The sequence below is a fragment of the Hyperolius riggenbachi genome, chromosome 12 (assembly GCF_040937935.1).
Source record: "Hyperolius riggenbachi isolate aHypRig1 chromosome 12, aHypRig1.pri, whole genome shotgun sequence".
Taxonomy (NCBI): Eukaryota; Metazoa; Chordata; class Amphibia; order Anura; family Hyperoliidae; genus Hyperolius; species Hyperolius riggenbachi.
This window is the reverse complement of record NC_090657.1, coordinates 203029666-203167012: the sequence shown is the minus strand read 5'-3', so window position 1 is coordinate 203167012 and position 137347 is coordinate 203029666. Positions and strand designations below refer to the sequence as shown.

Genomic DNA, 137347 nt, shown 5'->3' with positions numbered 1-137347 from the left:
ATGCAAGCTTTTCTCAAAAGGTCACTGAGAAGCTATAATGCTTTAACCTCCTTGCCAGTTATCCCGAGCTCAGCTCGGGGTAACCTGCACAGGAGGATTTCTCCGGCCCCGCTGGGCCGATTTTCACAAATTTTTTTTATTGCACGCAGCTAGCATTTTGCTAGCTGCGTGCATATCCCGCTCGCCGCCGATTCGCCGCTACCCGCAGCGCCGCCCCCTCCCCTCCAGGCCCCTTGAGCAGCCGGGCCAATCAGTGCCAGGCAGCGCTGAGGGGTGGATCGGGATTCCCTCTGACGACATCCCGCCCTGTCGCCATGGCGACGGGGGAAGCCGAGCAGGAAATCCCGTTCTGAACAGGATTTCCTGCTTGAAAAGATCACCGCCGGTGATCGAAGTATATAGGAGGATGCCGCTTGTCAGCGGCTATCATGTAGCTAGCGCTAGGCTAGCTACATGAATTAAAAAAATAAATAAAAGTGCTGCGCCGCCCCCTTGCCGACAGAATTGGAACGGCAAGGGGGTTAAAGGAGGTATGAGCTCAAGCATATCAGCAAACCACATTGTAATACTAGCTTCTCTCAAGAGATCTCATAGCCGTCATACATCACAAAAAGAGGAAGAGTTGAGTTTAAGCAAACCGGCAGCCCACAATCAGATGCAGGCTGCTCTCAACAGGCTGCTGAGAAACCATGTTGCACTAAAAGTTGAGAAAGGCGTGCCTAAACCATGCGTCACGCCAAATCCAGAAAGTGATCATTATCTCCCTGGGGAGTACTGTATTTTTTGGAATACAAGACTCATCTTTTCTCCCCCAAAAGTGGGGGGAACAAAGACACTGCGTCTTATAGTCCAAATGCAGGGAGTTCCTGACTTGTGAACGCCTGCCAACCCACCGCAATGTCGGGGACTCCCTGTACTGTGCCCATGCAGGAGGACACAGGGGGGCACAAAGGGGCATAGAGGAGGACACAAAGGGGCATAGAGGAGGACACAACGGGGCATAGAGGAGGACACAAAGGGGCATAGAGGAGGACACAAAGGGGCATGGAGGAGGACACAACGGGGCATAGAGGAGGACACAAAGGGGCATAGAGGAGGACACAACGGGGCATAGAGGAGGACACAACGGGGCATAGAGGAGGACACAACGGGGCATAGAGGAGGACACAAAGGAGCATAGAGGAGGACTCAAGGAAGACAGAGGCGGGCACATGGAGGACACAATGGAGACAAAGGAGGACACAGGGAGACACAAGTGGGCATGAGGTACAAAGGAAGCATAATCCACAAGATGCCCCTTCACCATGGATGCACCAGGTTTAGTACAGTATATATTTTCTTCCCCTGGTTTTTGTCCTCTAAACCTAGGTGCATCTTATGGTCAGGCGCGTCTTATAGTCCGAAAAATACGGGTAATTGTTTTACCGCCATGCAACACTTAATTTAACCAGCTTTCAGTTGAACTCTCTTTGAAAGTCAATAGCCATGGTCGCTAGCTTTGTACTGATACAGCACAAAGCTATGTGGCCATTAATCCCTCACTGTAACCTCACTTCCCCCCCCCCCCCCCCCCCCCCATGCTCAGTGTATGAAAATGACCACCTTTCTCTGCTGAGTTCATATTGGTGCTTCAACTTCATTCAAATGACTGAGGCCCTATCTTAATTTCTGTTTGTTTTGTGAGGTTATTCAAACTGAGGCTCATATGCAATTCACTTTTTCACCTAAGTTTTCTCCTAGGTGATATTTTCACAGTTTGTAAATAAAATGCCCTTTGAACTGCCAGCTAGCAAACAAATACTCAAAATAATTATTTCAGTATTGTTTCACCAACTTTTTGGTACTTTTTCAATTGCAACGTGATAAAAAGATATTTTAAATCAAAGATGAAAAATGATCTCCTAAGAGAAAACTCAGGAGAAAAAGGGAATTGCATATGGCCCTGAATGTCTTGTGTACGGGATGTTACAGAAGAAAGTGAAGATTAGTATATCTGGGCCTACAAGTAAGAACTTCTGGGTCATCCTGCAGAGTACCCATAAGAGCCCCAGGTGTGTATGGAAACATGTTTCAACAACAATGTTTTACCTGAATCCGGAGAAGTCGTTTCAGAAGCTGCAAGAGGTTTGTCCAGATGGCCATCTCCTCTGTCACCTGGAGACTCCATAGTGTCTGATGAAGGAACGCTTGATGACTCCATCCTGAAAGCATCAGGTAGGAAGATGGTCACATGGGAAATAAAGAAACACTCTGCTGACCTCTCCTGGCGAGATTAATGCTAAATAGCATATGAGAAACTTTTTACAGACATAAGTAAAATATGAAAACCTCTGAAGGCTCCTCCCACATTTCTAGGAGCATATAAGGTTGCAAAAAGCTCAGCATGCGATCATATCAGCAACTGTAATAGAACCTGCCTTGCTTTGGAGGATCCAGGGGCTTCTCCGATACTCGGCAACTCCTCTGCCGCTGGCCGGGACCCCCCTTATCTCTGCGGCTGCGCTCCCCTGTACACGCCTGTCGTAAGAGAAGTGCGCCCTCTACGTATCTCTCCAGCAGCTGCTGGAGAGATACGCAAAGAGAGTACTTCTCCTGCGTAGACTGGCTCCGATAGATGGAAGTGTGGACCTGGTACTGGAGCTGCAGGCAGCAGAGAGCGGTGGCGTGTGAGTGATCCAAGCGGATTGAGCTGGAGGAAGCCCCAGGTATGTATAAATCTTTTTGTTTTTGTGGGCTCTGGTTTCCTTTAAGTCTGAAAGCTGACCAGACATAAATCTGAGGGAATAATAAAAACCTTTACAGGTGAAAATGTTTGATGGACATAAATAGTTATAAAACAAACAAATACAATGTTCACTAAAACCCTGCATGCATAGTCTTAGGCAACTTTCTTTGCCTACTTTTCATTGGTTAATCACCAATAAAATGTTGTCATGATTATTACGGTATATATTTTTATAGCACTGACGTCTTCCACAATGCTTCACAGAGCACATAGAACAGTTCATATCACTATTTGCCCCTCAGAGAAGCTCACAATCTAATCCCTATCATAGTTACAGTCTAATGCTGGGCATACACGGGTTGATCCAGCGGCCGATTAGCCGCCGGATCGACCCCCGCTGCGTCCCCGTGGATTGATTACCGCTCGCCACCGGCGCTCCTTATCAGCCGCTCGATTCCCCGCTATTGTCCGCCAGCGGGGATCGAGCGGGGAATCTATCCGGCAGGTCATCGGACCCGTCAGATATTATCAATCGAGCCATCAGTGGCTCGATTCATAAGGAGAGTTTCTTCCGTGTATGCCCAGCATAATGTCCTTGCCATAGTCTAAAGTCAATCTGGGGATGGGGTTGGGAGGGGGTGGGGGGCTTAGGGGGGGTCAATTAACCTTCCAGTAGGTTTTTAGGATATGTAAATAAACAGAATCCTTGAAGGAGACACATGCAAGAATGTGGGAAACACATCCATGTAGGCAGTGTCCTGGTCGTGATTCAAGACGTGCCCCTTTAAACCTAAATTATATGTGTAAGGATCCCTCCTGTTGGTTGCAGCGGAGGTGCAACCAAGCAGCTTTGATTTCTCTGCATTTGGTTGCTTGGTCTTGTTTGCATTTGCAATGAGAGTCATTGCTATTTGCAATCACTCTGCAGTTCAGAGTAGCCCAGGATGTTGTCATGAATCTGCCTATGGCTTGCTATAGTTGAACTGCAGCCAGACAGTTGTGGATTTCTTACATGCATGTGGTTGCATAATCTGGCATGCATTTGTAATGAGAATCCTTTCCATTCACAGGCAGCATGCAGCTTTCAATCAGTGTAGCACAGGATTGCATGATTACCATTCATCTGTGTGGGAATTTGCATGTCTGTTCCCATTGGCTGATGTCCATAGAAAAGCCTGCCTCTGATACCAGACCTTGCCCAACATAGCGTTCAGCTTGCCTGAGTTGTTGCTGGGTCCATGCTGTGAAAATGGTATTATTGTATTGCATTATCTAACCTTGCCTGCCTGGACGTTCACTGCACCTGCGGTGGTACAGTGAGGTCTTATCTTCCCGTTAGTGGGGAACTGCCTTCACCACGTTGGTCACTGGTAGTATTCCTGCTTGCTCTGTTCCTGTGGACATGACTGTAGCAGTGGTTGCTATTAGTTACGCTCCTACCTGTTTGTCTTGTCCGAGTCAGTGTGGATGCTTGCTATCGCTGGGGCAGCGATTAGATTAGCAAGCATTCAGTCTGTCTGTCTATTGTCCGTCTTGTAAGTCAGAGGCACAGGGTTGCGGTCGCCTTGAGCAACCATTGTGTCTTGTTTATTTGTGGCGGTTATCGGAAGCTCAGAGCTGCGGTTGCTCTGAGCAATCTTACTCCCTTGTCCATAACTCCTGGGGTGATCCGTGTAACTTCTTCCACTATCTAATATCACCCAGCTGCATAGTCTTGTTTGTTCTGGTGGTATTCTGGCTTTCTAGGCCTCAGCTGCTATACCTTGCACCTCCAAGGCCTGGGTGTAACCGAAGTCAGGCAGGTGTTGTTTCCTCACCTCCTGTTCAAGTGGGGACGCACCACATAGGGTGAAGAAGGTGGTGAAAAATTGAGGCATAGCAGCTGAAAGAAAGCAGGAGATCTGCCAGGCATTACAATATGTTTGGGGATACTTGCTGAAAATGATATATAAATGCTACTCATTTCTCTTAAAATATTAATCACATGAAATATATGCTTCCATTTCATTATAGCCACATGTGAAATTCCAAAATGAACTATAAACTCAAAATACAATTCTTTGCAAGCATGAGATCTGCACTCGATGTATGGTCAGGTGACCATTAAATAGATGGAATCTGATCAGAGTGGGATCTTGCACAGCAATTTTCAATAAGTTTCAGCATGAAATCTATTGGAAATTGTCCTAGCACAGACGCCTACTAGGGATGATCAATAAGATGCAAATACTTCCGAAATGATGCACATTTTTATGCAAATATATGCAACATGAAAAAGGCCCAATAAATTTAAACCTGGCTTTAAACTGATTGGTCCATTTTCAAACTGCATAAATTTGCATTAATTGGGAAGAGTTTGCATCTCTTTGATCATCTTGAACGCCTACCAGGCTGCACCCCCACGTGTCTGGTGGGACTCCTCGTCTCCTCCGGTGTTCAACGTCACCGCGAGCACCTGTACCCCATGACGTCACAATACGTGCCTGTGTTACGTGGAACAGGCAATCACGGTGACTACAGGAGGCCAGGAGTCGCTGAGGAGGAGAGGTGACTCTTCACCGAGCACGTGCATGGAGAGGGGGAGGAACAATTATTCACTTGGGGGACCAGTCGGATGCTGCCAGCCATCGCAATTTCATACATAGATACTTCTGGGCACCCAATTGAGCCCCTGTGACTGACATTTTGCTAACATTTCCAGTTGATCCTTTATTGAAAGATTGATTGAGCGGCCGTGTTGCGGCATTGATTCTCCTCCATTTCAATTAAAGGGAATCGGAAGGTCGATCGCCCTGGAAAACCGAGTAATGTATGGGCACCTTTAAGGCCCGTTCCCACTAGCCACTGCATGCAGCTGAGACGCGTGGCGGCACTTCCGGGTCTGACGGTACGCAGGCGAATGCCAGAACCTGTTCCATGCATGCCATTATTTCCTGTGGCAGAGTTTCCCCGTGCCTGCGGGGAAACTCTGCGTATTCGGCCCGGTTTCCGCGCTAGTGGGAACGGGCCCTCAGCCATGAAGATCAAAAGAACACTATTTGTGAAGACAACAAATGTCGATTTCAGTAATACCTTTATAGACTAATGCCTGGTACACACCATGCAATTTCCTGTCAGATAGATGGGTCAAATAGATAGTTTCTGACAGGTTTGATCTGATTTCCGAATATTTTTCCGATCAACTTTGTATAGAAGTGATCTGAAAATAGATCAGAAAAATGATGGGGAATCAGATCGGACCTGCCAGAAATTGTCTATTCGACCCATTTATCTGACAAGAATTTGCATGGTGTGTACCAGGCATTAGGGCTCTTTCACACTGTATGCTGAAAGCGGAAGCATTTTAAGTGATCAGTTGTTCCTGAGCAGTGCCTTGTTAAAAAGCTTTCAGTAAAACCGCTTATAACAACTGACCCATAGGAAACATGGACAATACCTTTACCTGTGCTGCACATCAGTTGTATATTCAGTTATAACTGACAGCAACTGATTCAGTGTGAAAGGACCCTAATTAACTATAAGTCTTTTTCTTGCAAACTTTCAAAACTTTGTTTCTTCTTCAAACAGAGTGCAGAACAGAATGAGAACTATACCGACGCTTCCAGGAAAACTACCGGTGTATGCTCATTAATGACATTACCTAAGGTCTTGTTCACATCATAAATCGCTGACAACAGCGTTTTGCGAGCGGTTTTTTTTTTTTTTTTTTTTTTTTTTTTAGTGCCTCCCACCGCTTACCTGCACGTTAGGGTTTTTGGTAAAGCGCTTTTCTAAAGCGCTCTTCCTTCCTTTTCACCCAGAAATGAATAAATACAATGTATTTATTCATGAAAGCGCTGGGGAAATCGCTATACAAAGCGCTCAAGCACTTTGCGATTCCCCTATATCTTCCATTGAGGCAAATCGCCCCAAAAATGGGACAGGCATTGCTTTAGTGAGCGGATCGGAATCAAAACGCTCATATGTGAACACTCTCATAGGGAATCATTGCACAAGCGCTTTTAGGGCGATTTAAACAATTGACGGCGCTTAAAAAAAAAAAAAAAAACGCTCTAGGTGTGAACAAGCCCTTCATCAACTTTAAGGCTTCTTACACACTAAGACGTTGCGTTAGGTGCTACGTTAAGGTCACATAACGTGCACCTAACACAACGCATGGTGGTGGTGGCAGAGGACGTTAGCAAAGAGCCGTGTTAAGCGGCTATTTGATGTGTCCGTGATGCGTACGTGATCGGAACACTCCGCATCACGTGGTCCCGCCAGTGACGTCAGCACAGTGCAGTGAATATTAATTAGCCATGTGGCTAATCACTGCGCCTGTGCAAGCAGGCTAACTCGGCAAAGCCGCTCTAACGCTACAGCATGCTGCACTTTAGATTGACGTGCAGCGTTACAATGTAACGCAACGTGGGCACTGTGAACAGCCCATTGCAGTTACATTGCTGTGCGTTGGGGAGCGTTACAGGCTGCACTAACGTGCGCCTGTAACGTCTCACTGTGAAAGCAGCCTTATTGTTTTAAAAAATAGGATGCATTTTGATCTGCAATGATGGGAACACTGAGGAACGGCATAACCCAGGGAAAGCAGGGATGTTTCTGACCATTTTGGTGCCCTTGGTGAGACATGAATTCTCCTCACCCCCTCTGCATGGCTACAGCTAGGTAATAATTCACGGCATCCACTGAAACAAAACAAAAACAAAACCCTTGAACCAACGTCAATACCTGATGTATGCATTGTGTATGTCTGCAGTCATCAAGGCTAGTATGATTTTACCACATTAATACTATCATGGTAACTAAGATGTTTACAAAATACTGGCTGGAGGTTGTGATACCATCAGACATTTTATCCCTTATAAATACATTCATGTGCTCTGCCATCTCTCCGTACAACCAGAATAGATCTTTGGCACCCTCTAGGCCTCTTTCACAGTGGGACGTTGAGTTTGATGCGGCGATGAAGTCGCACAACGTGCCCCTAACGCAGCGCATGTCGGTTATGAAATTGGACGTTATTTTGCACTGTTATGTGTCTCTTGGTGCGCCGTTTTCGTTGCATACTGATGGAACAAAAACGGCACATGCGTTACATTTAAAAAACAAAAACAATACTGAGTATGTGCAACACACATAACGCAGCAAATGTATTGCTAAACGCACAGCATGCAGCACTTTCTAAATATTGCTACACGTTACACACAACGCAACGTGTGCACTGTGAATGTCGCACAGACTTTGTATTGCTGTGCGTTAGTCTGCGTTATACATTTTTATAACATGCGACTTTAACATCCCACTGTGAAAGAGGCCTTAAAGAGAACCAGAGACAACGAACATTACAGATTTATACATACCTGGGGCTTCCTCCAGCTCCATAAGCCTGGATCGCTCCCACGCCGCCGTCCTCCGCTGCCTCTGTCCGCCGGTACCGGGTCCCGTCATTTCGGCAAGTCAACGCAAGTGCAGTGCGCTTCCTCCGTACTGCGCAGGCGCATGCGTACAGAGCCGGAGGGAGCCCCTGTGCATGCGGAAGACTGGTTGCATCCGGCGTAAGTGACGGGACCCGGTACTGGCGATAGAGGCAGCGGAGGACGGCGGCGTGGGAGAGATCCAGGCTTATGGGCCTGGAGGAAGTCCCAGGTATGTAAAAAATCTTTTTTTTCATTTTTAAGGTTCTCTGGTTCCCTTTAATAATAGCAGGTGCACTGTTAGTTCTAGCCATGCCAATGTGTAAAGTTGAACAAAAGGGTCTGCTTATTTCTCAACAAAAAAAAGTAATTTCTCTTTAATAATTACCGGTATGCAAGATCGTTATATAACATGTGTATAACAAATCTTCACTAAAATATAAACATATAAAGAATAAGTCAAGTGTAGTATATTATATAATAATGGCATCAAGTATATACAACATAGTGTATAAGTCATATAAAGTAGTGTATGTGGGCCTGTTTTCACTAGGTGCGAATTAGTGCGTTTTGTCAGCACACAAATTCTCACAGCAATGAATTGCTATGGGCCTGTTTCCATTAGATGCAAAAATCGCCTTAAAAAAAAATAACAATCATGTTGCTATTGTGCGCTAAATTTTTTTTAGGTTTTCCATATGCGATCTATAATAACAGTAGGACTTCCCTTTTTGTAAAAGATCGCACCCACAAGAAAAATTTAAAATGCGCATGCAAGTTCACATTTAAAATGTGCATATATTTGTATGCAATTTTGCATCTGCATGCAAATTTCACATCCAAAAATTCAAATTGAGGCTACATTCACAGTGGGACGTTGTGTTGTAATGCGACGTTAAAGTCACAACGCAGCATTACAACAAAAAAGTGGTAACACACATTAACGCTGCGTTACCATCGCAGACAGTAGGTACAGTAAAGCATACAGGCAATGAAAAGAATGCTTTCCTGTACCCGATAACGTGTGCATTTAGAGGTAACGCACTGAAGCAGTGTGCTACCATAACGCTACACGTAACAATGCGACGCTAACGTTGGCTTATCATTGCAGTGTGGTAAGCTGCGTTATAAGAGTTTATAACACAGCTCCGCAACATCCCTTAATAACCCCTCAACCAGTGAACATTCACTGATCTGTCAGGTAAACTTCAAATCATTGTAGCTAGCAAACATACTAATGATAAATAATAAAGGCATTTTAATAATATTTGTTTAATGTCACTGCTCTGTACACAACTCATGAAGTCAGTGTAATAATAATGTCACTAATCCATATCAGTGTATTATTATTATTATTAATAATGTCTCACCCATTATCTGTATAACAAAAACAATGTCTAATATTCATATCCCTTATAATAATAATTCATATGCCTGTATGATAGACATTTCAATAACAGAAAACAATAATAAAATAATATAATAGTAATAATAGTGAGCAGTCAGTGATGTTTATGAGTCACATGGATGAAAACTGAGTGTAATTAAAAAATATGGTGGGTCAGCCACAGAGCAAAATAACAGGCAACATTGTTATGTTGTGCTATAACCGACAGGTGTATTATTAGCAGTAATGAGGACAAAGTTTCAGGCACACACCTGGCTGCAGCACTCAGGACAGGAAGCAGCAATATGTCTGCAGTAAGCCAGCCTGTGATTGGCAGCGCCGTGGCCCCGAGTCATTCTGGATAACGTAGTCCTTACCCCGCGGACTCTTCTCTTCACTGCACAGCCCCAAAACTACAGCGTGAGTGAAGTCACGTGGTGTCGTAACACTATAAGGATTGGTCAGTGTTGCGCTCCGCTCTCTGGCTATTACAGGAGAGAGGTGTGCGTCAGAGAAGAGGCTTCGAGATGCCGCCATTTTATTGTAGTCCATCTGCCTTTACTAGATAAAATAACGAAGAAACGAATTACTATTATAATGATTTGTGATAATTTTTACCACTAACAAAAATAATTTATATTGTGCTACATTTTGTGTTCAGTCTCCGAATTATTGCTCATTTCCAAATGCATTTTGATAGCAGAGATGACTAGCAGGAAGTGGGGAAAATACATTTTTCTTTAGGGGGGGGGGGGGCTTGGATGGGGTTGTCAAGGCAATGTGGCTGGAGGTATAGATTTGTCCCCCGCTCCTCCAGGACTCTACACATTCTTACCAGCGAATCAAGAAAAAAGGACGCAGGAGGCAGCCCTTATGTTAAAAAAAAAAAAACCAGTGCCACCATAGGCACCTAATATAAAAGCCACGATTAGTGGCAAAGAATGGTAATTTGGGCACACAACAGCAGCCACTATTGGGCACCGAAATTTACCTTTTATAATGTCCGCAATATGTGGCAAACAAGGTAAATTTCAGAGCCTGATTAGCTCTAAGAAAGGTAAGAGGTATCGTGGGAGCCAGGGACTTTCAGAAATGCATATTGCAGCATTGCATAGTGGGCGCTCTGCAATTCAACTTTTCGAAAGCCCACCCATGGCATATTCTACCGGACACCAAAACTGCTGCTTGCTGCTTATCGGGTGCCAAAATGCAACTTCTTTGCCGCATTTTTGCGGCAGAGGTGGGTAGGGTTAGACGCCACCAGTGGGGTTACGGAGGGTTCTGTGTGAGAGTAGGTTTGGCCATAGTAATTACCAAAACTTTACTATCAGAATCTAGCAGTAGAATATTGCTAATTATTTTTTTCTCTTTATACTCATCCCCCAGTTCTTTATTCATGGTACAGTTACAGATCCAGGGTCGGATTTAGGACACGGCCTAGGGCGCCACAGGAGCAAGGGCACCTAAGCAGCAGGCTGAACTTATGCAGCATTTGCAAACGTGCACATGCTGCAATGCAGAGAGATCAGGCGAGCACCTGACCATGTTATTCTGCTGCTAGCCACCTATGCAGCAGCCACCTTGCTCTCTGTACACGCTTGCATTGTGGCCAGCAGCTATGGACTTGGGCAGCATTGGAGACAGAGGGGAAAAGGAAGCTTCTGCACTGGAGAAGAGCAGAGAAATAAGTGAAACGGATGGCTGCTGCGGTGTGAAGGCAAGCTAGCTACCTATACTGAAAGACGGGGAAAGTGGGAAAAGGAGTGATTAAGGGATACTATACTAGAGGGAAGGGGGGGGGGGAGGCATCTAGGTACCTATACTAGAGGGAAGGGGTCATCTTGCTACTTATACTGAAGGGGGGCGTCTGGCGACAGCAGCCTTGGGCGGTAAAGAGTACAAATCCATCCCTTTACAGATCCACATTCATGTCTTAAACAGGTAGAAGGGGGGGGGGAGGGGTATATATGCATACTTACAAGACCATTCCAAGCATCTATTTAATGCAGCCAATGAAGTGGCAGTACATCCAGAAAGCTTTTCCCCTGGCGCTCTTCTCTCCAAATGCTGTGTCTTGAACACATTTGGCTGATCGATATCCTCCTCCACCTCCTCAGTAGTGCAGAGTGCAGGGTAGAAGTGCTGGTATGCCAGGTTATTTCCTTTGCACACCAAGGGAATGATAAAACTGTATACAAACTGTTGGGGACGAGCAGAGATCAGAGGGGGTACTGAATAATCAGCTAATTTCGGCCCATCGCTTTGTGCACCACCGTAGGCCGTAATGAGGATTACAGATGTCGCAAACATCTGTTCTTGGGTTCACAAATTTTGAACGAGAATGTCCTCAAAAGTTCATGAACCAGCTGTTTTCAGCGAGCTCCATGGGCTTATATGGCAGTCGAATGGCCGCCAAATTTAACGGTTAATAGCAAAACCCTCCTATATGCTAGAAACACCAAGTTTGCAGGGTTTATGGAGGGGGATAGTGGGTACAAGAGGAAAGAAAAGTTCAAAAAGACTTAAAGTTTTTGAGAACATCAATTTTAAAGTTTCATAGGAAAAAAAAGTATACATTTCTATGCGGTAAATGACAGATAATGAAGCAAACCTAACCATACTGTAAATTTAAATATATATAACAAGAAAGCGCAATGAATTTCATGACGGGGTTTCCAGGGGATCTGTACACAGTGCATACGGAACCCCTAGAAATCTCCCCGGAGCTGCAACGCTTTGGCCAGGGATCGCTATACAGACGCAATATGGCTATTTTGGGACTTTTCCTATTTTGGGAAACTTAAAAAAAAATAAAAAATTAAAAGACGCACAGTCCCCCCCCCCCCCCTCTAGAGCTTTTTTAACCCCTTGTCCGCCATGCAGGCTGGGATAACAAGAATGCGGAGCCCCAGCCGAATGGGGCTTTGCACCCTGAGCTATACCAGCCCGCATGGTCCATGGTATGGGGGAGTTCCGGGGGGGGAGGGGCTGGGACAGCCAAGCCTCTCCCTCCCCCAGGAGCCCTTGCCCAATCCATGGCTCTTCCCCACTACCGGTGCACCAGGAGGAGGTGGGGGGAGATGACTCCCTGGGGGGACCCCCAGATGCCTGCCCTCCTCCTAGGAGAAATAAGTATAGGAGTACCAAGTACCACTTACCCATTTCCACAAAGGGTTAAATGAAATAAAAACCACAAATTACATCTTGATTTAAGATCTCCACGCACTGCCGCCACACACACCTCTCCCCCTCGCACTGCTTTCAGCTATACTATAGCTGAAAGCAAAAGCATCTTTATATTTCCTTCCAAGGCTCTCCATTGGTTCCTTAACAGACCAATGGGGATCAGGAAGATGCTTTTGCTCTCAGCTATACTAAGTATAACTGAAAGCGCATCTTATGCGGAACCAGTCATGAAATTCATTGCTTTTTCTTTTGCTATATGTAAATTTACACTACTGTTAGGTTTGCTACATTATCTGTCATTTACCGCAGTTAAATGTATACTTTTTTCCCTATGAAACTTTAACATTTTCTCAAAAACTATAAGGTCTTGTACCCACTGTCGCCCTCCACATACCCTGCTAATTTGGCGTTTCTTGCATGTAAGGGGGCTTTGCTATTAACCGCTAAAGTCAGCGGCCACTCGCAAATGCGATCGCCATTCGCGCTGAACACAATTTTTTTTTCAATTTGCGAACTGCGCAATATTTGCCGAATACTGCCCACCGTTGAACTGGTCGGGCCATCTCTAATGAGAGTTATGGTTTAAGCGGCGCTCAGAGACTAATTTGGGAGCTCAAATTAGAAATAAAACAAAAGAGGGAATTCAGCCACCAGCAAAATGCGTGAATTACGTCAACTGGGAGAGGGAATAGCATCAACACCACCAGGAATGTGAATGCAGCAGGCTGAGCTGTCTTTCGGCTTCACTATAAGCCGGAATCGAGCTGCGACCATTTCAAATGTACGCGGGAAAGGAGCAGCCCCCACACAATTAAGAGCTCCCTACAATCCCTCCTTGGGAACCAAATCCCTCTGTCTTCCTCATTTGTCCCTCTTTCAGGATTGATGTACAGATCTATGTAACTATTTGTATTTTTCTTCTGAAAAATGTCTTTAATTTACTCTAAACTTATCCCCATACTTTAAATTGATAGATTTCTTATTTTTAAATGTTATTATGGAGGAAAATGAACCAGAATAGAAAGGACCAGTTTGGTTTGAATGACAAAACATGGTATGCGTGACTACGGATTTGCCGGGTGCATGATTAGGGGCGTGGCTTAAGTGTCCCTCTTTCTTGTCTCAAAAAGTTGGGAGGTATGAGTGAGAAAGCATGATTTGGAGACAGTGATGCTGACCAGATACAGTCTGAGGGCCCTTTCACACCACGGCGGTGCAATATTTTTACCGCACCCCACCACCAGGCAATTAAAGTCTATGGAGACTTTCACACTTCCACGTTACGACGAAAGTGACATTTTAGCCGCATCCCTGACGAAGGTCCAGAACTACATTACCACGCATCTTCTGCGGGGAGCTGCAGCGGCCCGGAAGTCATGTTAGTCTACGGCGACGCAGGGATTTTTAAATAATTACAGATGCGACGTTGCAGCGTGCATGCGCTGAAGCGTATTTTTACAATATGCTTCAGTGTACTTCCACATACCCCGAAGCAGGAAGTGACCACAAGTGCGTATTACTTCCTGCTTGGCCCAATACCAGATTGGTATTCCCCGAAGACCTGTTTCTGGTGGTGGAATGCGGCGTAAGCAATGCACTGGATTGCTGCCCCCAGTTTACAACGTGAAACCGGCCTTGAGGGAGCCATACACTGGTCGATCTGCCATTAGATCGACCAGCTGACAGATCCCTATCTGATCGAATCTGATCAGAGAGGGATCGTATGGCTGCCTTTACTGCAAACAGATTGTGAATCGTTTTCAGCCTGAAACCGATCACAATCTGTGGAGCCGCCGCTGCCGCCTGCCCCCTGCATACATTACCTGAAGCTGGCTCCGGGTCCTCTTCTCCGCGCTGCACCCCGCACCGCATCCCAGCGTACGCTGTGTCACTCCGTGACCAGGAAGTTCAAATAGAGCGCCCTCTATTTGAACTTCCTGGTCACTGGAGTGACACAGGAAGTTAATGTACGCTGGGATGGAAGCAAGAGAGAAGCGCGGAGAAGATGCGGAGAAGACGCAGAGAAGATGCCCGGGAGCCAGCGTCAGGTAATGTAACTTACAGTTGAAATAATAAAAGTCAGATAACAGCCCTCTCCATGACTAGACATAGTCGGAGAGCTTAATGGCTTGTTTGCATAGAGCTAACAACTGGAGTTTCTCAACTCTTCCTGTACTGGAAACAATTAGACTGATGTATCTGATCTTAATGTTTTATTTCTTAGCTGTTCTACACATACAAATCATAATATAATTTTTTTTCGCTTCAGTGTCTCTTTAATGGCTCCAGGTCGTTTTTATAAGTCAGACAGTGCTGCTGCCACTGTGCGCGTGCACGCTCCCGCGCGTGCACGTGAAAAAAAACACCCCAAAAAAAAAAATATTACACCTTTATTTCCAAACGATATATTGTCACCATACTTTGTACTAGGGACAGAATAAAAATTTTGTGATAACCAGGACAAATGGGCAGATAAAATGTGTGGGTTTTATGCACAGTAGCAGTGTTTATATTAAAACCATAGGGTATGAAATTGGAGAAAGTGTATTTTTTTCTTGCATTTCCCTTTAAAATGCATAGAAAAAGTAATTAGTGAAAACAAATATCAACCCCAAAAAGCCCAATTTGTGGTGAAAAAAACAAGATATAGATCATTTCATTGTGATTAGTAGTGATTAAGCTATTGGCAAATGAAAGGGATGAGCACTGAAAGGTGAAAATCGCTCGTCTGTTAAGGCTCGTACACACACTGGATTATTAGGAACGACGGGTCCGTCAGACTCTACCGCTGGGTGGGCGTTCCAGCGACAGTCCAGCGTGTGTACAGTCAGTCTGCAGACTGATAAGGCTGTTTCTGAACGATCTGCTCAGAAACAGCCTTATCAGTCTGCAGACTGACTGTACACACGCTGGACTGTCGCTGGAACGCCCGCACAGCGGGAGGTGCCGACGGACCCGTCGTTGCCTGCAATCAGGCGTGTGTACGAGGCTTTAGGGTAAAAACCGCCTTGAGGCGAAGTGGTTAAGGTCCGTACTTAACGCAGTTTTTGTGCAATTTTTTCCCATGATTTTTTTCACAATGAACAATTGTTTTTGCAATATCATGTAACGTGTGGAGATCACGACCGTCATGTCAGATCATTGAACAATGATCGTTCAGATCCCCATTAACAAACATTGGTCGCTACTGATCCCCAATCCATCTTCACGTGGGTACTTAATTAAGACCTAATGTATGAGGAAGTCAACTGATTAATGTTATATAATGTACAGATCTGCAGGTAAGGCTCGGTTCCCACTTGTGTAGAAAACGTACCCGTTCGGTACGTTTGCTACACCTCCAATAAACACAGGAAGTGGATCCTATGGTTAAAAATGAGGTCTGCTTTAGGGCCTATTCACACTAGAGCGTTTTGCCGGCGATTTCGCTCAATCGCTTTTTAAAGCGCTAGTGCTATAAAACCCTATGGGCCCGTTCTTACTTTGGCGATTTGCGTTAATCGCCGGCAACTAACGCAAACCGCCAAAAGCAAACACGTAGCCTGCACCATTTTCAGGTGATTTCTCGGCAATCAGGTTTCAGTGCTATAGAAGCGCTAAACGCAATCGCGGAAAAATCGCAGCAGTGTCCAGTGATTTTTCCGAGTATAATCGCGGGGAAATCACTCCCGCAAAAATCGCCGACGTTTTGCGCTTTTAAGTGTGAATGGGGCCTCAACTTGTGCAAAAAAATAAATGAATAGCTGCAAGTGAAAGCTAGCGTCCCAACCTGCTCCTTTTTTTCCAGACAAGAGGATGTATTGCCCATAGCCACCTATGCACCCCCTGCAAACGTGAAGAGAAATCTGCGCAGAGATTGAATAGGTCAGCTCTCATTAAAACTGCCAGAAATGCTTTATGCTAATGGAACTAAGTCTTATACAATTTTTTTTAATTAATATTAATTATAGCAGCAGTAGCAGTACAAAACTAGTAGTGATGATGATGATAATAATAATAATCAGAAGTACCTATTTTATAAACTATTAATAGGTAGCACATTTTAGTGAGTGTGTGTTTTCATGTACAATAATGCATCCTAACTTATGATAGATAAAAACACTTCACACCACAAAGCTCTTTCCGTAAATGTGATTTTAATATAAAACACGTTTATAACATCACTGCCCATTCAGTATCATGTAACATTCAGAACTGACTTGGTAACATTGGTATAATCCATGTAGTTGTTCATGTCCAACACTAATATAATCCATTTATAACAATATGTACATAGGCCTTTATGTAACAGTGCGCAGTGGGGCGGGCAGTCACCCAGGTAACCGGATATCGTCAGGTTACTGCACAGCCACAAACGCTGCCCTCTCATTGGCTGGGTTATTGCGGACCATTCCTTTTGTAAATTACATAAAGCTGAAGGTATATAACAACCATAGTGATATCTGTACAATAAAGGGGTTACAGTTGGTATATATGGACAAGTCATTTAAACTATCACGTTATATGTTTGCACTCAGCCTCCAATAAAAAATGTTTATTCTAACTATATACAACCATTGGTTTGAAGGCATGAGCAAGTCCTGAACAAAAAAGTTCAAAGGTGGGGCTGAGGTTTTGATTTAACTCAAAAGTAAATGTAAAGCAAATTACAGTAAGTCAAACAATTAATCCTTCTTACTGAAAGTATGACTATCGTATACCCTAGCTCAGCGATGGCTAACCTTGGCATTCCAGCTGTGACAAAACTACAAATCCCATCATGCCTCTGCAGGGCCGGTTTAAGCAACAATGGGGCCCCAGGGCAAAATAAACCTGGGGGCCCCCCCAACAGATACCCCGGAGCAAAAATTGGTATTAAGGGACCTTTTTTGCAGCTGGTATAGTCAGGGTTTGAAGCCCCAATTGGTCGGAGCTCCACATTCTGGCTACCCCAGCCTGCATGGGGGACAAGGGGTTAAAACGTTTCAGGAGGGGGGACCCCACATAATTTAAAAAAAACAAATTCCCACACTCTAAACATAAAAAAAAAAATGGGAGAATAGGAAAAAAATGCCAGGGATCTTCATACAGCCATATTGCGGCTGTATAGCGATCCCTGGCCAAACCGCTGTGGCTGCGTATGGACCCCACTGGAAACGCTGTCAGGAAATTTATTGCTCTTTCTTTTGATGCATGTAAAATTACACTACCGTTAGGTACTAAAAGTGACATTTACCTCATTTAAAAGTATACTTTTTTCCTTCGAAACTTTAAAATCGATTTTCTCAAAAACTATAAGGTCTTTTTGAAAAATAGTTTTTTCCTCTTATTCCCAATGATCTCCTTAACATATCCTGCAAATTTAGGGTTTCTAGAATTTAAGGTGGATTTGCTATTAACCATTAAAGTCGGCTGGTTTTTAAATGTGTATTTTTTTTCCTTTGAAACTTTAAAATCGATTTTCTCAGGAACTATAAGGTCGATTTGAAAAAAAAATGTTTTCCCCTTGTAGCCACTGGGGGCCCCTACAAGCTCTGGGGCCCTAGGGAAGCTGCCTCCTTTGCCTTAATGGTAGCGCCGGCCCTGTGCCTCTGACAGCTGTAAGCATACATCGGGGAGTCAGTGTATTGCAATGCCTCATGGGACTTGAAGTTCCACCACAGCTGGAGTGCCAAGGTTAGCCATCACTGGCCGAGCTAGATTAATGGCAGTATTGCACAGCTGCCATCTAGTGGCAAAATATGTGAGCTACATAAATGATGGCTGAGAAAGTAATACAGTATAGGCTTTGGGAGAGATCACTGTATAAAGCTTTCATTACATTTGGAGTACATTTCAACAGAAATAATATCTTGTGATTGCTTTAGATGACAGTTTACTCCCAAACCATGTACAGATGTCCTGCTGGACATTTCAAGCAGCCCATTCTGTCCTATGGAAAGGGTAGAAATAACAGTCAACAAAGGATTTTGTAACTCAGCAACTCACTGCAGGAGAGGATGTTGGGGGACTCTTGTAGATGCAAAATTGTCTCCAGAAATGACCAAAAGATCATTACAGGCAATAAAAATCTAGTGTTAACTTAACGTACGTCTGAACCAAGGAAGAAAACTGAATGAGGCTCATAGTGATCTAGATTACCTCCTCCTGAGTGTATCATCTGGAGACTCAGGGGGAGGTCATTTAGGCCATTCAGTGATTATTTCCCTGATTCAGGGGTACTTTAAAACCACTTGAGGACCACATGTTTACTCCCCCTAGTGACCAGGGATTTTTTTTTTTACAATTCAGGCAGCTGCAGCTTTAGCAGCTCGCTACACGGCCATACAACTTAGCACACAAATTAATCTTACCTCCTTTTCTTGCCACAAATAGGCCTTTTGGTGGTTTCTGATCTGTGCTATGATCGTTAGTTTTTTTTTTTTAATATAAAAAAAACAGAGCTTTTTTTTTTTTTTTTAATTGGCCATAGTTAACCCTTCCCCCCCCACCTCCCTAAATTGGCCCTAGGCTGCAATAAAGACTTGTAACCTCCTCTCATAGGCCTATGAGAAGGATTTGAATGTGAGCAGCTTGGAGGGACAGCTTAGTGTCCCCTGTACAGCTCTGCGCTAGATCGCAGCGATGTACAAATGTAAACATAGGGTTTTTTTTTTCCTCTTTCTCTTCCTAACAGCCAATCAACCACTGGCAGACTAATCATGGAGCTCCACTCCCTGTCTCTGCAGGGAACAATCGTGCATGTGCGCATTCCCTGCTAATCCCCGCCCACCGCTCTTGTTGCCAATTGGCGATAGGCGGTCCTGGGGATGCCACCCTCCCTCCGCCGATCGGCATTAGGTGTTCGGGGGGTGGGTTAAGAGGTGGACCTCAGTGGAAGCTTAGTTGGTGTAACGTGGCTTGCAGTTTGCCAAGACTCGTAACCGCTCATAAGCAGAATGGGAATGCGATCAACATGCACAGTAGTTTTGAGAACCTAGGCTTTTTATGACTAAAATAACAGGAAGACCCCTGGGGTACCAGTAACCTGTCCCAAGATCCTAGGACATATAGTGAACTGTAACAGCTGATTGGGAATGGCACATACAGTTCTGTAATTGTAGTTAACAAAATAAATGCAGAACAAGCTCTGCAGTGAGATGTGTGTGGTCGTAGGACTCTAATTTCTCTTTATAGCAATCCCCACTGCATATGTTTGGAAACACTTTGGTGGTTTGGGCATGCGCACTGGCATTAAAATAGTCACGTGCCTGTAGCACCTACTTTGACACTCTCTATGGTCTGATATGACACTGGTAGGAGCTTGCAAACCTTTGCCACCTAACAGCCAACTAAGCGTAATAAATCCAGGGCAGGTCTGTTGGCTCACATATTATTCTCTGATCTCCAGTGCTAGGGAACCTTAGCACATTGGCCTGTGGAGCCTGCCACTTCTGACCTCCTTCTGGCAGTACTAGTTGCCTGGTTGTAATCAGCTCCTCTATCTAGAATGCTTTTTGTCAACACCCTGAAAGAAGAACGCAAAGGACAACAGTCAGAACAGGCAACTGGCATACAAGTTCCTGGCTAGTCTCTTAGCAGCCTCTTGAAGGTTGAAAGTCCATCCCTGGCACAAACTTAGTTTTTTGGTTTTGGACAAAGTTGGGGAGGGTTAAAACCCATCAGGCTTTCACTGCTGTCATCTGGGAATCTACTCCTTGCTTTCTGTCCTAATGACTGCCCAAGGCTTTGCTGTGTGCCCATGACTGTGCTGTCTAATATCTAAATGGTGAATTCTGTAACAGTATGTGTAGAGGCACAGTAATGCAAGAAGTGGTGGACGGAAAATACAACTCATATGGGTTATCCACCTACTGCCCCTGAAAATAAGACCTACCCTGAAAATAAGTCCTAGCAGAAGTTAAAGAGGAGGAAGAGGCGGCCAGCAAGCGGAGACACATCGGTGCAGTGCAGCTCGGGCACAAGTCCTGTCATGCCAGCACACAGCAAGGTTATCTGCTCTCTGCAGGGATGACAGAGCAGGTGTCTGATCAGCACAGTAGCATAACTTCAAAATCCAGGAACAGCACTGTACAAAGGAGCAGGAAATGTTCTGCTGAGAGGCACTTCCTGCTAGAAATAGAGGACATCCCCTGATAATAAGCCCTAGCACATCTTTTGGAGCAAAAACTAATAGAAGTTTTATTTTCAGGGAAATAGGGTAGATACATTTCAGCTACAAGGGAGACTGGTGGGCTAAACCCCCCACTTCATTCTTGCTTTCTTTGAACCCCTTGGCAATGAGAGCTCCCCGATTTCCTGTCTCTATTCTCACCCACCTTGGAGTGTTCAGCTTTAATATTCATTTATTTTATATCACTGATAATGGATAAAATAAGCTCCTTTTCAGTGCAGCTCCTGCTCTGGGCTTGGACTAGAGAGAAACAGAACAATCTCCAGAAAACCCCACTGACCCTGAGGTGGACATCATACTAGCAAATAAAAATCATTATCTGTTAATGGTCAGCAGCTAATGGCTTTATTTTGCTAACATTCACATCCTGGCCAAGCAGATTAGCATGTTAAGAGGATTTTCTGCTCATCCATATTTGGTTCCCATCTTCTCAAGGTCATTCCACTAATATCACTTAACAAGATGGCTGATGCGCTCCACCACCCTATGGTCAGAGCAGAGTTCCAGTGGCCAGAAAGGGAGGGATGCAGTACTGTATTGAAGAGGCATTGGTCACTGAGTTACTGAGCAGTGCTGTCCATGAGGAGTGTAGAGGGCGTGATCAGAAGACATTAGACAAGCATAACCTCTTCTACCTGCATTAATGTATGTTTAGCCAGGATTCCACTTTAATGCAAAACTTTAGGGTCTAATCTCACGAGTGAAGAACCTAGGAAACATTTCCTTGCTGTGAGCATTCAGGAATTGGAGACAATTAAAGTCCTTACAATGCAAACACAAAAATACAACAAAACACTGTTGTAAAGGGGCATTCTTCAGAGATGCAGCTAAGTGATGAATTGCGCTTAACAAGGAAAGTGCCCCCAGTCACCCCCAGAGACATTCCAACATGCTAGAAAACCTCTGCACATAACTCACAAACATCATACAAGCTGCATAGAACAGTTTCAGCTTGGTCCAGTGCTGCTATGCAGCAGGATGATTCACAGAGGAGGACAGAGCAACAAGCAAGGCTCGTTTACAAAGACGACTCCTGCGGTCTCTCAGGATCTTCACTAAGGACACATTATGTGATCCAACAAATCTGGACTGGATTGATTAGAACCGGTCTGTTAAGTGCTTAGGATTTTTAATCCGATTGGTACTGAGTGGAGTTCGCATTCCAATCACAAAGTCTAGTCAGTCAGTTGTAACCTGATCAAGACTATTTTGACTGCATCACTTCTGATATTGGTAAACACAATATTTCTAAAACATGACTTTTAATAGGCATGATTAAAACTGCTCATGGTACAGCACATACCGTAAATACAACCTGACTACAGGCAGTCCCCGGTTAACAAGATAGGGACTGTAGGTTTTTTCTTAACCTGAATCTGTGCACAAGTCAACACACTGTGCCATTTCTGTTCTCTTTACCTCCTCTATGCCTTCAGTGTCCCCCTCTGTGTCACCTTTGTCCCCTCACCTGTGTCACATCTGTCCCCTGTGCCCTCAGTGTACTGCAGCAAAATGTCATTTTACCAATTTGAAAACCATTTTTCTTCTATTATTTTTCAATTTATTTTCTCACAAACTACAAGTTCTTTTTGAAAAGTTTTTTTTTTTTCCACTTGTTCCCACAGAATCAAATTTCACATTTTGGGCCGTTTGCATTGGCGGGTTGTTTGTAAGTCGGGTGTCTGTAAATCCGGGACTACATGTCTCGGTCGTAATGCTTAGAATGGAAAGCAGATTGGCTGCTCCACCTAACTGCATTAGAAGACACAGACTGCCTATAAACTGAATGTAGAGTGCAAAAACCACAAATCTTTCCTATGTGTTTCACCCCAACGTGGGGCTTCGTCAAGAGATTCCCAAATCTAAACAGCCAATGTGCTAAAGTGCCATTTACAATATACAGTGCAGGTAAACATTCAAAATAACCGCATCGCAACGTCTAGTTAGTAGAAACCTATGACAGAGCTTACCAGCCATCCCTCCTGCTCCAGCATGTTTGCATGCATTGTAAATTGTAGATAGCACTACTGTATTATAATTAGTATTCATATAGCACCGACACTATGGCACGTTATAGGTTATATACTGTAGTCAGGTTGTATTTACAATATATGCTCTCCCATGAACAGTTTTAATCATCAAAAGACCTGATTCAATTTACTTTCTCTGCTAAGTTGTCTGTTAGGCAATATTTTTACTTTAAATAACTTTTCAGCACTCTGCAACTAAAAAAAAAGTACCAAAAAGTACCATAGGTGAAAACATAATGTCAAAATAATTCTGAGCAGTGTCTTGCTTGCTGGTGGCTTATAAGGTATTTTATTTATAAGATGTGAAAATATCACCTAACAGAAAACTTAGGAGAAAAAGTGAATTGGATCAGCCATTGTGTTTACCCATTTAGTCCCTGCTCTAGCTTTGTTCTGACGATATCCCCACAGGAGATGCTTGGAGATCTCTGGAGATGCCTACAGCTAGCCACTAATGAGGATATCCCCACGGGAGCTGATTGGAGATCTCTGGAGATGCCTACAGCTAGCCACTAATGATGATATCACCACGGGAGATGTTTGGAGATCTCTGGAGATGCCTACAGCTAGCCACTAATGAGGATATCCCCACAGGAGATGCTTGGAGATCTCTGGAGATGCCTACAGCTAGCCACTAATGATGATATCACCACAGGAGATGCTTGGAGATCTCTGGAGATGCCTACAGCTAGCCACTAATGATGATATTCCCACAGGAGATGCTTGGAGATCCCAGGAGATGCCTACAGCTTGCCACTAATGATGATATCCCCCCAGGAGATGATTGGAGATCTCTGGAGATGCCTACAGCTTGCCACTAATGGAGATATCCCCACGGGAGATGCTTGGAGATCCCTGGAGATGCCTACATCTAGCCACTAATGATGATATCCCCACGGGAGATGCTTGGAGATCTCTGGAGATGCCTACAGCTAGCCACTAATGATGATATCCCCACAGAAGATGCTTGGAGATCCCTGGAGATGCCTACAGCTAGCCACTAATTGATGATATCCCCCCAGGAGATGCTTGGAGATCTCTGGAGATGCCTACAGCTAGCCACTAACCATACAATCTTGACTGTACCTCAAATTCAGCAAATCAGCATTATTAAGAATGCAATACTTTCTCCTAGCTTCACCTACCCTGCACCTTTGTATCTTTGCTGTGATTCACAGACTGAGAAAATTCAACAAAAAACATTTGTGACGTGGAGAAGAATGCCACTCATGCGTTTTGAAGACGTGGGCAGAAGTGAGTGCACGTACGAGTCTCAGACACACCTGTCTAGTGGTCACCACTGGTGTAACAATAGGGGATGCGACCTCTGCCGTCGCGGGGGGGGGGGCCCGCTAGGGACTTTTGGGGGGCAGGAGGGGTCGCAGCATAAGAGGAGAGTGTGGCAGATCGGTGGGGAGGAGGGACATTTCCCCCCCCCCCTCACCTCGGGCTCTCCTCTCAGCACTCCCCTCCTGCAATCATTGGTGGCAGCGGGCAGCAGCAGCGGCAGGCTGATCACATTACCTCCTTCTCGCTGGAGGTCTTCCGATCTCTAAAAGCTTCATGCAACTTCCTGTGTAAACAGGAAGTTGCTCTTAGAGATCGGAAGATCTCCAGCGAGAAGGAGGTAATGTGTTCAGCCTGCCGCTGCTGCTGCCACCAATGATTGCAGGAGGCTCCCCATTAGTGAGAGGAGAGCCCGAGGTGAGGGAGGGGAGGGAATGTCCCCCCTCCCCACCGATCTGCCACACTCTCCTCTTATGCTGCGACCCCTCCTGCCCCCTCAAAAGTCCCTGAGTGGGCCCTGGGAGGGCAGATTTTTTTTTTTTTTTGCAGGGGGGCCCAGGGATTTCTAGGTACGCCCCTGGTGGTCACTGTTCTCACTATTTGAATGAAGAGACCACATACCAGTACATGCACGTTCCAACACTGCTCCTTCTGCTTGTGGTGTATAAGAATCATCTCTGCAACCCTTTTCTCCCACGCTGCCTGTTCTGCCCCACATCAGGGGTTCAAGAATCATTCTTATTCAACATGCTATTTTCCTGGTAGTAGAAACTTATGTCTCTTACTTTTGTAGCAATAAAGTTGTTCTTAATTATTCAGACTGCCATGCATTGTGGGTAGCTGATGCATTCTGGGAAGGAGAAGGGAGCCACCATACTGTCTACAGCACATTTGCATAGCTCTCCTTGCATTCCTGATTCTTAAACCTACACTACCCCACAGCCAGCATATCTCGTAAGAGTTATACAAGTTTTAGGATATTCTGTTATGTAGTGATGTTTAAGTTAGTTCTAAATCTGCACTTAGGAGCTGTTATGTTGGTAGATAGGTCAGAAGCCATCTTTAACATGTGCTTAGAGCTAATGTAATATGTTCAGACATGCTGATTTATACTTAATGCTGCTGTATATGTTATTCATATGTTCTTTGCTGTATACTTATACAAACCATTTGTATCTTTGTAGTTACCGTACACAAAATCGCATTGGTTGATCACCGATTGTAGTTCAATGCTCCTGTTTACCAATTCCAACTGACCACTTACAATCAAACAGCCTGTTATCAATAAACAAGTTAGATTACAAGACGGTCTGCTTATTTGGAAGACAGGGATGGTTAAGATGAATGTCGGATTGCACACTGTGAGAACATGTATGACGACAGAACAGTAAAACAGATGCCGATCAGCAACGATCGTGGATGTGACTAAACGGAGCAGCCATTACACACGCGATCCTGCGTACACGATTGCAGCGCCTGCCACACGTTCAGTCACAAGAAGTGAGAGTGCAGCCCAGCACGATCCAGATCACACTGAAACTATGTCCTTTATAGACTGAGTCCATGGAGAGACATTAAGCAGCCAGCAGAAGAAGCACAATGTCTGTTAGCTGTGCATCATTATACAGAACCAAATCACGTGTAAGCTGCTCTAGCAAGTCCTCAAAAGAAATTGCTGCTCTCGCACGTGTAGAAGCGGAGGCTGCGAAAGTAAAGCCTTTCTTTGCTGCACAAGAGATGAAACTAAAGAAACAACAAGTACACCTGCAAGCATCACTAGAAAGACTTGCCGCAGAAAAAGAATCCGCAGTAGCCATAGCAGAATACCTGGAAGCCTTGGAATTTTCCAGATTTGAGAAATACAGCCAAGTACTCGACCTAGATTAACAAGATCCAGCACAGGGTGTCTCTGAATACGTCCACCAACATCCCAAGAGAGAGGACAACTATGAGCCAGCACATCAGCCAGATTACACAGAGTGCCAAAGATCCTACCTTGAAGCACAGTACCTCAGGCAGGACAATATGTGACCAAACGATGCTGACAACTACCGCTCTACAGAGCAGAGGCTACAAACTTTGTCTCGAATTAAAGGGACACCCTTCGCATCAGAACGGTATTATACTGACTGCCCTAAGCCAGAAACTCCTAAAAGGTATGGTGATACACCACACATGCAGCATAATAACAGCACACCGGGTAGTACTGAGACCCTCATGGAGGCCAATAAACTGTTTGCAAGAGTTACCAATCTTAGAGAAGCTGTCCTAGATTCAAAGTTTCTAGTTCTGGCATCAAAGCTCGGGCTGGAGAAAGCCAACCAGCTGCAGGCACAAGAAACTGAGTTTGACACAGCATCATTTGCTAAGGACTTGATCACCACACCACCACCATGGAGGCAATCTTGCACATTAATTTTGATCACACCACCACCACCACGGAGGCAATCTTGCACATTCATTTTGATCACACCACCACGGAGGCAATCTTGCACATTAATTTTGTTACGGCAATAATGCCAAGTTGCATAATTGAAGGATGTCTTCATGGCACTGGATGTTCATCGAGAGCGCAAGATGTGATTTTACATGTTTTTCCAAACAATCCAACTACAGTTAAAAATTGGATTGAAAGAACTGGACAGTCTTTTGAAAACATTGGAAAAGGTCCGTGGACTTGTGTTCCAATATTTTTGAAACTAAATTGTCAAATTTGTTCCTCACACTTACACCACACATGCAGCATAATAACAGCACACCAGGTAGTACTGAGACCCTCCTGGAGGCCAATAAACTGTTTGCAAGAGTTACTAATCCCAGAGAAGCTGTCCTAGATTCCAAACTTATACTTCTGGCATCAAAGCTCGGGCTGGAGAAAGCCAACCAGCTGCAGGCACAAGAAACTGAGTTTGACACAGCATCATTTGCTAAGGACGTGATCACCACACCACCACCACCATCATGGAGACAATCTTGCACATTAATTTTGATGACACACCACCCCCACCACCACCACAAAGACAATCTTGCACATTAATTTTGATCACACCACCACCACCACCACCACGGAGGCAATCTTGCACATTAATTTTGATCACACCACCACCACCACCACGGAGGCAATCTTGCACGTTAATTTTGTTACTGCAATAATGCCAAGTTGCATAATTGAAGGATGTGTTCATGGCACCGGACGTTCATCGAGAGCGCAAGATGTGATTTTACATGTTTTTCCAAACAATCCAACTACAGTTAAAAATTGGATTGAAAGTACTGGACAGTCTTTTGAAAACATTGGAAAAGGTCCGTGGACTTGTGTTCCAATATTTTTGAAACTAAATTGTCAAATTTGTTCCTCACACTTACACCACACATGCAGCATAATAACAGCACACCGGGTAGTACTGAGACCCTCCTGGAGGCCAATAAACTGTTTGCAAGAGTTACCAATCCCAGAGAAGCTGTCCTAGATTCCACATTTCTAGTTCTGGCATCAAAGCTCGGGCTGGAGAAAGCCAACCAGCTGCAGGCACAAGAAACTGAGTTTGACACAGCATCATTTGCTAAGGACGTGATCACCACACCACCACCACCATCATGGAGACAATCTTGCACATTAATTTTGATGACACACCACCACCACCACCACAAAGACAATCTTGCACATTAATTTTGATCACACCACCACCACCACGGAGGCAATCTTGCACATTCATTTTGATCACACCACCACCACCACCACCACGGAGGCAATCTTGCACGTTAATTTTGTTACTGCAATAATGCCAAGTTGCATAATTGAAGGATGTGTTCATGGCACCGGACGTTCATCAAAAGCGCAAGATGCGATTTTACATGTTTTTCCAAACAATCCAACTACAGTTAAAAATTGGATTGTAAGTACTGGACAGTCTTTTGAAAACAATGACAATTTAGTTTCAAAAATATTGGAACACAAGTCCACGGACCTTTTCCGAATTTGTTCCTCACACTTTCATCCAGATTGCTATGAAACTAAAGGAAATAGAAAGCTCTTAAAAAAGGGATCATTACCATCTATTTTCCCATCATCACCCTACAACATCTTTATTAATGAGCATAAAATCCTCTCTGCAGGAAAGACAATCATCAGAGAAAAAGGCATCTAAAAAAACAGTCTGAATAGACCAATGTTTGTGATTGCTGCAAGCATTTGATAGGAAGTGCAGAAACCATCTCTTTCAAAGATTCATGCACACAGATGGAACAATCAGAGGAAGACATGATTATTGATCCTCCACAAGATTTCTCAACACCAATGAAAGGAGGACCTGAATCTTCAACAATCCATCAAGACAAGGAATTGTTTATTGCTGAATTACCGGAAAGAATGATGGATTTTCCCTCAACAAGCTGTACACTTGCTGATGTTCAGATTGTTACCCAAAAGGATCAAGTACCTATGTTGACAAGTAAACCTGTGGTTACTGATGTTCTTGATACAACCGAATGTTCTGATCAGGTCAATTTGTCCATTGGAGAGGAGTTTGATCCTAAAGACATCACTATCTCCGAGTCTGAAGTTAGTGGATTTGAACAATTTCAAGAAGAACCAGCTCCTACTGCCTATGAACCTGAAACAGATTTGTTGAAAAATTATGTTGCGATGAGAAAATTTATAATATTTAAGTCTTGTTTGGATGAACTGATAAGCAAAGTGACTTGTCAGACAGATCCCACATGCCATCAAACTGTTAAAATTTCCAACAAGCAGTTTGATGGCTCTGCAATTATCGTTCGCGGGATTTGCAAAAACGGACATCGTTTTTTTAATCTTTGAATCGCAACCAAGAGTAAAAAGACGCCATGTTGGAAACATCTTGCTGGCTTCTTCAATACTATGTTCTGGATCGAGTTATACTAACATTGCACACTTCATGGATGTCTTTGGTTTGTTGAAAATTTCACACACTACTTTCCACGATTATCAAAGAAACTTTTCTTTTACCCATGCATTTTGAATTGCCGAGAAACAATAAAGTGCAATTGTCGAAGACAGTGGAAAATTTCCAGTGTCCATAGGAGGCGATGACCAGGCGACAGCCCTGGCCACAGCGCAAAGTACTGCATTTACACATTCATGGACCTTCTTTCATACAAGATTATGGATTTTGAAATTGTTCAGGAAATTTGCATTTGAGAAATGCATGACTCGGGCAATGGAAAAAAAATTGGACATTCAGCAGCTAGCTACTGAGAGGCATGTCAGCATCAGGAAAGTCATGCGTGAGAAGTACAGCGAAATTGACCACCAATTCGACGTGTGGCACTTTGCCAAAAGCATTACCAACAAGTTAAAGGCCGCAAGCAAAAGAGCAGGCTGTTCCCCATTAAAATACTGGATAGAAAAAATTAACACGCACTTTTGGTGGTGTATCAAAAACAGCAACAGTGAAGAAAAACTGCTACAGAATTGGAAAAGTGTACTTCATCACGTCATGAATGAACATGAATGGATGGAGGAGAGAGTTACTTTCCACTGCTTACATGATCCATTAACAGAGGATGAGGATGAGGAATCGTACTGGCTGCACTTTGAAACAACGGCCTACGAAAATGTGTTCTTGATAAGGACCTCACATCAGACTTCAAGCATCTGATATGGGGATGCCACACAGGTCCGTTGGAGGTCTACCACAGCAATGTGCTCAAATACCGCACAAAAAGATTGCACTTTCGAATGGACACAATGGAGGCAAGAACTATTCTTGCAGCGCTAGCTAACAACAACAACACCAACCGTGAACAAGCTGTGGTAACAAGACAAAGCCGGCGAACAGGAGAACTAGGATTAAAACAATTTTCGATTGTTGCTCCTAAGGGGGAAAAAAATGGGTTCCCAAAAAAACGCTACAATAAACGCAATTTTGCATTTTTAAATGACATTCTTACTGACTGCCTAAGATTTTGTGAGGGCACTGCTGAGACTACTTGGGTCTCAAGGGAAGAAACTTTACCTACAAACATATCAAAAATACCCAGACCTGAAAAAGCAGAGCTAGTCAGTCAGTACAAATCTCGATTTGAGTCTTCCACTTGATTGGAACGTTGTTTTTAGGGGAACAAAAAATGACATACTGAAGTGACATTCAATTTTTTAATTACAAATAATTTGTAATATTTTTAAATGAAAAAGAACAGGGGTATAGGTTAGAAGAATCATCAGAAACACAGGTTAAAAAAAAATAATTATAAACTGGGGCTTTCTCCAGCCACTTACAGCCGACTGTCCCATGATGACCACTCCATTGTCCGCCACCATCCTGGGCTCCAACCACAGTGCAGAGGCCGAAAGCGGGCGTGACCAGCCCTGCGCAAACAACTAATGTAAATCATGGCAAAGTTTTCCTTGTCGCAGTATGCACAGTGCACCGTGGACCACGTGGCCATGATTGACAGCGGCATTTAGTGCATGCATAGTAAGGCCCACTCCGTGTTCGTCCTCTGCACCGTAGGGTGAGTCCAGGAATGTAGGTGGAGAGCGGAATGGTCAATGTAAAACAGTTGGCTAAAAAGTGCTGGAGATAGTTCCAGTTTAGTAAACCTCATTTTTTTTTCTATTTTACCTGACAACTCCATTATAGTTTTCAAAGTGAAATATTATGTAGACTACTGTTTTTTAATATTTTATACTTTTTTGGGAATTAACAGGAAGCACAATTTGAATATTGGTAAACACTGCTTTTTGAGCCGCTCCAACACTATGGAACTCCCTACCTCCACCCATTAGGGCAGCCCCCTCCAACACGTTCAAAAAGGCCCCCAAAACTCACCTTTTCACTCTGGCCTACCACCCCTCACAATTGCTCTAAACCCACAGCTGAACTCATGTCCCCTACCTCTCGTGTCCCTACCTCTCCCTCTAGATTGTAAGCCTCTGGGCAGGGTCCACCTCCTTTTGTGTCCTACCTGATCATGCACCTCCATTACTGTAAACCCATGCTATGCATTTGAGTGAACCTAACTTGCCTAATCTCCATGCTCCCATCCAAAGACTGACTAAGCATTACCTTGTACTCATACTGTGCTATGTGATCTGGTTTTCTTGTATTCCTGTATTGTTATATTGCTGTATCTGACCCCTAAATATTGTCTGTAACCTAAATGAATGTCCAGCGCTGCGTAATATGTTGGCGCTTTATAAATACAATAAATAATAATAATAGTACTGATGCTAACCGGGCAGTCATGGACTTTGCTAAGTTCTTTGCTAAACGGGAGCTGGTTACTGTTATAATTTAAGTAGACCTCAGTTATTTGGACTGAGTTTTAGGTAAAAGGCTTGTTCGCAGAGTATACCTTTAAGAAGCGGTTCTCGCAGAATCGAGGCTGCAGGCCTTCACTGCCCCAGACAAATGGACTACGTGAACAATCAACATAGGCCATATTTATAAAACATAACATCCCTGCAACTGGGACAAGGGGGCTCATAGAATATTAATTGAGTAGGTGTGTATCATGACATCACAAGGGATCTGAACCAATTATAGATGGTTCAGATGATGACACAGTTAACCCTTTCCTGGTCAGTATTAAGGGTCATGATTTGACAACGTAGCGCACTCTTACTTTCATGCTCTCTATCTACTGACTGGACCCCTAATTACTTTCCTTTATTTATGTCATCTGATATAATGTATGCTGTATATAGGTAGTTAGATGTAACGTAGTATAGACAGAAGATGACCTGATTACCTTCAACAGGAAGGTGATCAAGAGCTTGTAACGCAACTGACTTACTACAGAAGAATTATGCTTTGCTAAGATGTAACGAACTGTATCTGTATATCAGTTTACTGATTAAACTCCATCAAACTTTGAAGATGCCTAAGAAAGTCCATCTCCTATAATGTTTGCTGTGAGGAGAGTCGAGCCAACTCACATTCTGTGAGGTGCACCTCTAAGGGGGTGCTGGTGCCGGAGCAAAAGGTGATTTCTAACAGTTACCAAAGGACTTACAAAGTTCACTGATCAGGCTGAGAACTACAGGTCATGGCGAGCCTCCTTCGAAAACGCCATAAGAGACTTAGACCTTTCCTATGGGGAAGAATTAGACCTCCTGGTAAAGTGGCTTGGAGGCGAGTTTGCTGAACATGCCAAAAGAATCAGAGACATTAACATAAACTATCCTGGAGATGGTGTGGGAAAGACTTGATGAGTGTTATAGGTCCATAGAGGCCATTGAAAATGCTTTGTTCAAGAGAATTGATAACTTCCCCAGAATAGTGGGTAGGGGTTACCAGAAGCTCAGGGAGCTCAATGACTTGTTAAGAGAGGTACAGGTTGCTCAAGCAGAAGGAGATCTACCAGGGCTAGCATCCCTAGACACCGCCAGAGGGGTCAATCCGATAGTTCAGAAACGTCCTTATAAATATTGTAAACATTGTCACTGAACAGGCAAGGATCAGAAATAATCCCAGTTTTGATCTTACAATGCCATGTCCCACTACCTCATAAAACACCAGTGGCAGTCCACAAAACTAAACATGGCCTCCACAGGTTCTCCTTACAAGCCATTCAAGTCTTCTCAAGAAGAGAACAGACACAGAGATCTTAAAGAATGCCCCCTGCACAAGAAACCACATTCTTTACTAAAATGCAGAGCCTGCAGAGAGAAACCATTAGCGGAACGTAAAGAATTCCTTAAATGAGTTATCAGGATTTTAATAGCAATATAAGTGCTACTTACCCGGGGCTTCGCCCAGCCCCAAGCTCCCAGCATGTCCCACGCCGCAGCTCTCCCCGCAGCCGTTCGCCACCTCTGCCTCCCGGTCCGCGGTGATGACGTCGCGTAGTACACTCCGGTCCACGTGTCGGTAATTGCTCACGCAGGCACAGTACAGGCCGACCTCCAGGTCGTCCTGACGTCATCACTGCGGACCGGGAGGCGGCGAATGGCTGAAGGGAGAGCTGCGACGTGGGACATGCTGGGAGCTTGTGGCTGGATGAAGCCCCGGGTAAGTAGCACTTATATTGCTATTAAAAGCCTGATAACTCCTTTAAGGACAACAACATCTGGTTCAGGTGCTGCACTACATCGCACTTCGCCAGGAACTGTGAAGTCAGCGTGTCATGCTCAGAATGCGGTAGCACAGAACACAATACAGCTCTACACCCCCCCCCCCCCCCCGGGCCACCCTCTCAGGCATTACACCAAACAGGGGAGCACGAAAGGAAGCAGATAGACACTGACAAAACCACTGCAGTAGTCACTTCTCAGTGTAGATCTGTAAAGGACTGGCAGGAGGAAAGTCCTGCTCAAAAACCTGCCTTGTCAGAGTTTACCCATCCAGTCACAGAGATAAGGCGATCAAGGTGTACGCGATCTTAGATGATCAAAGCAATCGGTCTTTAGCCAAGTCCATCTTCTTTGACACATTCAACATCACAGGACCCGGTTCTCCCTACTCCTTAAGGACATGTGCAGGTACCGTTGAGACGGCAGGGAGGAAGGCAACCGGATACATGGTAAAGTCCATAGACGGGCAGACTTGCTTGTCACTGCCAACCATACTGGAGAGCAACGAGATTCCTGACAACCGATCTGAGATACCTACACCAGAAGCAGCAGCATACCACCCTCACTTCAGGCGTATAGCTCAACAGATACCGGAACTGGATCCAGAAGCACCAGATTAACGGTTCCCAAAATGCTCCATACGCCCAGAGACTTGACCTAGGATGAGTAATCGTAGGAGATATCTGTCTAGGAGGAGCGCACAAGCCAATCTCTGTCAACAGCATGCTTACCAGCACACTTGAAAATGGATGTCCTTCCCTATTCCAACCATGTCAGAACAGTTTCCTGATAAAAGAATTGCCACACAGAGATCCTGTCCCTTGTCCCTTCACGGATCCCTCCAGCGAAAACCACGCCTATGATAGTGAACGAGACCACTTAGGGTGTACAGTTTTCCATAGGACAAGAGAAGACAACAGTGTCGCAATGTCCATAGAAGACAGGCTGTTCTTGAAAATCATGGATCAAGGAATGACAAAGGACAAGTCAAAAAGTTGGGTCACACCTTTACCATTTAGACCCCAGAGGCAACGTTTACCTGACAACATAGAATTTGTCTACAACAGATTTATCTCCCTCAAGCACAAACTTCAGAGGACACCAGAGGAAAGAACATTTCTTTACCTTCATGGAAAGAATATTCCAGAACAACCATGCAGAAATGGCACCCGCGCTCAGAGACTCCGAGGAGTGTTGGTACTTACCAATATTTGGTGTGTATCATCCTAAAATTCCAGGCCAAATAGGAGTAGTGTTTGACTCAAGCGCCAGGTGCGAAGGTGTGTCATTAAACGATGTATTACTGTCTGGTCCAGACCTCAACAATAGACTTCTGGAGGTACTTTTACGCTTCCGTAAAGACTCCATAGCATTTATGGCCAACATACAGCAGATGTTCCACGGCTTCCTCGTCAAGGAAGAACACAGAAATTACTTGAAGTTCTTCTAGTACCACAACAACGACCCCAATGAAGACATCGTAAAGTACCGAATATCAGATCCTTTGTATAGAAAGATTTCTACGTGGACGACTGCTTGAAATCCACATCCACGAACGAGACAGCAATCAGTCTCTTAAAGAGGACTCAAGAGATGCTCACTTTGTCTAGTCTGATGTTGCACAAAATCACCTCCAACAGCCGTGAGTTAATGGAAGCCTTCTCAAGCCTAGACCATTCAAGTGATCTAAAGGACTTGGATCTTGATGCTGACTCCCTTCTCATGCAGCAGAGTCTTGGTTTGCTCTGGGACTTGAAGGACACCTTTACCTTCCAGATCAGCAAAGAAGAAAAGCCCTTTACACGCAGAGGCGTTCTGTCCACCATAAACAGCTTGTACGATCCTCTGGGATTCGTAGCGCCTGTCACCATCCAAGGCAAAATTATGTTAAGGGACCTCACCACAGAGAGGTCTGATTGGGATGATCCGCTTCCCATGGAGAAAAAGGACCTGTGGACGAGTTGGAAGAGGTCTCTTGAAGCTTTGACCAGCCTTCATGTGACACGACCCTATGCTTGCATCCCATCTACAGAAGTCAAGATGCAAAAGCTACATATCTTCTGCGATGCTTCAATCACAGCAATTGCTGCCGTAGCATACCTAAAGACCATGGATGTCAAAGAACAATGCCATTTAGGATTTGTCATGAGTCGGACCAAACTGGCGCCACTCTGCGAACACACAAACACTATAGGGAATACTAAAGGTCAGAAGCAGTATTATCTATGGTACTCAGACTGTCTGTCTGAGCCTGGGATGCCCAGGGCCAAACAATGCCAAACAATGCCTGGTGTTCCTAAACACCAGCTTCTAAGTATTTGGGGTACAGGGCATCGGCTTCGCGCTTGCGCACTAGACGGATGTCAATCACAGAGTCCTGGATGTCAATCACAGAGTTCTATAGGCCAATAGCAAGCGTTTAATAGGGGTGACATCTGGAACCCGCCCATATCCCACCTTCGGGGGCGTGTGGTTAGTTAACACTTGTGGGTCTGGAGGTTTTTCCATTTATAAGATAGATCCTTATAGGTCTGGGGTTAGCGCGCTCATATTAATCACAGCTTTGCTCAATATCCGTATTATTACCTGCTGATGTTTGTTTTGCTTCGTATGTTTTTCAATATAAGTTTGTAACCAAGATTGTATCGAGTATCCCGGTTGGATACAATAAAGACTCTCTTAATTTGCTCTGGAGTTCAAGTTCTGTGAAAGTCTGCTATCGGCTGTATACTTTCCGAAGGTGATAAGGACCCGCACTAAGGCTGTCAGGTAGTCACACACAGAGACTAAATATTTGATTTCTACAATACCCAGACTGGAGCTCTGTGCTGCTGTGCTTGCAGTAGAGTTAGCTGAACTTATAACTTCAGGAATGGGCCTAAAAATCGAAGAAGTCTAGTTCCACACAGACAGCAAAGTCGTCCTAGGTTATATCTGCAACAAAACTAGACGCTTTTATGTCTATGTCTCCAATCGGGTGCTAAGGATCAGGCGATCCACTTGTCCTCAACAGTGGCCCTACATGCCTACACAGCATAATCCTGCAGACCACGCAACCAGATCAGTCGCAGCCTGCCACCTGAAAAACACAACATGGTTCACAGGTCCTGCGTTCCTGTACCGTTCAACAGCTTGTAACATCGGATGTGACGCATTTGAATTGATAGATCCAGATGCAGATGAGGAGATTCGACCTGAAGTGTCTGTTCTACACACAGTGACTTCTGATCATCACATCTAATCCCATCGTTTCAGCAGGTTCTCCACCTAGATGTCCCTAGTTCGTGCAATAGCCGTCCTGATTCATATAGCTCAGTCCTACAAATCTACATTACCTGTGAGTCAGAAGCCCTGTAAAGGTTGGCATCGTTGCAAGCACGCTTTTACAGCTGCCAATCTGGAGAATTCCAAGGACATAATAATCCGCACAATTCAATATGAATATTACGCTAAGGAGATAGAATACCTCAGAAAAGGCCAAACATTCTCCAAAGACAGCACTTTGAAGAAAATTGATCCGGTCATTGACCAAGATGGGTTGATGAGAATAGGAGGCCGTCTTCAGGAAACCAAAATAGACTTCAGAGAAAAACATCCTATAGTAATTCCTGGACATCACCATGTCACGACCCTACTCATACGACATCACCATATTGAAGCAAAACACAAAGGCCGATTGTTTACTGAAGGGAATCTACGAGCCGCCGGACTATAGATTGTTGGGACAAAAAAAGTGTGAGCCAGGTCATTTTCAACTGCGTTTCAACCTGTCGCAAACTTCGTGGTGTGCCTCAGAACCCAAAAATGGCCAATCTCCCAATAGAAAGACTCAGCACAGATCCTCCCTTCACCAACGTTGGTTTAGATGTATTTGGTCCTTGGTCGGTGGCTACCAGGCACACGAGAGGTGTTCACACAAGCATTGGGCAGTCATGTTTACTTGCATGTCCAGCAGGGCAGTGCATATAGAAGTGATCGAATCAATGGATGCTTCGAGCTTCATAAACGCATTCCGACGGTTTATCGCCATTAGAGGACCTGTGAAATGTATTCGTTCAGATAAAGGCACAAATTTTGTAGGAGCAGTTAAAGAACTCCAAATTCCTTCCAACTTAGATACTGCCAAAGTGGACAGATACCTAAATGAGCAAAAGATGACAAGGCGTGCCAGGAGTAAGTGGAATAATATGAACAAGTGAAAACTATTGTTCGTACTTTAGAATCTATCAAAATCGAAAAAGACCTGTACAGACGGCAATGGAGGCAGGTGCAAAGTCTTTATAATGTCTTCTGGGACAAGTGGAGAAAACAGTATGTCTCTACTTTGCAGTCAAGAAGGAAGTGGCAAACTAACAACCCGAACATCAGACCTGGGGATGTCGTGCTCATGAAAGACCACCAATCACATCGGAACGAGTGGCCACTGGGCCTCATCACCAACACATTTCCAAGCAAGGATGGGAATGTACGTAAAGCCGAGGTCAAAATCTGGAAGCTTGGCGAGTGCAAAATATACTTCAGACCAACCACAGAGCACGCGTTGCTGTTTTCACCTGAAAAGTCTAGTAGTGCGCGACGTCCGTTGATGTCAGACTGGGAGTGTTCAGCCCCACATCAGGGGTTCAAGAATCATTCTTATTCAACATGCTAGAATCTGAATTAGCCTGCATAACAGCGCCATCTATTGGTAATAGAAACCCACTGCAACTTATGTCTCTTACTTTTGTAGCAATAAAGTTGTTAATTATTCAGACTGCCATGCATTGTGGGTAGCTGATGCATTCTGGGAAGGAGAAGGGAGCCAGCATACTGTCTACAGCACATTTGCATAGCTCTCCTTGCATTCCTGCTTCTTAAACCTACACTACCCCACAGCCAGCATATCTGGTAAGAGTTATACAAGTCTCAGGATATTCTGTTATGCAGTGATGTTTTAGTTGGTTCTAAATCTGAACTTAGTAGCAGTCATGTTGGTAGATAGCCAGCCATGCTGCTTTATAGGTCAGCAGCCATCTTTAACATGTGCTTAGAGCTAATGTAATATGTTCAGACATGCCGATTTATACTTAATGCTGCTGTATATGTTATTCATACATTGTTTGCTGTATTCTTATACAAACCATTTGTATCTTTTTAGTTACCGCACACACAAACGCATTGGTTGATCACCGATTGTACTTCAATGCTCCTGTTTACCAATTCCAACTGACCACTTACAATCAAACAGCCTGTTATCAATAAACAAGTTAGATTACAAGACGGTCTTATTTGGAAGACAGGGATGGTTAAGATGAATGTCGGATTGCACATTGTGAGAACGTGTAGGAAGACAGAAAACTGCCAAATGGAGGTGGGTGGGGTTCTTTTTTTTAACATGAGACAATTCAAGATGGCCAATGGGATCTTGTAGCGCAAGACAATCTATCTATGTGCACGGGATAAAGTATGTTTTTGTTAAGAAATGCTAAGAAATGTGACCAGTCAAGATTGTATGGCACGTCATGATTTACAGAAGACCTATTTATAAGAGTTGATTTTTTATGTGTGTCAGTTCATGTGTTATCTCACCATGTCTATACACTATATTTTCCAGAATTTTGCAAGCAAAAAAAAAAAAAAAGCCACATAAAAATTGTTGCTGAATGCGACAAAAAACTTGATGTGACCCTTTTTACCTTACCTAGTCTATTTCAACGGCAACCGAATTAATTAGTTAAAGGACCCCCGATGCGACAATAAACTAATGAAATAAACAATTGTATATATCTTCCTTTTCCTAAAAAAAAAAATGACTTTTTAAGATATTCCACAGTTTTATTTTATGTTTAAATCTACTTTTTACGTTTTTACTGTTTTATTGTTTTTGCTCAGTGACACATTCATTGACGTATGTCAGAGCTAAAATCTATGAACTATTGAGCCTTTTTATCTCTTTCCTGCTCTTAGAATCCATTTTCTGCTAGGAAAGTGTTCTATAGTTGGAATTTCTCATCAGTGAGGGTCACACTGTAGTCACTTCCTGTCTGAGTCAGGACTGAGTCAGCCACTTACATACCTGATATTTAACTCTTTCAGGCAGAGAAAGAAAAAAAAAAAAAAAAAAAGAACACAGCATAGTTATTTGTGTGCTAGGCACTGTACATACACATCATCTCGAGTATCCTTTAAGGTGAGAAAATGATGTGACAGCTCATAAGAAAGCCTAAAAATCTTCTACAGTTGAAAAGACTAAAAAGTATCGAGGGGTCTCTTTTTAGAATTTTTTTTTTTTTTTTAAGTACACCTGAACTGAAAGGCATATGTAGACAGGGGCCTATTAATGGGCTGGCAGCAGAAGCGAACTGCCCCGGGTGTCATCATGGCAGGGAAGTGACACACGGAGACCTCCTGCAGCCACCTGAGAGTTTTGTGAGTGGAAGGAATCCACAGTGTGCCATTAACTCACCTGCTCCACCACCAGAGCCCAGTGATGTCCGACCTCCTCTCAGCGCTCAGCTCTCCCCCTAGTGCTGGCATGTCTTCCTGCATGTATGGAATCACGTGATGCAGGAAGACACGCCATGCACTAGGGGGAGAGCTGAACGGTGACATAGGTTTGCCACTGTATGTAGGCTGCCATATTTATTTCCTTTTAACAATACAAGTTGCCTAGTAACCCTGCTGATCTTAATAGCATCAGTAGGGTCTGAATCACACACCTTAAACAAGCATGTGGCTAATCCAGTCAGACCCTGAACAAGCATGCAGATTAAATATTTCTATGGCTGAAAACTGTTATACATCTAGCAACTTTGCACCCCGATCAACCATCCAGTTCGACAATTTTATCAAAATGGATGAAAATTGGTGCGTCAACAAGCATACCCAATCAACGATTCGACCAATTTCTGGTTGAAATCGGCCAAATGTATCGATCAAGAAAGCTGGAAAATTTCGGGGCAACGTGGTCAGAGTGCATGGCGATAACAGTGTACGATATCGGGACAAGAGTCGAACACAATGGAACATCTAGCCGCTCTCCCACCAAATGTTAATGTGTCCTCCGGTGCCAGTGCATTAAAATCTCACCTGTCCAGCTGCTCCTTCTTCCCACATGGCTGCTGTATAGCACTGGCACACGCCATGTCACACACCCGCCGCATGCTATGTGTGGCAGCCACGTGGGATGCAAATGCAGAAGATGAAGCAGCGGGACACTAGTGGTGGCCGGACAGGGGAGGGTTAATGCGCGGGCATCGGGAAAGGGGGGCAGATTAACATTTGGGGAGACAGCGGTGAATGTGGTGTCACAAGGCTGATTCCCGAGAGTTTTCATGCTGAAACTGATCGGGAATTGACCTGTGGTGTATGGGAAGCCAAAAGATTTCCCTCTTGTCAATTTCGATCATAGTGAGAGCTGTCTCTTGGTCGATCTGCCCATACATCGCTACATATATGGGCACCTTAAAGGAAAGCTTAAAGAGACTCTGAAGCGAACAAAAATTGCTATTTTTACCTGGTAGTTTGCTTCAGTAGTCTCAGTAGATGTAAACCGCTGCATCCCTGCCGTAAAACGAGGGATTTAGACCCCCCAAATCCTGGGGCAAACATCCACAACCATCTGGGTCGTGGATTTTGCTGCTCTGAGAGGCAGAGCTTTCAGCTGCAGCTCTGCCTCTGATGTCAATCCCTGCCTCTCTGTGAAGGAAGAGTGAAAGGGGCGGGGAGAGGCAGCGATTGACATCAGTAGAGGCAGAGCTGCAGCTGAAAGCTCTGCCTCTTTCAGGAAGCCCTGGCCGGATTGCCCCCGGGGATTTGGGGGGGGGTCTAAAGCCCTCGTTTTGCGGCGGTTTACATCTACTGAGAGTACTGAAGCAAACTAGAAGGTAAAAATAGCGATTTTTGTTAGCTTCAATCTCTCTTTAAGTAAAAAAAAAAAACAAAAAAAAACAGTTTGACTTACCTGGGGCTTCTTGCAGCCCCCTGGGGTCAACCTGTGCCCAAAACACGCTTCTGAGTCCCTCTGGCCAGCAGTGACGACCCCCCACAAAGCCTGTCCGTCGCCTCCAGTTGCCAGCTACTGCACATGCGTAGCCCCCAGCCGTGCGCCTCTTCATTGCGCTCCCGTATCCAGGAGAGCTATGTGCAGTACACGAAAATTGCTACTGTGCAGCTTGGGCTACACATGTGCAGCCGGCAACAGGCCAGCTTTGTGGTGGTCGCCACTGCTGGCCGATGGGACTCAGAAGCATGTCATGGGTAAAGGATGACATCAGGGAGCTGTAAGAAGCCCCAGGTAAGTTAAACTGTTTTTTTTTCCTTTTGACTTCCTCTAATAATATGTTAGAGTATGGCAGAGAATAAAAGGGACAGCCAGGCAATCTGCATTGTTTAAAAGGAAGTAAATATATCTGCCTCCATATCTCTCTAAGTTTAGGTGGGCTTTACGATTTAAAGGGGTTTTTAGTTTGCTCTGCATTTTTCCATTATACTGTATTACAATCAGGTTTACAGCACTGACAAATTCTGCACAGTTGTACAGAGTACACACAGCCACCCAAATTAAGCACTCTCATTCTATTAAGTTGGAGTGGAGTTGATGTCATTAGATCAGCCATTTTTTATTATAAATAGGAGCCACCACATTCTTGTTGTAGTTTAGGATTTGGCAAATGGACCCGTACAGACGTTCTTTAAAGTGATACTACCACTTAGCAGCACAGCTGTGTGAAAAGCAGCCTTGTTTGAAGATAATGGTCCGCACCACATCCAAGTATAAATCAGCTTTATTGAAGATCCATAAAATGCTGGGTAGCTGCTACACAGCATTTTGTGGATCTTCAATAAAGCTGATTTATACTTGGATGTAGTTCGGACCATTATCTTCAAACAAGACGGATTTTCACCCTGTTGGTACAAGGGGTTGGTTCCCGTACACCCACAGAGGATTGCCGAGGTGCTGTTCCATCTCTCTTGAAGCAGCCCACAGAAGCGAGCATTCTCTGGCTCTCAGGTGAATATTAGTTCTGAGGCAGTGACTCACCCTCTTAACTGCTGACATGTGGATCCAGAGAATTGGGAAGTCTGTGGCAGAATGTGATTGGATTATAACAACTTTGCCTGATTGACCAATTGCTGGGCCCAGGCGTGGTCATGTTGGGGTAGAAATGGCTATGCAAAACTTGATTTTTCAAGATTTGCATAGCTGAGTCAGAGGCCCGTGTAGTAGATTCTGAGGAAGGCAAGAATCCGTCACAGCGAAACATGGTAGAAGAAGCTGTGTACTGGGGAAGGGAGGGAAATGGGAATCCGAGCACTTTGCAGTTTAACAGGTCAGGAAAACTATAAGGGACAGTGTCAGTTTGCAAGCACTGAAAACCCTAACAGCTACACTTTATGGTCACAGTCTGGTGTCCATGATGCACCAGCCCAGACAGACGATGCAACGTCAAAAGTTGTGAATATGTAACAGGTCTATGCAGAGGCATTTTTGGCTAACTCCTCCGGAAGGTGGCTCTTCAGGTGGCGCCTCATTGCTCTGCGGGTGAAGCATTTCTTACAACAAACGCAGAACCGGAGCTTTCGGTGCTTCTCTAGCGCCTGCTCGTTATCCATCTGCTTTTCGCATCTGCCGCATTTAAACAGCGAGCTGCCCGAATGTTTCTTCATGTGGAGGAGAAGGCTGCATTTATGGCCAAACGCCTGTCCGCATTCCTTGCAGCAGAATGGTTTCTCCCCGGTGTGGGTGCGCTGGTGGATGATGTACTGTGAGCGGTAATTGTACTGCAGCCCACAGGTGTCACATGGGTAGCGCAGCTTGCCGTGCTTATTGGCTCTGTGTTTGGCAAGAGCCGATTTGGAGTCGAAGATTTCAATGCAGTCTTCACACTTCAGTGGCTTCACCTCGTGGTGTGTGACCCTGTGCTTTTCAAGTTCCTTCTCAGAAGGGAAGCATTTGCTGCACGTATCGCACCAGAATGAGGCACTCTGTCCAGGGCTGTAATCTAGCACTGTGGGGCCTTGGAGAAATGATTTTGAATGTCCTGCACGTTCCGTATTACCAGGAGCAGCATTAGCAGTCAAGCCACCGGTGTCAGAGGCCACGTTGGGCATCTTGGGAAGTTCAGGCTCTTTAGACTTTTTCCTGCGTCCTCTTGGCCTTTTTAAAATGGGACTAGCAGAAGAGTTGTTATGCTGTGGCACCCACTGGGTTGACGTAGTGCCATCTTCTGCTATCCAAAGAGTGGGGCTAGGTATATCACGAGAGGCTCCTGTGGTTTTGCAGTCAATGCTGACTTCTGGCAGAAGGGGAAAACAAAAGGTTAATTAGTACAAAATGACATAGACTGAAGAGACTCATATCCAGCCAGTCTGCTCATTTCCAGAGGAAAAATATACAAAGGAGAACAAATTCCTTCCTGTTCCCACATGGCGAATGGTTGCGATCCCCGACTCATAGCTCCATGATTGTCCCCTCTGGTTGAAGTCTCAAGTTCAGGCAAACCTTTTTACATGAATTTGAAAAAAATTATTATACGGTGCATTATATTGATTATGCATAAAAAGTTTGTAAAAAAAACAAAAAATAAAAAATACCAGCTGCACCAACTCAAAGAGCCTCATCTCTTCTTCAGTGACCTCCAGGAGCTTGCTCAGTGGCAGTCAGTCTGAGACAGTCCCTCCCCCTAAGTCACATGAGCATGTAGAGCTCCCTGCTGACTGATAACCTATAACTGCATACCTCCAAACTTTTTAAGATAAGAAAGAGGGACACTGAAGCCACGCCCCTGTCACACCCCCACCACAACTCTAATCACGCCCACGACTCACCCCTACACACGTATACCATAAAGATTTCATAAGAAAAATATGATGTTTTATAATTCAAACCACAGTGGCCCTTTCTATCCTGGTTCCTTTTTCTTCAGATGAACATTTGAAAATAAGAAATGTATACATTTTAAGGATGGAAATAAAGTTTAGAGTCAATTAACCACATTTTTCAGTACATCAGTCCTAAAAGAGTGTAAAATGAGGAATAAAGAGGGACTGGGTTCCCAAAGAGGGACTGTCCCTCCAAACAGGGGCGTATCTGGGTAATATAGTGCCCATGGCAAACACTGATATTGCACCCCTCCCCAGTCAGAGCCCCCTTCCCCTTGCGTACATGTGTTATGGTTGCCTGTGTTTTTGGCTCTGGATATTGCTGAATTTACTTTTATGGAAATAGCTCTTCTTACTCCCTCTCTGTCCTCTTTTCTAACACGAAGTGAAGTGCACCCTACATACATAAATTAAAGAAAACCTGTATTGAGAAAACCTCCCATGGGAGGTACTCTCTATTGAGGCTCCCCCCCCCCCCCCCCCCCCCCCCCGTCCTCCTCGGTCCCACGGCAGCGGCGGCGATAAAGCTCCCCGAACAGCGGGGATGTAAAGATTTACCTTCCTGGCTCCAGCACAGGCACAGTATCGTCTCTCCGCCTCGGAGATAGGCGAAAATAGCCGATCGCTGTCGGTTATCAGTAGAGCGGACCCGACGGAGATCGGCTATTTTCACCTATCTCCATGCGGAAAGCCGCAAGACAGCGCCCCTGCTGGAGCTAGGAAAGGTAAATAAATCAGCGCAAAGGCCTAGTGCACACCAGAGCGGTTCGGCTGCAGTTTGCGATCCGCTTGCGGGTGCGGATCTGCTAGGGTAATGTATTTCAATGGGCTGGTGCACACCAGAGCGGGAGGCGTTTTGCAGAAACGCATACTCCCGGGCTGCTGCAGATTTTGGATTGCAGATGCGTTTCTGCCTCAATGTTAAGTATAGGAAAAACGCAAACCGCTCTGAAAAACGGCACTTCAGAGCGGTTTGCCAGGCGTTTTTTGTTACAGTAGCTGTTCAGTAACAGATTTACTGTAACAATACATGAAATCACTATATCAAAACCGCTACACAAAACCGCAAAACGCTAGCTGAAACGCTGCAGAAAAATAAGAAAAAGCGTTTCAAAATCTGCTAGCATTTTGCGGATCTGCTAGCGGTTTTTGGTGTGCACTAGGCCTTAGCGCTTGTCAGGGGAGGATTCCGGGACACTTCGGGGGAGCCAGCACTGAACTGCCTGCAGCTACAGGGGAGGGGGAAGCGTCATTGGGACCCTGAGGCTTCCCCCTCCCGAGGTGAGTACCCCCCCAGGGGAACTTTTTTTGTTACAGGGTCTCTTTAAGTATCCATATTCCCTCATACAGCAGAATTAATCTGATCTGAGGTCTGAATGACAGGGAGGCACATGGGCAGTCATGGGGGTGCTGCACAGGGGTAGGGGTGGTGACACAGTACAAGGGCAGGCATGGTGGCGCAGCACAGGAGCAGGCATGGCGGTGCAGCACAGGAGCAGGCATGGCGCCCATGGTGCTATAGCGCCTGTGGCAGAAGCCATGCCTGCACTCCTCTAGATACGCCTCTGCCTCCAAAACAGGGACAGTTGAGAGCTATGGGAAAGGCGTGAACATGGAGGTCACAGAAGAAAAGAGCACCTGGCAATTTCTCTTTTTATTTTGCTAAAAATTGAATGTGTTTTACAAACTTTTTATGCATAAATAATATCAAAGTGTTTTACATAAATCTCAGTTCCAGGATGTTTTTTTTTATAAAAAACACAAAAATCGAATCCCTCTTATTTTCCTATATAACCTAGAAATGCATCCTCCTCCACCTCTTAGTATCTGCCTACATACTCACCTTCAGGAGTACCTAGACCTCGGTGTTCCATCTTTTAAATGGAGATCCTGGATTGACCCAACTACAGTTCCAGGATTGCACTGTGCTGGTGTTCTCATTTCACACTCAGGGCCATATGCAATTCCCTTTTCACCGGAGTTTTCTTCTAGATGATATTTTCACAACATATATAAATGCATTTTAAATCCCCAGCAAGCAAGAAAGTACTCAAAATTATTTTGGTAGTAGTTTTTCAATTACTTTCAGGTACTTTTTCAATTGCAAAATGCCGAAAAATTATTTTGACCTCCCTGGCGGTGCATTTCTGTCTGGAATTAGGAGTCAAAAGCGGTACATTTATTTCAAGAATTTTAGGCCTTCAATTTTTCAGACATAACTCACCAAAATATGTCTGAATAAAAGCCTGGTAGACATTCAGCATATAAATAAAAGAATGGAACACAAATTTGTTGATTTAACCACTTGCCGACCGCCTACTTCATATTGGCGGCGGCAAAGTGGCAGCCCCAGGACCACGTAACGCAGATTGGCGTCAGGTCCTGGGGCACTCTCTGGCCGGGGATCGCGCGCTGGGATGCGCGCGCATCCACCGGCAATAGGCTCCGCCCACCCGCGACGTCAACCCGCCGGCCAATCGGAAGCGCCGGCGGGTTGTTAACCCCGCGATCGCCGCTACAAAGTGTATAATACACTTTGTAATGTATACAAAGTGTATTATACAGGCTGCCTCCTGCCCTGGTGGTCCCAGTGTCCGAGGGACCACCAGGGCAGGCTGCAGCCACCCTAGTCTGCACCCAAACACACTGATCTGCCCCCCCCTGCCCCCTGATCGCCCACAGTACCCCTCAGACCCCCCCCTGCCCACCCCCCAGACCACCATTTGCACACAATCACCCCCCTAATCACCCATCAATCACTCCCTGTCACTATCTGTCAACGCTATTTTTTTTTTTAGTCCCTAAACTGCCCCCTGCTCCCTCCTGATCACCCCCCCACCCCTCAGATTCTCCCCAGACCCCCCCAGACCCTCCCCCCCCTGCGTACTGTATGCATCTATCCCCCCTGATCAACTGTCAATCACCTGTCAATCACCTGTCAATCACCCGTCAATCACCCCCTGTCACTGCCACCCATCAATCAGCCCCTAACCTGCCCCTTGCGGGCAATCTGATCACCCACCCACACCAATAGATCGCCCGCAGATCCGACATCAGATCACCTCCCAAATCCATCGTTTACATCTATTCTCTCCTCTAAACACCCACTAATTACCCATCAATCACCCATCAATCACCCCCTATCACCACCTGTCACTGTTACCCATCAGATTAGACCCTTGCGGGCACCCAATCGCCCGCCCACACACTCAGATTGCCCTCAACCCCCCCCCTTATCGATTCGCCAGTGCATTATTTACATCCGTTCTTCCCTGTAATAACCCACTGATCACCTGTCAATCACCCCCTGTCACTGCCACCCATCAATCACCCCCTGTCACTGCCACCCATCAATCAGCCCCTAACCTGCCCCTTGCGGGCAATCTGATCACCCACCCACACCAATAGATCGCCCGCAGATCCGACATCAGATCACCTCCCAAATCCATCGTTTACATCTATTCTCTCCTCTAAACACCCACTAATTACCCATCAATCACCCCCTATCACCACCTGTCACTGTTACCCATCAGATTAGACCCTTGCGGGCACCCAATCGCCCGCCCACACACTCAGATTGCCCTCAACCCCCCCCCCCCCTTATCGATTCGCCAGTGCATTATTTACATCCGTTCTTCCCTGTAATAACCCACTGATCACCTGTCAATCACCCCCTGTCACTGCCACCCATCAATCACCCCCTGTCACTGCCACCCATCAATCAGCCCCTAACCTGCCCCTTGCGGGCAATCTGATCACCCACCCACACCAATAGATCGCCCGCAGATCCGACATCAGATCACCTCCCAAATCCATCGTTTACATCTATTCTCTCCTCTAAACACCCACTAATTACCCATCAATCACCCCCTATCACCACCTGTCACTGTTACCCATCAGATTAGACCCTAATCTGCCCCTTGCGGGCACCCAATCACCCGCCCACACGCTCAGATTGCCCTCAGACCCCCCCCTTATCAATTCGCCAGTGCAATATTTACATCTGTTATTCCCTGTAATAACCCACTGATCACCTGTCAATCACCCATCAATCACCCCCTGTCACTGCCACCCATCAATCACCCCCTGTCACTGCCACCCATCAATCAGCCCCTAACCTGCCCCTTGCGGGCAATCTGATCACCCACCCACACCAATAGATCGCCCGCAGATCCGACATCAGATCACCTCCCAAGTGCAGTGTTTACATCTCTTCTCTCCTCTAAACACCCACTAATTACCCATCAATCACCCCCTATCACCACCTGTCACTGTTACCCATCAGATTAGACCCTAATCTGCCCCTTGCGGGCACCCAATCACCCGCCCACACCTCAGAACGCCCTCAGACCCCAGCCCTGATCACCTCGCTAGTGCATTGCTTGCATCTATTTCCCCCCTCTAATCACACCTTGAGACACCCATAAATCACCTCCTGTCACCCCCTAGCACACCTACCCATCAGATCAGGCCCTAATTTGCCCCGTGTGGGCTCCTGATCACTCGGCCAAACCCTCAGATCCCCCTCAGACCCCCTTCCGATCACCTCCCCAGTGCATTGATTGCATCTATTTTCCCCTCTAACCGCCCCCTGAGACACCCATCAATCACCTCCTGTCACCCCCCTAGCACTCCTATCCATCAGATCAGGCCCAATACATCCTGTCATCTAAGAGGCCACCCTGCTTATGACCGTTTCCACAAAATTTGCCCTCTCATAGACCACCTGTCATCAAAATTTGCAGATGCTTATACCCCTGAACAGTCATTTTGAGAAATTTGGTTTCCAGACTACTCACAGTTTTGGGCCCGTAAAATGCCAGGGCAGTATAGGAACCCCACAAGTGACCCCATTTTAGAAAGAAGACACCCCAAGGTATTCTGTTAGGTGTATGATGAGTTCATAGAAGATTTTATTTTTTGTCACAAGTTAGCGGAAATTGGATTTTTATTGTTTTTTTTCACAAAGTGTCATTTTTCACTAACTTGTGACAAAAAATAAAATCTTCTATGAACTCACCATACCCCTAACGGAATACCTTGGGGTGTCGTCTTTCTAAAATGGGGTCACTTGTGGGGTTCCTATACTGCCCTGGCATTTTAGGGGCCCTAAACCGTGGGGAGTAGTCTAGAAAACAAATGCCTCAAAATGACCTGTGAATAGGACGTTGGGCCCCTTAGCGCACCTAGGCTGCAAAAAAGTGTCACACATGTAGTATCGCCATACTCAGGAGAAGTAGTATAATGTGTTTTGTGGTGTATTTTTACACATACCCATGCTGGGTGGGAGAAATCTCTCTGTAAATGGACAATTGTGTGTAAAAAAAAATCAAAAATGTGTCATTTACAGAGATATTTCTCCCACCCAGCATGGTTATATGTAAAAATACACCACAAAACACATTATACTACTTCTTCTGAGTACGGCGATACCACATGTGTGACACTTTTTTGCAGCCTAACTGTGCTAAGGGGCCCAAAGTCCAATGAGTACCTTTAGGATTTCACAGGTCATTTTGAGACATTTGGGTTCAAGACGACTACTTACGGTTTAGGGCCCCTAAAATGCCAGGGCAGTATTGGAACCCCACAAATGACCCCATTCTAGAAAGAAGACACCCCAAGGTATTCCGTTAGGAGTATGATGAGTTCATAGAAGATTTTATTTTTTGTCACAAGTTAGCGGAAATTGGATTTTTATTGTTTTTTTTCACAAAGTGTCATTTTCCGCTAACTTGTGACAAAAAAAAAATCTTCTATGAACTCACCATACCCCTAACGGAATACCTTGGGGTGTCTTCATTCTAAAATGGGGTCACTTGTGGGGTTCCTATACTGCCCTGGCATTTTAGGGGCCCTAAACCGTGAGGAGTAGTCTAGAATCCAAATGCCTCAAAATGACCTGTGAATAGGACGTTAGGCCCCTTAGCGCACCTAGGTTGCAAAAAAGTGTCACACATGTGGTATCGCCGTACTCAGAAGAAGTAGTATAATGTGTTTTGAGGTGTATTTTTATACATACCCATGCTGGGTGGGAGAAATCTCTCTGTAAATGGACAATTGTGTGTAAAAAAAATCAAATAATTGTCATTTACAGAGATATTTCTCCCACCTAGCATCTGTATGTGTAAAAATACACCCCAAAACACATTATACTACTTCTCCTGAGTACGGCGGTACCACATGTGTGGCACTTTCTTGCACCCTAAGTGCGCTAAGGGGCCCAAAGTCCAATGAGTACCTTTAGGATTTCACAGGTCATTTTGCGACATTTGGTTTCAAGACTACTCCTCACGGTTTAGGGCCCCTAAAATGCCAGGGCAGTATAGGAACCCCACAAATGACCCCATTTTAGAAAGAAGACACCCCAAGGTATTCCGTTAGGAGTATGGTGAGTTCATAGAAGATTTTATTTTTGTCACAAGTTAGCAGAAAATGACACTTTGTGAAAAAAAACAATTAAAATCAATTTCCGCTAACTTGTGACAAAAAAAAAAAATCTTCTATGAACTCACCATCCTCCTAATGGAATACCTTGGGGTGTCTTCCTTCTAAAATGGGGTAATTTGTGGGATTCCTATACTGTCCTGGCATTTTAGGGGCCCTAAACCGTGAGGAGCAGTCTTGAAACGAAATTTCTCAAAATGACCTGTGAAATCCTAAAGGTACTCATTGGACTTTAGGCCCCTTAGCGCAGTTAGGGTGCAAAAAAGTGCCACACATGTGGTATCGCCGTACTCAGGAGAAGTAGTATAATGTGTTTTGGGGTGTATTTTTCCACATACCCATGCTGAGTGGGAGAAATATCTCTATAAATTGACAATTGTGTGTTAAAAAAAGAAAACAATTGTCATTTACGGAGATATTTCTCCCACCCAGCATGGGTATGTGTAAAAATACACCCCAAAACACATTATACTACTTCTCCTGAGTACGGCAATACCACATGTGTGGCACTTTTTTGCAGCCTAACTGCGCTAAGGGGCCCAAAGTCCAATGAGCATCTTTAGGCTTTACAGGGGTGCTTACAATTAGGCACCCCCCAAAATGCCAGGACAGTGAACACACCCCACAAATGACCCCATTTTGGAAAGTAGACACTTCAAGGTATTCAGAGAGGAGCATAGTGAGTCCGTGGCAGATTTCATTTTTTTTTGTCGCAAGTTAGAAGAAATGGAAACTTTTTTTTTTTTTTTTTTTTGTTACAAAGTGTCATTTTCCGCTAACTTGTGACAAAAAATAAAATCTTCTATGAACTCACCATGCCTCTCACTGAATACTTTGGGATGTCTTCTTTCCAAAATGGGGTCATTTGGGGGGTATTTGTACTATCCTGGAATTTTAGCCCCTCATGAAACCTGACAGGTGCGCAGAAAAGTCAGAGATGCTTGAAAATGGGAAAATTCACTTTTTGCACCATAGTTTGTAAACGCTATAACTTTTACCCAATCCAATAAATATACACTGAATGGGTTTTTTTTTATCAAAGACATGTAGCAGAATAACTTTCGCGCTCAAATGTATAGGAAATTTTACTTTATTTGAAAACTGTCAGCACAGAAAGTTAAAAAAGTCATTTTTTTGACAAAATTCATGTCTTTTTTGATGAATATAATAAAAACTAAAACTCGCAGCAGCAATCAAATAGCACCGAAAGAAAGCTGTATTAGTGACAAGAAAAGGAGGTAGAATTCATTTAGGTGGTAGGTTGTATGACTGAGCAATAAACCGTGAAAGCTGCAGTGGTCCGAATGGAAAAAAAGGCTCTGGTCCTTAAGGGGTTTTATGACTGCAGTCCTTAAGTGGTTAATTTAATTTATGAATAAACTTAATTGTGAAACAGTCAAAATCCAGACAAATATCGGTAACTGTAATTGGATATACTGTCATCCTGTGCTTTCAAATTAGCTTATCTGCCATCTCTGCCTTGGCAGTCAGGTGACACAGGAGAGATCAAATTTTGTGATCATATAGAAATGAGGAGGAATTAGACACGCTAATATATATATATATATATACACACAGAGAGAAAGAGAGATTTATTTTCGGGCAGGGCTTACTTTTTGTTCCCCAGTGGCAGCCCCAGCCCAGTAAAGCCCTTCCCTTCCTGATGTGCTGCCCTGGACCAGGTCCCCTCGGCTACAGAATGGCAACCCCAGCCCAGTAAAGCCCTTCCCTCCCTCTGCAGAGTGGTGAGCAGAGCATTACAGCAGAGGATACTCACCGGCTTCCGATGTAGCAGCGATAACTCTTAGCGACTCTGCAGAGGGAGGGAGCGAAGGGGAGGTGGACACATTGCACGGCCCAACTAGGCCTTATATTCGGAGGATGTCTTATATTTCAAGCTTCCTCGAAATATAAGAAGTCTTATTTTCGGGGGATGTTATATTTTTGGGGGATAGACGGTATATACAGTGGCTGGCAAAAGTATTCGGGCCCCCTTGAAATTTTCCACATTTTGTCACATTACTGCCACAAACATGAATCAATTTTATTGGAATTCCATGTGAAAGACCAATACAAAGTGGTGTACACGTGAGAAGTGGATCGAAAATCATACGATTCCAAACATTTTTTAAAAATCAATAACTGCAAAGTGGGGTGTGCGTAATTACTCAGCCCCCTTTGATTTGAGTGCAGTCAGTTGCCTATAGACATTGCCTGATGAGTGCTAATGACTAAATAGAGTGCACCTGTGTGTAATCTAATGTCAGTACAAATACAGCTGCTCTGTGAGGGCCTCAGAGGTTGTTTAACTACTTTCGGATCGAGCGAGGACGAATCTACGTCGGGCAGGGGGCGCTGCGGTCCTGACCGGACGTAAACTCTACGTCCCATTGACCGCGCGCCCCAGCCCGTCCGCGTCGCTCGGTCCGCTCTGCTCCCGCCGCAATGTGATGCCCTGCCGCCTCTTTGACGGCAGAGCACTGTGAGCCGGGCAGGAGCCTTATTCATTGGCTCCTGGCCCTGTCATTCATATAAGCCGTTCTCATTGGCTTACATGGAGTGACAGGGTCAGGAGCCAATGAAAGCGGCTCCTGACCGGCGCACAGCGCTCTGCCGTCATAGCGACGGCAGAGAGCAGCCTGCGGCAGGGACAGAGCGGCGTGTCCGGCGGGAGCGACGGTAACTTGCGGCGATTCGTCGGGAAACGGCGGTTTGCTGGACCAGCACCCTCTGGTCCTTAAGGAGGCAGAGGGTGCTGGTCCAGAAAGGGTTAAGAGAATATTGGGAGCAACAACACCATGAAGTGCAACAACACCATGAAGTCCAAAGAACACACCAGACAGGTCAGGGATAAAGTTATTAAAAAATTTAAAGCAGGCTTAGGCTACAAAAGATTTCCAAAGCCTTGAACATCCCACGGAGCACTGTTCAAGCGATCATTCAGAAATGAAAGGAGTATGGTACAACTGCAAACCTATCAAGACAAGGCCGTCCACCTAAACTTACAGGGCGAACAAGAAGAGCGCTGATCAGAAATGCAGTCAAAAGGCCCATCGTGACTCTGGACGAGCTGCAGAGATCTACAGCTCAGGTGGGGGAATATGTCCATAGGACAACTATTAGTCGTGCACTGTACAAAGTTGGCATTTATGGAAGAGTGGCAAGAAGAAATCCATTGTGAACAGAAAAGCATAAGAAATCCCGTTTGCAGTTTGCCACAAGCCATGTGGGGGACACAGCAAACATGTGTAAGAAGGTGCTCTGGTCAGATGAGACCAAAATGGAACGTTTTGGCCAAAATGCAAAACGCTATGTGTGATGGTAAACTAACACTGCACATCACTCTGAACACACCATGCCCACTGTCAAATATGGTGGTGGCAGCATCATGCTCTGGGGGTGCTTCTCTTCAGAATGGACAGGGAAGCTGGTCAGAGTTGATGGGAAGATGTATGGAGCCAAATACAGGGCAATCTTGGAAGAAAACCTCTTGGAGTCTGCAAAAGACTTGAGACTGGGGTAGAGGTTCACCTTCCAGCAGGACAACCACCCTAAACATAAAGCCAGGGCAACAATGGAATGGTTTAAAACAAAACATATCCATGTGTTAGAATGGCCCAGTCAACGTCCAGATCTAAATACAATCGAGAATCTGTGACAAGATCTGAAAACAGCTGTTCACAAACGCTGTCCATCTAATCTGACTGAGCTGGAGCTGTTTTGCAAAGAAGAATGGGCAAGGATTTCAGTCTCTAGATGTGCAAAGCTGGTAGAGACATACCCTAAAAGACTGGCAGCTGTAATTGCAGCAAAAGGTGGTTCTACAAAGTATTGACTCAGGGGGCTGAATAATTACGCACACCCCACTTTGCACTTATTGATTTGTAAAAAATGTTTGGAATCATGTATGATGCTTGTTCCACTTCTCACATGTACACCACTTTGTATTAGTCTTTCACATGGAATTCCAATAAAATTGATTCATGTTTGTGGCAGTAATGTGACAAACTGTGGAAAACTTCAAGGGGGCCGAATACTTTTGCAAGCCACTGTACACACACACACACACACACACACACACACACACACACACACACACACACACTATATGTAAAAACACATGCAGATCTATTTTGTTCTTCTGCCCTGTACGACTCTTCAGGGCCACTTGTTTTTTTGTCCCACCCCCGCCCCGTGACGTCACGCCGCCTCTCTGATTGGCCGCCAGGTCCCCAGAAAAAGAGTGGAGCTATGGGGATCCCGGCGGCCAGCGATACATTAAGAAAGGCCGGGGAGAGCCGGTAGAGATGCTGGAGTCCCGCTAAGCAACAGCGATCACGCGCGGGACTGCTAAAAGGCAGGGAATTCCCCATCCCGACCTGAGCTCGGGCTTACCGCTCGCAGCTCATCTCTCCGAGCTCAGGTCGGGCTTACCGCCAGGGAGGCTACATACAAGATGAAAAATTATCTCCTAGGAGAAAACTCAGGAGAAAAAGTTAATTGCATATAGGCCCAAATCTCAGAAACATCTGCACCAGTCCCGCAACCTCCCCCCGCCCACACACACACACCTCCATGATCGAAAGGACTTTAGAGGGCTGGGACACTGTGATGATATGGTGGATCTACCATCATGCCCCCACCCAGCAAAACTTCATCACCGAAATATTGTGTTATCACCAGGGGCGTAACTACAACTTAAGGGGCCCCCCAGCAAAAATATGATGTGGCCCCCTAATGTTCAAACTCTTTCCCTTGCCTAACCGTGGTGACCCTCACAGCCTGGAGGCCCATCTTGCAAGTGTCATAAAACAAGTGTGGGCATCATAATCTTCACACCCATAACAAGTGTAGCCACAAACACACCTGATCTGAAGGATCGATCGCTTTATCAGAGGGAGCGAAGCAGTAGTTGGGGCCGCCTTACAGCTCGTGGCCTTCCTGTGATCCCATGGGCTGCTCCCCTGTAGTTACACCCCTGGTTATCATCTATGAATTAGGGGTATCCTATTTATCGTTAGGTGGGGGGAAGGGGAAAAATGAGGTTGCTAATTTACAGCTGCACTCTATCAGTAACAGACCCTCTGTGGTTTCTGGCAATCCTGGCTTTTCCTCACTACCACCATTATGATAGTAAATGAGAGCCAGGACCACCATATATAGCAGAGATGCAGGTGGTCCTAAACACCTAGGGCATGAGGTCACCACCAATTGGAGCCTCTGCAACAGGCGATACCTTCATCAAGGTACTGTATGTTTAGTCTGGAAGCCCTGCAAGCCTGCAATAAACTAACAACGCTTGAAATTGTAATTTCGCTTGAAGGTTTTCCATAATAAGTTTACCAGCTGTGAAATCGTCTTCTCTTTTAATTGGGAGGCAGACGTCTTGGCTGTCGCGCACGGTCTCCTCGTTGGCGATGTCTGGAACACAATCAGTAGAGAATGAGAAGGGCTTCTATTTTCAAGGAAGTGAAAGTATATTGTTCTCAGGCTTAGGACAAAACCGGCACAATGCGAATTTACAATATTTCTTCATATACAGAATCCCAGATGAGATCCCGAGTCCATAGAAGGCAGTAGGAGGAATATGAATGTTATGGATCTGCAGTCACACAGTTCTTATGCGTGGAGAATGACACTGAAACAATACTAAACACTGGGAGTGAGATCCTTTACAGCAGTGGTCCCCAATCTATTTTGGACCCGGCAGATAAAAGCATATGCGGGGGATTGGGGTGTTATTGCACGCGAGGTGGGGGGTCAAGGGCTTGTTCTAAGGCAGGGTACACCAGCCCTACCTAACCACTATCTTCATCACCATCCGCACTTTGGGAAAGATGTCTTCGCACTGCACTGGGGCTGCTGTATAAGCCACCAGCACAAGGTACATCTGATGTGACAGGTGGTGTGAAGGGAGCTACTGCCTGGGCTTCCTTATTTACTGCCATAGTCATTTCCTATTCTCATCTGCCTCCTCTCACTTTACCCTTCCCTCCACCCAACAGCCCCTTTACCCTCCTCCCCACACTCACTTCACCCTTTCCTCCGCCCCTTTCCTCCTCCCCACACTCAATTCACACTTCCCTCCTCCCCACACTCACGTTTACCCTTCCATTCTTCTTCCCACACTAGGTTCCAGCACCAGCTGCTCACCTCCATGCAGACTGAACTCTGTGGCTGGCAAGAGACCAGTGTCCCAGTCATCCTCACTGCTGCCACCTAGTGTCCATACAGACAAAGCATGCTACATTACAAATAACAGACACTAGGTGGCAGCAGTAACAATGGCTGCAGACAGCTCTTCTCTATAGCTTCTGGCAAACTTCAGTGACACTTCTCTCTGCACTGTGATTAGAGATGACACGGCCCAGGTCAGAGCAGCCTGCGGCCCACCAGTGAGCCATGGCCCAGAAAGTTTACAGCACTACAATTAAGGCTCCATCATTTATTAAAGGACCACTATCTCAAAAAAAAAAAAGTAACATTTAAAATACATACATATGAAATTTACATTTCTCACAGCGGAAAATGCACTATAAATTACGCGTTTTAGAGCTTTAAAATCTATCAGCTGGTTGAACTATTCACACGCTTTTCTAGGAGTCCTGTTACACATGAGCAATGCTGCTCAATATTCAAAACGTAAGGGCTAATGTACAGGGCCGGATTTAGGCCAAGGCCACCTAGGCCATGGCCTAGGGCACCACAGGATGAAGGGCACCAAAGCAGAAGGCTAAACTGGTGCAGCATTTGCAAGCTTGCAAATGCTGCAATGCAGGGAGATCAGGCGGGCACCTAAGATATTTTGCTGCTAGCCACCTGTGCAGCAGTCACCTTGCTCTCTGTGCACATTTGCATTGTGGCCAGTGGCTATGGACTTGGGAAGCATTGGAGACGGAAAGGAAGAGGAAGCTTCTGCACTGGAGACAAGTGGAGAAATGAGTGGCACAAATGGCTGCTGCGGTGTGAAGGCGAGCTGGCTACCGATACTGAAGGGGGAAAGAGTGGGGGATTAAGGAAGTCATCTGACTACCTATACTGGAGGGAAAGGGGGAGGAGTCATATGGCTATGTATACTAGAGGAAAGGGGGAGGGGTCATCTGGCTACCTATACTGGAAGGAAAGGGGGAGGAGTCATATGGCTACCTATACTGAAGGGAAGGGGGGAGGGGTGATCTCGCTACCCATACCGAAGGGGGGCGGCTGGTGACAGTGGCCTAGGGCGGTAAAGAGTACAAATCCGGCCCTGCTAATGTATATGGTGTTTTCCACATAGCGGTGAACGGTATTGAAAGCAATAGATTGCTTGTTATGTTCAGGCCCCTTTTACACTTGCATTGCAGGTGTGCATTGTGCTACCCTGTTTTCCTGCAGGGCAATGCAAGGCAATGGGGCCTGGCACACTTACCACTTTGCAAGTTTCTAAATCGCCACCAAGCCGCTGCAAAGTCAACAGTGCGTTAGTGGCTGACTTGGTGACTTCGGCAGCAGCGGAAGTAATGCAAGTCAATGGGCAACGTATACATTTTAAAAAGGTTGGTTGTGGCGCATATATATGACAGGAATACGACAGTGATCCCCAGGAATCCCAGTGGTGTACTTCCTGTCCAGCAGGAAATATGTCACTGGGTGAGGGGCGTGCCGGGAAGGTGTGGCGCTATGTATATGACTGTTGGCGCACTCTGCCACAGGGTCATATGTTAGTCATTTTTTGCATTGCGGCGGGGGCATCGCATCCCCATCTCAAAGCAAACAATTAAAAACAGCCTCAACGAAAACTTCTATAAAAATGTTAGAAAGCAATAGAAAATTAAAAGAAAAAGCGTCTCCCACACCCATAAAAGAAACCCCACAGGATTTAACCCATTTATCTCCATGGAGGCTGGGATTACATTTCCGAGTGCAGTGTAAATAACATTACAGTACATCTGTTACCATTTTTTTTTACATTTGTGGAAAGAAAAATGGTGTCCCCAAGCTATTTTAATCCCTTATCTCTACTGCAGGCTGGAATTACACAGAAAAGCTGAGCCCCAAGCAAGGGACTTTGGTGCCAAAACAATACCACTGACCCCTCCTTTTAAAGGGACAAGGGTCTCATTCACACCTCCGGCAGAGTCGGTGCAGAACTACCCCTGTGTGTGGGGGTTGGGTCCTGAGGGTGAGCATTTTCTGTACAAGGCCCTGTGTATGTATGGTCTAGCTTACCAAAACCAAGCTTACCCATGCACAGAAAACTGCAGTTGAGGACGGGTTATTGGATATAAAGGACATACCTAGATCCAGAAGTCGGTTCCAACGCTCCTCCTCATCTGCTGCATCATCATTATCTACAGACAAAACACAGCACATCACACTACAGCCCAACATTTATTATTAGGAATGATAGGATCTTATCACAGATACAAGTAAACACTTGATATACATTCTCTGCACACACAACACACAAGACAGTGACAATGGAACCACAGTAACAGATTTGCATTATGTGCATTGTCCAATCAGCAAAAGCGATGTCTGCACTGTGTAAATACAGAAACCACAAGAATTCAGCTAATCTGCTTGCAGCCAGCTGAAAAATGTAAAATCTCCATCCACATCACACACGTCCACATCTCCTGATACTTCTGCATGGCTCTCTTCCATGGCTGTGACCTGCTCTTACCTGAGAACAGTTCCCTGCTGCGGAGCCCAGCATTATCCCCATCACTGTCCTCATGGCCATCCCCTTCATGGATGTTTTCTACAACAATGTGGAAACTTTATCAGGCAGATATTGAAAGCAATAGTGTATTTACATACTGATCATATGTTTACATACTGATATCATATGCAGACACTGTGCATGTGAGTATGGGCTGCTGATAACTCATTTCTGTAAACTGCGGCAGTGACAAGATTGTACTTTAGAACAGAAGTAAAATCAGTGATACAAGTATATCAAAACCTTATTTTAAAGTTATTTTCAACACACACTTATGGTAAGTTTAAAGAGGAACTCCAGTGAAAATAATGTAATAAAAAAAAGTGCTTCATTTTTACAATAATTATGTATAAATGATTTAGTCAGTGTTTGCCCATTTTAAAATCTTTTAAATCCCTGATTTACATTATGACATTTATCACATGGTGACATTTTTACTGCTGGCAGGTGATTTAGCTGCTGCTTGCATTTTTGGCAGTTGGGAAACAGCTGTAAACAGCTATTTCCTACAATGCAACAAGGTTCACAGACAGGAAACTGCCAGGAGTACCATGGTCCTCAGAGTAACTTGTTGGAGGGGTTTCACCACAATATTAGCCATACAGCGCCCCCTGATGATCCGTTTGTGAAAAGGAATAGATTTCTCATGTAAAAGGGGGAATCAGCTACTGATTGGGATGAAGTTCAATTCTTGGTCACGGTTTCTCTTTAAGTGCAGTAACACTTTAAAAGCTCAATTCCAGGAAAAATCTATTTAAGTTTTGGAACGTCTGGAAATGGGTTTAAGCTTATTTTGGGATTATATAGCTGTCAGTGTCCCCATAGGGGAGATTTTCCTCACTTCCTGTCTATTAATCGTCCATGGCTTTTAACACTGGTAGTTCTGGGGACAGGAAAAGAGGGACCGTGATAAAAACTTAATGGGAGATGTAATAATATACAATTTGGCGCTTGTGTAAGGGGGCAAAGCTAAGGTGTGCCAGCTGGGACTGGCCCACAACTTGTTCCCCCACATACCCCAACACTCTGGATGTGGGTAATTGATAAAAAGGATTGGAATGGGTTAATGGAACTCTTTTCAGCTATAGTTCTGCACCATTCTATAAGCAGTCGCTAATGCATTTACTCTTTAGACAGTACACAATTATGTCTTCTAGTCCAGTGTTTCTCACCATTATTACAAGATGTACGCCTTTATGAAAGATGGTGTTTCCAAGGCAATCTCTATTGTGGGCATGATCACAAGTACCCCTTGACTTGTATTTGAAAAAGGGTACCTGTGAAGAATACTGTCCCAGGATTTATACTTACCTGGGGCTTTGCCTAGCCCCTTTCAGGCCATTCGTTCCCTTGCCATCTCCCTGGCCTGATAGGCCTCGTTCACATCTGCTGCGCTGAAAAACGTGTTAAAGCGCATGGTAAAAAACGCATGCGCTTGTGCGCGCTTTAGTCCGCGTTTCTGTGCGTTGCGCTTCTTTAAAGCACGTTTTGCTTACTGTAGCAGCAGCAGTTGTCAATAAAACTTTGTTTTTGTATGTAAATGTATTTTTTTCTCCAATTAGGGGTAAAAAACGCATGCGCTTCTATGCGCTAAAAAAGCGGACCCATTCACTTGCATTGCTGTGTGCTTTACAGCTCAACGCACAGAAATGCCTGCAACACTACGTTTCTGTAACGCTGCTCAGCGCAGCGCATAGATGTGAACCAGCTACATTTAGTTACATGGAAAAATCAATACCTTGCTGAACGCACAGGGCAGTGCGCTGTGGAAAGCGCACAGAAACGGCCCTGATGTGAACGAGGCCATACATTGGCTTAGTCGCTCTTTGTCACACATGGGATGATGTGGTGGTTGGGCAGCGCATGTGTGGTGAAGAGTCACAGACAATGTACTGGGCCGTCCAGTGGGGGACTAGAGCAGCCCAGAGAGATAGCAAGGGATTGAACATCCCAAAAGGGGCTGAAGAAAGCCCCAGGTAAGATTAAATCCTGGGATAAGAATACTATATAAATACGAAAATAAATATACTTACTCAGGCTTACTGATATGTAATTTATCATTTTTTGCAGCAGGCAGGAACCTCACCTGGGATACACAGCACACGGTAAGGTAAATCTTTGGTCCTCTTCCGCCCCATGGGGACCGATCCTTGGGTCAAACCTGAAAGCAAAAGCTGGTAGTTGTTATTCATGGTGGAGCAACAAGTTACTGCTTGGCTAATAGACGGGAAGATGATACACTATTTGGCTATAAATATTAAGAACTTCGTTTAGATAGATCCAGGAACTAGATGGAGATGGTCAATGAGCTGATGCAAATTGTATGTTACATTTATGCAAACGTGTGTAGCCTGGAACTGGACCAATGAAATGAAGTAGCTAAAGTTTTTGATTGGGCAAACTTGAACAAAGTTGAACTTATCCGGGGCTTCTAATGGTCCCCCGCAGACATCCTGTTGCCCGCACAGCCACTCACCGATGCTCCGGTGACTGCCTCCGGTTCACTTCTGGAATTTGTGACTTTAAAGTAGGAAAACCACTGCTCCTGTGTGGCCATGTCCTCACTCCCGCTGACGTCACCAGGAACGTACTGCGCAGGCGCAGACCGTACTGGGCCTGCGCAATACACTCCTGGTGACATCAGCGAGAGTGAAGAGAAGGCCACACAGGCGCAGTGGTTTTCAGACTTTAAAGTCGCAAATTCCAGAAGTGAACCGGAGGCGGGGACCGGAGCATCGGTGAGTGGCTGCGCGGGCACATGATGACTGCGGGGGACCATTAGAAGCCTAAGGTAAGTTCAACTCTTTTTTCCCCCTACAGTACTCCTTTAAATTTGCATCAACGAGTAATTAGCATCTCTATGACATCTCTCCTACAACAATCACTGTCCCAGATTGGCTCTGATCCACCCCACAGTCACCAGAACATTTCTTTTATTTAGGACACTGTGATTATAACTTTGACTAGGAAAGAGGAGCTGGGTGTGTGAGAGGGATATCTGAGGATTCTTTCGTTTGATCTTTTAGGGCTTGTTCACACTATGAGCATTTGCTTTTCTTTTTTTTAAGCGCTGGCGATTTTAGAAAACGCCATAAAAGCACTTGTGCAATGATTCCCTATGAGAGTGTTCACATATGAGCGGTTTGATTCCGCTCTTCTGACCCGGACACGTGCTTTTTTGGCACATACTTGACTTAAAGAAGTGGCTGATCCCGAGAAACGCATTGTCACAGTGCTCATGAAATAAAGGTTATAAAAAATTTTTATAAATACACTCCTTGTGAGTTTTTTTATATAGAACTTATTTTTTTTGCAATTTTTGATATTATAAAGTCTGATATTGAACCTTGGATTCAAAAATATATATTATGTGGTTTCATTATCTGAACGGATCCTCATTTACAAAAAATGGTCACCGCGTTCCAGCACTGGCCCCTCCGTTCAAATCTCTCACAACGGGAGGTTTCGGAAGTCTTCAGGAGCAATTTGGACTTGAATGCAGTGGCGTATCTAGAGGGGTAAAGGCATGGCTTGTGCCATGGGCGCCACAGTACCATGGGCACCGCTATGCCTGCCCTGTGCTGCGTCGCCATGGCTGCCCCTGTGCTGCGTCGCCATGGCTGCCCCTGTGCATTGCCGGCACTTAGACCTCAGATCAGATTCATTCTGGGGAACATGGCTACTTAGTTTATGTATGTAGGGCTCACTTGGGTTAGAGTTAGAAAAGAGGAGAGAGAGGGGATAAGAAGAGATATTTCCAAAAAAACCATGGATGCAGATCAAGGAGGACGCCACCTCTCCAGATGAGGCACACAAGCTCACTTGGCCTTTTTAAATGCTCATCTGGACAAAGAAGAAGACTTCTGGTCTTCTGTGTTATGGTCAGATGAAACAAAAATTGAATTGTTCGGTCACAATGAGGTTTCCTTCATTTGGCGTAAAAAAGGAAAAGCCTTCAACCCAAAGAACACTATCCCCACTGTCAAACATTCAAACATAGTGGTGGGAACCTAATGCTTTGGGGGTGTTGGACCAGAAAACCTAATCATAGTAAATAGCACCATGAAAACAAAGCAATACATGAGGATTCTCAACAACATCATCAGGTAGTCTGCAGAGAAACTTGGCCTTGGGCACCAGTGGACATTTCAGCATGACAATGACCCAAAACACACAACTAAATGGTAAAGAAATGGTTAGCAGACAACATTAACGTTTTGGAATGGCCCAGCAAGAGTCCTGACTTGAATCCAATTGAGAATCTGTGGAGGGAGCTAAAGATTAGAGTGATAGCAAGAAGACCCTCCAACCTGAAAGATTTGGAGCTCATTGCTAAAGATGAATGGGCAAAAATGGAGACAATGCAAAAAGCTGGTCTGCAATTATAAAAAGCGTTTTATTGCTGTAATAGCCAATAAATGATTTTCTATTGATTATTGAGAAGGGTATGAATAATTTTGAACTGGACACTTTTTGCTCAAATGTAAATAAAAGCTGAGAATTTGTTTTTTTCCCCCCACAATGCCTCTTGTACATCGTCTTATCTTTTGGGAGACACCTATGTCATTTCCCGTCAAAAAATGACTTGCTGGTTGAATAAAAGTAACTTTAAGTCAAAATTTGCCATGGGTATGAATAATTATGGGCAATAGCGGTATAGGTGTCCTCCAACATCACTGGCCATCACTTCAGCGAATCACTGTGTTGGATTATATTTAGCCAACTAAACTGTAATGCCCCCACAGCAGGGTGCCTCTTGCTCATCATCCCCATTCCCTTTTCATATAACAGAGCAAGCTGGTTGGCAGACAGACAGTCAGTGCCTCTGTACAGGGACGGCTCTTATGCTGGGCATACACGAGTCGACCCGGCAGCTCGATTAGCCGCCGGATTGACTCCCGCCGTGCCCCCGCTCGTCCCTGCGGGCGCTCCTTATCTTCCGCTCGATTCCCCGCTATTGCCCGCCCACAGGGATCGAGCAGGGAATCGATCCGGCGGGTCATCGGACCCGTCGGAAATTATCAATCGAGCCATCAGCGGCTCGATTGATAAGGAATAATCCTACCGTGTATGCCCAGCATTAAACGGTCGGGTGAAACAATTACAAAGGATCTTTTGGGACACAGTAATCTAGCACCTGTGCATAGCTTTACAATAATAATTATAAACTGTATGGAGCAGACTGCCATTTGTTTCTAAGTTTGCTAAAGGTTGCAGTGGCAGCCAAGTTCTGCAGCAGACATACAGGCATAGCCGAAGCCTGGCTATACACTGTACCCGGAGAGAATTATGGAGGGGTCTGCTACCAGTGGATATAGCCGTAGGAAATCAACTGCAGTTTAACATATATCGACAGCCATGTATTCGTTATAAACTTGTTTTACACAGTCTTTTTTATTTATTTTTAGTGTTATACTGTGTCTGTTCTTGGCCAGTTTCTTTATCTCATCTCTTACCGGGTCACAAGGAAATCACAGTAGGACTTGGAAGAGTTCTTTCAGGTATTTTTTATCGCTTTCTGTGTTGACGTTACACATGCACTCCACTGGAATTGCAGGAAAATCTCCTTAACAGGAACATAGATAATATGGATGAAGAAAACTGGCTCTCGGATTTTAGAAGTAATGCTTCATACACACTTGAGATAAAAGTCTTTGAAAAATGCAAGATCACAGACCAATTTTACCCCCTTCCATGTAGTATGAGAGCCATACCTACACAGTCTATTCTATGGAGCTGTACTCCCCATCAGATAAAATCTTTGCAAGATGCTGCACACAAAGATGCCCGTACACACTCAAAAGATCATTATCTGCAAAAGATCTCTTCCTGCAATAGATCCATTCCTGCAAAATGCATTCATAGTCTATGAGATCTGCAGATCCTCATACACACCTTGTTTAACAGACTTCATCTGCATATCTGGCAATCATCTGCAGATCTGAAAATCCATCCTGGTCGATCTGATCTGCAGATGATTGTCTGTTAAACCAAGTGTGTATGAGGATCTGCAGATCTCAGACTATGAATGCATTTTGCAGGAATGGATTTTTTGCAGGAACAGATCTTTTGCAGATAATGATCTTTTGAGTCTGTACGGGCATCTTTGTGTGCAGCATCTTGCAAAAATTTTATCTGATGGGGAGTGCAGCTCCATAGAATAGACTGTGTAGGTATGGCTCTCATACTACACGGAAGGTGGTAAAATTGGTCTGTGATCTTGCCTTTTCCAAAGACTTTTATCTCAAGTGTGTATGCAGCATAAGGGCGATATTTGGTCTACGGGAGAGCACGCTCTTTACACACATTATCTGCTGAAATCCTATGTGAAATCCTTGGTAACTAATGTAAAGTGTGTCACTCTACCTACAACTTGTGATCGCCTTACTGGCCCCGGGAAAACTCCCAGTACCCTCTCTAAATCATATGAGAGGTCATGGTGAGGAGAAACTACAACACTTGGTAGGAAAGGCACGGGAAAACCACAAGGAGATGACGAGGATGCGGAGAATAGGGATGGTCGGAAATGCCAATTTCCGATTCCGCGGTAAATCCGCATTCCGCCATTGCCAATTACCGATTCCGCTCCCAACTTCCGCATTCCAATGCGGAATTTCCGCCGGAAATCACGGAAATTCCGCCCGACTTTAACAGATTTTCCCAAAACCTATAAGGTCTTTTTAAAAACTTTTCTTTTGCATCTTGTTCAGAAGATACTGTTTAATAAACTGCAAATTTGGCGTTTCTAGGACTTACGCGGGCTTTGCTATTAACCGCTAAAGTCTGCGGATTTTTACTGTAATGTAAAATGCAGAAAATAGGTAGATGCAGATTTTCTGCATTTACATTACAGTAAAAATCCGCCGACTTTAGCAGTTAATAGCAAATCCCCCTTAAGTCCTAGAAACACCAAATTTGCAGGGTTTATTAAACTTAAACTGTGAACAAGATGCAAAAAAAAGTTTTCAAAAAGACCTTATAGTTTTTGAGAAAATCGATGTTAAAGTCGGGTGGAATTTCCGCGATTTCCGACGGAAATTTCCGCGATTTCCAGCGGACTTGCATTACCGATTTCTGCATTCCGATGCGGAAATGCAAATTCCGATCGGAATTTCGGAAATTGCATTTCCGCAGAATCCGAATGAGCATCCATAGTGGAGAACCACAAGGGGCGTAACTAGAGGGGAGCAGCCCCTGTGATCACAAGAGGGCCCAGAGCGGTGAAGGACCCCAATTACTAACCTTCCCTTCCTCTGATATAGAGGTCTATACTTCAGATCAGGTGCGTTTGTGGCTACACTTGTAATGAGTGTAAAGATCAAGATGGCCACACTTGTTTTATGACCCTTGTGAGATGGGCCCCCAGGCTGTGAATGGTATCAAGGGGAGGCAGGGGAAGGGGTGTAAACATTGGGGGGGGGGAATCAATGATTTGCTGGGGAGTCCCTTGAATTGTAGCTATGTCATAGGACATAAATGGCACATTGGGGAATTTGCAGGCTATGCCCTTATAGACAGTCCGGCCTACTCTTACAACGTAGATAGATGTTGGGGTGAAGTGGGACGGCGGACAGGATTACTTTTGGGGGGTACTGCAGGTGGTAAAGGAGTTGACTGTTTAAAATGGATATCCCAGTGTACCTGTTTAGAAGTTCTTATGGGACTGTACAATTTCTGCTGAAGCAGTTTATCAATAAAACATAAAAAAAACATAACAAACAACAGGACAGGTCAGAAAACAGGCACAGTCAGAAAGGAGATACCAGCCAGGCAGAACTTATTACCATTCCTTGCTCTAACCAAAATCATAAAGTTAAACAGTTAGAGTGGCACCTGGGCTTCAAAAAAGGCCAAAATGTTAGAATTTACCCTGACGTCACCCCAACGCTCTGCCCCAAGCATTCATCCATTGTCCTCTCATCATCTGTAGGCCCCATACAGACACTTCTCATCAATGACGTCACCCCAACGCTCTGCCCCAAGCATTCATCCATTGTCCTCTCATCATCTGTAGGCCCCATACAGACACTTCTCATCAATGACGTCACCCCAACGCTCTGCCCCAAGCATTCATCCATTGTCCTCTCATCATCTGTAGGCCCCATACAGACACTTCTCATCAATGACGTCACCCCAACGCTCTGCCCCAAGCATTCATCCATTGTCCTCCCATCATCTGCAGGACCCATACAGACACTTCTCATCAATGACGTCACCCCAACGCTCTGCCCCAAGCATTCATCCATTGTCCTCTCATCATCTGTAGGCCCCATACAGACACTTCTCATCAATGACGTCACCCCAACGCTCTGCCCCAAGCATTCATCCATTGTCCTCTCATCATCTGTAGGCCCCATACAGACACTTCTCATCAATGACGTCACCCCAACGCTCTGCCCCAAGCATTCATCCATTGTCCTCCCATCATCTGCAGGACCCATACAGACACTTCTCATCAATGACATCAGCTGCCGTACCTGGGGGATTCTCCTTCACCAGCTTAAAGAAATGGTCATCTGTGATTTCTGTGTCCTCCTCAAAAGTATCTGAAATGTAAATAAAAGTAATTACAACAAACTTTAACAGAAAAGGCATCAAGTCTCATACAGAAGTACAAGGACTGTCGCCAGCAGGGGTCAGGACTCAATCCTTCAGGAGACAGTTCGGGGACAAGTGCTGTACAGACACGTCACTAGGCTGCAGGCTCTGCTGCTATGGAGTCGGGCGATAGCACAAAGGTTTAGCGCATAACAGAGTGGAAAGGTAATAGGAGAAAAACAGCCTCTGCCTGCACTCAGTTGAGATGATCTAGTGGACTATATACCTCACCAATGCCACAGTACACAAGCTAGATTCTCAGCTGAGGTTGTTCCAACAGCCCGCCTTGGCGAAAACCATCTAGCATGAGTAGTAGTAGTAGAGTAATTGTGTTTGTTGTAGCATGAGTAGCCTACGATCTGGAACCCTACAGAGATTCATTGGGGATTGTTTTTTTTATTACTCGGAGCAGTGGTTTTAGATATGACAGCATTCTACAGTGTAACATATGCTCCCTATTGACTACTCCTATGAGTAAACAACCATTTTTCAGCAAAATTGGCTCTTCTGCTTTTCTTACATGACTGTGCTGAGTGCTCTAACCTCTGCACTGGTACAGAGATTGGAGGGGAGGGGGCTGAATTCACTTTGCTCTCCATTGGGCAGTGCATGTAGCCTCACTCCCCCTCCCCCATGGGACAGAACATGAGCCTCCTACCTCTACTCCCCATCCCCTCTCCATAAAAAGTACATGCAACCTTCTGCCTGTATTATACATGGTCCCAAACTACACCTCTGTGCCAAATCTCTGCCATGAGTGCAGGGCGGACCTAACATGAAGGCACCTGAATCACGTGATTCAGGCGGCAACTTCTAGGGGGCGGTGTTTGGACAAACAGTTTGGGCAACCTGGCTCCTGCCTCCTCTCCGCTCTCCCGCCCACCTTCCTGGCGCACACACTACCCTCCTCATCCCCGCATCCCTGAATCGTTCTGGCACCAGAGCGGCCAATCACAGCCCCCCATGATCCTTTTGCTAACTGGTGCTGATGGACTCTCGAGCAGCACCATAGCACTGTTATTCGGCCAATCCCCACACTCGGTCAGTAGTAGTGACTGGCCGTTTTGATGCCAGCAAACCCGCTAGATTTGTTGTGTGCCAAAGCATCCCCTCTGGCTGACTATGTTGATCTCTCGCCGGTCATGGGGTTTATATGGGGGTATATATGATGGCGTGTGCGTGCATGTGTGTGTAGGACTAAATCTTTAGACCAGGGTATTGATAGCCATAGACATGAGACTCATTTATCCTGTTCTGCTGACCATCAGCAAAGAAAACAGCTCCCATCACAGCAGACCAGTGACTTCTATCTTCCAAATACTCATTCCACATAGAGGAGCATTCTGAGTCAGTTTAGCAATGTACATTTATGGAAACGTTGGCTGATACTGAATGGATTTTTTTCATTTACCAATACACCATCCACACTCTGTCAATTGCAGCCCTGTTTCAGCAGATTATAATCCGCAGTTTTAGTGGCTATTTCTACCCAATGACAGCCTGGTAGGAAGAACAGCTATTAGCAGATTACAGTAATATAACCACCTTATCTGAACAATGCTTTCCATCATTGCACAAGTCCCACCATGATCTCTGTCCAAAGTTACCAAGTATATCCTCCAGCTGGTCCTCTTTAGATTCGCTGGGGTCACTGAATACGTCCTTCTTGTAGAGATCTTCATGATCTTCTATGTAACCCCATTCATCTCTGGTGAAGAAGACAGCCACATCCTGATAGCGCAGCGGTATCTGCAACACACAGAGCAAAGGCTGCGAATGGCATCTGCAGCACATATAGCAAATCCTGCTACCTTCATCCGCACACCCTGCAACTGGTATCTGCAACACAAGCCACACACCCTGCAACTGGCAACTGCAATGCAAGCCACACACCCTGCAACTGGCATCTGCAACACAAGCCGCACACCCTGCAACTGGTATCTGCAACACAAGCCGCACACCCTGCAACTGGCATCTGCAACACAAGCCGCACACCACGACACTGGCATCTACAACAAGCCTGACACCCTGCAACTGGCATCTGCAACACAAGCCGCACACCCTGCAACTGGCATCTGCAACACAAGCCGCACACCCTGCAACTGGCATCTGCAACACAAGCCGCACACCCTGCAACTAGCATCTGCAACACAAGCCGCACACCCTGCAACTAGCATCTCCAACACAAGCTGCACACCCTGCAACTGGCATCTGCAACACAAGCCTGACACCCTGCATCTGGCATCTGCAACATAAGCCACACACCCTGCAACTGGCATCTACAACACAAGCTGCACACCCTGCAACTGGTATCTGCAACACAAGCCGCACACCCTGCAACTGGCATCTACAACACAAGCTGCACACCCTGCAACTAGCATCTCCAACACAAGCTGCACACCCTGCAACTGGCATCTGCAACACAAGCCGCACACCCTGACACCCTGCATCTGGCATCTGCAACACAAGCCACACACCCTGCAACTGGCATCTACAACACAAGCTGCACACCCTGCAACTGGTATCTGCAACACAAGCCGCACACCCTGCAACTGGCATCTACAACACAAGCTGCATACCCTGCAACTGGCATCTACAACACAAGCTGCACACCTTGCAACTGGCATCTGCAAAACAAGCTGCACACCTTGCAACTGGCATCTGCAACATAAACCGCACACCCTGCAACTGGCATCTGCAACACAAGCTGCACACCCTGCAACTGGCATCTGCAAAACAAGCTGCACACCCTGCAACTGGCATCTGCAAAACAAGCTGCACACACTGCAACTGGCATCTGCAAAACAAGCTGCACACCCTGCAACTGGCATCTGCAAAACAAGCTGCACACCCTGCAACTGGCATCTGCAAAACAAGCTGCACACTCTGCAACTGGCATCTGCAAAACAAGCTGCACACCCTGCAACTGGCATCTGCAAAACAAGCTGCACACCCTGCAACTGGCATCTGCAAAACAAGCTGCACACCCTGCAACTGGCATCTGCAAAACAAGCTGCACACCCTGCAACTGGCATCTGCAACATAAACTGCATACCCTGCAACTGGCATCTGCAACACAAGCTGCACACCCTGCAACTGGCATCTGCAACATAAGCCGCATTACATCTGCAATACAATCACATACAACAAACCCTACAACGGTTATCTACAACAAATGAGGAAAGTACTGCAACTTGTATGTGCAACACATACGGTAAATGCTGCAACTGGCATCTGCAAAACATACAGCACAGCCTGCAACTGGCATCTGCAACATTTACAGCAAAACACTGCAGCTGGCATCAGCAACACTTACAGCAAACACTGCAACTGGCATCTGAATTACACAGACCAAAATCTGTAAAATGCTCAGTCATCCCGACAGGACTGTCCTGCAGGAGAATAAAGCTGTTTAACCATCATGGCTGATTCTTTTACATTCCCTCCCACAATTTCATTACTGGAAACGTGGAGTCAGATTTCTACCCTGCAGGAGGATAAAGCTGACAAACCTTCGTGGCCACTGTAGTGAAAAATTTGCAACCTATTAGATTCTGCAACTCCCCATAAAACTTACCATACAGTGCATTACTGAGCATGCGCGACTTCTTTTCAGAATCCCGGTTGTAATTTTTTTGCAACTGGGTGACCAACTGCTGTTTTCCATTTTTTTTTCTGCCGTGTTGTGGTGGTGTGGGGGGTAAGGGATTGGCCCGGGGGGTAAAGGTTCGGCTTGGGGGGTGGTTAGGCTTAGGCGTGGGGGGTGGTTAGGGTTAGGCATCAGCAGTGGGTGGTTAGGGATCAGTGGGTGGGGGTGGTTAGTTGGTTAGGGTTAGGCATCGGCAGGGGGTTGCAGGGCCGGGCCGAGGCAGAGTCAAGAGAGGCTCCAGCCTCAGGGCGCAGTGTAGAAAGGGGCACACAACTCACTCAGCTATCATTCCTAATTGTGTTTGAAGCAGAGAGAAATAAGGAAAGGGGATACATGGCAATGACTGCAAGCCAGATAACTAGAGATTCAGGTGTTGGGGCTCTGGGGCACCTCTTAGTCTTATAGCAATTCATGTGTGACGACTGGGGTGGGAGGGATGGGGGCGCACTTTGAGGTGTCAGCCTTGGGTGTTGGAGGACCATGTCCCGGGCCCTGGGGGGTTGGTTAGCGTTAGGCATAACCAGGGAGGTGGTTAGCGTTAGCCATCATCAGGGTGCTGGATAGGGTTAGGCATCAGTAGGGGAAGGGTTCTGTGTGAGAATAGGGTTAGGTTGAGTTGCATTTTCTGATTTTAAGCAATTGGATAGGTTGCACTTTATGATAGTAGGAGCTATAAATAATTGCAACCAGTAGCAAAATTTGATAAAGTTGCAACATTTTTCACACCACCACCACCTCTGATTTTCTCTCATAATCTTCTGTTAGTGGAAATAGGAGCAAGATTCTGCATCTCATGGCTTCCTACCCGGTTAATGGTCCCATGCTGCTGACACTGCGCTCTCTTGGCCAGGCAGCACTAAACAATCCCAGAATATGGAACAGTCAGGTTGGCATAGAGCTTACCTCTCCTTCCTTCTGGTAGAACTTTTTGAGATTCTCGTTCTGCTTTATCAGCTTTAGGTCCTGTAAAATAAAAGCAACAATCTTCAGTCACAAAGAACTGCATCTGAAAGGGTCTTTCCAGAAGTAGCTACAAACGGCCTTGTGGAGGTTTTCCTACACATAATTTTTCTTAATGAGCTTCTGCTGTGTTTCCACGGTTTTCCCACAATTGACCAATAGCACACGAATATCTGTGCATTGTTCACTCCTCTCAATTAGACAAAACAGAAACACCAGGCTGAGCTAAGCAGGCCTGTGTAGGGAACTATCAGCACTGATGTGATGGGATAGCACCTGCATTGCCAATCCCCTTGCCTGTCTATGACTAGCTTGAAGTGAACCAGTCTCAAAAAGTAAGTTAAAGGCATACAGTATTAGGCCCGAAAGCTACTAGCAAGCAAGAAAATACTCAGAATAATGTGGACAGTACTATTTTCACCTGATGTTTGGTACTTGTTTAACTTTAGTGCTGAAAAGTTATATTAAACTGACGGTGAAAAATGATTTCCTAGGAGAAAAATAGTAAAAATTAATTGATTGGGCCCCATAAGTGACGACTTGCTTGTTGTTTACTTTCTTTCCTGAGGCAATTACCTCCGGTAAAGTTGCCATGAGCTAGAAACGCATTGCAATTTTACCATTACTAGCGCTGGGGGAGCAACGCCTGTTAACCTTTAGCGCCACGCGAGTTACTGGGTTAACGCGCACATTGCTAAGGTAACATGCGGACTGTTGTGTATTACAGTAGCAATGCGCATGGTCCCTAGGCAGTGAGAGAGCCTGGGGCCCCGCAGCCCCCCCGGTTGTATGGGGGCAATGGGAAGCCTCCCCGAGGCGCTCCTGGATAGTGCTGTATAGCATGAACTAATTCCCGCAGGGCAACCGCTTCGCGGTATTGGTTTTTGACCCTGCAAAGTTTGGCATGCGAAAGCAGATGCATTTCTGCGTGAGCATGTCTCATGGTAAGCCATTTTAGCCAGATTTGCACAGCTAGACTTGAAAGGGCTAAGCTTGGTGTAGAGCACGCATACATTTTCTTGTGATTGAGCAATGCGCATGTTAACCTGATCACAAGCATAGTGCTAAGGGTTAACAGGAGGTGCTCCCCTAGCAGTAGTAACGGTAATATTACTGTGCGCTGCCTACCTGCACATGCCAACTTTTTCGTACTTTAAAGAGAACCCAAGGTGGCATTTCATTACGTTAGTGGGGCACAGAGGCTGGTTGTGCACACTAACACCAGCCTCTGTTGCCCCATCGTGTGCCTCAAAGCCCCCCCTGCTCGCCGCTATACCCCCGCAGTGCTGGCAACACGCAGCGTGTCGCCAGCACAATGTTTACCTAAACGATGTCTGTCAGCGCCGCTCCCCCGCCTCCTCTGCATCGCCGCTACCCGCCCGTGTCCCTTCCCTACCGCTGATAGGAGGGAAGGGAGGCGGGCGGGTAGCGGCGATGCGGAGGAGGCGGGGGAGTGGCGCTGACAGACAGCGCTAGGGTAAACATTGTGCTGGCGACGCGCTGCGTGTCGCCAGCACTGCGGGGGCTTTAGCGGCGAGCAAGGGCGTCTTTGAGGCACACGATGGGGCAACAGAGGCTGGTGTTAGTGTGCACAACCAGCCTCTGTGCCCCACTAACGTAATGAAATGCCACCTCGGGTTCTCTTTAAGCCACAAAGGGCCTGATGCAATAAAGAGAACTCGAGGAGTTACCTTGGGGGGCAGATAAGACAGAGGCACGTTCTTCTGCCTCATGACATGCCTCTGTGTCCCCACTACGCTTTTGGCGGCTGAAGCCTATCACAGCCGATCACGCTGATTGGCTGGCGAGGGGAGAGGGAGGGGGGGGGGGGGGGAGAGAGATGAAAAAAAAATAGTAAAAAAATGTTATAAAAATAAAGACAAATATTTATTAAAAAAACAAAAACATTGAGAGAGTGATCAGACCCCACCAGCAGAGAGCTCTGAGCTGCAGTGGCCATTTTTGTGAAAAATGGCCTGGTCTTTGGGGGTAAAGCCCGTGGTCCTGAAGAGGTTAAGGCTGAATTACTGTAAATACCTTCTGTTTTAAGAAGGCAAACCAAACTCATCAGGTTTTCAAATAACCCAAACAACTCTTTTTCAGAGGTGGATACAATTGTTCATTGCCTCTTATACAGAGACTCATATGGAAAGTATTTGTTCTTGTTGCAGCTTCTATTTCAAAGAAGCACTGGAGCAATGATAGGTGGACACAGGACAAACATTGAAAGGGAACGGAAAGTTATTCTCACTTACACATAGGAAGGCAAATGCAGAGACGCACACTTCCTGCCACCAGATGTGCAAGTCGTCAATTTTGAACATGGATTCAAAATCTTACAAATCTCTGGGCAAGTCTTATTCGAGCACCTTATATCTGTATAGGCTTTTGTTTTACTAAATGCGTTTCTGACAGAAGTTCACTTTACAAGACATATGGTCAATTTGAGTCATAGCGATTAGTTTACTAGGACTAGTTTCTGCAACTAGTTGCTAGACCCTAGGATCAGTTATTAACCTCCTTAGCGGTAACCTCGAGTCAGGCTCAGAACGGAAAGCTTCAGCTCAGAGCAGTAACCCCGAGCTGGATCCATGGGAGGTGTGTAACGTGCTGGGCTGCTGCAGATCTATCTAGTGGTATGATTTTTAGGGTCTAAAAGCTTGTAAAAAGATTGCACCACTTTTAGACGATAAATTCTAGAAGTAATCATACCTACCGCCAGGGAGGGTGAAGAGAACTCAAGGTGGGGACATTTAAAAAAAACTAAAAAACTATGCTACCTAATTTGGGGGGCTGGGCGGATCAGGTAGCCTCCATCTCCGCCGCTCCTGTAGCCCGCAGTCCTTCAGTTTCTGTTTTGTGACCTCTCCAGAAGGAGAGCAAGCTGCTCTCTCAGCGTGCAGGGAGGCAGGGGAGTGGCCAGGGAGAGACTGATGGCAGCTGGGGAAAGCTTGCAAGAAGGCCCCCAGTGGGCGATTTGAGCAGGGAATCCCTCTCCTCCCTTACCCTCGAGATTAGCAACAATCATTGTCGCCAATTACAAGGGGTTAAAGCACGGCAGTGGGGGGGGGGGGGGGGGGAGTGTGCGGGGGGGAGACACGGAAGCACCTCTGTGTCCCCATCTGCCCCCTGCCGCACCGCTTCGGGTACATTTTAACAATAGACATTCTGAACAAGCTTAACACATCCAGCTTCTGGGCGACTCAGCTACTTATCTGAAAGTGTTAAAGTCTCACAAAACTGACAAAAGGCATCAGTCTGTCCTGGATAGATTCATAATAAAAAAGGAAGAGGTCAGGAAATCTAATTAAATATTCAATTGTGCACAGGACCTTCTCTAATGTTAATATAGATGTACATGTATTCAGTCTGCCTCCTCTCACCTCTCCTTCCATGAGACAGACCACCTCCACAATCTGGCTCAGCAGCTTCCTTGTCCGCTGCCTCTTGTAGGTGCCCATGTGTGGTGCTTCAGTCATGTGCCTCAAGAGCGCCACCTATCAGGAGAGGAAAGACATAACAGAAAGGTTAGATCTGTTGCAGTATTCTGTGCTCTGCTCCCCTTCCTAAAGCTTTGCACATTTATAGACAGTTTAGGATATTGAACATTAAACTTCAGGTTCAGTGCTCTTAATAGTCAAAACTTCCCTCACCTGAATGAATGGAAGCATTTGTTTCAGCCCAGCGAAACCCAGAATCAAACAAGGCAAATTACTAAGGAAATTGTGTTGATTGGTATGCATTATGATTGATACTTCTAGACCCGAACTTGTTAAATTAAAAATTATATTCTGCAGCAAAAGCGTGTCTGCAGCTGTTCATACAAGCATATCTGAATCCAGAGAGGAGAGGATGGAGGCTGTAAGCACATTTGGTCCATCACACTGGCAGAGCTGGGACAAGTCCCTCCAGCAACCAAGGCTGAGACTCCAAAGTGTGCCCTTCCATCCATCCCACCCCAGCCGTCACACACTAATTACTATTAGACAAAGGGCCTCCAACATCTTAATCTCTAGTTATCTGGCTTGAAGTCACTGCCATGTATTCCCCTTTCCTATTCCTTTCTGCTTCAAACACAATAGGGGAATGATGGCTGAGAAAATTGTGCGCCCCTTCCTACACTGTGCCCTGAGGCTGAAGCCTCTCTCGCCTCTGACTTGGCCCGGCCCTGGATACTGGCATTATGTCCACCTCTTTGCTATTAAATACTGTTCAATTCACTTATCATCCTGAGTGATCACTATAAGAATTTACTTGCATGTACTGACACAGTGGGTGACAACAGATGCCAGCAGAAGCCCAGTATTTCCCAGAAGCCATAGTTTATTGTGGCCCTTGGTAACCCGGTGTGTGCAGACAGTACATTTATAATGTTGCAAGTCCAGCTGCGGCTCTTACTCATCTAGCTAGTCTTGTGGTACTTACAGTGAGACTGGGACTGGTGTGCCAGAAGACCGAGCATTTACCTAAAGGGGAACAGGAATTTTAGAGTGTTTTTACATTAAAAACTATACAGTGGGGTGTCGTCACCTTAAAGGCCAACTATCGTGAAAAATTTTAAATGCACGTGTATAGGAAGTACATTTCTCACAGAGTTAAATGCACTTTAAGTTACTTTTCTCCTATGCTGTTGTCACTTACAGTAAAAGTCTGACAGGTTTCAGACTGGTCCATCTCCTCATGGGATGGGGGTCTCAGTATTACCATTAAAAAAAAAAAAAAAACACTCCCTGAAAAGGATCTCAACAAAGATGCTGCCCAGTAGGGATTGCCCTGCCTAGGAGAACTCAGGTTTTTTGTATTTTCAAAAGCACTTCCTGAGTGACATTTGCTCAGTCCAACTGCCAAAATAGTGAGCAAGCGAGTAGGGGTGACTGGTCAGTAGGAATGGCTTTACCAAGGAAACTCACAGAGAAGCATCGCTGAGAGATTTGTAAGGCTCTGATTTGTGAAGTCATCACAGCAAATCAGAACATTACACATTTACCAGGTGATGAAACTGATCACATGCTTCTCCATGAGTTCTCTTATGCAGGTCCATCCCTACTGACCAGTCTCAATTAACTCCTATTTTGGCAGTTGGACTCAGTAACTGCTGCTCAGGGAGCGCTTTTGAAAATAAAGAAAAAAAACGGTGAATTCCCCATGTGGAGATGGCTTAGTCCATAATCATCAGATCCGTTACATTTTTACTGTTTTTTTATCTATTCTAAGTGAAAGCAACATAGATAAAAAGACATTTTAAAGAAATGTATACTCTACAACAAAAGTATATCTAATACGTATGCATACACATGCATTTTAAATTTTAAAATTTTTCGCAATAGTGGTTGAGTTTCCCACTTTGATCCAGTCCCGAGTCTTAGCTGTGCTTTCCTTGGTCCTGTGTCCTGACACATGACATATATAACCATCATGCAAGGCACAGATGTCAAATGCTGGGAGGTGGAACAAGAGCATATGGGACAGGAGTGGTAGCTATAATACTGCCAGCAACTTTACCAACCTCTGCAGGGAGGAATCGGCTACTATTGTGAGTACGTCACCTTTATGAGGGACCATAACTGAGGCAACACTATCATAATGGGAGCATCGTAGTGAAAGGCACTGTAATGGGGTCGGCACTATAACCGATATAGCATCATGAAAGAAGCTTTATAGGAGGACATTTAATAGGGTTAAATAGATGCAGGCAATACTAAAATAGGGTTGCATGATAATAATAATTCCAGTATTTGTATAGCGCATCCACTAAAGCGCACTCAGTAGGCAGTAGCAGTGTTAGGGGGTGTCGCTCAAGAACTCCTTACTGAATAGGTGCTGGCTTACTGAATTAGGAAGAGCCAAGATTCAAACCCAAGTCTCCAATGTCAGAGGCAGAGCCCTTAACATTACACTATCCAGCCACTAATAGAGGCCAACTTTTAAGATGCCTATTGCAGAGGCCAACCAATAGCCCCACCCATCGCTCTGCAAAGTCAGATGACCGATTAGCATCAGATACTCTCGTCAGACACTACCTACACATAATCTGCACCATGACTGATTACCCTATGCTTCAACGAGACTGTGATTACGTTTTCACTAGACCCTCACACTCACCATCCTGGCCTGCAGAATCCATAATGTTCTCTTGTTCCTCAAAGAACACTTAGAGAAGAAGTATCCTTCTGGAGTCTCAGAGTAGTTCTGAGGTTCTGGAGAGGGAGGTGCCTGTGGGGTGTCATCATAGTCATCCTGGGACAAAGACTGCTGTGTGGGAGGAGCTTGAGAAGAGTTTTTTGGAAACTCTTGTTGGTCAACATTTGGCACATCAGTGACACATTTGAACCTGCTGTTATAATACATGTGGTCAAGCTGCACTTTCCAGTCTTCCCCATAAAAATTAAACTCATATTCGGGCCACTGGACACCTCTGTCGTTGCTGAGCCAATGAGGAGTGCTAGCAGTGCGAGATGGGGTAGTCACCATGGTGAGATCGGTCTGAGTGCCCATTTCTGTCTGTGAGATGTGCCCAGTGCAGGTGGCGGCATCCACATAGGCCCATCGATACCTCCTCCCAGCATTCTTCTCCACTAGGCGCTGCGCCTTTTTTGAAGGCATGTGGTTCCATTCCATGGCGACCGTTACGATATTCCCTGGAAAGACTGTAGGTACCGCGTCTGGTCTGAGGAGCATTTCGCCCCCTTGAGATATGTAACATTCTGGGAGGAAGTGGGCGGAGCACATGCGATAAGAACAGATGTTTTTTGAAGTTGAAATTTTCTCTGCCAAGGCTTCGAGGTTGTCATAGTACTGCCCTGTCTGCTGGAGCCACAGCCTCACCCGGCCAAGATCCTTGGGGAAGATGTGCAGCGTGATGCCGGGCGAGCAGCACTTCTTCCCCATGAAGTGCGGACAGGATCTGTAGATGCATTTCGGCATGGTGGATCTCTACAGAGAAAGTGGAGCACAATCAGAAGAGAAAAGAGGGAGTTCACATTAACATTATCAGCCTAGTTATATTCCCGTTAATCTGAGCATCCTCCTTACATAATAAATGGTACCTCTTACTTCACCAACCTTGGCATGAGCCACCCATATGATACTAATGAATTCATATCAGATTATAAGCATACTGACATATTGCTGGGAGGACATTTGTCCTGAAAGATTACTGGAAACACCGTTACTAAGTAACTAATAGGGATAGTCAATTAGATGCAAATATTTCCAAGTTCATGTACATTTGTTTGCAAATGTATGCAGCATGAAAATGGACCAATCAATTTAAACCTTGCTGGGACTTTATTGGTCCAGTTTCAAGCTACATACCGGTATATTTGCATAAAAATGTAGATAATCCTGCATGAACTTGGAAATATTTGCATCTCAATGATCACCCCTAGCAACTAAATACTCATACATGAGGTCTGACAGCCGGCACAGATCAGGACTTTAACCCTTGAGGCAACAGTGTGGAGTCGAGTCCTTACAGATGCAAGTAGGAGGCCCAACTGTGTGGTGCACCACAGAGTGAAGGCAGGGTGTGCAGGAAAACCATACCCACAGTCTGTTCTCAGCTAAGACGATCAGAAAGATTGCTCACCAATCCTTTGAGGGGTCTCACGGACCACTGTATGCTTGCTAGAGTCTAAGCAGATGCAGCCACTTGTAGACAAGCCTAGTGTGTGTCTTAACTGTGGTTTTCCCCAATATTCTTCCAGTATAAGTACTCTGAAATATGCATAATCTCATACTTTAGGGTGTGTCCACAGGCTGGAGAACCTTTCTGCTGAAAACCTGGTGTTAAGTGAGCAAGTGAAAGACAATGTTACATGTCGGTGTTTACACTCCACCACATAACTTGTAAAGATCTGGCATGCCAAAACTCCAACATTGTGAGCCTTCCTCATCACTACTGTTCTAATAGAATGGGGTAATAGAGGACTTGTGCTTCCATCCCCATAGCATAAAAGCCAATTGTACCTATAACACTATGGTCAACTAGAAAGCTTTATCTTAAACCATATGACTTTCTGAATTCTAAGCTGCCTCCCGAAATGTTACAATACTTCGATGACATGCATAATAATAATTATTTATTGCCCCTCTCATAGACACCTTCCATTGCCCAATATAATATATATATCATCAATCAATGGAAGGTGTCTATGAGAGAGGCAATATAGCCTCCCACCCTCCTACTGAGCCCTTGTCCAAATCATGGAGAAGGCGCTCTCCCCCCCCCCACCCCCCCACCCCCGTAATGCACAGAAGGAGGGGGTGCATATGTCCTCTGGGGCTTATGTGTAATCTGGGAGCGTTTAATAAGGGGACCCCCAGATGTCCTGCCGCTTCCAGGTAAATAGGTATGACCCTATACCTGTTTAAAGTAAAACAGTACTATAATCTTTATCAGAGGGAAAAAAAAAAAAAAACTTTTGTGGTGCCCATACACGGTACAATAAAAAAGTTCAATTTTTCCGTTTATTCAACCAAAATGATTGAATCAAATGAAAGTTGCAAATAATTATTTTTTTCGATCAAGAAAAAACTAACCATTATCCCACTTTTTCAACAAAAATCTGAGCGGACATGTTGGAAAAATCTTTATATTTCATCTAACGGAATAAACAAACTAAATTAATCGAAAAAAATTGTACCATGTATGGGCACCTTTAGATTCTTCTGTTAATCTGTCACTGCTTTTTTTCTTTTACTTCTTTCTTTGCCTTTAAAGTGTACCTGAGGCGAAGAAAAAAAAAAGTTCTATACATACCTGGGGCTTCCTCCACCCCCCTTTAGCCTGATCCCTCCCACGCCACCATCCTACGCCGCCTGCATCCTCGGCAATTCTGCCCCAGTAATTCGGCCAGTTGGCGCAGTAGTACTGCACAGGCACAGAACTCTAGGTGACTGGAAAGTGATGACTTGTGCATGCGCAGTAAGCCCCATCTCCTGAAGTTACTGGGCTGGATTGCGGAGGCAGCAGGCAGCGGAGAACGACGAAGGACTAATCAGTATGAGGGGGGCTGGAGGAAGCCCCAGGTATGTATGAAACGTTTTTATTTCTTCCTCACAGATTCTCTTTAAATATTAATTGAAGGGTCCTCTGGTCGACGGTCCCTGATGCTCGCCGCTCACCTGACGCCCTCGCTGTATGCCAGGCACGCCTAGCATTTCACTCCCAGACACTCTGCGTCATCTGCAGGACCCGCCATGATGGCAGCTGTCCTCTTCATCTTCCCTGGAGCCCAGTCACAAGCATCTCTGGTGCTCCCGCCTGTACTTAGCTTTACTATACTACAGGAGGCTCCCTGCACACTGCATGCGATTCCGATTCTGCTTTTTAATCTTTACTGCATGCTGCGTTTTTTGATCCGTTTTTCTGTTGAATGTATTCAGGGAAAATTGGAATCGGAAAACGGATTTGCTGTGTGCAGGGAGCCTGAAGGTGATAACAATAGTCAAAAAACTAACTGAATGGCTGAAAGTTACTCAATCCAAAATACTGGGCTAGCGAGAGTTTGCATACATCTTTTCCATGGAGTGCTTCTGTAAAGAATAAAGAAATCCCCCACAAGGAGATGGAGTAATCCAAAACCTGTCAGTGGTTTACTTCTTACTGCAAGTGACAACAACAAAGGAAAAAAAATTCTAGTGCACATTCTCTTACTCTGGGAGAAATGAAGATGTTATATGTATGCATTTTACAATTTTTGCAATAGCGATCGTTTAAAACTAGGTACACAGTTACAGTTGAAGCGGATCTCCAGCCTAAATGTAAAATCTAGCAGCCTTTTTGTAAAAGAAAGTTATAGTTACCTGCTCTGCTTTGCCCCTCGAAGCCGTCCTTAAGACCCCACATCACCCGATTTTTGGCACATGGAACCGCCTTTATTGGAGTTCACATCTTGGCATTTTTATCTGGGTAGGGAGGGGAGGCGGAGCCACGCACCAATAATCAGGTCATTGTGGGGCTTCCGGCGGCTTCGTGCAAAAAGGCAGCGCAGGTAAATAGAACTTTATTTTACAGGAAGGCTGCTGACTTTTAAATTTAGGCTGGAGAACCGCTTTAAGGCCACAGGGATCGGGACTCAATCCCTTGGGTTACACTTGGGGGCCCAGTGCTGTACAGACCAGTTGCTAGACAACAGCTTTAACCTCTTGACGACCAGCTAACGCCGATTGGCGTAAACTGGTCGTCTGCGGGTTACCATGGAAACGGCCGCTCGATCGAGCGGCCTTTCCATGTCAGTTCCCGGAGGGTGTCTCCGTGAATAGCCGGAGAGGCGACGATCGCGGCTCGCCGGCAAAATGTAAACACGCGGGGAAGAAATCCCCGCTGTTTACATCTTACGGCGCTGCTGCGCAGCAGCGCCGTAGGGCAGATCAGCGATCCCCGGCCTCTGATTGGCCGGAGATCGCCGGCATCTGATAGGCGGAAGCCTATCCTTCAATGCGCAGGACGGAACTCCGTCCTGCGCATTACGGAGAGAGGGAGGGAGGGAGGTAAGGAGGCAGAGGGCGGAAATGGCTGTGGAGGGGGCTTTGAGGAGCCCCCCCCCCCGCAAAACGCAGATGGCCGGCGGCGATCAGACCCCCCCGGCAGGACATCCCCCTAGTGGGGAAAAAAGGGGGGGGAAGTCTGATCACCCTGGCATAATACTGATCTGTGCTGCGGGCTGGAGAGCCCACGCAGCACAGATCAGGCAAATCACCCCTGGTCGGCAAGTGGTTAACCCACACAGAAATCAGGCATGATTGTTCTAATTAGAAAAATGCTTATGAATAATTATTGCTTTATTTTTAGAATAAAAGTACACTACTGCTCACATACTGGCAGACTTATCTGGCACATCAACAGAAGAGAAGATGAAGAAAATATGCAGTGAAGACAAATTTTCACAACGATACAGACATGACGTGCAGCAATCATCTGTTCAGTTCCTTGGCACAACCTTAGCCAATGACCTAAGATGGGGCAGAACACCACCAAAATTCAGAAGACTGCACAGCAGAGGCTATTCTTTCTTTGGTATGCCGCTGGAGCGGTTGACCAGCTTCTACACCGCTACTATGGAATCTGTCCTTTGCTCCTCAGTCAACGTCTGGTATGCTGGTGCAACGGCTAGCGACCGTTATAAACGCAATGTGTCATTACCAATGCGGAGAAGATCATTGCATCACCCCTGCCACCTCTCAATCTCCTCCACAACGCTAGGAAGAAGAAAAGGGCCACCAGGATTTCCCACGATCCCTCCCACGCAGGCAGTTGCTTCTTTAAGCTCCTCCCATCTGGTCACCGCTATAGAACTATCCCATCCAGAACCACCAGGCGCAGGAACAACTTCTTCCCCCAAACAGTTCTTCTGTTAAATGTCAGCCCCCCCCCCAACAGAGGTGGAGAGCGGCGGGGAAGCCTGTCATGGAGGCCGATTGACAAGCCTCAGATAAAGCAGGCTAGCGACAAGCAGATTGTCGCTAGCCTGGCGATCTTTCCGGGGGGACAGCAGAACGCAGGGGGACGGGGGGCTGGCAGCGGCAATAGAATGACACAGAGGCATGTCATTGTGCCTCCTCATCGCAACGCCGTGCACAGAAAAATCGCTACTGCACTTGCGCAGAATGCTTCCGACGATAGGAGCTTTATCAGGGTGTGCTCTTGGCCGTGCATGCGCAATAGCCAGCTTCGAGGGGGTCGCTGTTGCTGACTGCTTTTTTTTCACTGAAATAACTCTTTAAACATCGGAAGGAATTTTGTCTAAACTTTTGGGCTTCTTTCACACTACACACTTCGTATTGCCATAAGATCGCAACGATGGTGAAAAAAAGCAGGGCTGTGGAGTCAGAGTCGTGGAGTCGGGCAATTTTGGGTGCCTGGAGTCGGAGTCGGGAAAAAATGCACCGACTCTGACTCCGACTCCTAATGAATTTGTAACTGTAATTAAAATAGAAAATATGATAAAATGTTCTATTTCTTAGATAGTCATTAAAAATAATATATATATATATACAGTATATATACAGTAATAGCTGTGCTTAGTCCACAAAAATGAAATAAACCAATCAAAAGGAGTTACTTGTGCTGCTTCAATAAAGCAGTCCCCGTATTTTTAAGGTCAGATATACAAATCTGATTGTGACTGTATATATGATGTGTACACAGGAATCTCTTATATATACTAAATAACATCTATGCTGTAAGAATAAAGCCTGATGTGTAGCTGTGTCACTAATAGAGATGGTCAATGAGATGGAAATAATTCTGCATTGATGCTGATTTATGCAAATATATGCACTCCCTTTGCTGATGAAATCAAATAATTCGATATGTTAAAATTTGGTTTAGTGACTGCAAATTAAAGGGTACCTGAGACGGATGAAAAGTAAAGTTTTATACATACCTGGGGCTTCCTCCAGCCCCCTTCAGGCTAATCAGTCCCTCGCTGTCCTCCACCACCCGGATCTTCTGCTAAGAGTCCTGGTAATTCAGCCAGTCAGCGCTGTCCGGCCGCATGCCGCTCCCACAGCCAGGAACATTCTGCACCTGCGCAATAGTGCTGCACAGGTGTAGTATGCTCCTGGCGGTGGAGTGTGTGCATGCGCACTACGCCCGACTGGCTTAAGTACCTGGACTCATAGCAGAAGATCTAGGTGGTGGAGGAGGACAACGAGGGATGGATTATCCTGAAGGCGGCTGGAGGAAGCCCCAGGTATGTATACAACTTTAATTTCATTAGTCTCAGGTTTACTTTGTTACACAGTAGTACTATACTCTACATATGCACTCTCCACAGAGCTGCAGGGAATCCACTGAGAATGTTGTGCACATTGAACACAGAGGTGTTGTCTGTCACCCATAAACCTTGTTCAGATTGTGCATGAAGAATGTGTAATAGAGGAAGAATCTCCTCATTCCCCTGCAGAGTACCTGCACATCATTCTTACATGTTCCCACACTTACATTGCCTAGGGCCTGATAGATGTTCTTTGTTCCGGTTTGTACCTTTTACAAGTACTCTTACCAAGGACTAGTTTTAGTCTAAAGGGAATAAATATAGTAGTCTACATATCCTTCTCACTTCAGTTGTCTTGTAAAATTCCTAAGCGTTGGCAGTTAAGAGACGAATTTCACGTTACATACTTTTATTCAACAAAATTGTAATTTGCAAATTAGAGGAGTCGGAGTCGAGGAGTCGGTGGAATCCTAAACTGAGGAGTTGGAGTCTGGGATTTTTGGACCAACTCCCCAGCCCTGGAAAAAAGTCCCATTGTGCGTTAGGACTGCGATTGCTTTGCATACAGTACATCATAAGAAAGCTTCACTGCCTCTGTAAACAGGCACATTGTCCGGTAAATGCACAGCATGCTGTGCGGTATTCCGGAAAACCCGCCACACCATGGGTGTGACATTGTGTATGTACCAAAAAAATATAATTGCATCATCGGTTTGCGATTATACTGTCCGTTGCAACCAGGGCTGTGGAGTCGGAGTCGTGGAGTCGGAGTCATGGAATCGGGCAATTTTGGGTGCCTGGAGTCGGAGTCGGGAAAAAATGCACCGACTCCTAATGAATTTGCAACTGTAATTAAAATAGAAAATATGATAAAATGTTCTATTTCTCAGATAATAGTCATTAAAAATAATGTATATATACAGTAATAGCTGTGCTTAGTCCACAAAAATGAAATAAACCAATCAAAACGAGTTACTTGTGCTGTTTCAATAAAGCAGTCCCCGTATTTTTAAGGTCAGATCTGATTGTGACTGTATATATGATGTGTACACAGGAATCTCTTATATATGTTACGGCCAGAACCCGAAGTTTGGCCACTTCTAGTTCTGGCCGGCCACTTCGGGTTCTGGCCGGCCAATGTGCGAAGTGGCCGCTGCGCTGCGGCCAATGTGAGGAATGGAATGAATCCTGTAACATTCATGTATATTCTGGCCCCAGCGCAGCGGCCAAACCTATCGCAACTTAGTTATTTTAATGAAATTAAGCCGGCGGCTTTTTCTCTGCCTCTTTCTCTCTCCTCCCCCCCGCCTCTCTCTCCTTCTCTTATTATTGGCAGCACTACGTGTCCCCCTCCAGAGTCGTTCGTCGCACCAGGGAAGCCTGCCGTTCCTGCAGAGCGGGGTGCTGGCAGAAGCGATGTCTGCAGCCTCCCCGCTCTGCTCTCCCTGGCGCGACGAACGACTCTGAAGGGGGGACACGTAGTGCTGCCCATAATAAGAGAAGGAGAGAGAGGCGGGGAGAGGAAGGAGAGAGAGAGAGGCAGAGAAAAAGCCGGCGGCTTCATCTGTTTCATTGCCGCCGGCTTAATTTTATTAAAATAACTAAGTTGCGATACGTTTGGCCGCTGCGCTGCGGTCAGAATATACATGAATGTTACAGGATTCATTCCATTCCTCACATTGGCCGCAGCGCAGCGGCCACTTCGCGCATTGGCCGGCCAGAACCCGAAGTGGCCGGCCAGAACTAGAAGTGGCCAAACTTCGGGTTCTGGCCGTAACATATATACTAAATAACATCTATGCTGTAAGAATAAAGCCTGATGTGTAGCTGTGTCACTAATAGAGATGGTCAATGAGATGGAAATAATTCTGCATTGATGCCGATTTATGCAAATGTACGCACTCCCTTTGCTCATGAAATCAAATAATTTGATATGTTGTTAAAATTTGGTTTGGTGACAACAAATTAAAGGGTACCTGAGACGGATGAAAAGTAAAGTTTTATACATACCTGGGGCTTCCTCCAGCCCCCTTCAGGCTAATCAGTCCCTTCGCTGTCCTCCTCCACCACCCGGATCTTCTGCTAATGGTGCGTACAGACATGCGACTATAGTCGTTTAAAACGATCGTTACCGACGGCATTGCCCGACGATCGTTCGTAAAAAGTGCACTAACGATCATTAAAACGACCGACCAACGAGATATGTCGTTGGTAAAGAACGATCCATTCTGCCAGATCTTTTCCAACGACCATCGTTCAAAAAGTAATGTCTGTACAACGATCGGTCGTTGATCGTTCGTTCTCAAAGCTTTGCACATGCTCAAACAGTTCTTTTTGACACTTGTGTTTGAAATCAGTTTATACATCATGTTGCGCACGCAACGCTCGTTCCAAGATCGTTCGTACACGAACGATGTTCAAAGTAGCCTTTCTTCAAACGATCATCGGCCGATACCTCCTTTAACATCGTTCGTCGTTCAGAACGAACGATCGTTATCGTATGTCTGTACGTACCCTAAGAGTCCTGGTAATTCAGCCAGTCAGCACTGTCCGGCCGCATGCCGCTCCCACAGCCAGGAACATTCTGCACCTGCGCAATAGTGCTGCACAGGTGTAGTATGCTCCTGGCGGCGGAGTGTGTGCATGTGCACTACGCCCGACTGGCTCAAGTACCTGGACTCATAGCAGAAGATCTAGGTGGTGGAGGAGGACAACGAGGGACTGATTATCCTGAAGGCGGCTGGAGGAAGCCCCAGGTATGTATACAACTTTAATTTAATCTGTCTCAGGTTTACTTTGTTACACAGTAGTACTATACTCTACATATGCTCTCCCCACAGAGCTGCAGGGAATCCACTGAGAATGCTGTGCACATTGAACACAGAAGTGTTGTCTGTCACCCATAAACCTTGTTCAGATTGTGCATGAAGAATGTGTAATAGAGGAAGAATCTCCTCATTCCCCTGCAGAGTACCTGCACATCATTCTTACATGTACCCAAAGTCACATTGCCTAGGGCCTGATAGATGTTCTTTGTTCCGGTTTGTACCTTTTACAGGTACTCTTACCAAGGACTAGTTTTAGTCTAAAGGGAATAAATATAGTAGTCTACATATCCTTCTCACTTCAGTTGTCTTGTAAAATTCCTAAGCGTTGGCAGTTAAGAGACGAATTTCATGTTACATACTTTTAATCAACAAAATTGTAATATGCAAATTAGAGGAGTCGGAGTCGAGGAGTCGGAGTCGGTGGAATCCTAAACTGAGGAGTTGGAGTCGGTGGATTTTTGGACCGACTCCACAGCCCTGGTTGCAACCAAGTGTATGGAGTAGGTACAAAAATCATCTCCAACTCCTCAGTTTATAAAACCACCAACTCCAGGTACCCAAAATTGCTCAGACTCCTCGACTGACTCCACAGCCCTGGTTGTAACGGACTGCAATGGACGCCGCGCAAAAGGAGCTATTATGTATCACACATACAGATATCTGGAATCTCTAAACAAAATATAAACATATATTTATATTTAAAGGACCACTGTTGCAAAAATCTTAAAATTTAAAATATGTGTAAACATATACAGATAAGTATGTTTCTTCCAGAGTAAAATGAGACAAATTACTTTTCTCCTATGTTGCTGTCACTTACAGTAAGTAGTAGAACTCTGACAGAACCGACAGGTTTTGGACTAGCCCATCTCCTCATGGGGGATTCTCAGGGATTTCTTTATTTTCAAAAGCACTTAGTGAATGGCAGTTGTTCCACTGCCAGAAAAGTGTGCAACGAGCAAGGAGACTGGTGAGCATCTTTTTATACATTTTTTTTTCAAGGAGTGTCTTGATAAAAAAATAAAATGTCAGATTTCTAATATCTACTGCAAGTGACAGCAACATAGGAGAAATGTAATTTATGACTCATTTTACTGCGGAAGAAATATGCTTATTATTTGTATGTGTTTACATATATTTTAAATTTTAAGATTTTTGCTACAGTGGTCCTTTAACACAAACCTGTGAAAACATATCAGTTACCCTGTTGTGATTTTTACTCAAACTGTCCCCACCACTTTCTCCATCACCAAGTTGGTTCAGTTTACAAAGTACCTAGTACAGGTTAGGTTACACTCGCTTGCATTCACTTCCTGTTTTTGGAACGTGGAAGTGGGCGGAAGCGTATTTAAAAAATACGATTCAGTGCATGCGTGCCACTCCGCCGCTGCCATAATTTTTTTAAATCCATGTGTCGCCATAGACCTACATAACTTCCGGCCCGCCACGGGTCGCCGTACGGTAACACAAGTATTTACTAGCATTAAATGGGGCACCACCGGCGCACTGCAACGCAGGCAACGTGATTTAACCCATAGACTTACATTGCACTGTAGTAGCAGTGCGGTAAAATGCCGCAACAACCAAGTGTGAAAGGGGCCTCAAGGTGTTGGAGGCAGAGAATCAACAGGACAGCCAGGCAACCTGCATTGCTTAAAAGGAAATAAATATGGCAGCCTCCATATCCCTCGCACGTCACTTTAGTTGTCCTTTTAACCACTTCCCGACCGCCTAACGCACAGAGGCGGCCGGGAGGTGGACCCCGCAAGGACCGCCGTATAGACAAATGGCGGCGGTCCTTGTAGGGGCATGGGCGGAGCGATCGCGTCATCCGTGACGCGATCCTCCGCCTCCGCCTGGCGTCGCTCACCTGCCGCAACATCCCGCCGGCCATACGGAAGCGCCGGCGGGATGTTAACCCGACGATCGCCGCATCACCCATCACTCCCTCCCTATCACTATCTGTCAACGCTATTTTTTTTATCCCCCCCCTGCCCCCTGCTCCCTCCTGATCACCCCCCCCACCCCTCAGATTCTCCCCAGACCCCCCCTCCCCCATGTACTGTATGCATCTATCCCCCCTGATCACCCGTCAATCACCCCCTGTCACTGCCACCCATCAATCAGCCCCTAACCTGCCCCTTGCGGGCAATCTGATCACCCCCCCACACCAATAGATCGCCCGCAGATCCGACGTCAGATCACCTCCCAAATCCATTGTTTACATCTATTCTCTCCTCTAAACACCCACTAATTACCCATCAATCACCCATCAATCACCCCCTGTCACTTTTACCTATCAGATCAGACCCTAATCTGCCCCTTGCGGGCACCCAATCACCCGCCCACACGCTCAGATTGCCCTCTGACCCCCCCCCTTATCAATTCACCAGTGCATTAATTACATCTGTTCTTCCCTGTAATAACCCACTGATCACCTGTCAATCACCTGCCAATCACCTATCAATCACCCCCTGTCACTGCCACCCAACATTCAGCCCCTAACCTGCCCCTTGCGGGCAATCTGATCACCCACCCACACCAATAGATCGCCCGCAGATCCGACATCAGATCACCACCCAAGCGCAGCGTTTACATCTATTCTCTCCTCTAAACACCCACTAATTACCCATCAATCACCCATCAATCACCCTCTATCACCACCTGTCACTGTTACCCATCAGATCAGACCCTAATCTGCCCCTTTGCGGGCACCCAATCACCCGCCTACACGCTCAGATTGCCCTCAGACCCCCCCTTATCAATTCGCCAGGGCATTATTTACATCTGTCCTTCCCTGTAATAACCCACTGATCACCTGTCAATCACCTGTCAATCACCCATCAATCACCCCCTGTCACTGCCACCCATCAATCAGCCCCTAACCTGCCCCTTGCGGGCAAACTGATCACCCACCCACACCAATAGATCGCCCGCAGATCCGACATCAGATCACCACCCAAGCGCAGTGTTTCCATCTATTCTCTCCTCTAAACACCCACTAATTACCCATCAATCACCCATCAATCACCCCCTATCACCACCTGTCACTGTTACCCATCAGATCAGACCCTAATCTGCCCCTTGCAGGCACCCAATCACCCGCCTACACGCTCAGATTGCCCTCAGCCCCCCCCTTATCAATTCGCCAGTGCAATATTTACATCTGTTCTCCCCTGTAATAACCCACTGATTACCTGTCAATCACCTATCAATCACCCATCAATCACCCCCTGTCACTGCCACCCATCAATCACCCCCTGTCACTGCCACCCATCAATCAGCCCCTAACCTGCCCCTTGCGGGCAATCTGATCACCCACCCACACCAATAGATCGCCCGCAGATCCGACGTCCGATCACCTCCCAAGTGCAGTGTTTACATCTGTTCTCTACCCTAAACGCCCACTAATTACCCATCAATCACCCCCTGTCACTGCTACCTATCAGATTAGACCCCTATCTGCCCCTAGGGCACTCAATCACCCACCCACACCCTCAGACCCCAGCCCTGATCACCTCGCCAGTGCATTGCTTGCATCTATTCCCCCCTCTAATCACACCTTGAGACACCCATCAATCACCTCCTGTCACCCCCTAGCACACCTACCCATCAGATCAGGCCCTAATTTGCCCCATGTGGGCTCCTGATCACTCAGCTAAACCCTCAGATCCCCCTCAGACCCCCTTCCGATCACCTCCCCAGTGCATTGATTGCATCTATTTTCCCCTCTAACCACCCCCTGAGACACCCATCAATCACCTCCTGTCACCCCCCTAGCACTCCTATCCATCAGATCAGGCCCAATACAACCTGTCATCTAAAAGGCCACCCTGCTTATGACCGGTTCCACAAAATTCGCCCCCTCATAGACCACCTGTCATCAAAATTTGCAGATGCTTATACCCCTGAACAGTCATTTTGAGACATTTGGTTTCCAGACTACTCACGGTTTTGGGCCCGTAAAATGCCAGGGCGGTATAGAAACCCCACAAGTGACCCCATTTTAGAAAAAAAGACACCCCAAGGTATTCTGTTAGGTGTATGACGAGTTCATAGAAGATTTTATTTTTTGTCAAAAGTTAGCGGAAATTGATTTTTATTGGTTTTTTTTCACAAAGTGTCATTTTTCACTAACTTGTGACAAAAAATAAGATCTTCTATGAACTCGCCATACAACGGAATACCTTGGGGTGTCTTCTTTCTAAAATGGGGTCACTTGTGGGGTTCCTATACTGCCCTGGCATTTTAGGGGCCCTAAGCCGCGAGGAGTAGTCTAGAAAACAAATGCCTCAAAATGACCTGTGAATAGGACGTTGGGCCCCTTAGCGCACCTAGGCTGCAAAAAAGTGTCACACATGTGGTACCGCCGTACTCAGGAAAAGTAGTATAATGTGTTTTGGTGTGTATTTTTACACATACCCATGCTGGGTGGGAGAAATTTCTATGTAAATGGACAATTGTGTGTAAAAAAATCAAACAATTGTCATTTACAGAGATATTTCTCCCACTTAGCATGGGTATGTGTAAAAATACACCCCAAAACGCATTATACTACTTCTCCTGAGTACGGCGGTACCACATGTGTGGCACTTTTTTACACCCTAAGTACGCTAAGGGGCCCAAAGTCCAATGAGTACCTTTAGGATTTCACAGGTCATTTTGCGACATTTGGTTTCAAGACTACTCCTCACGGTTTAGGGCCCCTAAAATGCCAGGGCAGTATAGGAACCCCACAAATGACCCCATTCTAGAAAGAAGACACCCAAAGGTATTCCGTACGGAGTATGGTGAGTTCATAGAAGATTTTATTTTTTGTCACAAGTTAGCGGAAAATGACACTTTGTGAAAAAAAAACAATTAAAATCAATTTCCGCTTACTTGTGACAAAAAAATAAAAACTTCTATGAACTCACCATACTCCTAACGGAATACCTTGGGGTGTCTTCTTTCTAAAATGGGGTCATTAGTGGGGTTCCTATACTGCCCTGGCATTTTAGGGGCCCTAAACCGTGAGGAGTAGTCTTGAAACAAAAATGACCTGTGAAATCCTAAAGGTACTCATTGGACTTTGGGCCCCTTAGTGCAGTTAGGGTGCAAAAAAGTGCCACACATGTGGTATCGCCGTACTCGGGAGAAGTAGTATAATGTGTTTTGGGGTGTATTTTTACACATACCCATGCTGGGTGGGAGAAATACCTCTGTTAATGACAATCTTTTGATTTTTTTTACACACAATTGTCCATTTACAGAGGTATTTCTCCCACCCAGCATGGGTATGTGTAAAAATACACCCCAAAACACATTGTACTACTTTTCCCGAGTACGGCGATACCACGTGTGGCACTTTTTTGCACCCTAACTGCGCTAAAGGGTCCAAAGTCCAATGAGTACCTTTAGGATTTCACAGGTCATTTTGAGAAATTTCGTTTCAAGACTACTCCTCACGGTTTAGGGCCCCTAAAATGCCAGGGCAGTATAGGAACCCCACAAATGACCCCATTTTAGAAAGAAGACACCCCAAGGTATTCCGTTAGTAGTATAGCGAGTTCATAGAAGATTTTATTTTTTGTCACAAGTTAGCGGAAATTGATTATAATTGTGTTTTTTCACAAAGTGTCATTTTCCGCTAACTTGTGACAAAAAATAAAATCTTCTATGAACTCACCATACTCCTAACGGAATACCTTGGGGTGTCTTCTTTCTAAAATGGGGTCATTTGTGGGGTTCCTATACTGCCCTGGCATTTTACGGGCCCTAAACCGTGAGGAGTAGTCTTGAAACGAAATTTCTCAAAATGACCTGTGAAATCCTAAAGGTACTCATTGGACTTTGGGCCCTTTAGTGCAGTTAGGGTGCAAAAAAGTGCCACACATGTGGTATCGCCGAACTCAGGAGAAGTAGTATAATGTGTTTTGGGGTGTAATTTTACACATACCCATGCTGAGTGGGAGAAAGATCTCTGTAAATGGACAAATGTGTGTAAAAAAAATTAAAAAATTGTCATTTACAGAGATATTTCTCCCACCCAGCATGGGTATGTGTAAAAATACACCCCAAAACACATTATACTACTTCTCCTGAGTACGGAAATACCACATGTGTGGCACTTTTTTGCAGCCTAACTGCGCTAAGGGGTCCAAAGTCCAATGAGCACCTTTAGGCTTTACAGGGGTGCTTACAATTTAGCACCCCCCAAAATTTCAGGACAGTAAACACACCCCACAAATGACCCCATTTTGGAAAGTAGACCCTTCAAGGTATTCAGAGAGGGGCATGGTGAGTCCGTGGCAGATTTCATTTTTTTTTGTCGCAAGTTAGAAGAAATGGAAACTTTTTTTTTTGTCACAAAGTGTCATTTTCCGCTTACTTGTGACAAAAAATAATATCTTCTATGAACTCATTATGCCTCTCAGTGAATACTTTGGGATGTCTTCTTTCCAAAATGGGGTCATTTGGGGGGTATTTATACTATCCTGGAATTCTAGCCCCTCATGAAACATGACAGGGGGTCAGAAAAGTCATAGATGCTTGAAAATGGGAAAATTCACTTTTTGCACCATAGTTTGTAAACGCTATAACTTTTACCCAAACCAATAAATATACACTGAATGGGTTTTTTTTTAACCGAAACATGTTTGTCCACATTTTTCGCGCTGCATGTATACAGAAATTTTACTTTATTTGAAAAATGTCAGCACAGAAAGTTAAAAAAATCATTTTTTTGCCAAAATTCATGTCTTTTTTGATGAATATAATAAAAAGTAAAAATCGCAGGAGCAATCAAATAGCACCAAAAGAAAACTGTATTAGTGACAAGAAAAGGAGCCAAAATTCATTTAGGTGGTAGGTTGTATGAGCGAGCAATAAACCGTGAAAGCTGCAGTGGTCTGAATGGAAAAAAAGTGGCCGGTCCTTAAGTGGTAGAAAGCCCTAGGTCCTCAAGTAGTTAAAGAGAGACAGGATTGCAATTGAGAGCTTGATATGTGGGAAGTATTAGTGCTTGTTACCCATTGCAACTAGTCATTGGTCTTTTCTTATTTTTAAAACCGCAATACAAAAAAAAAAAAAAATACAGCTGGAAAAATGACACGCAATTCAGGGGAACCAGGAGTCATTGTCCTGTACACGGGGAAACCAAATCCAGGACACGGACTTTCTCCCCCTATGTACACCAAACAGAGGTTTAAAAGACAATTGTAGTGAGTAAACTAGGGAGGCCGTCATATTTATTTCCTGTTAAACAATACCAGATGCCTGGCAGCCCTGCTGATCTATTTGGCTGCAGTAGTGCCTGAATCACACCAGAAACAAGCATGCAGCTAATCCTGTCAGATCTGACAACAATGTCAGAAACTCCTGATCTGCTGAATGCTTCTTCAGGGTCTATGGCTAAAAGTATTAGGCAGAGGATCAGCAGGATAGCCAGGCAACTGGTATTGCTTAAAATGAAATAAATATGGCAGCCTCCATTTAAGTTTTCTTCAAAGGACAATTAAAGTGAGAAGATAATGAAGTATTATTAGTCTGGAAATTAAACAGGAAAACATTTTGAAAGCAAAAAACCTTCTAATCAGATTTCAGACAAATATATATAGAGAGCCATACCGTATATATTGACTGACAGATCTAAAAATAAAGTCACAAATCTGAAGCGGAAATAAACGTATGAGATAATTAATTCTATGTGTAGTACATGTAAGAAATAGAACATTAGTAGCAAAGAAAAAAGTCTCATGTTTTCCAGTACAGGAAGAGCTAAAACACTTGAGTTATCTGTGCAAAAGAGCTTCTCTGAGCTATTAAGCCCAATCTACACGATACGATTCTTTGTGCGATTCGATTACGATTCTATTTACGATCCGATTAAATCCAACATGTCCGATAGGGATTCGGTTCAATTCGATTTGCCATTGCAAAACAACGGCAAATCGAATTGAATTGCATCGAATCCCGATCGGACATGTCGGATTTAATCGGATCGTAAATAGAATCGTAATCGAATCGTACAAAGAATCGTATCGTGTAGATGGGGCTTTAGACCGACTTAGTCAAAGATAGTCCTGTTTTCTGAAAAACTTAGACAGCCAAGAAACAATGAGAAACATTTTGAGATAAGGTTTTACTGCAGGAAAGTTCAAAGGGTCATTCATTCTGCTCTGTTATACAGCAAAAAATAAATAGAGTGTGGTTTCTAAACTGCAAATGTTACAGAATGGTGCAATGTTTTTAATAAAGTTATATAAATCAAAATGAAACTTTTCTTTGCTCCTAATGTTCTATGAATTATACGTTCTATACATACATTCATTATCTCAAGTTTATTTTCGCTTCCGTGTTACTGTAATTTACAATAAACTCTGCATGGGAGAGTTTGCTTAGATTGCTAACCTTTGTTAGCGCAGGAAAATGTATCGAAATGCCATTTACACTGAATTGCAGATTATAGGCAAGGGAAAAAAGGTATTTGAAAATATATTGCAATAACTGATTGAACTTGGGGAATACAGTTGTTTTATTCAATATTATAACAATTACTATTATAATAATATTTAATATTTTGTGCCTTTTTCTTTAGAGAGTGGTAATATTGACTACAATGACTTCCATGTACTGTATCTGTAAATACATTTACCTCAAAGACAAAGCAAAAGAAATATATTTAGAATGGAAATTCTTACAATTACAGTGTAAAAAAAAACTGTTGAGACTTATTACTGCCACAAACATTTTCACTAGTCTACTTTAGGGGACCCAGCAGGAAACCTTACAGGGATCAGTTCATAAATCGCAGCACCCTCTACAGCTTGAAGAGTTAGGATTTGCCCAATAGTGTGGCAGTGGTTTACTACAACCTATCTGAAACCTAGCAGTTGGAGAGGCGTACGTTAAAAAAGGGCGTCGGGGAAAAAAGGGCGCAGAGTTTTAAACGATAAGCATGAATAACGTTTAAAAAAAATTGTGCTATATTTCGTTTAAAAATAATGTTTTATAAAGTTATAAATCATTAAATAATGTGTATGAAATCGGCAATTGTAAAAACGTTAATCTTCCCGGTTTAAAAAAAGTGAAATGTTTAATAATGTTTTATATAAGATTAATAAGAATTTTACTAAAGCTATACCTAACCCTACTCTCATACAGAACCCTCCCTGTACCTACCCCTAACCCCTAGACCCCCCTGGTGGTGCCTAAACCTAAGACCCCCCCTGGTGGTGCCTAAACCTAAGACCCCCGCAGGTGGTGCCTAACCCTAAGACCCCGCAGGTGGTGCCTAACCCTAAGACCCCCCTGGTGGTGCCTAACCCTAAGACCCCCCTGGTGGTGCCTAACCCTAAGACCCCCCCTGTGATAAGCATTAATAACGTTTGAAAAAAATATTGTGCGGTTTTTCGTTAAAAAATAATGTTTTAAAAAAGATTGTACTGTTTTTCGTTTAAAAATAATGTTAAAAAAAATTATAAATCATTAAATAATGTGTAATCATGAGAAGCAGTTATAAAACAGTAAAAGTCTCCGGGCGCCGCTTGTAAAACGTTATTTTTCTCCGGCGCCCTTTTTTACTGTTGGGCGCCCATTAAACGATATTTAGTATGGGAGTGAATGGCGGCGCCCTTTTTGTCCACTTGCCTCAGGCGCCCGAATTTACTGTTTCCGTTGGAGAGGGTGCTTGTCCACCCAATCATGATACTGGAATTTCCCTATGAGGTTAACTGCTGGGTCCCCTAAAGCAGACTAGAGCCATAAAATTAGTGTCCCCCCTAAACTTGGTTTAAAACATGGATGAAACTATTTCCACAGCTTGTAGTTCGTAGGCAGTATAGTTACGTTCTGAGAAAGTCAACTACATGCTGTAATCTGTAGTTTTATGGCAGGCAGTGTAGCAGCATGCTGTGACTTGTAGTTCTATAGCAGAATAGCTATGTTGAGGAAAAACAGCAGTAAGCCATGCTGAGACTTGTAGTTCTATGTCAGGCAGTATAGCTAGCCTGCTGCACAGCATTGATGAGTATAAATTCTTGATATGAAGCCTCATGCTGAAAACGCTTCACCAGATGCTGGGAATAGTAGTGTTACAGCACGACTCAAGAGCCTGTGGCCAAGTCTACAGCTGGTAGGGCATGCTAAGATCTGTAGTGCCTCAGGCTGGTAATTAGCCACACAGGCAGAGGAGGAGCTGGACAGACACAGACAGGGCACAGCAGGGAGCATAGCATGAATAGTATCCCCTCCCCCTTGCCATACATTATACCTTATTGTTTCAGCAGATCCACAGTCACCACAGACAGGAAGCCCAAAGTGGAGACACAACAGCGGCTGCCACTGGCTGCAGCACACCTCACTTCCTGTGTCCATGGCAGAGGATTCTGGGAGCTGTAGTATTCCTTGAGCAGTCAATGCCATACAAACCTAATTTCAAATAACCTGTATATTCTGCAGCCGGATAAGACAAAAGAAAAAAACTGAAATTAAATTCCTCTTTTTAGCTCCACTTTGTATATTTTTTTAACAATACATTTTTCGGGAATTTTAATGAACTGCAATAACTACATAGCTCCCAACTGTCCCTCTTTCGGAGGGACAGTCCCTCTTTGGGAGCCCTGTCCCTTTTTCCCTCCTCATTTGTCCCTCTTTCAGGACTGTGTCCCTCTTTTTATGTAAATATATATATATTTCTCTACTAAAAAATGTGTTCGATTGACTCTAAACTTTATTCCAATCCTTTAAATTGATATATTACTATTTTTAAAATGTTAATATGAAGGAAAATGAACCAGGATAGAAAGGACCAGGGTGGTTTGAATTATAAAACAACATATTTTTCTTATGAAATCTTTATGGTATGTGTGACTAGGGGTGTGACTGGGTGTGGTCAGGGGTGTGGCATGGGCGTGGCTCAAGTGTCCCTCTTTCTCATCTCAAAAAGTTGCGAGGTATGAACTAATGTTACTTTAGGAATACTTTTAATTAATGTACCATTTTTTTTTTTTCAATGCTCAGCCTCCTTTCATTTTTTTTTTGCTTAGCTGCTCCCAAGGTTTTTAATTTGGGTTAGGTCACTTGCCCTGAGGTTTGCCTCACCGTGGCGCAAGTGTCTAGTTTAATATACTTTGCATGCAAACCATATTGGAAGCTAAAGTTCCTCCTAGTTTAATAAATGTTAGCACTTGTCTTGGATGCAGGGCATGCATTTTTCAGTCTAGCAGAGGCGGTGTATGCCTGTGCGATTAACCATTCAATTGCAGCATGTGTTTAGGGACGCGCAGCCTTTCCCCCCACCTTTCCTTTCATTTTTAGTTTATTTGGCAACAATTTTTCATTGATCAGCAATTTACAAAATGTGGTACATTGCACATCTGTATTTTTTGTAATCAATATATTTTAAATACCTGGCTGTTGGCTTGGTCCTCTAGCTCCTTGTTGCCAGCAGAGTCTGTATTTCTTCCTCAGTGTAGGTCATACCATCTGATCCCACCCACTTCCTCCTCCTAGTCTCCTGCTAGTACCTTAACTAGAGATGATCAATAAGATGCTAATAATTGTGGCTTGCTTGCACATATAATGCAGCTTTTATGCAAATTTAAAATGTTATAATAAAAAACCAACACTGTGGTTGCAATACAGTGCTGTACTGCATATGATGGCTAGTGAGGAAATCGGTATAGTTACAGAAAAATACCAGCTACTGATTATTTAACAGCTGTATCGAAGTTTGATCACAACTATGGTGATACTTCTTGTTCCTACATACAGCTCTCTCTGTCACTTCCTGCTTGTGTCCCACCTATCTCAGCCCTCCTCATCAGCGGAAGCCCCGAACACTATTACACACCATCCTACATAAACATAAATCTAGTTACCCAACTACATCTTTCCTGAACACTACAAAACCAGCCTCACCACATTTTTGAAATAGAAAATAAGGTCTGGGTTTGGCACAAATATCCAAGTATAAGGTTCATGAAGAAGTAATAAGCAAAAGTCAAAGTTCTATACTTGCACAGATCCCCATGATCACAAACAATTTTTAGAACCACAATATGGACTTCAGCATAAGCAATGAAAGAATTTTAATATTATATATAAGTGTATACATTTGCAGGAGTTAAATGTATTACTGCATATTCCTGCGTATAAGACTACTTTTTAACCCTTGAAAATCTTCTGAAAAGTTGGGGGTCGTCTTATACGCTGGGTGTCATTGATGCGGGGTGATACGCCCTATCCTGTTACCGCCTCTCAGATCTCCCTGCTGAGGGAGCGCAATCTATTCTTCCATACCGCTCTGATAAACAGGTAGACAAGGAGAGTTGACCAGTCTACTTAAAGGGGAACTTTAGCCTAAACAAACATACTGTCATTAAGTTACATTAGTTATGTTAATTAGAATAGATAGGTAATATAATCTCTTACTCGCCCTGTTTTAAAAGAACAGGCAAATGTTTGCGATTCATGGGGGCTGCCATCTTTGTCATGGGGGCAGATATCTTTTTGGTTGAAAGGAGGTGACAAGGAGCAGGAGACACAGTTCCAACTGTCCTGTGTCCCGATCACCCCTCCCAGCTGCACACGCTAGGCTTCAAATGTCAAATTCAAAATGTATAAAAAAAAAAAAAAAATTACACCAAACCAGCAGAACGAGAGCAACAACATCAGAAATCCCATCATGCTTTGCACAGCATCAGGGGAAAAAAGCCTGGGCAGTTTTCTTCTGTGCAGCTAAAAATGAGGCTTGGATAAGAGAAACAAAGTTCTGATGCTGTGAAACTGTTAAAGAAACACCAGGCCTTTTCAGTGCTGCTGATTCGATTTTTAGTCCGGAGGTTCACTTTAAGGAGAGTTGACCAATGCAACAAGTCAATTGATGATATACTGTTATATACTGGGTAACACATACAGTACAGCACCAGTATCTGTTCATACACAGCACCAGTACATGATTTTTTTTTTTTTATTTTAATTTGGTGTGCGTTGGAAGAGGGGTAGTCTTATACGGCGAGTATTTCTCAAACTCTATATTTTAACTGGAAAAGTTGGGGGGTCGTCTTATACGCCGGAATACACGGTACATGTATTTATGCAGGCATATTATTTATTTATTTATTACTGGTATTTATATAGTGCAAATATCTTCCGCATCACTTTACAGAGTATACAGTGGCTTTCAAAAGTATTCGGCCCCCTTGAAGTTTTTCACATTTTGTCACATTACTGCCACAAACATCAATTTTATTGGAATTCCACGTGAAAGACCAATAAAAGTGGTGTAACCGTGAAAACCGTGTGCGTAATTATTCAACACCTTGGTCTGAGTGCAGTCAGTTGCCCATAGACATTGCCTGATGAGTGCTAATGACTAAATAGAGTGCACCTGTGTGTAATCTAATGTCAGTACAAATACAGCTGCTCTGCGACGGCCTCAGAGGTTGTCTAAGAGAATCTTGGGAGCAACAACACCATGAAGTCCAAAGAACACACCAGACAGGTCAGGGATAAAGTTATTGAGAAATTTAAAGCAAGCTTAGGCTACAAAAAGATTTCCAAAGCCTTGAAAATCCCACAGAGCACTGTTCAAGCGATCATTCAGAAATGGAAGGAGTATGGCACAACTGTAAACCTACCAAGACAAGGCTGTCCACCTAAACTCACAGGCTGAACAAGGAGAGCACTGATCAGAAATGCAGTCAAGAGGCCCATGGTGACTCTGGACGAGCTGCAGAGATCTACAGCTCAGGTGGGGGAATCTGTCCATAGGACAACTATTAGTCATGCACTGCACAACGTTGGCTCCTATGGAAGAGTGACAAGAAGAAAGCCATTGTTAACAGAAAAGCATAAGAAGTCCTGTTTGCAGTTTGCCACAAGCCATGTGGGGGACACAGCAAACATGTGGAAGAAGGTGTTTTGGTCGGATGAGACCAAAATGGAACGTTTTTGGCCAAAATGCAAAATGCTATGTGTGGCAGAAAACTAACACTGCACATCACTCAGAAAATACAATCCCCACTGTCAAATATGGTGGTGGCCGCATCATGCTCTGGGGTTGCTTCTCTTTAGCAAGGACAGGGAAGCTGGTCAAGTTGATGGGAAGATGGATGGAGCCAAATACAGGACAATCTTGGAAGAAAACCTCCTGGAGTCTGCAAAAGACTTGAGACTGGGGCGGAGATTCACCTTCCAGCAGGACAACGACTCTAATCATAAAGCCAGGGCAACAATGAAATGGTTTAAAACAAAACATATCTATGTGTTAGAATGGCCCAGTCAAAGTCCAGATCTAAATCCAATCGGGAATCTGTGGCAAGATCTGAAAACTGCTGTTCACAAACGCTGTCCATCTAATCTGACTGAGCTGGAGCTGTTTTGCAAAGAAGAATGGGCAAGGATTTCAGTCTCTAGATGTGCAAAGCTGGTAGAGACATACCCTAAAAGACTGGCAGCTGTAATTGCAGCAAAAGGTGGTTCTACAAAGTATTGACTCAGGGGGCTGAATAATTACGCACACCCCACTTTGCAGCTATTAATTTGTAAAAAATGTTTGGAATAATGTATGATTTTTGTTCCACTTCTCATGTGTACACCACTTTGTATTGGTCTTTCACGTGGAATTCCAATAAAATTGATTCATGTTTGTGGCAGGAATGTGACAAAATGTGGAAAACTGCAAGGGGGCCGAATACTTTTGCAAGCCACTGTATATAGTCTTGTCAACTGTCCCTCAAGAGGGGCGCACAATCGAATGTCTAAAAGTATGTATAGTGTAGTGTATGTATTGTAGCCTATGGACAATTTAGGGGGTATCCAATTAACTTATCTGTATATTTTTGGGATGTAGGAAAAAATTGGAGTGCCCGGAGGAAACCAATGCAGACACGGGAAGAACATACAAACTCCATGCAGATGTTGGCCCCAGCTAGGATACGAACCTGTGACCCAGCACTGGAAGGTGAGAGCTAACCACTATGCTTCCGTGCTGCCCATGCTTACGAAGACCTGACCTCATTTCACAACCCACTTTAGATATGTCATACCACTGTTAACCACACCTACTAGGCCTGATCCATGGAAATAGCAGATTAATATTTGTATACATATGCAGTGACCAAAGGTTGAGTCATATGGGGCATTCCCTCACTGCTGACGTTCTCTCTCATCTTTTATGAAAGTCCCTTTCCTTCCATGCTACATGTATCAGCGACTGATATATGTAGCTGGTAAACAGTACAGAAGATCACCTCTTATTGCAGAAATTTAAAGTCATTGGTAAATACAGTTTATAATAGTGGACTAAACTGACTCTGCAACGTACCATGAAGCATAAGGCCAGGTTAACAGGCAGGGAAAAAAACGATCAGTTCACGGATCCTAAACGATCCAAACAGATACAATGTTAACCTATGGATCCGTACACATTGGCCTGTTAGAATGGATTTGTTCCACATTATTCAAATTTGGTTCTACAGCAATATTTCCAGACCATTGAGCCCAGCGGAAAGGAAATAAAAGATGAAACTCTGCACTTTTATTTCCGGAACGTTTCTTCACACTAGTGAAGAAACGGACTGTTCTACTGTTCTAACCAGCAAAATTCACTTTGGCGATGGGGGCCTGGGGGGGGGGGGGGGGGGGATCTGGGAAAAGGAACAGAAGCAACTGAATGGCAACGGAGTGAAAACTGATCCGATCGACCGTTAATCAGATCAGTTTTCACAGATGTTTGCCACTTAAAGCCAGTGTCAACCAGGCCTAAGAGTTTATCCATACAAAAAAAAACAGTTATTCATTGTTGTCAGTGTAGATAACACGACACTGTCAGGTGAATACTGTATATTTATTGCTCTTGTGTGAAATACATTAAACAAAATGCACAGCTGTTATGACATACCATCATGCACCATAGGGGGAGAAACACGGCCAACAATTGTTTCCCCTTCCGATTCTTCCAGGCCAAAGTGTGCACAAAAAATGCAAGGTATTCACCAGACAGTGCAATGTTATCTACACGGACTCCAATTATATTTCTTAATGCTGTGACACTGAGCATGCCAGACCAGCCTAGGAACTAAACATACCAAAAAACCAGCAACTCAGTCTTTGCACTGACAGCTGAGCGCCTGCCGGTTGTGCTTCATTGTTCACTGTAGTACGTGAATAAAAAGCTTGTTACAGATAAATCCAGGTGAAATCCCGGATCGTTTTAAAGTCTTACTTGATATTTATAACTATTCAGGGATCTGGATATACTGGTTCAAATCCTTGGTATAATAACCCATCAAATTGTTTAGCCAACCTTGTTTTCCGTTTAAGTGTAAACAAGCCTTAACAGTTTTACTGTACATTCTGATGGTGACATGACATTATTTTAAAATATGGTTAAAAACAATACATCAACGATCTGTATCCTAATTTAAAGAGAAACTCCGACCAAGAATTGAACTTTATCCCAATCAGTAGCTGATACCCCCTTTTACATGAGAAATCTATTCCTTTTCACAAACAGACCATCAGGGGGCGCTGTATGACTGATATTGTGGTGAAACCCCTCCCACAAGAAATGAGGACGTGGTAATCCTGGCAGTTTCCTGTCTGTGAACCTTGTTGCATTGTGGGAAATAGCCGTTTACAGCTGTTTCCAACTGCCAAAAAAGCATGCAGCAGCTACATCACCTGCCAACAGTAAAAACGTCACCATGTGATAAATGTCAAAGTAAATCAGGGAGAGGAAAGATTTTACAATGGGCAAACACTGACTAAATCATTTATACATAATTATTGTAAAAATGAAGCACTTTTTTATTACATTTTTTTCACTGGAGTTCCTCTTTAAGATATATCATTCTGCACTACCATTTTAATGCTTCTTGGAATTCCCCTCTTAATCATCTGTTCAAGCTAAACACCAGGAATTTCCAGTTGCTTACAGCCTGAACCTTTGACTTGGTTATAGCTTACTACACACGGAAACAGTGCAGAAAAAAACATGAGTGAAAAAAATAAAAAGCATAAAAAACCCTTTCCAGGAGAGAGGGAGAGGGAGAGGGAGAGGGAGAGAGAGGGAGAGGGAGAGAGGGAGAGAGGGAGAGAGAGAGAGAGAGAGAGAGAGAGAGAGAGAGAGAGAGAGAGAGAGAGAGAGAGAGAGAGAGAGAGAGAGAGAGAGAGAGAGAGAGAGAGAGAGAGAGAGAGAGAGAGAGAGAGAGAGAGAGAGAGAGAGAGAGAGAGAGAGAGAGAGAGAGAGAGAGAGAGAGAGATGTTCACCAGAAATATACATCAGAATAAAATGTACTTGTACTGTGTTTCTGCTCACATCATTGGTGCCCTACACCACCCTTAGCGAAAAGGGGAAGAAAAATAATACATTGCAAAGTGAAGTTAAAGAGAACCCGAGGTGGGGTTCTGACAACAAAATCCCCATACAGAGGCTGGGTCTGCCTATAGAGCCCAGCCTATGTTGCTATTCAGATTCCCCCTAAGCCCCCCCTGTGCTCTGCGAGACCCCATAAATTACAGCCGCGCTGCCGACACAGAGCGTGTCAGAGCGGGAGGTGTTTACCCCCTCCTCTCAGTCTCGGCGCTCCCCCCCACGTCCTGCATCGCTCCGGTCCCCGCCCTTTCCCTTCCCTCCAATCAGCGGGGAGGGAAGGGACATGGGTGGGACCGGAGCGATGCAGGAGGCGGGGTAGCGGCGAGACTGGCATTACGGAGGTAAACACAGCCCGCTCTGACACGCTCTGTGTCGGCAGCACGTCTGTAATTTATGGGGTTTCGCAGAGCACAGGGGGGGGCTTAGGTGGAATCTGAATAGCAACATAGGCTGGGCTCTATAGGCAGACCCAGCCTCTGTATGGGGATTTTGTTGTTAGAACCCCACCTCGGGTTCTCTTTAAGTAATAGAAGAGAGATCAAGAAAATATTGATCTTAGCCATGTAATGTTTTTATATTGTTTGATCAACAATCAGCCTGCACGTCAACATCTTTACTACTGGCAGACATGAAAAAAAAAAAACAGCACCAACTGCCATTATCTATAACCACACCCCCTAACAATGTGATTTTTTTTTTTTACCTGGCGTTCTATTAAGATCGCCAGGGCGGCTGCGGGAGGGTTTTTTTTAAATAAAAAAAAAAACTATTTCATGCAGCCAACTGAAAGTTGGCTGCATGAAAGCCCACTAGAGGGCGCTCCGGAGGCGTTCTGATCGCCTCCGACAGCCAAAAGTAACACGGAAGGCCGCAATGAGCGGCCTTCCGTGTTTTGCTTACTTCATCGCCATGGCGACGAGCGGAGTGACGTCATGGACGTCAGCCGACGTCCTGACGTCAGCCGCCTCCGATCCAGCCCTTAGCGCTGGCCGGAACTATTTGTTCCGGCTGCGCAGGGCTTAGGCGGCTGGGGGGACCCTCTTTCGCCGCTTCTCGCGGCGGATCGCCGCAGAGTGGCGGCGATCAGGCAGCACACGCGGCTGGCAAAGTGCCGGCTGCGTGTGCTGCACTTTATTTGATGAAAATCGGCCCAGCAAGGCCTGAGCGGCACCCTCTGGCGGTAATGGACGAGCTGAGCTCGTCCATACCGCTAAGATGGTTAATAGACATACATATGCGCAGAGGGAGAAACTGGTTGCTTGGCAGTTGGAAACAGCTGTTATTTCCCACAATGCAACAAGGCTCACAGACCAGAAACTGTCATGACCTAGGTCCTGACATCACACTGTGGGAGGGGTTTCATCACACTATCACCCATACTGACCCCCCCCCCCCCCCCCCCCCCCTTTAGGCTCTATTCAAGGAAATATGATTTCTCATGGGAAAGGTGGGATCAGCAGATTGTTGAAGTTCAATGCTTGGTTGCAGTTCCTCTTTAAAGGGAATCTGAGGTGAGAGGGATATGGAGGCTGCCATATTTTTTTTTTAAACAATACCATTTACCTGGCAGTCTTCCTGATCCTGAGTCTCTAATACTTTTAGCCATAGACCCTGAACAAGCATGCAGTAGATCAGGTACTCTGACTCAGGTTTTACTGGAATAGCCATATGCTTATTCCAGGGTTTTGACTCAGATACTACTTATGCCAGAAGATCAACCGGGCTGCCAGGTAACTGGTATGGTTTACAAGGATATAAATATGACAGCCTGCATATCCCGCTTACCTCGGGTTCTCTTTAAATTGAGAGTTTCTTTATGTGTTTTTCAACATATATCTAAAAGCAGAAATAAGAAAGCTTAGCAGAAGTTTTTTCTTCTCTCTCTCTCTCATGGCTGGTACACATGGGGGACCGTTGTAGCTGGTCGTTGGCACACAGGTGGTGCGCGCACGACAGCTCGGCGACCGCTCCGCCTGTGCGACAGCTGTCTACATGTCTCTGTCCAAAGGCAGAGACGCGGCGGAAGCTGTCGCCGAAGGTTTGCCGCCCCCCCCCCCCCGCCGGAAACTCCATTCCCAAGCATACACAAGGTGGACTAGCAACAGTTGGGGAGACAGAAGTCACCGTGCGATTGAACTTTCCAATCACACGGCAACTGCGGTCTCCGGCGACAGTTCGGGGTGCATGCCTCATACACACGGACGACCTGTCGCCGCAACGTGCTCCTGCCATGTGTTTGCGGCGACAGTTGTAGCCTGTGTGTATGGGCCATTAAACTTGGTTGATGTGGTGTGCTAACTCCCATTGAACTCCTGTGATCCTCAGCTACAGAGAGTGCCATTTCTGTTCAAAGTCAGTCAACAAGTCTGTTTTTCTTTGTCAAGCATGAAAGCAGTGAAAGTGAAATCACTAACTTCTAGGCAGTTAGTAAATAGTTAACATGTTATGGAATGACGCCTTACAGCCCAGCCTAACATCACTCAGAATATACTTTCATTTTCACACTTTGTATTTCCCTCCTGCCATGGCTGCTGTTTTTCTACGAGATGAACTGAACTGTTCCATCTGTCTCAACACTTATGTGTGCCCTGTGACACTGAAGTGTGGACACAGCTTCTGCCAGATCTGTATTGACCGATTACTGGCCAGCCAGGAGGAGTCGGGAGTGTATTCTTGTCCAGAGTGCCGAGATGAATACCAGAAACGTCCTGTCTTGAACAGGAACGTAACACTGACTAAAATAGCTGACTGTTTCCTATCTACTCATCCAAGGCAAGTGGATCCAGATATAAGCTGTATTTACTGTATAACAAGTACATCGCCTGCTGCCAAGACTTGTCTTCTGTGCGAAGCTTCATTGTGCGACAACCATCTCTGGGTTCACAACAAGTCTCCAGAACATGTGTTAACAGAGCCAACAGCTTCGCCGGAGAAGAGAAAATGCCTCAGCCACAAGAAGGTCTTGGAGTTTCGCTGTACTGAAGATGATGTTTATATCTGTGCCTCCTGCAGGTTGGTTGGTGATCACCGGGGACACCAAGTGGAGTCACTAAATGACACAGCTGAAAAAGTGAAGGATAAACTGAGAAATCTTCTTGAGATACTCACCTCAATGAGAGACCAGATCGACAGAAATCTCCAGAGTCTATTGGAGGACAAAAGAAAGGTAGAAGAGGAAGTGTTTGATGTTACCGTACAAGTCACAGCATTGTTTTCAAAAATCAAGAAGCAGATGAAAGTCCTGAAAAAGAAGGTCCTGGGTGAAATCTCCAAAGAGTCTCAACAGAGGACATGTTCATCTTCCACACTAATAAGGCAGATGGAAACCAGAAAAAAGGAACTAAATAATAAAATGCTTTACTACAATCAAATCTGTCACATGACCGATCCCATGATGGTCTTAAAAGAACAGAATTTGGACAAAATTGACCTCTCCAACAATGAGGAGACAGACAACAGGAGCAAAGAAGTACAAAGACAAAACTATGCAGGTGACCTGAAGGCAGGACTCATCTTTGAGAGTTTACGGAAAGTATGTAAGATTGTGACGGGCTTAAGTTTACAAGATGTTTTTTCCCAGCCTGCCAAGATTTCAATGGACATGACTACAGCTAGCAACAGCGTATGTATATCAGGTGACTTAAAGATTATTTCGGGAGGTGACACAAAAGAAAACAACCCTGTTAGCGCCTCACGATTTCAACATTATCCTCAGGCTTTAAGTACTGAGAGTTTCTCCTCAGGAAGACATTACTGGGAGGTGGACGCCAGTGCACAGGGGTTGTGGAGGGTTGGGATGGCATATGCAAGTATAAAAAGGGAAGGGGACGAGTCTGTCATTGGCTATAGTTACAAATCTTGGTGCTTGTGTGGCGACATTTATGGTTACTTGCTGAGGCACAATCAATATGTAATTAAACCACCTGCTGGCACTTCCTGTAACAGGTTTAGAATATACCTGGACTATGAGGCTGGACGTTTGTCCTTTTATGAACTATCTGATCCCATTAGACATCTCCACACCTTCACCACTTCCTTCACCGAGCCCCTCCATGCTGCCTTCTTTGTGTTCGACTCTTGGCTTCAACTGAGCTAGAAATAAAGTGGATGCAAAACAGAAGGTATTGCAGAAGGTTGGAGTAAGCATATGATGTCTCCCACAATGCCTCACTGCTGAATATGAAAAATCATCCCTTTGTTGCCCCTAGGAGTTCTGGTTCACCATGAGCTTGCTGGGCGATCTATAAATGAAAGTGTAATAAGAGAAAGTTAGGAATTCCTTGAAGTGTTTATCTAGGTTTGCTGGTCTACATTTGTGCACATATGGCATGTTTTAAAAAAAGGTTAAGCCACCAATGTTTTAAACATAAAGAAAAAATAAAGGATACCTGAAATGGCATGTGGCATAATGAGATAATAATGTACTGGTGTATGTGAAGTCACAGTTCGGCTTAGAACTAGACCATGTTCATTTTGAACTGTAAAGGTTAACCACTTGCCGACCAGGGGATTTTTCAGTGATCGGTGCAGCGTGGGCTCTACAGCCCGCAGAACCAATCAGGAGTGCAGCAGGGCGATCAGACTACTACCCTTTTTTCCCCACTAGGGGGATGTCCTGCTGGGGGGGGTCTGATCGCCGCCGGCTGCATTTGCTTAGCGGGGGCTCTTCAAAGCCCCCCTCCGCAGCGTTCTCCGCCGTCTCGCCCGCTCCCTCCCTCTCCCCCTGTGAGCTGCACAGGACGGATTTCCGTCCTGCGCATTGAAGGATAGGCTTCAGCCTATCATAGGCCGGCGATCCCCGGCCAATCAGAGGCCGGGGATTGCCGATCTGCCTTACGGCGCTGCTGCGCAGCAGCGCCGTATGATGTAAACAGCGGGGATTTCTTCCCCGCCTGTTTACATTTTGCCGGCGAGCCGCGATCGGCGGCTCTCCGGCTGTTCACGGAGACACCCTCCGTGAACTGACATCGAGCGGCCGTTTCCATGGAAACCCTCAGACAACCAGTTTACGCTAATTGGCGTTAGCTGGTCGTCAAGAGGTTAAAAATCTGAGGCCCTTATTCAATTAACTTTTTCATCTGTAAAAATAAAAATTTACCCACAGTAGACTATCATAGTTCAAACTAATACATAGTTAGGATTGTTGTGGCTGAAAAAAAAAAAAACACTACATCAGTGCAGCAAATAGTCCAGTACTTCAACATGTGCCTGTATGGGAGCTGAATAAGTAAAAACGGTCATCATGTACCTGAGACTCTGAAAACTTTAAAGGGAAATGTTAATGTTTAAAGAGAACCTGTACTGAGTAAAAATATTTAAAATAAACACATAAGGTAAATTCAAATGAACATTACATAGTTACCTTGCCATCAGTTCCTCTCAGAAGCTCACCATTTTCTTCTGACAATAATCCCTTCCAGGTCTGACAATATTTTGTCAGATCTGAAATATATCAGTTGCTGTCAGTAACATATCAGTTGCTGTCAGTTATAGCTGAGAGGAAAACTGATGTACCAGGTAATGTCCATATTTCCCTATGGCTCAAGTGGGCGATGTTACAGTTTAACTGTGTGCTGACCAGAAAGCTGTTATGGGTAATTTAATTTTCAGTTCAGGTTTTCTTTAAATTACATATGACTATGGGATTCCAGGAAAGTCCTATTTAGAATTAAGACTACACATACAATTGAGTTTTTTCTTCATCAGGTTACTTTCACTTTGAGTTTGGTTTAAAAGATTGCCTTATGAAAGACTTCTTTCTCCCTCGAAATGCTGTAGTATTGTTTTCACTTCTTTATTCTCCATTGCCCAACATTTGTCTGTATTCCTTGTGTAATGTTTTATGTTCTATACTTCCTGGTTCAATTTGTATTGTACGGATATACAGGTCCTTCTCAAAAAATTAGCATAATGTGATAAAGGTCACTATTTTTAGTAATGTACTGATAAACAGACTTTCATACCGTATATTTTAGATTCATTACACACAACTGAAGTAGTTCAAGCCTATTACTGTTGTAATATTGATGATTTTGGCATACAGCTCATGAAAACCCAAAATTCCTATAAAAAAATTCGCATATTTTAGCCGACCAATAAAAGAAAAGTGTTTTTAAAACAAAAAAGTCAACCTTCAAATAATGTTCAGTTATGCACTCAATACTTGGTCAGGAATCCTTTTGCAGAAATGACTGCTTCAATGCGGCATGGCATGGAGGCAATCAGCCTGTGGCACTGCTCAGGCGTTATGGAGGCCCAGGATGCTTCGATAGCGGCCTTAAGCTCATCCAGAGTGTTGGGTCTTGTGTCTCTCAACTTTCTCTTCACAATATCCCACAGATTCCCTATGGGGTTCAGGTCAGGAGAGTTGGCAGGCCAATTGAGCACAGTAATACCATGGTCAGTAAACCATTTACCAGTGGTTTTGGCACTGTGAGCAGGAGCCAGGTCGTGCTGGAAAATGAAATCATCTCCATAAAGCTTTTCAGCAGATGGAAGCATGAAGCAGGGCTGTGGAGTCGGTCCAAAAATCCACCGACTCCGACTCCTCAGTTTAGGATTCCACCGACTCCGACTCCACGACTCCGACTCCTCTAATTTGCATATTACAATTTTGTTGATTAAAAGTATGTAACATGAAATTCGTCTCTTAACTGCCAACGCTTAGGAATTTTACAAGACAACTGAAGTGAGAAGGATATGTAGACTACTATATTTATTCCCTTTAGACTAAAACTAGTCCTTGGTAAGAGTACTTGTAAAAGGTACAAACCGGAACAAAGAACATCTATCAGGCCCTAGGCAATGTAAGTGTGGGTACATGTAAGAATGATGTGCAGGTACTCTGCAGGGGAATGAGGAGACTGTAAACAGACAACACCTCTGTGTTCAATGTGCACAGCATTCTCAGTGGATTCCCTGCAGCTCTGTGGGGAGTGCATATGTAGAGTATAGTACTACTGTGTAACAAAGTAAACCTGAGACAGATGAAATTAAAGTTTTATACATACCTGGGGCTTCCTCCAGCCGCCTTCAGGATAATCAGTCCCTCGTTGTACTCCTCCACCACCTGGATCTTCTGCTATGAGTCCAGGTACTTGAGCCAGTCAGGCGTAGTGCGCATGCACACACTCCGCCGCCAGGAGCATACTACACCTGTGCAGCACTATTGCGCAGGTGCAGAATGTTCCTGGCTGTGGGAGCGGCATGCGGCCGGACTGCGCTGACTGGCTGAATTACCAGGACTCATAGCAGAAGATTCGGGTGGTGGAGGACAGCGAGGGACTGATTAGCCTGAAGGGGGCTGGAGGAAGCCCCAGGTATGTATAAAACTTTACTTTTCATCCGTCTCAGTTACCCTTTAATTTGTAGTCACCAAACCAAATTTTAATAACATATCAAATTATTTGATTTCATCAGCAAAGGGAGTGCGTACATTTGCATAAATCAGCATCAATGCGGAATTATTTCCATCCCGTTGACCATCTCTATTAGTGACATGGCTACACATCAGGCTTTATTCTTACAGCATAGATGTTATTTAGTATATATAAGAGATTCCTGTGTACACATCATATATACAGTCACAATCAGATATGTATATCTGACCTTAAAAATACGGGGACTGCTTTATTGAAGCAGCACAAGTAACTAATTTTGATTGGTTTATTTCATTTTTGTGGACAAAGCACAGCTTTTACTGTATATATACATTTTTTTTAATGACTATTATCTGAGAAATAGAACATTTTATCATATTTTCTATTTTAATTACAGTTACAAATTCATTAGGAGTCGGAGTCGGAGTCGGTGCATTTTTTCCCGACTCCGACTCCATGCACCCAAAATTGCCCGACTCCACGACTCCGACTCCGACTCCACAGCCCTGGCATGAAGTGCTCCAAAATCTCCTGATAGCTAGCTGCATTGACCCGGTCATTGCTAAAACACAGTGGACTAACACCAGCAGCTGACATGGCACCCCAGACCATCACTGACTGTGGGTACTTGACACTGGACTTCAGGCATTTTGGCATTTCCCTCTCCCTAGTCTTTCTCCAGACTCTGGCACCTTGATTTCCGAATGACATGCAGAAGTTGCTTCATCCGAAAAAAGTACTTTGGACCACTGAGCAACAGTCCAGTGCTGCTTCTCTGTAGCCCAGGTCAGGCGCTTCTGCTGCTGTTTCTGGTTCAAAAGTGGCTTGACCTGGGGAATGCATCCTGCACAAGGTGGCTCTGGATGTTTCTACTCCAGACTCAGTCCATGGCTTCCGCAGGTCCCCCAAGGTCTGGAATCGGTCCTTCTCCACAATCTTCCTCAGGGTCCAGTCACCTCTTCTCGTTGTGCAGCGTTTTCTGCCACACTTTTTCCTTCCCACAGACTTCCCACTGAGGTGCCTTGATACAGCACTCTGGGAACAGCCTATTCGTTCAGAAATGTATTTCTGTGTCTTACCCTCTTGCTTGAGGGTGTCAATGATGGCCTTCTGGACAGCAGTCAGGTCGGCAGTCTTACCCATGATTGCGGTTTTGAGTAATGAACCAGGCTGGGAGTTTTTAAAAGCCTCAGGAATCTTTTGCAGGTGTTTAGAGTTAATTAGTTGATTCAAATGATTAGGTTAATAGCTCGTTTAGAGAACCTTTTCGTGATATGCTCATTTTTTGAGATAGGAATTTTGGGTTTTCACGAGCTGTATGCCCAAATCATCAATATTAAAACAATAAAAGGCTTGAACTACTTCAGTTGTGTGTAATGAATCTAAAATATATGAAAGTCTAATGTTTATCAGTACATTACAGAAAATAATGAACGTTATCACAATATGCTAATTTTTTGAGAAGGACCTGTATATAAACACTTCTCATCTGCTGTACTGGATTGATTCATATTTTCAAAGACCACTATCGCAAAAAATTGTAAAATTAAGGGAATTTGCTCTTTATATGTATGTAAACAGGCGTATTTTCAGAGTAAAATACTGCTTACAGTAGGTAGCAAAAATCTGACTGATTTTGAGCCAGTCCACCTTCTCATGGGCGATTCTCAATGTCTCAGTAATTCTTCACAAAAACACTCCCTGGAAAGAATCTATGAAAAGTTGCGGCCAGTCTCCCTACTCACTAGCATGTTTTGCTTACTTTGCCAGTTGGACAGCGCAACTGCCAGTTATTAAAGGACAACTGAAGTGAGAGGGATATGGAGGCTGCCATATTTATTTCCTTTTAAGCAATACCAGTTGCCTGGTTGTCCTGCTGATCCTCTGCCTCTAATACGTTCAACCATAAACCCTGAACAAGCATGCAACATATCGGGTGTTTCTGACATTGTCAGATCTGACGAGATTAGCTGCATGCTTGTTTCTGGTGTTATTCAAACACTACTGCCGCCACATAGATCAGCAGGGCTGCCAGGCAACGGGTGTTATTTAAAATGAAATAGACATGGCAGCCTCCATATTCTTCTCACTTAAGTTGTCCTTAAAAGGACAACTTTAGTGAGAAATATATGGAGGCTGCCATATTTATTTCTTTTTATACAATACCAGTTGCCTGGTAGTCCTGCCTGCTGGTCTATTAGGATGCAGTAGTGTCTGAATTACACCAGAAACAAGCATGCAGCTAATCTTTCAGATCTGATAATGTCAGAAACACCAGATCTGCTGCATGCTTGTTCAGGGTTTATGGCAAAAAGTATTAGAGGCAGAGGATCAGCAGGATAGTCAGGGAACTGGTATTGCTTAAATGGAAATTATTGTGGCAGCCTCCATATCCCTCTCACTTCAGTTGCCCTTTAAGTGATTTAGAAAGTGAAGAAAATCCTGAGAATCCCCCTAGAGGAGATGGGCTAGTCCAAAACTGGTCAGATCTTTACAACCTATCGTAAGCGACAACAACATAGAAAAAATACATTTATAGTGCATTTTGCGCTGGAACAAATATATATTTAATGCTGGGTACACGATGCGTTTTTCAGTCGATTTTCCGATCGATTTCCAATTTAATTCTGTTATCTTTTCTTATTCATTTCCATTCACTTCTATGAGAAATCAATCGGAAAAACGATCGAAAAGGAGTTCGGACATGTTGGAAATTATCTATCGAACCATCTATCCAACACAAAATTGTATGGTGTGTACCTAGCATTATACATATGCACACACATGCATTTTACATTTTTCAAAATTTTTGATAGGAATGAGATGTCAAACATCACCCGATATTTCAAACAAGTCCTAAAAGTAGAAATAGAAAACAAAAATGATAGTTGTTACTAGTTGGTAGTTACTGAACACTGATTTTACATACCTATGTATAAATCATGCTCTCAATATACACTGTGACTTCCTTGTACAGCAATAGTTACAACTACCGTAAGCATTTTCAGTAACTGTTGATCAGTCCTGCACATCGACATTCCAGAATAGCTTCAGCTCTTGGATGTTGGTGGGTTTCCTCACATGAACCAACATTTCAATTGGAATAAAGTATACTGATCACCTGGGTGCTCCTAAATGCAGCAACCATATAAAAACGAACCCCCCACCTAAAGGGAGTCTATATGGAAGCCTAGATCTCCTCATTCCCTGTGAAGCAGAACAGCAGGTTGAAAATGATGTAGCGCATTCCTAGCCTCTGCAATGCATGCTGGGAGATGTAGCTCATTGATGTGGTTGCATCTCCAGGCTAGGAAAAGACAAGGAGGCTTTTACACCAGAACGTCAAGCAGGGGACAACATTAAACTCAAGGACCCATACGCTTTTCTCCAAGGTGATACTTTCAACTGTCAATAAAATGGCTTATAAACCACTAGAAACCAAAAAGATACTCAAAATAATTTTGATAGTACTTTGTCACCTATTTTTTGATATTTTTTTTTTTTGTTAGTTGAGACTGCCGCATGCCTAAATACTGGTTAACTGGGGACTGTACTGTATATGAATGTTTTTCTCCTTGAATAGTCCTGTGCATGGGGGAATTTGTTCTATTGGTGTCTAGTACACATTTTTAATTGGTTTATATGTTTTTTTGTGTTTTGTTTTGTTTCATGACTTGTTAAATAAAGATATTGATTGAGTACAATTGGTGGTGCAGCCTTTCCTTTCCAGGATTTCTGGTTCTTTGCTTATCGTTATTGGTCGTATTTGATCCTGTCGATTGCACACCCTGTACAATTATTGTGTTTAGATACATGCTCATTATTGCTAGGATAGGATTTGTCACTGCGCAGACGCAAGTCGATACATTATTGTAGTTCAAGGATATCTCAGGCCTACCTATTAATAGCACATTCAAAGCCTACAATATCACCCGCCACAATAAACTTACTCCAAACCACATCTGAATTAAAGTGGGATCCATTTAAATGATCATATCTAGGAATCTACCTCACCGACTCTAACTACTGTATGAACAGAGTTACTTACCCTAAGGCTGCTTTCCACACAGGGACGTTACAGGCGCACGTTAGTGCATGGACTGGAATAAACAGAGAATGAGGATCCACCAAACTCTCATACATTTGATCCAAAGGTGTCAAAGATTTCTGCTCAGACTTAATACCCATTGTCTCATGCATAGCCATGAGTAAGTCGATCATTAATTCAGGAGGACATTTTTTTTTTTTTTTCGGTTAGGGCTCTTTTCCACTATGAAATGCGATCGCGACCGGATTTGCGATCACAATCGCACTTCAATTTCCACTATGCGATTGAGCTACTATACTTATAGTACAGCTCAATCGCATACAAAAACGCAGCAGGACGACAATTGCGATTTGTCCAAATCGCATCGCAATCAGATTGCACCAATGGAAATTGCTGCTGCAGTTTCCATTAGTTTAACGTACCTCACGATCAGAATCAAATCGTAAATCGCAGGGTAGTGGAAAAAAAAAAGGCCCTTAGTCCGTTTTACTCAAATCTTCCTCCTAGTTTGATACATTTTCTCTGGGCAGAGACAGAGTTACTATAAAGGAGGCAGCCCCAGCATCCCTTTACATGTGCATTTTTGTTTAAATTTCCTCTCCTTGCCCTGAATCTTCTCTGAATCTTAATAGTTCTTCTAAACAATCTATTTAATTGCTGCAGCTTAGAAGAACTTCAAGAAATGTTACACATGCAGGCTTTCGGATGTGAAATTTATCTGAAAACCGGTACCCAAGGGGTTAAAAAAAAACACAGCCTTGGTATTCTGGGATGCTGGGATTTTCGTTCTGCTCTCAATGCAGCTGCCTGGGAGGTCTGTCTCTCCATTAGCTTTGCTGTTATCCGCTGGCTTATTGCAATATCTAAACAGCCGGGTTTCTCCGCTCACATTCCGCCTGCTCTAATCTTTATGAATTAACCTTCAGTGACATGTGTTGTGATAATCACCGTACAAGGCGGTAATTTCCCGCACCTGCTCAGGAATTATAGATTTCCATGTGGAAACAGGTTTTATGAATGCACACTTTGCTAAATAGTCGGTAAAGTCAGCTGTTTTGAGCATTACCGCATGCGGGAATGCTCTATGAATAGAGGTCTATGTCTCTTGGAAGTAGGAGGCATAGTCGGAGGTGCAGACAACATAGGAGATGATGTATTAGTTATAACAGGCAGATAATCCATAGCACTACTAGTCCCAGGCCTATCTGAAGCAGCTGAGGCAGTAGAAGCAATAGCAGAATCTTTAATTTCCTATTGCTGTGGACCTTCTCTGTACAATACTGGCACTACTTCCATTCAGAGTTGCTAATCCATGCTGACTGGACTGAGTAGAAGATTTGTCAGACTTTTCAACCTTCTCAGTCTTATGTCTTTTAGGGTATAAAACATAATAAACGATAGCCAGCCATTAGACAAATCCCCCTATACATCAGAGCCGGATTAAGACCATGCAGGGCCCCAAGCAGAGCAATAAATTTAGGGCCCCCCCCCCCACACACACTGTTGAAAGGATGTCTCCCCAGCATACAGCATCTCACAAAACTGAGTGCACTGCTCACTTTTTTGTAAATATTATATTTCATCTTTTCATGGAACAGACAGCACAGAAGATATGACGCTGTGATACTATGGAAAGCAGTCAGTGTACAGCTTGTATAACCGTGTAAGGTTATTTGCTGTGCAATAACATCAACACACAGCCAATAAAGGACAACTGTAGCGAGAGGTATGTGGAGGCTACCATATTTATTTACTTTTAAGCAATACCAGTTTCCTGGCTATCCTGTTGATCCTCTGTCTCTAATATATTTAGCCATTGCCCCTGAACAAGCATGCAGCAGATCAGGTGACATTATTGTCAGACCTGACATTAGCTGCATGCTTGCTTCTGGTGCGATTCAAACACTACTGCAGCCAAATAGATTAGCAGGGCTGCCAGGAAACTGGTATTGTTTAAAAGATAATAAATATGGCAGCCTCCATATTCCTCTCGCTACAGTTGTCCTTCAATGTCTAAACCACTGGCAGCAAAAGTGAGTACAGCGAGGCAGATTTAAGATCATCAACTTCATGATTGTTTACACCGAAAATGTGATGGCCCCTTGTACTTCTTTATTGTTGCCTAAGCCTGCCACGTGGCAAATTTGACTGTAATGTGTTGTACACCTCATGCTATTTCCCATTAGATAGATGAGTTAAATCAATTATCTGAAAAGTCCGAATGGATTTCCAATCATTTTTCTGATCATTTTCTAAACACTTCTATACAAAATTGATCAGAAAAACAATGGGAAATCAGAATTGGATCTGTCAGAAATAATCCATTTGACCTGTCTATCTGACTGGAAATTGCATGGTGTGTATCGGGCATTCGGGTTGTGAGGATCTCGTAAAGCAAGATTGAAGTTTATTCACTGCAAGACCAAATTTGTCAGTTTCGCTCCCTCATTCTCATTAGTCATACACAGGTCAATAATGCCCCAATATGTCTAGCCAATTGATCATTATTCCATTCAATTGGTTAGTGATCAACCTCTATCACAGCAAGTTTAATTCTGATAGGCTTCAGCAGAACTCTATCAAGCTTCAAGTGCTGTACTGCTCAATGCAGAGCAAAGTTATGGACCATCAATCCCCAACCACTACTGTCCTGCCCCCATACCACAACGATTGATAAACAGCAAAATATCGCTTGAAAGCCAATCGATTGGATATACAGTATATGAGAAATAGATTACTGGAAGATTCAATCAGTGTTCAAAATCGATGTGTACATAGCCAGCTTTAGATATTTTTTGGCTAAATAGGGTGATAAAATTAAGGTCAAGTTCAGCAATGACAGAAAACAACTGTGCACATCACAAGCTGAACTCTTATCTCTGTAGTAGAGCATTACTGCAGAGATCTAAAGACAAAGAGTTGAACAGAGACAATAAACAGAACAGAGACAGACAATAAATCTTTATGTGCCTCTTATGTGGGAGATAAAATTAGGCTAATAAGTTCAGCAAAGACCGGAACTAAATGTAAACATTACGCACAGAAGTCATAGGCTTTTGAATAAATGATGATGCTACTATGAAAAAAAGTTTAACAACGGATGTTTTTGCCACATCCAATTTCTCTAGCTGTGACCTCTTCATACAGCAGCTCCTGTATGAGGAGATCACATTCCAGCCAGGGCCGGGCCGAGGCATAGGCTGGAGAGGCTCCAGCCTCAGGGCGCAGTGTAGGAGGGGGCGCAGAATTCATTCAGCTGTCATTCCTAATTGTGTTTGAAGCAGAAAGAAATAAGAAAAGGGCATACATAGCAGTGACTACAAGCCAGATAACTAGAGATTAAGGTGTTGGGGAGGTTGTGGGCCCTGTGGCGCCTCTTAGTCTAATAGCAATCAGTGTGTGGCGGCTGGGGTGGCAGGGATGGAGGGGCGCACTTTGGTGTCTCAGCCTTGGGTGCTGGAGGACCTTGTCCCGGCTCTGATTCCAGCACCCAGCCCCTGTCTGACAGCTCTGATTTAAGGGGAGGGGGTTAACTCTGTGTGTTCCTGCTTGTATAACTTCTTATCTCTGTAGTAGAGAATTGCTGCAGAGATCTTGTTTTTAAAGACTGAAAGAGTTACTAAAGGACTACATGAACAGAGGCAAGACATCTTTATGGGGCCCTTTTGACCTACTACGGGCCCATAAGCAGTTGATTAGTCTGCCTGGTTGATGATCCGGCTCTGCTATACATAACATACATCCAGCCAAGCAGAAGAAACATAACCACATCTACTTGCCAGAGAGGGATTCTGGGCAGATTTAGCAGATTGTGCAGGAGCTGACCCAGAGGCGTCCTCCATGATCCCAGCCACAAACCAGAGTGCATCATGGACTCTACAAACTTATACCTGTGCTGCTGATTTGATGCAGCGGATCTAATTATGCATGCGGCCCCTGCCGGCTAAGCATATGCTTAATCAGCTTCTTACCTTATGGAATCAGCTGTATGCTGATTCCTAATCACTGCCGCGGCCCCTGCCGCCCGGCTCAAACCTCAGATCACGCGGGCCGCCAGCGCGTGACTACCTCCGGTTCAACCGGAACTGAACTCTTCAATGCACGCACATGCGCGCATAAAGTCGCTGCCTCCGATGGAGAAGCCTCCACGCTGCAGGGCTCCAACTGTTCACTGAACAGCGCTGCTTGGAGCCCTGGAAAACGCTGCCCCTGCCGCCTGACATGGATGGCACTCCTGGAGACCTCTCCCATGCATCCCATCCGGGACAGGAAACTAAACTGAGGTACTGTGGCAGGTGTAGTATCTTATATGTGGCTGCCTATTGCTTATGCAAATTTTTCTTTTAACAGTTTCCTGTCCACGGTGGGGAGGGAGACAGGTCTCATCCAGGGGTGCTGTCCGAAATAACGTTCTTGGAAAATACGTGTCAAAAACCGCCCAACGCGGACGGTACCGCAAACGGAACGCAATGTGAACAAGGCCTAAGTTCACACTTAAAAAGCACAAGTTTTGTGCGGGTGATTTTACCACGATTAGCGCAGCAAAATCACTGTACACTTCCGCGATTCAGAGCAATCGCAATCAGCGCTTTATTAAGCACTGTACCGCGATCGCTCCAGAATCGCGACAAGAACGCTGCAGGTAATGAGTTTTGCAATTGGCGCTAATCGCAAAATGACCGCGATCAGCGCCAATCGCAGCAGTGAGATCAATGCCATAGGTTAGAATAGCGATTTGGCGAATATCACCCGCTAATCGCCCTAGTGTGAGAATGCTTGTTTTAAATGCTTTTAAGCAGGTTTTACGACCCCACAAAGCTTAATGCAGTTAATTCCTTGCGGCCCGTAGGCCGTAACCTGCTGTGACGCATGCAGGGGCCACCTTCGTTTTTCTTTCACCTTTGCTTGCCTGTACGTTATCAGTCACAACTGTAGCAGTAACAGCCACTGATTAGCGGCCACCACTGTACCAGAAATAGTAACAGCCACTGATTAGCAGCTGCCACTATGCCAGCAGCAGTAACAGCCACTGATTAGCGGCCACCACTATGCCAGCAGCAGTAACAGCCACTGATTAGCGGCCACCACTATGCCAGCAGCAGTAACAGCCACTGATTAGCAGCCGCCACTGTACCAGCAATAGTAACAGGCACAGATCAGCAGCTGCCACTATACCAGCAGCAGTAACAGCCACTGATTAGCGGCCACCACTATACCAGCAGCAGTAACAGCCACTGATTAGCGGCCGCCACTATGCCAGCAGCAGTAACAGCCACTGATTAGCGGCCACCACTATGCCAGCAGCAGTAACAGCCACTGATTAGCGGCCGCCACTATACCAGCAGCAGTAACAGCCACTGATTAGCGGCCACCACTATGCCAGCAGCAGTAACAGCCACTGATTAGCGGCCACCACTATGCCAGCAGCAGTAACAGCCACTGATTAGCGGCCACCACTATGCCAGCAGCAGTAACAGCCACTGATTAGCGGCCACCACTATGCCAGCAGCAGTAACAGCCACTGATTAGCGGCCACCACTATGCCAGCAGCAGTAACAGCCACTGATTAGCGGCCACCACTATGCCAGCAGCAGTAACAGCCACTGATTAGCGGCCACCACTATGCCAGCAGCAGTAACAGCCACTGATTAGCGGCCACCACTATGCTAGCAGCAGTAACAGCCACTGATTAGCGGCCAAATCACTGTACACTTCCGCGATTCAGAGCAATCGCAATCAGCGCTTTATTAAGCACTGTACCGCGATCGCTCCAGAATCGCGACAAGAACGCTGCAGGTAATGAGTTTTGCAATTGGCGCTAATCGCAAAATGACCGCGATCAGCGCCAATCGCAGCAGTGAGATCAATGCCATAGGTTAGAATAGCGATTTGGCGAATATCACCCGCTAATCGCCCTAGTGTGAGAATGCTTGTTTTAAATGCTTTTAAGCAGGTTTTACGACCCCACAAAGCTTAATGCAGTTAATTCCTTGCGGCCCGTAGGCCGTAACCTGCTGTGACGCATGCAGGGGCCACCTTCGTTTTTCTTTCACCTTTGCTTGCCTGTACGTTATCAGTCACAACTGTAGCAGTAACAGCCACTGATTAGCGGCCACCACTGTACCAGAAATAGTAACAGCCACTGATTAGCAGCTGCCACTATGCCAGCAGCAGTAACAGCCACTGATTAGCGGCCACCACTATGCCAGCAGCAGTAACAGCCACTGATTAGCGGCCACCACTATGCCAGCAGCAGTAACAGCCACTGATTAGCAGCCGCCACTGTACCAGCAATAGTAACAGGCACAGATCAGCAGCTGCCACTATACCAGCAGCAGTAACAGCCACTGATTAGCGGCCGCCACTATACCAGCAGCAGTAACAGCCACTGATTAGCGGCCGCCACTATGCCAGCAGCAGTAACAGCCACTGATTAGCGGCCACCACTATGCCAGCAGCAGTAACAGCCACTGATTAGCAGCCGCCACTATACCAGCAGCAGTAACAGCCACTGATTAGCGGCCACCACTATGCCAGCAGCAGTAACAGCCACTGATTAGCGGCCACCACTATGCCAGCAGCAGTAACAGCCACTGATTAGCGGCCACCACTATGCCAGCAGCAGTAACAGCCACTGATTAGCGGCCACCACTATGCCAGCAGCAGTAACAGCCACTGATTAGCGGCCACCACTATGCTAGCAGCAGTAACAGCCACTGATTAGCGGCCACCACTATGCTAGCAGCAGTAACATCCACTGATTAGCAGCTGCCACCATGCCAGCAGCAGTAACAGACAATGATTCGCAGCTGTCACTACGCCAGCAGCGGTAACAACCACTGATTAGCAGCCGCCACTATGCCAGCAGCAGTAACTGCCACTGATTTGCAGCTGCCACGTTTCAAGCAGCAGTAACAGCCACTGATTAGCAGTTGCCACTATCCCAGCAGCAGTAGCATCCACTGATTAGCAGCTGCCACTGTGCCAGCAGCAGTAACAGACAAGGATTAGCACTTGCCACGGTGCCATCTGCACGTTATATGGGTAATTTCCTGTGGAAATGTATTTGACAAAATGTCACAGGCATATTGTACCTAATAGCAATCAGCAAAAAATTGTGTTTAATTTCAGAAGTTCAGCCCCCTAAGCACTCTCAATAACAGCGATATGTCCCTTGGCCTAAAATTTGGATACCATCTATGGGATCAGGTGAAGTGGTGAGTGTGCATGTGTGTAGGTTTATACCAAGGTTGACAGCACACCTTTCTATCAATTATCCATGCAATGGTCGGTCTGCTTGACAATCGCAGACAAATCTTACAAAACACACACTGGATCTGCACTGGAATTACATTCTTCTTTAGTCACATAAGATACGTGAACAAAGCTGCATGGTCTGTTCTTTCAGAACAACGTATAGTCCAGATGTAATTATAAGCTCATGCTGCAACTGTCAATATGCTTCGCAGAGAAGGTTCTATGTGAGACTACATGACAGCAAGCAGTGATGATAATGAACGGTTGCCGTTTCAGAGGAAGCTTTTGTCCTTTCTCAAGCCGCAAAGTGCACTACTGTGATCTCAGTATTCCCTTTATGTACCCTAAACAAGCCTTTCTCCAACCAGAGTTACTTGCAGACCTGATTGAGAACAGGGCAATTCCTGGCCGGGATCCAATGGAATATGTGCCTGTGAACATCAGCCTATCAATACGCCAAACCATCTTCATAGTCAGCTGCAGACTCATGACAGGCCAGTCTCTCACAGGCAGGTAACTGATTGGTTGGAGAGAGGGTCGTTTAGGGTACATAAAGGGAAGATTAAGATCACTATATAGGGCAGTTATGTAGGGCAGTTTACCACTTAAGAACAAAAGCTTTGTCTGAAATGGCAACCATTTGTTGTCATCACTGCTTGCTGTCATGTAGTCACATTATTGATTTATAAAGGGACAATATATTCAGTAGCACTAAACTTTCCTACGCAGCATATTGCCAGTTGCAGCATGAGCTTATAATTAGATCTGAGCTATAACTACGTTTGTTCTGAAAGGACAGATAAAGCTATTTCGGGTTCACATATCTTATGTGCGGTTCTAGTGTGTGCGTTTTGAGTGTGTGGAAGGAGGGAAGAGGCAGGCGAAAATCTCCTCAAAAACCCCCTCTCCTCTGGCCAGAAATCAGGCTATTGGCCCAAAATAATCTCAAACTATCGTGCCTGTTATATCGGATGATCGCACAGGACCTTACAAGCACTTCAGACCAGTGGCGGTGCCACGCTGGGGCTTGCCCAGGCTTCAGCCCCAGCTGGCAACTTGTTAGCCCCTCTTAAAGTCTGTACTTGCGTAGTTTCAGAAGAAGAGAAGGAGGATTGGAGAAGGGCTGGCCTGTTGGCTGTCAGATAAGACGTAACACTGCCCCAGGTAATAAAGACGCACGCAGCCAGGCACAGTCTAGAGCGGCCCGCAAGGTTACATTTGTGTGTCACGTGACGGTGAAGACGTCCGTCACGTTACACGCACACAGTGTGTAATGCACTTGCCTCGCCTCAGTCGCCTGCCTGACCCGCCCGCCCAGCTTCAGAGAGGCTTGCCGCCGCTTTTCGTACGACGGCCAGCAGTTAAACAGCAGCAGGCAGCACCGGGGGACCTTGCAGCCGCCAGCCACACCAGACCAGACTGCGTCACTCACTACTAGTGAGTGACTCACTCACTACTAGTGAGTGACTCACTCACGGACAGCACGCGGTACACTATGTCCGAGGACGAGGAGTAGGACAGCCAGCCATTGACAGCCGCTCAGCAGCAGCAGGAGGAGGACTCAAGGTGGGTGGGCAGTCAAGCCAGCCAACTTTAATGATGTTTTTTACATGTGATGTTGGCACCAGCCAGGCCTGAGCTGCCATGGGGCCCCCAGCCCACCAGCCAAGCCTAAGCTGCCCTGGGGCCCCCAGCCCACCCTATGCTGCCCTGGGGGGCCCCCAACCCACCACCACCAGCCAGGACTATGCTGCCCTGGGGCCCCCAGCCCACCACCACCAGCCAGGCCTATGCTGCCCTGGGGCCCCCAGCCCACCACCACCAGCCAAGCCTCTGCTGCCCTGGGGCCCACCGCCACCAGCCAGGCCTATGCTGCCCTGGAGTCCGCAGCAGCCCACCACCACCAGCCAAGCCTATGCTGCCCTGGAGCCCCTAGCAGCCCCCCCACCACCACCAGCCAGGTCTATATTGTCCTGGGGCCTCCAGCCCACCACCATCAGCCAGGCCTGAGGCCTTCAGCCCACCACCAGCCAGGCCTGAGCTGCCCTGGGGCTTCCAGCCCACCACCACCAGCCAGGCCTGAGCTGCCCTGGGGTCCCCAGCCTACCACCACCAGCCAGGCCTGAGCCTGAGGCCTCCAGCCCACCATCAGCCAGGCCTGAGCCTGAGGCCTTCTGCCCACCACCTGAGCCAGGCCTGAGGCCTCCAGCCCACCACCTGAGCCAGGCCTGAGGCCTCCAGCCCACCACCTGCCAGGCCTGAGCTGCCCTGGGGTCCCCAGCCCACCACCATCAGCCAGGCCTGAGGCCTCCAGCCCACCATCAGCCAGGCCGGAGCCTGGGGCCCCCAGCCCACCACCTGAGCCAGGCCTGAGGCCTCCAGCCCACCACCAGCCAGGCCTGAGCTTCCCTGGGGCCCCCAGCCCACCACCAGCTAGGCTTGCGCCTGAGGCCTTCCGCCCAGGCCACCACCAGCCAGGCCTGAGGTCTCCAGCTCAACACCAGCCAGGCCTGAGCTGCCCTGGGGCCCCCAGCCCACCACCACCAGTCTGACTACATATACTGGGGACAGCTATATGCCTAGCTACATATACTGGGGACATCTATACTCCTGGCTACCTATACTGGGGACACTGGCTGTCTGTCATTATGTGCATTAACTGGTGAAACGCTGTCTCTCATTACATGCATTTACTGGTGAAAAGCTGTCTCTCATTACGTGCATTTACTGGTGAAACGCTGTCTCTCATTACGTGTATTTACTGGGGAAACACTGTCTCTCATTCCGTGCATTTACTGGGAAAATGCTGTCTCTCATTACATGCATTTACTGGTGAAAAGCTGTCTGTCATTATGTGCATTTACTTCATATTTGTTTATGTAACTACATTAGCTGGTACAACTACATTACAGTTAGCCCCACCCACATGATGTAATGACCACGCCCATTTGTCGTTGCGGCAAGCAAATCCCCCCCCCCCCCCCCCCGTGAGCCCCGCCTGCCAGCCCTTGTGCCCCCTTTGAGCCTCCCCAAAAATCTTAAGCTGGAGCCGCCACTGCTTCAGACTACCCCTACCCTCCGACCTCCTCCACTAGATAGGACTAGGCAAGTCACATACAATGGTTACAGGGACATAAAAATACTCTCTACAGATACTCAGATGAAGAGCCTAGAGATGAGCTGTGTTAAGTGTTTCTACCAAATCACAGGTCACATCCTGCAAAGAAAGCATTGCACTATTCCATGTCTGAAAAAGGTGGAATATAATTCAGCAAAGCTTCCCTGGTGGCATCAAATCTGTGTCTCCACAAAGCACCTTACATAGCAACACTCTCCCTAAATCCCACCACCCGTTTTATTTGCAATAGTCTGCTGGTCACTTCCCTCCTTCACTAGGTTTCCCGGTGGTCCATTTTCTCACAATCGGCTCAATTCACAAAGCGGTGCTAACACAGTAAAAGACTTTAGGCGTGATAACCATAGTGCCACGCTGGTGAAAAGCCAGTTTAGGCATGATAAGTTTAGATCGCGCATAAAGTCCCGCACGCAAAGCAGCGCTATTAAACTATGCGAAGTGCACCAGACTTTGCTAGCGCAAAACTTTTGATCAGCTGTGCACTGCGGTGCTAACCCAGTTGGTGCTTAAACTGATCACGCCTAAACTGAGTGATAAGGGGCTTTTCACCAGGGTGCTAATTGTTAGCACCGCTTTGTGAATCAAGCCTAATGTCTCACAACTGCTGCTTCATCTCACAAGGGTCCCCAGGGGTTCTCTTCTCATACAAGGCCATCTATACGGACACTGGTGCATCTCTCACAAGGGTCCCCAGAGGTTCTTTTCTCATCTATACAGATTCTGCTGCTCCTCTCACAAGGGTCCCCAGAGGTTCTTTTCTCATCTATACGGATTCTGCTGCTCCTCTCACAAGGGTCTCCAGAAGTTCTCTTCTCATCTATACGGATTCTGCTGCTCCTCTCACAAAGGTCCCCAGAGGTTCTCTTCTCATCTATACTGATTCTGCTGCTCCTCTCACAAGGGTCCCCAGAGGTTATCTTCTCATCTATACAGATTCTGCTGCTCCTCTCACAAGGGTCCCCAGAGGTTCTCTTCTCATCTATACTGATTCTGCTGCTCCTCTCACAAGGGTCCCCAGAGGTTCTCTTCTCATCTATACTGATTATGCTTCTCCTCTCACAAGGGTCCCCAGAGGTTCTCTTCTCATCTATACTGATTCTGCTGCTCCTCTCACAAGGGTCCCCAGAGGTTCTCTTCTCATCTATACTGATTCTGCTGCTCCTCTCACAAGGGTCCCCAGAGGTTCTCTTCTCATCTATACTGATTCTGCTGTTTCTCTCACAAGGGTTCCCAGATGTTCTCTCCTCTCACATGGCCATCTATACAGACACTGCTGTTCCTCTTACCAGGGTCCCCAGGAGTTCTCTTTTCTCACAAGGTCATCTACACTGACACTGCTGCTCAGAGCCGGGACAAGGTCCTCCAGCACCCAAGGCTGAGACACCAAAGTGCGCCCCTCCATCCCCGCCACGCGAGCCATCAAACACTGATTGCTATTAGACTAAGAGGCGCCACAGGGCCCACAACCTCCCCAACACCTTAATATCTAGTTATCTGGCTTGCAGTCACTGCCATGTATCCCCTTTTCTTATTTCTTTCTGCTTCAAACACAATTAGGATTGACAGCTGAATGAATTCTGCGCCCCCTCCTACACTGCGCCCTGAGGCTGGAGCCTCTCCAGCCTATGCCTCGGCCCGGTCCGGCTGCTGCTCCTCTCACAATGGTCCCCAGAGGTTCTCTTCTCGTCTATACTGATTCTGCTGCTCTTCTGAAGTCCTCCTGGTCTCTTATCATGATGTGTTCCATTTCATAGGTCGTTTTACTCAAGTTTTATCTTGCAGTGCTATAGTTCAGACTCAAGCACATAGTGAGCCCACATAGCATCCATCTGTGTGACCTTATCAGGGAGAGAGTCATGTGTCACAGATCATATGACTTACACAATACAAAGATGCATAGGAATAGGATAGCTTTCATAAAAACACAACTGATAAATAGATGTCCACTCCTCACTCAAGTACACTAAATAGAATGAATTAGGAAGGTGTGACCCATTCAAGCTATGCACACTTCTTTTTTAACATATCGCACACACAAACAAAAAAAAGCAACAACAAAAACAAACAAAGAAATAAAAACCTAAAACCACCAGGAGTTCCTGTAGCAAAAAATAGTTGCAGCACTTTCTGTCAGTGAAAAAGGCTTAAATGAACGGTACTGTATAAAAAGTGAAACTGCAACCTACTGAATAGCTAGGTATCTAGTTTGCAAACAGTTAAATTGTTGTGCAGTGACAATTTACAGTCCAGCCCAGTATCAGTCACAAAATGCTTTCATTTTTACACTCAACATTTGCCTTCAGACATGGCTGCAGCTTCTCTGCGAGATGAACTGAATTGTTCTATCTGCCTCAGCACTTATCTGTATCCTGTAACGCTGAAATGTGGTCACAACTTCTGCCAGATCTGCATTGACCGCCTGTTAGATTCTCAGGAAGAGTTGGGAGTTTATTCCTGTCCAGAGTGCCGAGCCGAGTACAAGAAACGTCCTATCCTGAACAGGAATGTGACACTGACAAGCATAGCTGAGCGTTTCCTGTCTACTCATCCGAGGCAGGTGGATTATGAGGTTGACTGCACTTGCTGTATTAAATGTACTTCACCTGCAGCCAAGACTTGTCTTCTGTGCGAAGTCTCATTGTGCGACAACCATCTCTGGGTTCATAAAAAGTCTCCAGAACATGTCTTAACAGAGCCCACAGCTTCCCCGGAGAAGAAAAAATGTCTCATCCACAAGAAGGTCTTGGAGTTTCGCTGTGCTGAAGACAATGCTTACATCTGTGCTTCCTGCAGTCTGGTGGGTGATCACTTGGGACATCAGGTGGAGTCACTAAATGACACAGCTGAAAAAGTGAAGGATAATCTGAGAACTGTTCGAGACACACTGACATCGGTGAGAGACCAGACTGACAGAAGAATCCAAAGTCTGAAGGAGGGCAAAAGGAAAGTGGAAGAAGAAGTGCTGGACATCACCACACAAGCTGAATCCTTATTTTCAACCATTCAGGTCTACTTTAAAGCCCTGAAGACCAGCGTCCACGAGGAGATCTCAAGACAGTCCCAGCAATTTTTACTTTCAGCCTCTGGATGGATCTAGCAGCTGGAAACCAGGAAAAAGGAAATAGATGATAAAATTCTTTATGCAAATGATATGGTCCACATGACTGACCCCATGACTGTCTTACAAGCTCAGGCAACAAACAAATTTGACCTCTTTGACCCGAGGGCAGAGAAAAATGAGAACAACTTAAAAGATGGTGAAACTTTCTCTCCCATAGTCACAATAGATAGAAAACTTATCTCTGAAACTTTAGGGATGGTATGTGATTTAATGACAGGAATTCATTCACGAAATATCTTTTCTCAAGCTGCCGACATTTCATTGGACGTTGACACAGCTGGTAGTAAAATGTGTGTATCAAGTGACTTAAAAACAATTTCAGGACCATACGAAAAACAAAACCACTCTGACACACCACACCGATTCCAAGACTACCCTCAGGCATTAAGTTCAGAGAGCTTTTCTTCAGGACGACATTACTGGGAGGTGGAGATCAGTGAACAGGTAATATGGAGAGTTGGGATGGCATATACCAGCATAGCAAGGAAAGGGGACCTGTCTGTCATTGGCTATAGTCACAAGTCTTGGTGTCTATGTGGCCATTACAGTCAAGACTACTTGTTAAGGCATAACCAAAATGTTATCAAGCCAGCCCATAACACTTCCTGTCGCAGGTTCAGAATATACTTGGACTATGAAGCTGGACAATTATCCTTTTATGCACTAGATAATGGTATTAAACACCTCCACACCTTCACCACCACCTTCACTGAGCCCCTTCATGCTGCCTTTTTTGCTACTGGCTCTTGGATCCAACTGATATAAAACTATTTCTGAAGGTTCTTATTTATCAAGATCACATTATATCCAAAGACAAAAATAAGGTAGCAGTTATTTTTGTGTTCTAGAACCGAGGTTCTCAACGTGTGGTAAGCGTACTCTGGTTTGATATTCTTAAACAAGAATAACAAATGTAGAGTTTTAGAAAATGATAAATCTTATTTAATTACCACCAAATTAGTATTTTAGCTCATTAAAAGCAATAGTAAATGCTTGGAAATTGTTTAGAACCAATTATCATGTACTATGATTAAATATGTATTTGTCAAGGGGTACTTGTGATAATATTTACTATGCTAGGGGGTACTTGGCGAGTACAAGGTTTTAAAATGGGTACATACCGATAAAATGTTGAGAAACACTGTTCTAGAAGACATTCCAACACTGATTCACAGCCAAATTCTTAAAGTATGATAATCACTGAAAACGTTCCAAAGTAAGAAATGTCTTCTCTAATACGGTAGTCAACCTGTTTCTAAAGAACATATCGAACCAAAAAGCTATGAAATAAGCACCACCAAAGACTACAAATGAAACAAGACAATGGGCTGCTTTAGGCCCGGTTCACATTAGCGGTTGCTATCCGGAATCGCCGTGCCGGAGCCGGACCGCATGCGGACCGGACGAAACGGACGCACGGCATAGCAATGAAAGTCTATGCGACCGTTCACATGCGTCCGTTTCGTCCGGAGCCGGACCGGATCCGGACTCCGGCGTCCGTTCCAACATGCGCTATTTTTTGGTCCGGCTGGTCCGGCTGACGTATCCGGACCGGAGCCGGAATGTTGCATCCGGCCAATGGAAACCAATGAGAACCGGAGAGCGCACAACACACTGGCTATAAAAACCGGATGTTATACCACACTTCCTATGCTGACTCTATGGTATGGTGGCCATTTTGGATGGGGACCACACGGCACCAGCGTTCACAGAGTGGAGCAGCAGTGACTTCATGCTGGAGCTGTTTGGCAGCAACATGTCTGACGATATGTCTGATAACGAGGGGGTGAGGCCCTACACATCAGAAGACCTCATCCTACAGGTGCAGCAGGTACCAGCCCTGTGGGACAAGGGGGATGCGGACCACAGCAACATCAAAAAATGTAGAGGCCTGTGGAAAAAAATTGCCAAGCTGTATGTGGAGGACTTTGAGCACTTGAGCAAGAGACAGCAAGGCACAGAGGGTATGTTGACTAGAAGTTTTTGGGGGGGCTTGTGGTTAGCTTGTGATGTATTCCACTTTTGCTATGGATTTGTGTCACCCACGTGTTGCCCACCCACCCGTGGCCCACCCACCTGTTCCCCACCCACCTGTACCCCACCTGTGATGTATCCCACCCACCTGTGATGTATCCCACCCACCTGTACCCCACCTGTGATGTATCCCACCCACCTGTGATGTATCCCACCCACCTGTACCCCACCTGTGATGTATCCCACCCACCTGTACCCCACCTGTGATGTATCCCACCCACCTGTACTCCACCTGTGATGTATCCCACCCACCTGTGATGTATCCCACCCACCTGTGATGTATCCCACCCACCTGTACCCCACCTGTGATGTATCCCACCCACCTGTGATGTATCCCACCCACCTGTGATGTATCCCACCCACCTGTACCCCACCTGTGATGTATCCCACCCACCTGTACCCCACCTGTGATGTATCCCACCCACCTGCGATGTATCCCACCCACCTGTGATGTATCCCACCCACCTGTACCCCACCTGTGATGTATCCCACCCACCTGTACCCCACCTGTGATGTATCCCACCCACCTGTGATGTATCCCACCCACCTGTACCCCACCTGTGATGTATCCCACCCACCTGTACCCCACCTGTGATGTATCCCACCCACCTGTGATGTATCCCACCCACCTGTGATGTATCCCACCCACCTGTACCCCACCTGTGATGTATCCCACCCACCTGTGATGTATCCCACCCACCTGTACCCCACCTGTGATGTATCCCACCCACCTGTACCCCACCTGTGATGTCTCCCACCCACCTGTGATGTCTCCCACCCACCTGTGATGTCTCCCACCCACCTGTGATGTACCCCACCTGTGCACATAAAACATACACAATGACCAATTATTAAACATCAATTTATTGTCAAAAATTAAGACATTTAAAATCACTTAAAAACTTGAAACTCCAAAATAAACACATTTCAACAAAACATATTAAAAACCAAACATTCACCCTCGTCCTGGTGGTGTGGTAAAATAAAGTCTCAGTTGGTCCCTGTTCCGCAGTGACACTACCCTTGGCCTGGTTGCATACCTCCGCAGGGGCATTAGTGGAAGCACATTCGGGGGTTCCGGAGTCTCTCTTTCCTCCTGCCGCACAAAGTTGTGGAGGATGCATGCTGCCTTCACCACGACAACTGCGTTGCCCGGTTTCAGCAGCATGGGCGTGTGGAACACCCTCCACTTTGACACCAGGATCCCAAATGTGCACTCCACCATTCTCCTTGCACGGCTCAACCGAGCATTGAAGTGTAGCTGGCTGGCATCAAGTCCCCTGTCTGGGTACGGACGCATTACATGGTCGGACAGGGCGAAGGCCTCGTCCCCCACAAACACATAGGGGTAGGCCGGTGCCCTTGTCCCAGGCCAGGGTCTGTCACGGGGGAGACGCAGTCTGCCTTCCTCCATCAGCCGGCAAAGGGTCGTACGCTGGAAAATTCCAGAGTCATTGGAACTACCGTACGACCCCACGTCCACGTACACAAACTTGTAGTCCGCATCTGCCACTGCCATTAGAACAATGCTGAAGTATTTTTTATAGTTGAAATAATGGCTGCCACTCCCCACGGGTTTCTGAAGCCGGATGTGTTTCCCATCCAGTGCGCCAACACAATTAGGAAACTTGCACTCGGTCCAGAAGCCCTGGGCGATCTCCTCCCATTTCGTGGTGTCCGGCACAGGCATGTATCTGGCCCTCAGTCGCGTCCAAAGGATCCTCGAAGTCCTCACGACGATGCCTGCCACCGTGCTCTTCCCAATACGAAATGTGACATGTAGCGATGTATATGTTTGTCCAGTTGCGATGTACCTACAAGAGAAATAATCGAAATCAATTTTTCATGTCGTTACAGGAGAAAGGTTCAAGACAAGGTGGCGCAATATACGTGATGCATACGTGAAATGGCTACGGAAGAAAAAACTTGCCGAACGAAGTGGCAGTGGCGGGGGAAAGCGACAAAAAGACTACCAATTTGCCAAGCAATTGTCTTTCATCAATGCAAGCCTGGAACCTAGACTGTAAGTACCACTACTGTGGGCAGGAACTGAGAGCTCATTTGCCAACTACCATGACTTCGGCCATGTATTGCTATAAACTGGCCTCAATTCCCATGGCTAGCGAACTTTTCTCACAAGCTTTATCAAATGTTTGGTAGAAACGGTTGATAAAGTGTTTGCTAGTGTTTGCTAGCTCTGTGAATTGACGCCACATGCTGTTTGGCACACCAATAAATATTGTTTTTATCTACAGGACTGAAGACAATTTGGAGCAAGAGGAACCGACCCAGGAGGCACGGTTCAGCAGTGAGGAGAGCTTGGTGGATGATGACGTCGCCGATGTAACCTATTTCCCCGAGGAGAGGAGTAGGAGGAGGGAGTCCTTAGCTATCCCAGCTCTCTCCTTTGATGATGACTTGGGAGAAGAGAGCTTGGATATTGAGGTTGCAGGACCGAGTGTGGAAGAAGCTGCACCTCCACAATCGACCGCTATGGAAGCTCCAGGGGAACAAGAACAAAGTGAGGAGCACCGAGAGACTGCAGCACAACCAGCGCGCAGGGCAACCCCGACACAGGCCAGAGGACGGGAAGATGCTGCCACACCACCAGTGAGGACCACCCCACCAGTGAGGCGTCGAGGTACCCTCCCCCCAACAAGGAGAGAGACAGAGTCCGAGATGTCCGGGGCTGTCTCCGGACTTCTCGGGATTCTTCAGAGCCACCAAACTCTCATAACCCGGCAGTTGCAAGATGAGGACAGGGGCCATATCATGGAGCAGTACAAGTCCCACATCACTTCACTGCAATGTGAGCTCGACGCTGTACATGGGCACTACAGGGACGAGCTTAAAATGATGCATGAGATGCACAGAGGAGAAATCGACCAACTGCGTGCGCAGCATCATCAGTCGGTGGGCCAGCTGCAGAACATGATGCAGCAAATGCACCAACAAAGCAAGGAACTACTGAAATTGCAGGCACACCCGTGTTTTCACACTGTGATGTCTCTAATACCATATTTGGAAAAGGTGCCTTCCCAAAACATGATGGCGTGCTATTCCACTTTGCTGGAGGTGATCAAACACCACATGGACACGCCATTATTGCAACCACCAATTTTTAGACCCCCACAACCAACAGCGGTGCCCACCTGGCAATCATCACAGATGTACACCGGCTACAGAGGCAGTCAATATGGGCCACCGCTGTCAGGGTCCAGCTCATCCACGACCAGCACCCAAGAGAGTCCAGATTTCCAGGCAGCAACTCCCACCTTTTCTAGTAGTGGTGCTGATACAATTTGAAAAAAAAAGTCAGATTGTTCCTGGACATGCTCCTCTGAATACCTCCGATCCTCGGAGGATGGATACCATCACAGGGCTTTTTAGCCCAACCTTTTCCCTGCCCCATCTCCTTCAACCAAGGTTCAGAGGTGTTCAGATGACCATGTCAGGGAACTTTTGTTTTTGCTGGACTTGAACTTTAGGGCCTGGTGTCCCCGAAAGACATTACCTGGGTCACAACCTTGTGCCTGTTGCACTGCACCTGTAGTCCTGCACCTGTGCCTTTGATTCCTCTTGTTCCTTACTTTGTTGTTCCTAATCACTTGCACAAGACCCTTGGAGCCATGGGTGAAGGACACCTTCACTGGTCGGTGAGAGGCCTAGCCTTTTCACTGACCTGTGTCCTTCATCCATGGCTCAGAGGGTCCTGTGCCAGTGGTTAGGTTTTTAAAGCACTTCAATTTTAGGGCCTGGTGTCCCCGAAAGACACTACCTGGGTCACAACCTTGTGCCTGTTGCACTGCACCTGTAGTCCTGCACCTGTGCCTTTGATTCCTCTTGTTCCTTACTTTGTTGTTCCTAATCACTTGCACAAGACCCTTGGAGCCATGGGTGAAGGACACCTTCACTGGTCGGTGAGAGTGTGGCTATCCAGCATAAGTGGGCGTGGCCATGACATGTGGGTGGAGCAGGAGGGCGGATTGGGGCGGGGCTGTTTGCGGGGAAAAAATGGATGTTGGGGTGATTGAGGCGCGCGTAGCGCGCCGAAAGATTGGCGCGGCCATGACATTGTATGGGCGAAGCTTAACCGTAGCACAGCAAATATAGCCAACTATGACCATTAAATAATAAATGCAGCAACAGTTACCCCAGACACCAGAAAATAAAAACGCAATTTGGGCCACATTTCAGCAGAAATCAAACGCAATTAGGGCACATTTTCAGCAGAAATCAAACGCATTTAGGGCACAGTTCAGCAGAAATCAATCGCAATTAGGGCCACATTTTCAGCAGATATCAAACGCAATTAGGGCACAGTTCAGCAGAAATCAATCGCAATTAGGGCCACATTTTCAGCAGATATCAAACGCATTTAGGGCACAGTTCAGCAGAAATCAATCGCAATTAGGGCCACATTTTCAGCAGATATCAAACGCATTTAGGGCACAGTTCAGCAGAAATCAATCGCAATTAGGGCCACATTTTCAGCAGATATCAAACGCATTTAGGGCACAGTTCAGCAGAAATCAATCGCAATTAGGGCCACATTTTCAGCAGATATCAAACGCATTTAGGGCACAGTTCAGCAGAAATCAATCGCAATTAGGGCCACATTTTCAGCAGATATCAAACGCATTTAGGGCACAGTTCAGCAGAAATCAATCGCAATTAGGGCCACATTTTCAGCAGATATCAAACGCATTTAGGGCACAGTTCAGCAGAAATCAATCGCAATTAGGGCCACATTTTCAGCAGATATCAAACGCATTTAGGGCACAGTTCAGCAGAAATCAATCGCAATTAGGGCCACATTTTCAGCAGATATCAAACGCATTTAGGGCACAGTTCAGCAGAAATCAATCGCAATTAGGGCCACATTTTCAGCAGATATCAAACGCAATTAGGGCACAGTTCAGCAGAAATCAATCGCAATTAGGGCCACATTTTCAGCAGATATCAAACGCATTTAGGGCACAGTTCAGCAGAAATCAATCGCA

General features: G+C 45.3%; 3 protein-coding genes across 4 annotated transcripts in view; 1 reads left to right on the top strand and 2 right to left on the bottom strand.

The window, feature by feature from the left end:
• Positions 1–10026, bottom strand: part of LOC137541391 (zinc finger protein with KRAB and SCAN domains 1-like) — a 24707-nt gene extending 14681 nt beyond the window's left edge. Inside the window, exons 1-2 of one of the 2 annotated variants that reach the window (XM_068262667.1) lie at positions 9796–10026; positions 2089–2201 (exon numbers count right to left, since the gene is read on the bottom strand). In XM_068262667.1, coding sequence (XP_068118768.1) covers positions 2089–2200 — 112 coding nt within the window. In that variant the 5' untranslated portion in view covers position 2201; positions 9796–10026. The remainder of the gene's footprint in view (positions 1–2088; positions 2202–9795) is intronic. The other variant, XM_068262668.1, reaches the window with a different exon arrangement.
• A 32115-nt stretch (positions 10027–42141) lies between these two features.
• On the bottom strand, positions 42142–98326 carry LOC137542407 (zinc finger protein 718-like). The gene is made up of 11 exons (XM_068264297.1): positions 98260–98326; positions 78560–79390; positions 75841–75954; positions 72401–72460; positions 69456–69597; positions 67728–67796; positions 61337–61411; positions 59212–59289; positions 58823–58876; positions 55890–55967; positions 42142–43513 (listed from the first exon to the last, which is right to left on the bottom strand). Exons 2-11 carry the CDS (start codon positions 79379–79381, stop codon positions 42690–42692), a joined length of 2316 nt encoding a protein of 771 aa, XP_068120398.1. The 5' UTR covers positions 79382–79390; positions 98260–98326; the 3' UTR covers positions 42142–42689.
• Positions 98327–107893: 9567 nt separating this feature from the next.
• On the top strand, positions 107894–109465 carry LOC137541026 (E3 ubiquitin/ISG15 ligase TRIM25-like). The gene has a single exon (XM_068262173.1). It carries the CDS (start codon positions 107894–107896, stop codon positions 109463–109465), a length of 1572 nt encoding a protein of 523 aa, XP_068118274.1.
• Positions 109466–137347: the final 27882 nt, after the last annotated feature.

Coding starts and splice junctions, on each gene's coding strand:
- LOC137542407 (XM_068264297.1), bottom strand. CDS start 79,381: ATGCCGAAATGCATCTACAGATCCTGTCCGCACTTCATGGGGAAGAAG. Junction 72,461..75,840: donor TCTGTCTCATGGAAGGAGAG/GTGAGAGGAGGC, acceptor TTTATTTTACAG/GACCTAAAGCTGATAAAGCA. Junction 59,290..61,336: donor CCGTGTGCTGTGTATCCCAG/GTGAGGTTCCTG, acceptor ACATTGTTGTAG/AAAACATCCATGAAGGGGAT.
- LOC137541026 (XM_068262173.1), top strand. CDS start 107,894: ATGGCTGCTGTTTTTCTACGAGATGAACTGAACTGTTCCATCTGTCTC.